Raw genomic sequence first — 144179 nt, forward strand, 5'->3', positions numbered from 1 at the left:
TTTGTTCATCTGCTCAGCAGAGATGTGCTACAGGCCCATGTGGGATGGGTTTCCTAACAGATCCCCTAACAGATCAGCTTGGAAGCTTGGACCAAATAAGTTTTGAAGGTCACATCAGCCACTGCTATGCACAGAGCACTGACCCAATAAAGACTAAGCTCATTGAACTGCCAGAATATTGGGACTGCAATCAGCTTTGGGTAGGATCTGTAGCCAGCACATCTCCAAGTGTGATAAATTGGCTCAATATATCATTACTTTTTCACTTACTGCCCTGTGTGTAGAACTCTGCTTCACGCCTGGACACCTGCAGTTGCAGAGGATCCAAAGAGTGGCTCTTGGTAACAGTCCACACACGGGATTCTGCTCACATGTCGTAATCGCTTGCCAAGCACAAGGAAGAATTATAATGATAAAAAGCTTCCCCAAAATACATAACATTCAAACCAAAACACCCTCCAGCTCTGAACTAGGAAAGAACCATACCTGTGAACAAATTATTACTGTTCAGCAGAAATGAAAGGTAGTGGTTATTTTTAAAAGGATTTGGAATATAAAAGGTTTAAATTTAAAAAAATAAAATCAAATTTTCAGGAAGGCCAGCCACGGACTCAGTTTCTGACATCATAAAGATATGGCACAAAAAATTTGAAGAATACACACATAGCACATTGGGAATTGCTGTTCTGTGCCGCTGCCTTCTTTCCTGCACTTCTGACAGTAACCACCCCTGTCACCGAGGGCCAGGCTGGCAGCTCGCCCTTGCCATGTCACATCCCATGGTCAGAGAAGCCACTGCTGGAGCGATGAGGACATGCCTAAGTTGTGGAAATACACCTTTGTCACACAGGCTGACTAACCCAGTCAAGTAACTCCGATTAAAAGCTGTGAAGACAGGCAAACTGGATTTTAACTCCTCTTTAGCTGCTAGATTTCAAACTCAGCCTCCTCTGCAGTATTTGGCTTAAGCTGCTATCTGAAATGGAGCTCCCAAGTTATCATCTTTACGTGCTCTTTTAACCCAAGTCACCTTCTTGTGCAAATACCCCTCACAACATAGACATAATCTGGGCGCACTTCTGCATACTCTGTAAACAAAAGATAATTGCTGTTAAAGCAGAGGGTTATTCTCTTCATAAGGACCCAAACTCCAAACAAGCGCTTTTCTACGCTAAAGCAAGAAGTATATAAAGCTTTGTCTTCTGAAAGATGAGGAGCAGAACTTCAGTTCAGCTGAGTCAGGCAGCCCAGAGCAACCTGCCAGCCCCCACAACCACTACTAGACTTTGCTGTATTTCCTCTCTCCAGTTCCTCATGCAATTCAGCTTTGGTACCCTCATGTAGCTCTATCCCTTACTCTCGTTTGCAGAGAAGCTGAAATGCCACCACAAGGGAATTGTGCATTGGTCACTACATGAAACAAGGCAGAAGGGAGGGAAAGAAATCGGTGTCACCTGTAGGGTCCAGGGGGAGAGCATGCAGAGTTTAAAATACTCTTAAAATTATTTCTATACATTTCTCATGTTCACATCACATGGGATTTGGGGCTTGGTTTTGGTAATACCTATTTCTCTAAATGCTTTTTCTGGATAAACGTTTTTAAAGCTGTTCCTTATGAATCACAAACTGTGAGTTTCTGCAAACCACGCTGAAGGTAGGAATAGATGGTAAAACAAAGCAAACAAGTGAGAGGAAAAACCAGAAAGGACTAGGGATTTGGTTAAAAAAATGGAGTATGGCAAATCCTTACTTCAGCAAAATCAGCAGCTAGTGCACATGGACAGTGTGCCTCTCTCTGAAATTCATAATGGTTTATATCAATTTGTTGATTTTATTCCATTTACAGGAAAATGCCCAAAAATGGTTCTGCAAAGTGGATGACAAGTATTGGTATCAGTTACCCCACAGACACAAATATTTCTTTATAGAATTTTCTAAAACTTCTTTGAAATTAATACTACAAAAGAAGCAGATGCATTCCAATTAAGAAAATACACTTCTACGCAAGTAAAACAACAGAATGAGGGTAAACAATTGTAGGGATATTCACGTGTTTGTCTACTGCAAAAGGAAAGTTACAGGCAGTGGAGAGAGGAAAAAAAAAAGAAGCCATAAACCATTTCTGGAATATTATGTCATTTTGAGACAGCTGAGTGTCCATCCTTGCTGTGTTTTTAACTGGGATTTCAGAGTTCTGAAAGAAGGTCATACAATCTCCTTCTGCCTCAGTGCCTCTGCCACAAAATGCAGTTAATTGTTAATCTATCTCACAGGGATATTTTGGAGTGCTCAGATGCTGCTATGACGTTTGTGACAGGTGCCTCGGAGGCCCAGAATATCTCACAGAGTATTGTAGTGAGCCTAAACAGATGTTATGGATATATGGATTACACAAGGACTGGCTTATTGGGGCTAAAAGTGTTACACGCATCTTTCTGTTCCAGGTACAACGTGCCAGTTGTGTGTGTGAAACAGAGTCACAGGGGAATAATTAATACAAATCATTAAAAGAGATAACAGGTTTTTGAAGTGACATTCCCCCAGGGAAAAGCAATATATAACGATTTGCCCTGTTGGAGAGGGCTGACAGACTGCAATCTAAGGGGGAAAATGACATGAGTGCCGAAAGATGCCACGTGCCCAGGGTCTAAGAGCTGACGTAGGGTACCTGTTGAGACCCCAGGCAGTGGAGAGGTGAGTGTGCAAGTGTAAAGTATTGTTACTGCCTCCTGTTCCTCTAATAGTTCTTTTTTCAGTGAAAGCCATTAACTGCTTAGCAGTTAATTCAGAGCATGTTAATGCTCTCAGGCTTTGGTGCAAAAGCTTTATGGACGGAGGTGAACAGCAAAGGGAAAACAGGAGTGCTGGCACCTCTAAGCTGTAATACGCTTCTGTTAAGCAAGTACAGTTTGCCATGCATAAGAGTCCTTTTGCTGGCATGATTTATGTCACTTGAGAAAGCAGCTTAATTATCCCAGCAGAATCTTGGATAACATCAATAAATTACAAAGGGGCTGTAATCTAAAACCCCCTTTCCAGTGGTAAAGAAGTGCAAAAGGAAAACGTGGAGAGCGAGAGGTCTCAAAGCTGGCCCTTGGAGAGCCTTAAGCAGTGACCGCCAGGATGGAAAGTCTGTGAAGGTCAGACAACTGCTACTGCTCCTCGTTTCTCCGGGCACATCAAGTGTCTCTCAGGATAGGACTTGGCAATGTGATGCTCTATGTATAAAGAACAGCACTGTTTGTAATAAACATGCATATTTCACACCAATGTGCTAACTCGGCTGTCTACCAAAGCATATGCTCTTGCAGAGGGTGTCTGATTCAAGCTACCGGCACAGACTGTTTAACTGTGAGAGAAGGGACAGACGTATCACTCCCTTACAGGGAAATCACAGAAATTACAGGCAGAAGGAGTTTGTTTCTTGCCTGAAACCCTTAATGATTTTGTGTATTGCATAAAATGGACAGGAACAAGACTTGTTCATCTTGTCCATCTGAATTTTCCTTTGCAGCCCCAGGCATGGCTAATCCCAGGCAAGGAAAAGCAGAAAATAACCCAGGAAAATCCTCTGTCACCCACTCTAGAGGTTCATCCACGACTTTTAGAAGAGGGAGTGGGGGAGGCGGAGGGGGAGGAAGAGTAGACACAAAAAATAGGGTGTGAAGGCAGCCTCTGGAGATAAGCCCGATGGTCTTCAGGACGTTTTCAGAAACAAGTAGGCTTTCAAATAACACCATTGTTTGCCACACTTGTTTTTAAGTTTAAAAATACCGATACTACTTCATTTTTTTTTAAACCCACGACAGAAGAGCCTGGGGGAAAAGGGCAGAAGAAGTGCTCCCTGTTTTTCGTATGTATCAGCAGCTCAAAAATACAAGAAGTTGGATTCCCTCCCCTCTCCTTTTTTTTTTTTTTTTTTTTTTTTTTTTTCTACGAAACGCACATACTAGTTTCCCTCAAAAATATTCGCAAACTCTGAATCATTTCCCGAGGGCGGCACTTTTCACTCCAGCGTTACCCACAGCCAGTCCAGCTGCAGGAAACTGAAGGAGCCCCCGGCCAGAGGATGCCGCGGGCGCAGGTTACGAGCCCCGCATCCACAGGTGAGCAGACGGACGAACTGCCGCACGCACAGAGCAGAGGGCTGCAAAAATGCCAGCTGCCTAACTGTGCCGGGCTGAGTGTCACTTTGCCTCCTAATTCTTTTATTTATTTTAACTTTTTCATCCGACAGCCTCGGAAGCGTGCGGCAAATACTCGGCGAGCCTCCAGAGTACATCAGCTCTAAAGACAAGTTCCACCCCCACAAAAAAAAGTCCATAAAATAGAAGGAGGGGACCGAGCGTCCCCTCCAGGCGCATCCCCAGCGGCTCGCCGGTGCCGGTCCCTCACGGCTGTCCCGGGGATGCCTTACCGCAGCCCCGCCGACCCACACGCCGCCTCCGGGGACACCCGCCGGCAGCCCCGGCGGTCCCCGCACCGTCATGTCCCCGACCCCGCCGCCCCTACCTTCTCCCGCTTCAACAGGTCCAAGATGTAGCCGAAGCGGCTGCCCTCCGCGGCCACCGCCATGGCCCCACGCGTGGCCGCCGTGTCGCGGGAGGGAGCCGCCCCGCCGCTCCCTCTGCCTCCCGGCCTGTATCCCCGGCCTCTCCCGGTGCTCTCCGGGCTGAGGGGGGAGCCGGCGTGGTGCGAGAGATGCTCTCCTCGCCTCCCTTCCCCGCCCCCGCAGAGGATGCTCACGGGAACGTGGATGCCCGTGGAAACCTCCCACCCAGCAGCAGGGCGGGAGGACTGTCAGGGCAGGGCGAGATGCCCACAAACACCATCTCTGGTGGGATGCTATGGCCGCAAGACCTGATTTAAAGCTGGTGAGGTTATACCTACTTGCGGTGTCGCCAAATCTGAGTGTTACCATATAAATGACTCTTGGTCTTTGCTGAGCCCATGGCATGGGGCTGATGCCACAGCCAGGTCTGCCCAGGGCAGCAGCTGAGGTGGGCATGCCCCTTTTCAAAGAAAAGAAAGCACTGCTTGAAGTGGGATGGATGCTGAGGTACAGCATGATGCACTTGTCCCCAGGCTCCACCTGCTTTTCTTAAATTCCAAGCTTCTGTCTGGGAAAAAAAAGTGTCTAAACACATCTGCAGGGAAGAGCACCTGCTAATGTAATGTACATAATTGCATGTATGATCTGTCTCGTGTTTGCACCTGACTGGTGGCAGGTCTATAGGGTAACTCAAACAGGAAGAAAACTTCTATCACATATTTTTTTGCACCCCAGGCTTGATGTTGCCACTCAAGGTAAGATGGCTACACCATGCCTGTATACAACTGTGGCAGAAAAACTGGTCCCAGCAACTCAAATACCCTGCGCAGCTTGACGAAGGCAGCCCTCAGGGCCCACTGAAATGTTTACACCAGGCAAGAAGGCCAGCTACCAGGAGAGGCACTGCAAAACTCTACCCTGACACAGTGGGCAAGGGGACCCCATGGGACAGCTGGGGAATGGTGTTTGAGACCATCGTGCCCCTGCTCTGTGCCTGCCTCCACTCCACGCCACTGCAATAGCTTGCTTCTGGTGGAGGCACCACAGCTCGCTTCAGCTGGCTCATTCTTCCTCCTCTGGTCTCAGACTGCCCCAAACGCAAAGGTCCCAGCCTCTCCCCACACCTGGGGAAGATGAGCAGGTGAGCGGCCAGCCCGCTGCTCTCTCACCAGATCTCTCCCAAACTGAGAGGTGGAAGGGGACAAGCCACCCTTACGCTGTAGCTATCAGGTAGCCCATGGAGTACATCACCCCTGTGTGGTGAAAACATACCAAAGGGTGTTTTATAACAGTATAATGTATCCCCTCGGAGGCTGTGTTTCTTAAGCATACTGAAAGCATACTGATACGATAGTAATCTTACCCCAGATTCTCTCCACAGGTTACTCACCGAAACAATACACCTTTTCTTTCTCAGGAAACGAGACTTGTGAATAGCTACCAGACTTTTCTGTTACTAGATACTGTACAATTATATGTATCAGATGACTCATTAATCAAATATCTTGTTATTGGGATATAGACAGGTTTTCAGCGTTCCACATATTGCTTTTGTGCAAACAGCCCAGGAATAAACAATGGGCAGCGGCGCAGGGGACAGTCAGCTGTCATCACCTATGCAGCTGAGAGGGCCTTGATACATAATTTAACTCAATGTGAGAATTTTGATTCTCTGATCTAATTCCAGCTCAGCAAATGGCACTCACATAGGAAATATTTGCTCCTGTAATTTCTTTGGGTCAGTGCTGAGTGCTGTCAGAAAACAGGGCTGGCCGAGGTTGGGACAAGGGACAACCTGAAGGAGTCCCTCACTTCTCTCAGGCTGCTCAAGTCCAGTATTCATCTGCAGGACACCACGCTGGTGGTGGCCTCAGCAACAGTGGCGTTCTCATGTCAAGGAAGGTCGTACCACGGTATCGGTGTGAATCTCCAAACGATAACCAGCATTAAGCAGCAAACATACCTTTGACCTTACTGCTCGGTAATGACGGGCTGTGTGAAAAGCCAAGGAATTTACAACCCTTTCTGCTGCGCAGTGCAAGAAGACAACACGCAGCGGTTTACCCCACTGAAACCCTTTCAGCTGGAGGCAGTCTGCACCTGAATCTCATTGCAGCTTTACTACATTTACATTGAACATCCCCCAACAACCATCTCCTGTGGAGATGGTTTCACAAGCATCGCCTGTGAAACCGGGGTCTCCCCTGGTGCAGGCACCGTGTGTCTCCTCTGAATTGGCAGTTTTCTCTTGCATTCTTTGACCATGAATCACATCAGTATTTTGAACTATGTGCCCTGAATTTCTGGCTGCTATCTCATATTTTTTTCACTGCACTGATGTGATAAGCTTTTTTCCTTCTTTTTTTTTTTTTTTTTTTTTTCCTTTGTGCTACACACTGTAGGTTATGGCCAGCCTGTGCTGAAATTCAAGGACTTGGGACAGAAAAGATAGTTCCTCATTACCCTCCCTTCACCTCCTCATGTCCTGCTTCCATAAATTGATCAACGCCCCAGTCACAGCTGGGTTGTGCTGTCCTCCAGAGCAGGGGAGTGCTATGGTTCTTATTAGAGTGCTCCGTGTATGTAAAGACATGTAAATGTAGCTCAGGTCATGAAGTCAGCCAGGGCAAGAAGGATACAGGAGACGACTGAAGAAGCTGATGGTTCTTTCATGCTCTTTTCTTGGAGTGGTTTTATTCCAGCGGTCGCTCCGTTAGCACTCCAGGCTTGGGTGGCTGCCAGCAATAGGCAAGCAGGGGGATGCCACAAACCACTTTTGCATTGATTGCACGGCTTCGGCAGTGGCACCCTCCCAAGCAGCTCTTGCTGGGATGATCCTGGCCCCTGTGTGACAGACAGTGCTCTCTGCCACCAGCCCTGCAGAAAAGTGTATTTCGGTGGAGTCCTGCGAGGCTGGGCAGAGCCTTGCGGACGGTCCAGTGTCACTAACATGAGCTGTCTCCATAGATCCAGGCTAGCTAGGAGTTTGGGACTGTTCTCCGCAGCAGGTATCAATTCCTATAGCTATTCTGAGGGGTCTCGTTCGCCTCCCCTCGGATGGGAGGAAGTTTGTGCCAGCCTTTGTCTGGAGCGGCTGCGGGCTGACAGGGGAATGTGCGCTTGGAAGGCCGGAGACAGATGGAGAAGCTTCGTGTTGCAGCTGGTGGCCCAGGGACTTTCACCCCTCTTGGTAACCATTTGCTGTGTTTTACACAACCTTTACTAAGGTAGGCTGTATGTCAGAAATAGCTGGGAGCTCCTCACCTGTTCCACATAAATCGCAGATATGAATTTGCTTTCCACGCTTTTCCTCCTTCTCCTTCATCTCTCAGGTCGGCTCCTTTCTGTGGAACCAGGATGTCTGAAAATTAATGCAGAACTTCGGTTGTCATGAAATTCTCAGTCTCAGAGCATGTCATATTACGTTGAAATGAATCAGTAGAAGAATTTTATTTGCTTTATATCACTTAAACTTCTAGTATGTCTCCAAAAAAGCAAGGATCCCAGGCTAGATTATCCACTGATACAGACTAATTTGTATAATTTTATACCAGTGGAAAATCTGGCCCTGTGAAATGTCATGCAGCACAGGGCTCTGTCTTGGCACATTGGTATAGAAATCAAAATATAAAGGGAATTAGTGTTTCCTGACCTGTGAATTATGTTGATTCTCCCAGGACAGCAACGACAGCTCTACATTTTCTTGCTGATCTCCTTTTCCGTCTTAGTTTCTACTTCTCAACTAAATCTGAGCAGTGGAGCTTGCTCAGATGCTCTTTTCTTCCCACTCCCATAGGATGGTAAGGTGTTTTCCCATTTCCATTATACAGGGAATCCACTCAAGCATGCACCCTTGGCAGCCGTCTGGTGTCCTGAGCGGGAGTCTTCCCCCCACTGTGCAGCTGTACACCACGGTTGAAGTTGTTGGCCATCATTACCTGAGGAAGTCTGCTTAAAAGAGTGTTTGAAGCCAGTTGCAGGTGGGATATGGGACGGGCTAACACAAATAATTCAGTTCAGAGGAGAGGAGGAGTGCTTCTGTTTTACAGTATGCCTGGGGAGAACAGATCTGTGTAGATGTATTTCCACCTCAGACTCCGACATCACCAAAAATCGCAATGCCAGAGCAATGGAGATGGCAAGAAAGATTATGTTATAGATAGTGGAAAATACTCAGTATGGCATGACCTACTTCAGTGTTAAATTGTACATTTGAACAAACATTTGAAATCATAAAAAACCTCACCATTTATGCCTGTCCATGAGTGCATGTCTCTGGTAAGGATTGTGACCTGCTTTTATTCTCTTAACGGTGTTCAGAGGCCTGCATCCAGCTTGAGCAATGCTAAAGAGAATTTATGTAAATAGTTTATGAATTTTATATAAACTGCTTCCTTGCACAAGGAGTGATGTAGATGGGAACTGTCACTAGCAGAAGAAAAATTTGCCATGAAACAGATGAGACCTTCTGATGGCTGGAAAGGTTTTACAAGCAGAACAAATGAAACCAAACTGTATTTCAAAGCATGCAGACCTAACCCTCTCCCTGCAATAAAGGCACCTCAGGGGCTTTTTTCAGTTTTTTCTCCATTCCCAACTGTGCTGCTCTGGGGAAGAAAAAGAAGCTCAACTATCTGAAGTCTCTTGGTGTGTGGTCAGGGAACCATCTGCTTCTATGTCTCCTCCACATTCAGCTGAGGTCCCACCAAGGCCACCTCAAGCAGACAAACTCCTGCACCTTCTCCCTGACACTCATCCCACTCAGGATTCAGATTTAGCCTGTGATTCCCTGTGATCTCCAGATCTCTCTCTGCAATGCAGCCGCTGATTCACATCCTCACTTTCTATTGGAAAATTTGATTTTTACTTCCTCTATGTCTCTAGCCTTCCTTAGTGATCAAATTTTTATTCCCCATCACCACAGACTGACACAGGGTTCTATCTATTTTTATATACTTTGTTCTAATAGATACCGGCAAAACAAACAGGTTGCTAAACCCATAACACTAAATGTGGCAAACAAACAGCAGCAATCAACATGAGATACTGAAGCAGTTCCACTGCTGCTCTGGGGCACTGTCATCCATTGCTAATGGCCAGAAGAAAGATTCTCACCCTTAGGCTGTACCTCTCATTTCCCTCATTTCTGGCTGTTGGTCCTCTGGCAAAGGCAAATGTAGTAAAATTAAAAGGTGAATTTCAAATCCACAATATTTTGGTGCCAGACTTTTGTTCTAGTATGCTTAGACCTTTTTGACGCCAGAGATACCCACCTCTACTCCTGCTCCATTTAAGGACCTCCATTCAAATACCTTAAAAATATCCATTCAATATTTGTGAGGCAAAACCACACAAAATAAAGTACAGTGTAAAAACTGCATCTGTGCTGTGTGAAAAAAATATCTTTATGTATGATTTCCTCCTGGCCTGTCCCATGTGATACTGGTACGATATCACATGCCCCTGGGAACAGGCTCATTTAAGAAATATGGGTTAAGTATGTAGAGTACAATTAATATTTAATGTATTGAGTATGTTATTAGATATTTATAAGGAATCAGCTAAAGTACATAATGATGCATACCATGAATATATAATGTAATTGCCATTTTTTGCTTCAACTACAGTTAATCAAGTTTGACAATATAAAGAGAATTTTGGGTATCTAGAGTTTTAACAAATATTAATTGAGCAAAACACAGCAGGCTTGATTCTATTAATTTACTGATTCTATTCATTTACTTAAAAGAATGTGTCTAATGAAGAAATCAGAGACATGCAAATCAGAGAAAGATAAGGGAAAGACGAGCGCTGCTGAGATCTGCGTGTGGCTGTGGCAATGTATGTTTTAGTGATTTTGTGTGTTTTGCAGAAGAGGTATGTCTGTAACCGCAAAGGCTCTGAAGAAGGCAGCGTAGACTCGAAAGCTTTTCAGACTCAGCTGGCCTTCAGAGGGTATTACACCTCTCTACAAAGCTTGTCCAATTTATGCCTTCAAGGTTTAAATGCATCAGCTGGGCTCCTGCACTTTTCTTTCAGCTTAACTACACCCGGATTAGGTTTCAGTTAACTTTCCTTTTTCAAAATGGCATGCCCTGTGTTCCTGCAATGAAATTCTTCCCCTGCATTTACCCATGGGTTAATACAGCCTTTAATCCCCACTGAAAGTGGATTAAGCTCCCTGCGGATTGAATTTGCAGAGAGCGAGGCCGGTGCAGACCCCGCTGTGTTCTGCCTGAGCCAGGCAAGTGCTGACCCTCCCGGCATCCCACCACACCAGAACGAGCCTGCCCCTTTGCCCATGTCCCCTCTGCCTGTCTGAGGCTCTCCAGACTTTTAATACCAATAGCCTGCTTTTAACACCGGTATCCAGCTGGGATCATCACTTAGGCAGATGTTGTGCCATTGGAGTACCTGCCTGCAGTGGGGGGACTGTCACAGATGTGGGGGTTCCTGCATCTCCTTCCCCCTCTGAAGGCCAGCAAAGGTGCTGGTGACCCCTCACACAACCGCTGGCTTAAACAAGGCTGCTTATGTATGTAAAGGGGTGCACAGTGCTGAGGAAAAGGCCAGAAATGTCACTTAGGGGAGCTCATCTGAAGCCACAACAGAGCAAATTGTTCCTTGTAGTGTTAACAAACAGCCAAGGGCGAAGTAGGGTGACACTCCTCCTGCTCCTGGTCCCTTTGTGTGGAGCATGGAGAAGACCCGGGGCAGCAATTTATCCTGGATGTGAGATGGATGCCAAGGCTGGCCAGGGGTCTGGGGAGGAGGGAGAGCACTGTCTGGGGCCAGAACTCCCAGATCGTTGTTCTGGCTGGTCTCCCATGTGTGTTGTAGTGAAGGACCAGCCGAGCACCACAAGGTGCAGAGCCAGCCGCAGGGTGCAGTGTAAGAAAACCGCAGCCCCGAGCGCTTGGCTGCTGCTCTGGAAGATGTTCCTGTCCCATACAGAGTGCAGCCAGCTAGTACAAACCTTGCTGCCTGACCTTGGTTGCTTTTACCACATGGATGACACGCAGAAGCACAGCTCCAGATGGTGGAAGTCTGGGCCCCTACCACAGGCAGAGAAAACACGCCCTATTCTGGGGTTTCTAGAGCAAGAAATCTCCCTGGTTTTCCATGCAAGTTTCTTTTCATCCCTTTGAGTTCTACAGGCCTCTTGACAACTTCACCAGTTCTCCTTGGCATACTTAAAAAGGCCTCCCTGATGCAGCAGCCTAACTGAGCGGAACAGATTTCCCTCTGATTCAGCTATTCTTCACGGAGGCACGCTCGCCTTGCCCTACTGTGAGGGAGAGGAAAGTCAAATGCACATTGGTCTGCCGAGGGTGGCTCCTCCCAGAGTCCTCCCTAAATAACTTGCCAGCCAAGGATTTGAGGCTGGTTAAAGACAAGATAAACCCTTCTCCTACTAGCTAGGAATATTGCATTACTTATCACCTTTTCACTGTTTCCACGTAGAGATGGGGTGGCTGAAAAACTATGTTGGCAAAAAGACCTTTTAGCCTTTTTTATTTTTTTTATTTATTTATTTTTCACAATTAGTTTAAAGCAATGAAGAATAATCGGTTCCTGACTGACCGCAGTAGATGAGCAGAAGCGTGGGGGCCAGAGCTGTCTCAGCCTGCAAGACAAAGTGCCTCCGAAGTGTCTGAATCTTCCTTTGCCAGTGTTTGCAGTGTACAGCCCTTCACCGGGGTGACTGACATTGGAGCATCCGTTTTTGAAAGACAAAAAAAAAAAAAAAAAAGACTTGTTTTACATTCCTGTTCCATCCAAATCTGGCTGCCATCAAAAAGCACCAGAAGGCTCAGCTTGTTCTGATGGCAAGAGTCGTCCGTGGGTCGCTGGAGCAGTCTGGGCAGCCAGCAAGGGGACGGGAGGGGGATCCAGTCCAGACTGGCTATCAGATCAACAGCTGCTGCAGACTTTAATTTCCTTTTATAGAAGGGAGATTGTGGGAACCGTTGCTCTTCATAGCCTGTGGAGTCTTCAGCTTAAAAAAACCTGCCCTCCCCGGGGAACCGCAGGCGACGTCACATCTCAAATGCTGGTCTGTGTGTTTGCTCAGGTTTCTCCACAGCCAAGAGCAGCTTGCTTGCCTCGGCTTCACGCAGGGACCTGTGGAGCCTCCCTGCTCTGTGGCTCCTGGACCATGGTCTGGAGTCACGGGAGGTGAGAAGGCCTGCAGCAGTCTGGGGGGGTTACAGGCGTGTGGTAAGGGGGATGCAGAGTTAGTGGGGGGTGGTGTGTGCATCGTGGGCAAAGCAGAGAACTTCCGCCTCGGCTGGTCCTTCCTATCTGTGTTTAATAAAAAATGGGGTAAGCCTGGGGTGGCTGAGGGGAGGGGGACAGGGCTTGCACGTGGCCAGGGAAGCTCACCTCGTTAACACAGTTTACACCTTTTCTTTAGATGCCCACCGTTGCTCTTACCAGCAGCTCCTCTTTCTGCAGAAGGCAGTCGCTTGAGGCTGGAGTTTATTTACACTGAAAACAAATGACAAGGCACAAAGCCTTCAGAAAAGTTTGGTGGCAGTAGCAGCTTGCATGGTCTGCGTAGGAAGCTATCTATAGCAACCGGGAAGCCACAGAGAGCACATGTTATCATCACTCTGCAGGACGCACTCTATCTGGCCATATACAGGGAGTTATATATAGAGCCATATACAAAAATATAGAAGAGCCCCGTGGCTGCGTTGGGAAGCATTGAGTTGTGTCCCATCCAGACACAACTCTAGCAGAATCCTGTCCCTGGCTTCCCCTGGAGAGCTGCATATTTCACAAGGATGCTGGGCAGCCAGCACTGCCTGGCGACAGCTGATCTGTAAAGTACAAGTGTACAGACTGGGGTGCAAATATACCCAGTCCTTCTAAAAATTCTAATTTCCTCTAAAGTATTTTTATGCTATTTAGAGAAACAGCCCCCACCGTCCCCCATTCACAGCTATCCACCTTGCAGATCAGCACTACGCTAAACAGTCCCACCAGCAAAACTGTCCTTAATTTAAGAATTTGCAGACTGGGGGCGGGGGGGGGGGGAGGGTGGATTAAAAAAATTACAGTGTTGAAGTATAACTAAAGAACTGTAAAAAAAACAGTCCAGGATGGTCCTTAAGAGTCTACCAAACTGCCCCAAGGCAGGGTCAGCTGTCCTATGTTTTTCCTGGCAATCGTTAGTCTAACCTGGTGTGAAAGAGCACCCCCCGGCAGTGCGGGCAGCAGGTTTACACAGACACCCTGCAGAGTGATGCTCCTCCACAATGGGTCTGAAGTTAAAGGAGGCTTTAATGGCACAATAAGCAGTACGAAGGCTGGGTTCAAGCTTAAAATGTAATTTTGTAAAGTGAGCCTATTTTTGCAAGGCATGGTCATAATTTAAAGAAGGTTGCTAAATGAAGACTCCTGGACAGAGGAACAGCAAATAAATATAGCTCCGTGCTGAGGGAAACCTTTAAATTACCCAAAGGCAGCATGCAATTTCAACAGCAGTCCTGCGTATTTAGCTTTGTAGGCAGTACAAGCACCACTCCTTTCCCACAAGCACTGAGGGTGGGTGATGTACAACAGAAAGCTGTGACTCGGCTTCTATTCTGCCATTTTCACCTCAAATTGTCCTTTTGCGAACTCCCTGTAAAAGGACAAGGTGGGATCCTCCCTCCCAGGGTGAGGCAGAGCCTCTGATAGACGTGCTGTAGCAAAGGGGACATGGGGAGAGGTCTTGCAGGAATAGCTTCACAAAGGTCTCCATGCTCTCTCTGACGAGTCTTTCCGCTCAGACTGCAAGCATGCAAGGTGGTTGGTTTAACTGGTGTACAGAAGAGCTCCTGGTCCTCATACCAGAGCCTGGTTATCATCACTGTTAGCACAGAAGCCACCTTCACACCTATACATGGCTAAAACTGTCAAAACACAGACTTCCACATGCCTATCTCCCTCCTTTCATTTGTGAGTTTAACATAAACAACCCAATCTGGCAAGTTGAAAGCTCTTCCCCTACCACAAACATTTCCTCTCCCATGCACATTTTGCAATTCTTGAAGTGAGAGGTTGCAGATTGTTCTCACACAGATTTTTCTCTTCCCTAATGAACTTCCCTTTTACTGGGAGGCAGGACTGTTTCCTTCCTTGGGGTCCTGCTCATTCCTTAGTGATAATGGCCACTTCTGTCCAGTCCCAATCCCAAGGACAGAACCCATACCTATGAACGGACATTTTTAAAGGATGTCCCCACACTCCAGTTATCAAACAAAGCACTTCGCCATTGCCTCAAAATCAAAGCAGTAGTGTGGGGTTTGCTGCCTTTGGTGGGTTCAACTTGAAAACCCTTGGAGGTTGTCATCTTCTGTGCCCTTGAGAAGATGCTGTGTGGGCACTTCTTCACCCAGACCACCCCACCTCCACAACGGCTGTAGCTCACAAGGAATAACAGAGTTTTTCCTGCTTCCCAAAGCAACAGTTCATTGATTTTTATTAAATTCAGAAACTAATCGGGCAAATAGAGACCAGGAAGAGAAAAGCTTTAAGATGGTGGGCTGAAAGTGTAAATCTATGACATACTGTAACTGCTCAATGGAGTACTCATTTAGTACTCATTTAGTACAAAGATGATGAGACTTTCTTCTCTTTCAGCCAGTGCTTGTCTAAAGTGAGGAAAACGTGTTAAGTGGTAGCTACTTGCAAGAGCAAAACAAGAGCTTTTCAGAACACAGTATCTGACGCCAACCGAAACAGCCAAAAATCCTCACTCAACTGATGAATTTCAGAAACATTTCACTTTTTAGTTGCAGCAATAGGATCTCTCCATAGAGTCTCCTCATGTCCAGACAACAAGTCTTCTGCCTCCGGATAGACACCAATTAGCAGGGTTCTTCCAAAACACAAGGAGATGCCTTGTCCACAAGGGCTCTGATTTTGGAAATCACTGTTCCTTCCCCTCTACACAAGGAGAACCCAAGCTAAATGGCTGAAGGCTCACTACAAAGGTGAAATGTGTTTTTCTGGGAACACTATTGTTTCTAAGGGATATTTCATTTTTCATACTGGCTTCCATGCAGAACAGCATATTTGATGTAGCTTCTTCAGCTCCTCTTAGCTTGTCTTATACTTTGTTACAGGGCATTAGAGCATGCAGCAAGGTAGACTTAGTATGTGCTTCAACATTAATATTTCAGATTTTTCTCCAACGCCCAATTTACTTGGTAGGTTTCTTTTCACAGCTGACGATTGTTCCATCTAGAACAAAATTTCTCAAGATGAGCAGTTTGTAAATACAAACATACTTAGCAACAGTCTTCCAAAATGGTGTCACCATATCCGCCCAGCAGCTATGTACAAATCAAGTTGCTGTGAAAGCCCTAGAGACAGCGTTTCAGCCCTCCGATGCTATCGAAAGCGTACATTTAACTTCCTTTGTTCAGCAAGCCAGCTCAAAGCTGTTTTCCTGGAAGAGGAGGGAGAACCACAGACATGGTTTGTGAGCCTTTCAGGTAAGACAGGGGCATCCAGCTGGCATACATCTCTCAGCCTAAGCCAACACCAGCTTCAAGGGATGCTGAGGATTACAACAGAAGTTTGCTTTTTCTATCTACATTTAAGCTTCACAGCTTAAAACCTTTAAGTTTTACCTGCATTCGGATGTCTCTATTTTAAGAGAGATTTTAGGTTATGGGTTCTTCTTATCTGTGAAAATCTTGTTCATCAATTTATCATTTAACATTTTTTACAGTCAGAGGACGTGATAACCACAAAAACAGGAGGGGCAATGCAATCTAGTGCTAACTGCGCAAGTCAGTCAGAATCACAGTCTTGCTACACAGGAACACTCGATGTTCACCATTTGTTTGCCCAACATTAAGAATTAGGGCATTAAGAATGAAAAATCATGCATGCAGGGTTGGTTATTGTCACAGAATCTTGTCAACTTAAAAAAAGATTAAATATTTCAAATTAATTAATTAGATTCTCAATGTGGGGTGAAGGCACACATATTTTGTTGGCTGCAGAGCAAATTATGGGACTTAATGGGAAACAAATACGCCTTCCGCAACCTTTAGGAAAGGATAAATCTGCTGTCAACATTCAGCCTGAAAAGATGCTGTTATTTAGCAGGGGGCTGGGGAAGTTGTAGAGTAACCGGGGCCCAAATAGCTGCGAAATGTAAAATTGATATAAACAACCCAAGGTAGCTTACAGATACTGAAACCAAAATAAGAAACATTAGCTGCTTTTTGAAGCAGAACACTGTTAAATTACCTGCCATGACAAATTAACTAGTTAGTCATTCACAGAATACGTTTTTCCACTGTTGTACCCATACTTCTGCTGCTCTACCCTGATGTCCCTCACAGATGAGAGCCTGGTCACAGATAGGCAAGCTCAGGATTTTGCAAATCCAGATTTGCCTCAAGATAATCAAATACCTCATTCCTCATGAAGCAAAGTAAGAAATTATCAATATTTGGGTTGTACCCCATCAGAGACTTAGAACAGAGACCTTATTCAACTCTTCTGAAATTCACAGCTACTTCCTCTAACAGAGGGTGTACTAAATGCTAAAAAAATGCCGGTAGATGGTTCTCCATCAAGGCAGAGAGGCACAGGTAGGGATAGACAACTACAATTACAACTCCTCTTCATTGTAACTTCACCACGTTCCAAAAAAACCACCCCACTGTACCATGGGTCACCCTGTGGCCACCAGCCGATGTCAAGGACAACCAAATAGTATTTTGAATTACTTTTACCCCAAGGTCTTTTGATTGTTTACTTGTTTTCTAATGGATTCTCTTGCTCCCAAGACCCGAGAGTCTTCTGTTCAGGGAAGCTAACCTCAGCCTTTGCTGACCAACATCCCATTAAGCCCGTCCAGGAAAACGGACTCCCGCAGGAACTGCTGTAGTGTGCCCCCAGCCTGGCAGTTCCTCTCTTTCAGGGTTCTCTACTATCCATTTTTATTTGCAGGTCAGTGTCGGGTCAACTCAGGATGTGGGGAATAAAACCAGTTTCCATGCTCGATCCTCCTCACTTTACGCCCTCACATTGCCTGAGTCAGTGCCTCCCTCTTGCTCTTGCCCCATCTATGCACTGACCCCAGGCAGCTCAAAGCCTTCCCACTGTTTCAGTTCCATTCTTACTCCACATTCCCTTCCCTATTTTTGTCTGGCCTCCACCCCCTGTATGGCCCAGTTTTAATATTTTCTCTTACTCTGCATCAGTCCTTACTCAAGCACCTCATTCCCCTTCCCCAATACTAGCCCTACACTTCTTCCAGATACATAGTCTCCCCTCCTACAAGGGGGGTCTACTGGGACACACCTAGGTCATAGTTCTTAACTCCAACCCCTGCCCCACGCTCCTTCTCTGCTCTTCCAAGCATGCCACCACCACTGTGATGTTCCTGATCCTGCCACTGAAATTAATCTGCTTACAGAAATAAAAACAATTTCTTTAAGTAGGAAGGCTGCTACAGGTTTGGACACCAGGAATAATCCCTTACACCAGTACAGGTTGGCAGCTGACCTGCTGGAGAGCAGCTCTGTGGAAAAAGACCTGGGAGTCCTGGTGGACAACAGGATGACCATGAGCCAGCAATGTGCTCTTGTGGCCAAGAAGGCCAATGGCATCCTGAGGTGCATGTGGAAGAGTGTAACCAGCAGGTCCAGGGACGTTATCCTGCCCCTCTACTCTGGCCTGGTGAGACCCCATTTGGAGTACTGTGTCCAGTTTTGGGCTCCCCAGTTCAAGAAGGACAGGGAACTGCTGGAGAGGGTACAGCAGAGGGCTACAAAGATGATTAGGGGCCTGGAGCATCTCCCTTACGAGGAGAGACGCTGAGGGACTCAGGTCTTCTTAGTCTAGAGAAAAGAAGACTGAGGGGGGATCTCATCAATGCTTATAAATAATTAAAGGATGGGTGTCAAAAGGATGTGGCCAGTCTTTTTTCAGTGGTGCCCAGTGACAGGACAAGAGGCAACAGGCACAAACATGAATATAAGAAGTTCCATCTAAACATGAGGAGGAACTTCTTTACTTTGAGGGTGGCAGAGCACTGGAATAGGCTGCCCAGAGAAGTGGTGGAGTCTCCTTCTCTGGAGACATTCAAAATCCACCTGGACAAGTTCCTGTACAACCTGATCTAGGTGGACCTGCTTTGGCAGGGGGGTTGGACTAGATGATCTCCAGAGGTCCCTTCCAACCCCGTATCATTCTGTGATTCTGTTCTGGTAGCCTGAAGATGCCCATTGGATCTCTCCGACGTGCATGACACAGGTACAACTGCTCTACCCTTTTCACTCACCCTGCATTGCAAAAATCAGAACAACAGTTATTCCTGAAGCTCTTTTTGCTGACTGAAAAGCTTGATACATCCTGCTTTTTGGGCTCAGCAGTGGTAAATGGTGTGCTTAGTCTGGCTTGAGATGTTCAGTTATCTGTGTTTGGAAGTCCTTTACAAAAAAGCCTTAATGACTGGCAAGCAGAAAAACATCCTGGTGTCTACTGTACACCTGAATGCACAAACTGTCCTGCCACAAACGCAACAGCTGCAAAGTTACTTGCTTTGATTCTGAGCAGCGCTTCAAGCATCGTAATTAAGACACTGCTACTAAATAAACTGGGAATGCTCATCGTCTCTCCAACAGCAAGCCACTGCTACTTAAAAGTCCAATGACACATTCTTTACCGGGGATTATTTCACACTAAAAGGGAAATATGTATAAAAACTAGCCAGAGTGCTGTTGTAATTTTAATATATTGCCAAGACTTGGCTTTGGAAACAAGGTTCTAATACTACTGTCGCACACACCCCTAATCTTCCAAAAGACTGTGCTGAACATCTTGTACTGACATACATCAATTCGCTACATTCTCATTGACTGTCACATGAAGAGAGTATTTCAGATGAAAACTCTGGCTAACGATCCACTTCATCTGTGTAGAAGCTACTCAGAAGAATTATGACAGTCATTTAATAAGGCCACACAACTTTAAAAGTCCAGTATATTGAACAAAATAATTTTATTTTTTTTTAACAAAGTTTATGGAATCTGAAAGTAGACGATAGAAGATAACTTTTAACAGAGACTTAATATGGGAGATTCTCTACCCAAAAATATGTGGAACTTTATGATCATAAAGAACTCCAAGGTTCTGTGCTATACTGTACGATATGTAAACAGATTTTGAAAATACTTCCCCATTATATATTTTGACACAGTATGCACAAATTTAAAGAAATGAAGTTTAAACGCCTCAAGGGATTTCTTAGAAGTAAAGCCATTTGAAGAGCCATTTACAGTCTGCGGCGACAAACTTCTAAATAATCAAAATATCTCCTTTTTCCACAATGCAGAATAACCTGCTGAAGGCAACTCCCTATCGAAGTGATGCCAGCAACACAGATCTGATTGTATGACTCCAGCACTTAAAAGAGCACATTGGTTATACATGGCTTTTAACCTTGGGCTACAATTATGCTACCAGAACTAAATTCAAGTCTAAATCAGTCATGTAGTGAGGTGTGTGTCGTCTTTAGAGTTCTTGTTTTCCAGATCTGATGAAGGTGGTGAAGGCGCTCTGAGGTTCTTGTGCTTACATTCAGGGCGGGATGAACCTTGCAAATACCAGGTTCTCCAATCAACGACAAACCACAGATCCCAAAGTAGGCATGTAAAGCATCTGAAAGAAGGACAGAAAAGGAAAAAGAAAATTATGCCAGGCTGTCACTGCCAAGTGTTCCTGGATTCAACACTCCTGAATAATTACAGCCAAAGAAAACAAACTGGTGCTACATTTTAAACCTGTATTTTGACAGAAGTAGTCAATTTTTGCTCAAAGTCACCAGCATGAACTGATAGACTGCAATCTCTAAAACTAAAGTCTATTTTTGTTTTATAACAATTCTTGTCTGCTACTTTATTTTTTCTGAGTGCTCATGCCAAACAGCAAAAGAATTCTGAGGAGCTGGCAATAATTTCTGTCCACAAACCAATTTTTTTTTTCCAAACTCATGAAAGAATTTTTCAACTGATTACTTGATGAACAGCAGACTAGCAAAAATTAGTGCCAATAGCTGCCAAACAGCAAGATTTTGAAGTATGAAATAAGTTATTTCTTTACCTAGCTTCCTCCCTTCCTGAGAGAACACCCTATGGACAGGAATTCATGAGGTGGCTTGATCAGCTGTAACAGATGGCCGCCAATGAAAAGGGGTGCTCTTATTCCCCTGTCCCACACTGCTCCTGCTGCCTACCTTATACCAGCACTACAGCTTGCTGAACACCCTCCATGACCTAAAGCAATTGAAAAAACATGGAAGAAAATTAACCCAAGCAGGAGAAAATAGACAGTTTTCTGACATTTTAGTGAATTAAACTGGTTTGCAGAAGGTTTTGACATACACCAAAGCTAGTGCAGAAAAGGGGAAAGGACACGCAGCTGTATTTGGGGAAGCTGGGAGGAAGAGAAGTGAGCCTGCCTCCTCTGGGCAGCAGCAAACCATTAGATTGGATTATTTGCCCATGAAATCACAGGCTAAAGATGGAAAGAGGATGTGAACTCAATGTGCCCCTTCCAAATTCTCAACACTTAGTAATCTTTTCAGTAAATTCATATTTGACTAAAATGGTACTGCAAGAAGGTATCTGGAAAGACAGACTCTGGAAGAAGTCTTCCGCTTATCAGCATTAATGCTCAGCATGCTGTCTGGATGCTGTCTGGAAGGTCAGTAGCAGCTGTGTGTCAGACAAGGAGACCTCAACTTCAGGAAACACAATATATTAACCCCTGTGGACAGCTGCATTGAGACACACTAAAAACCATATACAGACCTAATTACCTGTATACAGCTACTTTGTTTAACCACAAAGTTCAACAGTTGTGCAAATCCATGCTAACTTAATACTCAAGTTAGTTCTAGCAAAAAAACATACGCCACCTGTGTACTCCTCTGTTTCAAGCTGTGAAATAAACCAAGCTTTTCAAGACCATAGGTCCAAACATTTTGTTTCTTAAGTACTTCAAATGCAGAATGCAGCATGCAATCTAGCAACTGCTTGCTCCTGTCTTAAAAACACAAGGGTGTATTTATACTTCGAGAGCAAATCATACTTCAGTGTTTTACATGCAGTAATTGTGCACGCTCATTTTCATCCTCTCACTCTTATGTTAAACCTTTTGATCTTTTTCTTGCGCAACCTGTAATTTACATGTGCTTCCAACTCTTTTATATTGTGTATCTTGTATAGATCATAAGCGAGATGTATCAGAGTTTCAGTACAACCTCTTGGGGCATGCAGCAGTACATCTAGTAATTTAAAAGAAAAGTTTTACTTAAATCTAGTCATGACTTATGCACAAGTCTGAAAAAAACCCTGCAAGTTGCTTCAGTGTGTGTTCTAGCAAAACGTTGTGGATTAATCCTGGTAGGCAGCTAAGCACCGCACAGCTGCTTGCTCACTTCTCCCCTTCTCCCCCTGGGGGAGACGAGGAAAGGAAGAGCAAGAGTGAGAAAACTCATGGTTGAGATAACGACAGTTTATGGGGAAAGCAAGAGCTGTGGGTGGGAGCAAAGCAAAATAAGAAATTCATTCACTACATCCTATCAGCAGGCAGGTGTTTGGCCACTTCCCAGAAAAAACACTGCAACTCCAAACATTTCCCGTTCCTCTTTCTTCCCCCAGCTTTTATCGCTAAGCTCAATGCCACGTGCTATGTCATACTCCCGTGGTCAGTGGGATCAGCTGTCCCAGCTGTGCCCCATCCCAACTTCTTGTGCACCCCCAGCCTGCTCGCCAGTAGGGCAGCGTAGGAACAGAAACGGCCTTGGCACTGTGTACACAGTGCTCCAGAACAGCCAGAACACCATTGCTTTATCAGTGCTGTTTTGGTGATGAATCCAAAACACAGCACCATATGGCTGCTAGGGAGAAAATTAACTCTACCAAACCACATTATTGTGGTTTAATGTTTGTAACAAGTAGTATTAACACAAGGCAGCAGATCTAACTGCTTAATGTGAAATACGTATCAGTCACTTGTAAACAAAGAACAGAACAAATACAGTATGTCTTCAGTTCTGATTTGAAGTATGAATCTCCCTGCTAAGGCAGTGCCTGCTTTATAAAACAGTAATACCACTACTACAGTGATATTCAGAAGATTTTCAGATAAAGGTCCTTTCCTTTGTATTTGACAACCTGTAGATCACTATAAACAAAACAAGTCATGTCCTGATTCACTTTGTTATCTTTTGACCTTTTAGATTCATTTTGAAAGGCAATAAAGTTTTCCAAGCTCACTGCTCAATAAGCATGCTGGTCCAAACGTTATTTTAAAATCAAGAAAAAGGGTTAAATAACGCTACTGGCCTCCAGAACCAACAATGTATGATGCCTGTTAGCATGGGAACATGAGGACTACAAAACAGTATCTCCCTGAATCATTAGTTGTGAAAAGTTACAGCAACTTTGGAAGTCCATGTAATATATAGATCGTCACAAACACTTGACTCTTTTTGGCAATTTCTTCTAGTCCTCTTCCTAAAAACATTACTGCTCAGCAAAACCAGTTTGACTATCCAAATTTAAACACAGGCTTTATGAAGTAGGAGCTACAGAAGTTCAAATTCTAAATCTTAGAAAGCACCCTTGGGAAAAAATGGCATATTCTTACTTTGCAAACTTTGCCTGGAATATTCTGTCACATCTGAGTTTTGCAACAAAACCAAACTGAGGCTTCTGTTATCAGCTTTACAAATGCTAAATCCTTCAAGGAGAATGAATCATTTCTGTCCATATTGAGTCTCAACAGAACTTTTAACTCCTTTGCACGATGACCAATACCACTCTCGTTACCTTCACGCTTTGCATTTACACTGAAGTCGAAAGGGCAGTACATACTTTATCACAGTAAGCTTTTGAGAGCAACTGAGCTGCACAGATACTTCATGTTAGTAAAGTGTGAGATCTTCATTGTGGAGATCTACAACAATCAAAAGGCAGCTTGTCTTTCAGATACTGGCTTGCAGGAAGCTCAGCTGTGTATGTATGAGAACAAAATCACAGTGCCATAGAAGCAATCTTTGCAATGCTGCATTTATATTCATTCTTCACATTAGAACTACATGAATTTTTTTACTCTCCTTCAAAATATGAACACAGACTTATGTCACCCTCTGCCTGAATAAAGAATGATGCAATAAGCCCTCCTATCGCAAAAAGCCAAAAGAGACAGCAAAAGCTTGCTTCATAGGAAAGAGCAGCATTCAGGATGAAATGCCACAGAAATCAAAGGAAAACAGCTTTATTAGTAGTCTTGCCTTTCTCAAATCTTATCTCAATCACAGCTGTGTTAAAAGACAGGTTAAGGAACTTTGCAAACGAATGGGATTTTAAACAGATTTTTTAATTACTAGCTCACTAAGTAAATGGTTCATCAAGATAAACAGAAATATTTCCTCCAAGTGATACTGACTGATCTATATAATGCAAAGTATATACAGTAAAGTCCTCAGGAATCCTAAGCTGGCTTTCAGGGGAGTGGGGGTAGCACATCTATCACAACCATTGTTTTCAGTGTGGGTTCACCTTGAAAAATTCTCAATTATTGTTCGATATGAAATGATGAAAGGATGAAGTATCAGAGCCCAGATTCTGAACAGACCCATCCTTTATTACGACTACATTTTTATCTTCTGTGGTCAGTTTATGGACTGTTTATCTTCCCTGTACAAAATGCCACTGGGCAACACTAGCGGCACAAGGTTTGTTTTCACAAGCCTGCAATGCCTTCATTGATTTCTAGCATCTTTAAAATTATTTCAAATTATAAGATTTTAGCATCTTTTCAAGTTTTTCACTACTTCAAATTATCCACTTCCAAAAGGATACTAATTAACTTTCAGATATACTACTTAGAATTGCTATGTATAACTACAATCTGTAAATCATAATATGTAACTATGTGAAGTGTGACTGTTTTTGTACACTTAAATGACTTCTGAATAAGCTTAAGGGATTCCTTTATTAAGGAAACAATTTTTTTTTAAATATTTGACTCATGATTTACAGAGATACTTACTGCACAATATTCCCTTTAACTGGAACGGTTAAACACGTATGGAAAGGCTTGTCCAGCTCTAAATAGACAGCAATACTCTTTTACCAGTAGTCTTAAGCAACAGCTAACTCGCTCTTCTGCTGAACAAGGGAAAATACCTCCTCTCTTTCCACTTAAATCACAAAAATCTCATTATATTTTATGGGCTTTTTTTTTCATTTTTTGAAGGAGACTGAGGAGAAAACTTCCTTTACACGTCTCAGATGTCTGATTGGTAGCATGCATTTCTAGCTTAAAACATACCGTAATTTTGAAAAGTAATTTTACCTGGATGGCTATCTGGCCACTTGGCAAATCCACCCACAAGGCGATCTTGAGTTGACAGGATGTAATTTCGGTTTTTCTCAAAATTTGTATATTGGAATATGTTCAAGAGCTGAAAAGAAATTAGACTGTTACTGTAATATACTAAATCTCAGTATTATACTATTTTTAATATTGAAATAAGGATCCTATTTCAAGATAAGCAGTGACAGCAGAGATAGCTGCATATCCTGCATTTTTGCAGGATGAAAGACCTTTATAGTGACCTGTGCATATTCATGCACTTGTGCCAAATATGTAACTTGTTCAAGCAAAGAAGAGATATGATGCTTAAAGAAATCAAAGAACCCAGTGACTATCCTGTAGCTGTTCTGTACACTACCTTCAAGGTTGCTCCCACCCAAAAGGAATAGCAAGTGTCTACAGGTTTGTTGGGTCGTCCCTGGTAGCCAGTCTGTTGTCTCATTATACACCATCTTCTTATTCGGTTCAGTTCTTTTTCTGAAAAAACTTCCTCCAGTTTACCCATCAAACACAGTGATGCAATGCCACAAAACGTAGAGCCACCTGTGAAGAGAGAGTTGTTTTTGCAATGGTTTGATACCCAGATTTTTCAAGGAAGCCTGTATGATCTCAGTCAGAATTTTAACTATGGTAGTAACAATTAAACCAATGGACTTTAAAAGTACGAAAGTGTTAATTTTAAGTCCAAAATCCAAATAAATAAAACCACTGTAGTTCTACACATATGTCAAAGGGTAAAAAAACCCTCAATCCAATTCTTGCACAAGTAAACCTGAATTCATTTTCTTAAAGCTGAATTGCCTCTCAATGCTGCACAATTTACATTACACAGCAGTCCAGAAGAAAGTAAATTGCAATGCAACAGAAAACATTTCTTCATATGTAACCTAAAAAAGAAAGCTATTGGGATGCCAGCAATCAGACTGAAGCAGAGATGCCAAAGGCAGTCTCAGATGCTATCCCCCAGAGAATATAAACAGAAGTGTCTGATGAGCAGAAAATCAAAATAAAATTAAGAAAAAAAAAAAAGGCACGGTTAATACTATGAAAAGACTGCTGGACTCTCAGGGTTGTAGTAAACAGAAATTATGCTTCTAAGGAATTTTTTGTTGTCCAGGAAACGGCACAGTAAAATTTGGGATTAAAAGAGAAACTCATGTTCTTTGTCTGTCTAACATGGCCATCAGTTTTTAAAGCCCATCAAAACTCATCCTGAGTCTACTACATGATACAATAAAATTACAGCCTGGGAAAGTTCATAAGGAAGCTGTTGATACTTGACTTGGGCCGAAGTTTCTTACACTATCCTGGTGCTAGAAGACCCCAAGAACTCTAAGGTTATTTTCATTCTGATGCTGAAATGTAGCAGAAGGATGCTGAAGTAATGCTATCTGTTATTACTAGCATTCTACAGTAACTTAGTTAACTTATTTTTCAAATACACAGAGGTATAATTTAAGTTTTTTAACTTTACCCATCCTGAACGAAGAAAACAGATGGGATCCTATCAAAACTCAATACTAAGGATAAATATAGCAAACATTTGGTAGATTTAGTATCAGTCACGTAAAAGTCAGTAATTTCCGTCACAAGCAGACCTTCATGTCGTAGAAACATTTCGCTTAAAAAATATCAGTCTCTTGGGAATTCCTATCTTCGCAACTATCAACTGTTTACAAAAATTAACTGCTGCTTCAATATTTGAGCCCCCAATGGATGCTGTAATCTATCAGAGGAATTTTTTTCTAGCTTTTACTAATAGCTGCTGAAATTGGAGATTATCAGGTGCATTGCACAAAATCTCTTGCAGATAAATCCACAGAGTAGCAGTGGGACATGAGGAAAAAGTATGCTGTCAGCAAGAAATGAGAAGTACAGCCAACACCTTTCAACAAAACATTCATGAGGTATGATTAATGGAGTTCATATATCAAGAGCCATCTGCTCTGATATTAATAAGCTGGAACTAAGGGAAGACGACATTCTGAGGCGTGTTTTGGATTTGCTCCACCTCATCCCACTTCCTTAAAATCAGAAAAGAAGGAAAGGCATGACATACCCTGCACCTCTCACAGCATTTTCAATCCCAGTCTTAAAAACAGGTGTAGAACATTTTAACATTCTTACCATGAGATTCCAGTCCAGCTCCCTGTGCCAGGCCGTTATCGTAAGACTAAAGAAAAAAACCCATAAACCATTTACTTTAGAACCAAATCATTTTCACAGACATTGCAATTTCTCAATTTACTAGCAAAATTATCATCAGATTAGAACCACCATTTAAGCCAATTAAATTTTGAAACTACAGCTCAAAGAGCTCTTGGCACAAAATAGTTAACACATCAGCGTTGTTTCAATACAGACAGCTTTTATGACTTCATGTCACAGAGTTCCTTTTAGTTGTAACGCATGTTAGAAGTGAAAATGGGTAAACATGTCTTCACCAAAAAGGGAAAACATGTGATGCAGATAACCATTAAAGAAAAAAAAACTCTTTTTTTTATAGAAAGAAAAAACAGATATGTAACTTCAAAAAAATTAAATGGATAAATTAAATCTGTCTCTAAACCACAAGCTGGTTAACATACAGAAAGGCAAAATGCAAGGTACTGCTGTATGTTCAATACTCAAGTACAAGAAATGCTTTAGTAAGGAGCAAGAACATCAGGCCTTAACAAAATGAAAACCAGGGGGAAGTGGAGGGTGGGTGGGGAAGAGGAAACCAGAAGCCACAACGTAATAAAGCACACTATTGGACTAAACTTAACCTGCCCTATAAAATATTACTGTTAAAAATACCTTAACAATGCTGAAAAATCACTGTAAAGGTAAAGAAAAGGAGAAACTTGGAATCTGACAACAGAGCACCAAGAATACAGTACAGGTCTGTTATAAGCAATCTAGGAACAAATGATACTGTATGCATAGGAATAATAACCTTACTCCATAAAAATTCATAAAATCATTTTGCACAATAGGAAACGAGATCAGAGTAAGTTATTCATAAAATGGAAAATGTCTATTTTTCAATAGTTCATAGAATAATGAATATGGAAAAATACCAAACTGTTTAGGAGGAACAGAAATGAAGTTGAACTTTTGAAGTTGAATCACACAGGTTCTACATCTTCTATATTAACTGCTCAATTAATGATTGGTTCAATACCTGATCAGACAGTTAGAAATCAATTTTAAGTCCCCCTACCCGCACCCCAAGTGCTGACTACGAAATTCTCATGTTTTCTTCCAAACATTTAACAGTGGCTTTGACAGACCACTAGTGACTCCCATAGTCCTAACTAAAGAATGGCGACAGGACCTAGCATGTCTTTAGGAATGACATAAGGATTATTTTGTAGATCTGTTTTGAAAGCTGATATTGAGAAGAAAAAAGAAAGCAGTAGCAGACACAGAAGCTGCATTAAAACTACATTTCTCAGTTTTTAAGTTGCTGCTGCAAGCTGAAGCAACTAAGAAGACTAACATCTGATGCGTACACTTCAAGCTGCAGCTTGACCTTCTAAAGTTTGAACCAGCCAATCTTAAGTAATCCCTACGAACATCTGAATGTTGAAACACACAGTATAAAGTTCCTTTAAACACTCTGTACTGCCTTTTGAGAACGCAATCCAAATGTGCTACTACACTCCATGGGCCCAGTAATTGCTAAGCAAAGGCAAGCTGATTAGTAAAGCTATGCTGGCAAAGCTAATTAACTCTACAAACAGTAATTGTAAGAGGAGGGGGTTTGCTTTATGTATGACAAAGTAATTAGCTCTGGAGAAAGCTGTTAAGTGTGCATCCCAGACAGCATACTATGTCGGGCTGTACAATTAGCTTGAAATTTTAATAGACAGTAGCTGACCTTTGGCTGACTGGTGCCTATTTATTTACAGACAGTAGTTGCTCTTTGGGGACTTGTGTGCATTAAAGTAGGGAAATATTTTTGTTTCTTTGTCCTTTTGAAAAGACCCAGGAAATTATATGCAAAAGAGGCTCTAGGTTACTGCAACATGAAAACTGCATAAATAAATACCATCCCCAGGAAATGTGTAAATCCTGTTGGGTACAATCTTCGCTTCACAGTCTAAAAGTTTCACAACCAGCTTATCTATATCAGCAGACTCATATACCTGCATTGTAAGAGGACTATACTACACTAGAAGAAGCAGATGCTATACTTAAAGTTTCTTGCAATATCTCTACCTAAACAAATCTGTGGTAAACCAAGCAATGTTGTGAAAAGTAGTATTTTAAAGTTTGTGGAAGTAATTTGAAATTTCAGCATCGTAGCGTGTCTGTTGCTTTTTCATTAGTGATATACCTGACTTCTCAATGTGAAAGCCAAAAACCAACCTATGCTAATAGAAATTGTGTGATTGGAACCTGACTATTTTACTGACAGTAACACTGATCCAGAATTATGTGCATAAACACATTCTTGTCAAGTGGTAATAAGAGGGACATGCATTCTGTATAAAGTTCTTTTTAACAATTACTTTTCTGAATAAAGCAACACCATTTTTTTCATGTTCCAACCTTCTGCTGTTCTTGACATCCCTAACTACGCAATCCCCCTCCCTTCTTCAGCTGTACTGAATTATCCCTGTAACAATTCTTATACATCACTAAAGAGAATTCCAAAGAATAAGCTAAAATATCCAGAAGCTTATTACAAAGATTACTGTGTTTAACCAGTCATGTTACTCTCCATCCAGATTAGTTCCACTTCACACATATGCCAATTTAAATAACTGAGAAAAACTTTGTGAACTTTCACTTGCTTCATCTATGTGCAAATGATGACATAGGACAGTAAAACAAAACCACACCTTTCTGTCACAGCAGTTTACTACAGAGCAATGCAATCTCTTTTGTTTTATAATTAAGGGAAGTACCAGAACAAGGTAACATTGTAGCAAAACAGGAATAAGCATTTGCAAGAATCTACAGCGATATTCACCCTATAGTTAGTTAAACAAGGAGTAACAAATGAAAGAATCTCAAATAGATTTTACTTTGAATTGTAATATATATATATATAGGTTATTTTTAGCACCATCTACAAAATCTTACAGGAGAAATCAAGCTAACATTCTTGGATACCACATTTCACATTCATCGTATTTAAGAAATACACTTCAAGAAATACTTGGTTCATGTGATAGGCACTTTTGGAATACATCTCAAGAAGGGTTGTGGAGAGAGATGAATGAGAGGAAGGAACAACCATCACTGTGAAATGATTATCAAAGAGCTACTCCCTGATCATTTGAGACTTCTTCAAATGCATCTTCCAACTCTACAGCGTGACCAAGCAGGATTCAAAAGATATTGCGTATTTGCCTGGAAGTGCCAAACACTTTGCAACTGAGTTAGTGCACTGAAATACTGGTCTGACCAAACTGCACACCCAGAAAACCCAGACGAAACTAGCGTACCTGTGTATACCACCGCTGCAGTGAATTAACAGTATTTCAACGCTTTTAAACAAGTCCTACTGAACACAGTTTATAGTCAATCTACCACTTCACTGTAAATCTGGACTGGACAAAAATATAGCATCTCTTGTTACAGACTACCAGATGCTAAAATGAAAGCTGCCTGCAGAACACTGCTTACAGGATCTCTTCAAGATACTCTCTGAGCTAGAGAGGAAAGACCCAGTCTCTGTGATAAGCTATGGCATCTTCTGGACTTTGACCGTGCTCAGATTCCAGTTTTACTTCACTGATCAACCTAAGTATTATTACAAGCCCTTTCAAGAGACCTTGTTCTGTTCAATTTTTTTTTTTTTTTTTTTTAAAGTGGTGTCAGTTTTCCCAGTAGGAACACAGCAATTAGAATTTGCAGGTACAAGGATGAATGCTAAGCTTTAGAAAAAAACCTATAAATTTGGTTCAAGATCACTGTAGACAGTAAATCTCCAGTGCCATTTCAAAGCTCCAAACTTTCACAAAAACCCTCCACTTGCCTGCTCTACCAATGGTTTCATATGATGCTTTCTAGTTCTTGTCTTAGAAAGAAATAATTGTTTCCTGCTCACTCTTTTCAGTGCTGCTTATTACTTTACATACCTCTGTCACTCTCCACTTAATCACCTCATTTCCAGAACGAAGAGGCCTAGTATATTAAATGGTCCTTTTTACACAAACTGGGTCATACGTCTGACAATCCAACTCAACTTCCTTTGTATCCCTCCTAGTGCCACCATATCCTTTGGGACCAAAACCTGCACTCACATGTACAAAATGCTAACTAACAGTTCATGTGACATATAGAACACCACAAGATGTATTTTGCTCTTTGGTTTGTTCTCCTTTCTTAGTATTTGATTTTCCTTTTGCACCTCAGCTAAGCTATCTGATTGAAGGCTAAGCTCAGTAAACACAAAGGCCCAGCAAGGATCAGAGGAGGAAGAACCCTCCTGACCTAATCAGTGAAAAGCGAATGCTCTGACTCGGCTGCTCCCTCAGACTGTGAAAGGAGAACAGATAAGTCACCTTTCTTGGGTGAAAGCCACCAAGAGGAACTAGCACGGATCTCCTCATCCTGGAAACCCATGCCAACTAAAGTGGGCTACTAACTGCTGCGGTACAGGGGCTCTTATGGGATGCAGGGGAAGAAAATTCTGGGATTGGATCACACCTGTTATGGGATGTCTTCTGAGGAATGCAGGGCACAACTTATTATGGGATGGCTAGGGAAAGGATCAATGGTAAGAAAGGCAAAGATCAAAGCAGATGGGGGAGGAACAAGCAAGGGAAAACAGAGGGGAAAAGGGGATAAAAGGTGCTAGTAGAGCGTGAACAGACTGCTGGTCTGTGTGCTTGTATCACTGAGCCCTATGCTCCAACACCTCAGCAGTACAAGATGTATTATTTTTAACAATCTTCTGTGGAGACATGCTATCTATTCAATGTCTGTATATATGAATACTAGCAAACTTCAGGCCCAAATAGCTGGTGGGTAAGACAAATGGTCTGAGCACCACCAACTGGGGTGGGACCACCAATCTCAGGGGCTCGCAGCCTGACCTGCCAGAAGTGAGGGAGACACGGGCTGCAGGTGACAGCTGTTGGATAGACTATCACCACCAAGCACAGCATCAAGCTTTTGGGTTTTTTTTCCACTTCACAATCCTCCCTTCCCTGAGTGAGCAAATTGGGACTGGAGAAGAAACTGGGAGTGGACACAGCAGGACAGCTGAATCCAGCTAGCCAAGGGGATATTCCACGTCTTTTAACCTCACGCTGGGCAATAGAAGCAGAGTAGGTAGAAGATGACGTGGGTAGGAGGGAGGTGTCTTCCAAGGCAGCTGATGCTTGGAGTCTGGGTGGGTATTGGTCTGCCTGTGGGAGGTGGAGAGTGACTGACTGCCTTTGCATCACTTCTTGTCTTCCCCTTTTCTTCACTTAATTAAACTGTCTTTACCTCAATCCATGAGTTTTCTTGCTTTTGCTCTTCCTATTCTCTCCCCTGTCCTGCTGAGGGGCGTTGAGGGGAGTAAGCAGAGTAGAAACATATTAAAAGGCATTAAAAAGCAATGTAGGTGTGATAGTATAAAGTTTTGTTTATACTCTCCATTGTAGTATGCAGGCTAAAGTCCTGAATGCACAATGTATGAATTAGACTGATTTCACATTTTTTTGAAGAATAACATTGAAGAAAATTATGTTCCCAGCTAGACTATGGCAGTGTGCCAGAAAGCTTATTATGATGTACAGTAAGAAATGCTTATGCATCTAACCACCTCCTTTAAAAATAAATGTAAAATAAAAACCAATTTGGTCTGAAGCAGGATATTAAGTCTCTTTTAGACTTGTTTCTCACTTAAATTTTACAATTTCACTGCTGAGAGCAATTACTAAAACATACTCATTTACAACAGCAGTTGTATGTAATCATAAATTTGGCTCTTTTTTTCAGACTGGATGAGTTTACTGTGTACATTTACTCACATTCAGGGAACTGTAGTTTTCAAGCTTACTCAACCTCTTTGAAAATAATTAATATTTTCTGTCATTCCAAGCAACTGGTAAATAAATAATGAAGTGCTTATCTGGAAACACTTATTAAGCTTGAACTGATGTAAATAATTAGTTTTTCCTTTGATTCTGTATATCATTTAAAAAGCAGGACTACAGCTAATTGAAATATGAGGATTTTATTGATGCAGTGCTTTATTTATGCACTTTTTCTAAGTTACAGGAACATCAGGCTGAAAACCTTGCTTTCAATTTTAGATTGAGTTCTGAAGAAAAGAGATAAGATTTAATTACATCACATTACAATGAAAAAAAAAAAATGTACTTTTGCATTTTCAACTTGGTAAAGTAGAAACAGAAAAGAAAGAAATTACTAGAATAATTTGTTTTGGATGAAGAGGGTTTTTAATCACAATAAAGAAATAAACATAGTATCTTCAAAATGTAGTAAGAAATAACACTTTGCAAATACTCACCATACTTCTTCTAATGTAGTCTATCGCTTTTTTCATATCCATGCCTGACCAGTTATCGAGCATGTAGCAGATGCAGGAAGCACAGTACACAAACCTCATATCATTCTCACTTCCTTCTAGCACTGCACAGAAACTGAAAGAAATTTTTCTGTCATTATACACTGTACAGCCTGTTATATCAGAAAATATGAAAAGCAGTTTAAGGAATTGTGTAATTTTCCTTTCAAAATCCGTTAATTCTATTTACAGTATTCACATAAATATAACCCTAAGCTATGCTAGGTTTTCCTTTTATAAGATGTGGTTTTAACTAAGCCAAGCAAAATTAATACAATTGCTAACATTTAGGGTCCTGGGTGACTTTATTTCCAGCAATGTAATGACACTGATCTTTATTCAAATATGTTAATGCTTACATTCTTTCACCTATCACGGTACATATTGATGTGTGAGTTAATAATTTTAACATTTATTATTTCTGGCAGAATTCTTTGCCTTCCTAGAAAACTTAGAGCTCACAAGGCTTTCTTTCCTGACTGCAACTCCAGGATCAGTTTTTCTTGTATGTACAAATGTAATTGTTATTACTACAATTTCTAGTACAAATGGTGAAAATTACTTTCAATCCCGTTTTTTGATTTCTTATGGCTACAATCAAACTCTATGAACATTATAAAGTTGTTGTATTTGGGTTATCTAGGTACAAGTTGGTGCTCTCTCAGAGACCCTTAAAATGAAGACAAACCCTGTGATTTGCTGTCTGATGAGCCTCTATTTGGTTCAGAGAGCTAGTCAGAATATTTTTATGAATTAATAATGAATATCTTCATAAGTACCCCTGACAGATCTTCTCTAAAAAATAAAGGAAAAAAAAAAGGTACTTCTGACTATAAAGACAGCCTTTTAAGCATGACTATCACCACTGTGACGCTCCCTTTCTGACCCCGCAATTCAAGCATGTACCCCATTATCCTCTTGCATAGAAAAACCTCCAACATTTAGTGGGAAATACTTTAATCTCTCCTAACTGCAATGGTGCCGTTCCCTGGCCTGCCCTCTGCAGCTGAGATGGGGGTGACCTCCATGGCTTTCTGGATATGGCATGAGACATTCCGGGAAACCAGGACACTTAAGATCTGCCAGTACTGTGGTTTACAATCTTGCCCCATCCTCAGGTGACAACTGCATTGTATGTTATCCAGATACCTTAGCTGAATGTTATTTGAAGTAAGATAGAAATCATTATACACACATTTATTCATAATGTAAAAAGAGACAATATGTTTATATATATATAATATATTTTTTTTTAGTTTTTGTTTGTTCACACATCTTTTATTAACTAAGACTAGCATATAATAATAGGTAACAACTCTCACTCATTTGGCTCACTTGCTGTTTCCATCTGGACAAGATGTTAGCTCAAGTTCTAGCTTTCACACATCCTTCCCCTTTGGGGCAGTAAAAGCAGTTTTCAGAGGCATGAAAACATCTGTCATAACTGCAAACTGACTCCTGCCAAAGTAACAATTTTACATGAGAGCAGTGCAAAGCACTCTCCCTCTAGGAGCTAGCTGGAACTCTTCAGCAGGGACTACAAAACACAGGATCGTGTATAAGAGTTATCAGTTTGCACATTAAAGCCACACATGATATAAACATGCAGAAGAGGTAAATTGCATGTAGCTTATTGCTGTAATCAGGCAAGACGACAAGTGATCACTTCAAGATGCTAGGGAGCAACTCCTTCCTTTCAGATACATTTTAACCAAAGCAGTCCCACTTATAATAGCAATGCTTAGAGCAATGGAACAGCCAGTTCCACGTGCTTGAAGAAACTGAAAACTACAGCAGATGAAAAATATATGTATATACATCTGTACGCATGCATTAGGACTTGGCCCATTAAGGTCAATCTGCTGTTATAAAGAACAGAAATTTGTACATCATATAGTTCATATTCACTGTTTACATTCTGAACATTCTGGCGTTTTGTATTCTTCTTTTTAAAAAACAGGTGCAACACTGCATTTTAATACTCGTGTTAAAGAAAAGTTTCAATTATATAAGATGTCTAGATGTTATAAAGCCATTTGAACAAAACAAAAGCTTTCTTAACTCAGAAATGGTGACAGCAATTTCACTGTGAGGTTCCCCTCAGGAACATTTCTATAACTCTGCAGTTTTTAAAGTACTTTTTCAAAAATGAAATTCAGTAAAATTTAATACCACATGTTAGATCACGTGCCTTAGAAGAAGTTTTCTTTAGCTACCAGTTTCAAGCTGCATTAAAAACAAACCCCAAATAAAATCCACCAATAGTAATAGGTATCTACAGTTGTATGCAAATCCCATACAGAGAGTGCTGTTTGGTCCTGTAAACTGACATATGTTCTAATACTGATACTGATTACCCATCAAAATATTTTCTAATAGAGAGAAAATATTTTAGAGCTACTTCATAAAAACATGTTTCTTATTCCACACCTGGCTTTTCTATTAACCTTCTTGAGAGTTGCAGAATATAAAATATCTTTTTACCTTCCATCTTCCAGCTGGAGAGCTCTCAGTCCTGCCAGTACGGCATCTTTATTTACTCGACTTAAATCATCTCCAAGAATAACCAGACATGACAGACCTGTGTAAGTCATTGCTATGTGCCCACTATCATAGGGATGAGAAATACCTGGACCCTAGAAAAAGGGGGGAGGAGGGAATAATATTGAAACATCGTTAGACCTTATATTACAGTCAAGCATTCTTTTTTAAAAAATAACATTTTAAAGTTCTTTTAAAGTTCTTTTAAAAAAAGAACTTTAAAATAAAGTTCTTTTCCCTGCAATCATTATGGTTAAACTGAAGGCATTCCACTCAACTTTTCGAACCAAACTAAGCTACCGGCACAGCTCTGCTACCCTTGTAAACAGTTGGTCAGTAGGAAGCTTTGGAAAAAAGCTTTGCCAAGACTGATATTTATGCAAGTTAAGCATAGAGATGGGATGCGCTCAATTGTGCCTAAGTTTATTCTGACGCACCACTGGGCATTAGCTTCCTGGCAGCCGGGTAAGCACTGTTAATCAGCCAAACCTCTCAAGGTCCTTTCCACAAAGGCTTTACAATCTAATGATCTACAAGTAGAAAGTAGTGTGAGGGATTATTAGTAATCTCTCTGTCAATTGAAGCAATACCGAATTAGCCTCTCGTCTACTTTCATGTCTATTCTAAAACAATAATCAGAGCTTAAACAAAGTATTTATATAGCAAATAACGTCAACTGAGAAGCTAAAATGAGAGTTAAGTGCTGACTAGTTACACAAGTCAAAATAATGTGTGTGGGGGGGATGCTGATGCAGCTGTGCTAAAATTATTATTTTTTCCTTCTGATATTTTATAGGCACAACTTGGACTGCACCACTTCATGACAACAGACACTGCATGTAACAAGATGAATTTGGATACGTGGTATGATTCAATTTGGAGCAACTGGGAAGAAACTTTTAAAAGAAGTTATTTATCTCTCCTGAGCAGTAAAAACAAGCAAGTTTTTAAAACACATTTTGCTAAGATTCTTGCCTAGTTAGCTGCCATTTTTGTTTTGTAATTCATCATAAAAACACGTGCAAAAAAGCAGTATATAACAATCTTATTTAATTTGGTTTATGTACACAGTCTTTTTAGGCAAGCCACGCTCATTTCCAAAGCCAAGCAGATTTGCTTCTAATAAGAAACTGGGAGAAAAATATTTATTACCCACTAGGCAGCAAGGAAGTGTTCTTACACTAGGGAATCAAACACAGTTGGGAAAGGGAGGCAGAAAATAAGGTTAAAGTGGCTGCAGCAGCACTGAAAAAGCTCTAACTATGCAACAGAGAAGGGCAACACAGGAACACTGAGAGCTGCACTTCCTCTCCCTCATTTCCAGCCCTGGACTCTTCGTTGAGAGCAGGGCACAAATCTCAACAGCCTTCATTGCTCACCCTGAGCTGCCAGTGCCCCCATCGCTGCCTCCTGCCCTGCTCATCCCCCAGTCACACACACAGAGTCACATAATGGCTCTGCACAGGGACTCTGGAGGTCACCTGGTCCAACCCCACCTGCTCAAATGGGGTGATGTAGAGCCAGGCGCCCAGGACCACGTCCAGACAGCTTTTGAGTATCTAAAAGGATGGAGACTCCACCACCTCTCTGGGAAAACTATACCAATGCCCAGTCACTTACAGTGAAAAAGTGTTTCTCGATGTCCAGGGGGAACCCCCTGTGTTTCAGTCTGTGCCCATTGCCTCTGGTCCTGTCACTGGGCATCAGTGGAAGGAGCCTGGCTCTGTCCTGCCAGCACCTTCCCTGCAGGTATTTATATATATTGATGAGAGTCTCCTGAGCCTTCTCTTCTCCAGGCTGAGCAGTCCCAGCTCTCTCAGTCTTTCTTGTAGGAGACGTGCCCCAGTCCCAGAATTCCCCATAGAGCACACCACAGATGGAGGACAGCTGTGCCCAAAAACAGATTAGAAAAAGCTACTGCTGTCACGAAACATGTTTTTCTAACTTGAGTGGATGACAGGCTCTAATCTCAGAAGGAGAAACCTGGCATATCATATCAATTTTAGGCACTTTAAATCTAACAGAACCAAGAATCTTCCTTTCAGAATACTTTCTCCTTAAAAAAAAAAAAAATTATTATAAGCAGCTTAACCCTTGTGATGCACCAAGTTATTTCAGATGTAAAATTCTGCTCCAAAAATCCATATATATGGGGTGACACAAATTTGCCCTGACACAGAGAAGTATTCAGTTTAATGTAATTGATTCATTTGCTTTTAAGCAAAGTAAGTCTCTATTCTAAAAAGCCAACTTTGAACCAGTTCTTACCCTAAGAGGATTCTCAAAGTCTCAGATCTGCAGCTAAAGTTTCTCACGTATTTTGTGAAACAAAATACAAGACATACACTTGCCAAAGAAAAATATGTGGAAACGCTCTCCAGTATTAGGAGCAACTGCTTACAAAGTGCCCCAGCAGTTCCCATCAGCAACTACAAAGAAAACTAAGTTTCCAAACATCTATATAACTGAAGTTAAACTGGAGTGAAACACTTAATTTCACCCTACTTGGAATGACCTGGAGCAGGGGGAGTGCATGCCTCTGCTTGTTTCACACAATTACACTGAAAATGCCAGAGCCTGCAAATCAACGTTCACTGTGCGTCATTGCTCTGTTTACACACTTTTATAGGTCGTTCATCTCCAAATCAATACTGACATCAGGAATAACTGATCACTAATAGATAGAGTGGAACAGTTCAGCTTTACTTTTGAATATATTATTTCCAGTGGAAGAATACATTAACCAAGCAAGGAAGATTTATTCTAAGGATATTCAGGCTTGCTTTTTAAAACCATATTTAAGAAAACTCTATCCAGATGTTTATAAACTACTACAAACAAGTTTGGAAATTTTCTAAGGTATCTGTAGTTATCAAACAACATTCTCCTTCAAGAGACAATCTTCCATACAGTGTCTACATAAAATAATTGAAAATTCCTTCTTCACAAGATTTATTTAATTGTACTTTCCTATACACTTGCTAACTCCATACTGCCTGTAAAGCTCTGGTAGCCTACTAACATGGTTAAATAACTGGACCCTTATTTTTTAGCGAATACAGGTATTTCTGTTACTATGACTTGCTGCAGTAAAAACAGGCTGCAGACAGTGTTATAAGCACATACACAGTATGCTCGTGAAACTAGATAATACCATCCTCCCCAAACAAATTGTATCAATCACTACAGTACCTAGACAGTGTACAAATTCTATGTGTACTTCCTTTTCTATGCAAACATTTCAACCCGTAGCAGTAGGACACTGCTTTTCCAAATACAGTTTCAGCAACACCAGAGCTGTATAAAACTTTGCAAGCTGGTAGTTTTAATACAGACCACAAACTATACTTGTATGGTGCATATAAAGCAAGCAATAGCATGTGCTGCCTGTATATACAATCATGAAGTTCAGAGCTAAATTAGTACTGCCATCTGCTTCTTTCCTTGAACATCAAATATTTAGGTACAAATAATGCAGAAAAGACTGCTAGGAAACATGATTTTCAAACATCATCATGTAGATAAGTCAGGGAGATGGTCTCAGCATTCAAGAACAGCTGCTCATAGGTCACTCAACTACCTTTACTACTAATAGTTTTATCACAGGATTATCATGTGGCAAGTAACTAAATTCCTTATATGGTAAATTGATATACTGCTAGATATCTTCATATGAAATTACTAAAAAAGCCAGTGGAAGTCACAGAGGGTCCAACATACTGGTACACAGCCAATGCCTTGAGAACATTTGGTTTAGGGCCAAAAATCCCAACAAATATGGCCAACATTTCAGTAAAATTAAACACAGAAGGATCAGCAACCAATATGAGATCATACAGGAATTACTACAATGGCATACTCAAAGGTCAACATGATGTTTTGTATGGGTAATTACTATAGGATTTTGGAAACTTTTGAGAGCCTAATAGGTCTTTGTTCACCACGTGTGGTTTAAAAAAAACTAAAACAGATATTCACCAGAAGAATAATACACAAATAATAGTCTGTACACTAATCATAACTGTTCAAATTTGAAAGGTACTGGAATTCACTTTATCTTCTAGACTCCATGTAATTATTTCAAGCTCATTGTGAAAGTACTTATACAATGTTATGTTGTACTTGCACACACCAATATGTACTTCACACACTAATACAACAAAACACCTGAACCCAAGTAACAGTATGTCTTTGAGGGGACAACAATCAGAATAATTGGACATTTCAAAAAAAAAAAAAAAAACCCAAAACACCAAGACCCAAGAAAACAATACTTTTTTTCCCTAACATTGAGAATTCATAAAATTTGTAGAAACTGGCCCTGTGATAATTTGCTATGACAAAGCAGGGCTAGAATGGTTTTTCCAAATGCAAGAGCCTCAAAGTTTTCATGAGATAATTGCTAATACCTCTTGTTACCAAAGGCAGGCCTCTGCTTTGTTTATAACCATATGCTAACTAAAACGTTGTTTGCTTCCTACTGACCTTCTTACTGTGTGAGAAAATAGTTGGTCACCAAGCTGCTGGTAGTAACGTTGGAATAGCAAGAAGCAGTTAATCACTTCAAGGTTCTCTCATATGTCAAAGAACGTACTCCTGTACCAATTAGGACAGAGCTGTGGCTACTTCAAGGAACATCCTTATCCTCAAGAAGTTGGCAAACTTACACTAAACTTTTACTGTCCTAAGACGACTCAATACCTTAAAAGGATGATGTGAGGAAGGGTATCCCTACCCAAATGACCACCAAGGAACTCATGGCTGGGCAGAAGTGTTTTGCTGACGCTGCAAAATTTAATATGCATCTGCAAAAGGGCTATTTGGTCATCCTAATGAATATGTAAGCCTAGGTGGAGCTATGTATTAGGTAAACAGAATAATGAGACTCTTTTGTGTGTAAATAATGTGTGAATAACCCTGGTAAGGGGTGCTAGATTTGTGAATTTCCACCTAGCACCTGATGTCAAATAAAGCATTATCTCCTCTCTAAACTACTTCTGGTTTAGAGAGGTTTTATTTCAGGTAACTCTCTCAGATTTGCATGGCAGGGAAGACATGTTGCTAGACTGCCTCTGCTATGAAGGAAAAATTAATTCAGGCATTGTGCAGAAGTCTGTCCCAAATTTATTAAAGATATTGTAGCCAAAGCAGCTGATTTTTAATTGGCACCTTCAAGCTTGGTAAGAAGCAGCTCCTTTTTAAGTTCTGTATGATGAACACAGCACTCCTTTAGTGAAATAAAACTATTTCTGCCTCATAGACACTGCAGACTAAAGCAACAGCAGCAACTAAGCAAACTGTCAGCCTAAGCACAAAAAAACCTCACTGCTGCCACCACCTCAAATTGTGAGCCTCACGGGCAAAGGACGTGGAGGTAAACAGAACAAAATTATTTGAAGAATGGCATCAGTTACATCTCAAACTAGCAACAAGAAAGCTGTTAAACTGTGGATGGACTGTTAGACACTTAGACTAAACAACAAGACGAAATACAGTTTATCTAGTAAGGTTATGTCTACCTTAAGGAGTAATGCAACAGAAGTGTGTCTGGAGGGCAGAGCAGGAGGTGCTGCGGTATCAGTGCCCACACCATGTGCATTCCACGCTTTGTGCCAGCTGTAGCCTGGATCCTTGGACTAACAGACTACTGATGAAGAAGTTCATCTGGAGTGCAACTTCTTGCTCAGTTTCATTCACCAGGAGCCCAGTTTGCATGTCTTGCTCTTTTGGAGCAAGCGTATTAAACTGCTCTGAAAGTGCCCTCTACTCATCTGAACTAATACACTGGTGCAGATGTACTCTGAGAAGGCAGCAATGGGGATACAGCAAGGTCCTACTCTCTCTCTACACTTCAGCTTTTGTGGTAATTCCTGTAGGTCACACAGGAAACAAATTAACTTGTCTATCAGCAACAGAGTAGAAGAGTTCTGCGCTATGGGTATTACCATCAGGGTTGCCACAATCTGAGCCTTCCTTAAAAGAATTAAAGATGCAAGGTGAGGGAAATCTTTTTAACATTTAAATCTGGTTCAATGACATGATAACATTCCCTACCACATTATCCAGAACAGCTATGTAAACACAATTCATGAGCAGCAACAACTCCTGCTGCCCACTGCAGAAAGGGATAAGAAACTCTGCTACAAAAGCAAGGTCTCTCCAAACACTAATAAAGAATGCTACTAAACATACTCCTACATAGGCAGAGTCCCTCTTTCAAAAAAACTTTCTTCTCACACCTGGCACCAGTGTTACAAACATGGTTGTCAGGAACACAAACCAGATCTTTTTCCCAAGTGATAGCATATGTTATTTACCTCAATCTTACATATTGGCTTTCCGTGTAGCCCCTAAAACTTATTCATAATACTTTAAAGAGACTGAAGAGACCTTGGCTCATCTGAAACTCTATGGAGGCTGTTTACCCCCAAATTAAAGAGCTAATTTAAACTCCAATAACAGTGAATCAGAGAGACTGCAGAACCCGGAGCCATTTAAAAAAATAATTATTATCTAATTTTAAATGATTCATGTTAAAATGCACTGATAGAAGCAGCACCCAGCTTTCACGCACAGTGAAGACTGCTAAGCCTTGTGAAGGCTATGTGTGGTGAGTTGGTCAAGTAGATAATGGTTTTTCTTCACTTTTGCTACAGTCCCAAAGAGCTGCATAGACACTACCATCAAACACTGAAAGGGTAACAGCTAAAAAAAGCCAAACCCCAAACCAAAACCAAATGAGCTATCCTAGTAACATTTAGCTAAATTGGAAATTATAACATCTCCTTTGCTTTTTTTTCCATTATTTTGAAGGGTCCCTAGTGACAGAAGAGATTTGGCTATCTCCAGTATGGCACTTCCTCAGAATTCAAGAATGAAATCACTGGAGTGGCATGTAATAAATAGTAACTCTCAATGCAAATACAAAATACTTAGAGGCTTTTTCAAAACTTATTTTTCAAGACATAGATTTTAAAATAACATTTTAAAATGATGAATAAAAAAAAGTATCAAGATCTTAAACATAATTCAAAGTCATCATAGGGGATTTCCAAGCCTTTATTTTTCCAAGTTATTTCAGAACATTTTAGGACAACAGTGCTGGAAATACTTTAAACCTTTGTATGCCAATAAATCAAGCAGATCTGATCCCTCTAATGCAGATGCAATGAAAAATGTCTTGCAATGCTTAAAGAAAAACCACATCCATCTGCCAACAGTTTCTACAGATAATGACCTCATAACTAATTTCCACAGGTTACACTATTCCACCCCTTTGTTCCTTCTGCAGATTGCAGCCCATCGGTGTCTCAATGTGTTAGCCAAAGATTTCCTGAAAAGAGAATATTTAAGTGTGAAGCGTATACTATTGGAAGTTGAGAGTTTAATTAAAACACCATAAAGTGCTCGGACAGAATAACGACACTTTGCCAATCTTACAGACTTTTTGTCTTCAGGGGCCTTTACAAGATCTCAGAACTATATCCAGAACTCACTCTTCAAGCTTTACACACTGGGGAGGATTTGAAAAAGGTTCCCAAAAGCATGCACCGATTGAATGTACTACATCACATGGCATTGACCCAGACCTTTGAGGAAACATGACTGCTACATTTTCATTATCTCAGTTTGGTAAAATTACGTCTTTATTCATTTTATAATGCTGTTATGCCACAATAACAGCATGATAACCTCAACTTCCTAAGGTGACTTATCAAAGACAACCATCTTCCTTCTCAATAAAACCAGTCTTTTCCTTATACAACTATACTGAAATGATTGTCTATTATTTTGTCTTTAAACTTTACTTTTAACTAAGCATCCCAGTAAGTCACCCGTAGAGATCCCAAATTGTTTTAGGTTTCAAGCAAAAGTTTTCCTTTTCCCCTTCAAACTCAGCAGGTGGTTAGATTGACACTGAGGTTAATTCCAATTAAAACAGATGACGAATTAATCTTGCTACTACAGTCCGAGCTCACTGCAGACACCATCTGTAGCACAGAACAGAATAAATGCCAAAGCAAACCAAGAGACAAATTACCTTGGCTGTCACATGCTGCTGTAGCACCCAGTGTAGACATGTAAAAAAACCCCAAACCTCTCTTCACAACTATTTTTCCCATGTTAGAAAGTGCAACCTCTGAATACTACTGCTCTGAGTACTTCACTGACTTACTATGGAAAGAGGCATATGTAGTTATTGCTTGAACATAGATTAACATTCCCACAAGTTACTGAGAAGCATAAAGTCATGCTGTTAAGAGTAAATAAAAATAAAACCCAAACAGGCTGCTGTACTACCTTCATACTTGTCAGTTCAACTATTTTTACGCTCAATTATGGTCAATAGTGTATCAGATGTCCACCCTTGCTTTCAATTCCAGATCCCAGGATTCATTCATTAATATTTAAAATATTGCTATCTATCCACTACAAAAATCAAATACTTGGTGATAATTTAGTGCTCTTCCAGATTTTTCATGCACTCTTTAGCAAGATTTGATTCTTCACTTTTAAACACAGGATAGAACTACTGTACCTCTTTCACAGTCCTTCCTGCACACTGGCCTCTTCTTCCCTCTTTCAACCATATCAGACCTTCTGTACCATCCATTCTATGACTCTATAGTTGTGGATGCCCCTTCCCTGGAAGTGTTCAAGACCAGGCTGGATGGCGCTTTGAGCAACCTGGTCTAGTGGGAGGTGTCCCTGTCCATGGCAGGAGGGTTGGAACTAGATGATCTTTAAAGTCCCTTCCAACCCAAACCATTCTATGATTCTACCTTTAGCAGCCTCTATTAACCTCCTTTTTCTCTTGTATTAAGGGTACTTTCTTTCTGTATGCAGATTTAACTCTCTTGAACCTCAGTTCCCCAGACTTCAAAGCATCCTCTTTTATGGTCATGATGAGCTGGGATGGGCAGAGACTGTTTGAATGGATACCAAGTGCAATCAAAAATGCATGTTTCATTGCAGGAAGAAGAATACCAAAGATCAGCATGTGCTGCACCACTTTGTACGGAGCAATTCTGCCTTTCTCTACTGGGTGGTAGTTCTTTGAGAAGTTTCCCTACTTCAGTAACAGATCAGAGAAGGAGTAGAGTGCACTGAGACTAGCCACCATTTGTATGTCAACTTCATAGCCCTGGAAACTCAAGCAGTACCACGTTAGTATGTTTCTTACGCATGTTTCTTAAAAGCTTTGCAAACATTTCAGTGTATTAACAGTGCAAAAATTCCTGCTTTCCAGATTTTCTGTTATTATGCAGTTAATATTATGCAAAAGATACAACATCATTTATTTCCTAATTGAAAGTACTTCTCACACACACTTAACTGACCTTGGAGGGATTGAATGGCATCCCTAAGTACGAAGAGCCTCTGAAGCCACAACGATTCAAGTTTGAACCTGGAAAGATAAAAAAAAAATAAAGGCTCAAGTAACTTGTTTTGCTGAGACACTTGTTATAAACTATAATTCTCTAGTCCAGATCAAGACCTGTTAATTCAACACTATTCACGGCATTGCTAGAGATTGTATGTGTCTTTCAGTACATTCGCAACCTCAGTTTGTTATGTCTGATTAATTAAAACAAAAAACCAAATGAAACTACTAACAAATATCCTGCTATAATGACAATGCAACAGATTTTTTTGATTTGGTGGAAATACAGTGTTCATATCAGCACAGAACTGTCTTCCATGCCCACATGAAAGAAAAATAGAAGATTGCTCCCCTGGGAAAGTGCCCAGAGTTAACAGATTTTTTTTTTTCCCCTTCTCTGGATCCCTGCCTAGTAATACCGTCTGTTCCCAAACAGAATTGTTTTAAGATACTTTGCAACAGACACAAGGACAAACAAACTGTTTGCAGTTTTAAGCTAGCACCAATCTAAATCAATACTGTCAGAGTGAAACAGTTAAAATTATGTGAAAGGCAAATTTTAATTGAAGCCATTCTTCTCTCACCCAAAACACAGGTACAAGAACACTGTAGCTATCAAACATTTCTGTTAGTGATTCAGTATAATTTGTTTTAAATGTGTCAGAGGGCCTGAGCACACAGGACAAAGAAGTGTACACTGCACAACCGTCTAAAGCTAAGTACAGGCCTGCAGGACTCAAATCTGCTTCTGCACGGCAAAAACTCAATTACTTCACTCCTTAGCCTCTGAAAGTGAAAGCCTAATGAATGTTGTAGTTCAACTGCACTTGGGTGTTCCTAAAATCCACCCTCCCCCCCCCCCCCCTTTTTTTTTTTAGCTATTCAGTTTTTAATCCAAAAATCCTCATGGAGATTAGGAAAAATTGCACCAGACTAGCTAAACAAGAATAGCTATAAAGCTTAAAGTCCTAGAAAAGATCACCATGCAATGTGGTCTACCAGTTCTGGTATCATTTATCAGCACATTAGCTTGTAATTTTAAATAAACTCTGAATGCATGCATGCAACATTGAAACTAGAAGCTTTTATCAGTCTAAGAACTTCAATGTGGGTAAAGTACGCAAGTTTCTCTACCAGACAAAACTTTGGATCTAATTTACATGGAGTGAACTATTATTTAATAGAAAAAAATCCCCAACCCACCTCTATTCTCCACGTCTTCCACCTTTCAATCAAAAGTACTTTTTAAGGGATTCTACAGGTGTAATGAAGGCCATTTCAGTCCACTAAAAACTGGTATGCTATAGTCATACCCACTAAGAGAAAATAGAAAGTGTTATCTGTATTTGTGAGCACTTAGATTATATTTTGTTATAATCTAAATCTTCTCAGCAGAGAGCATTTGTGTGTTAGCTCCTGGAGTCAAAGACTTGTATTTCATGTTACAACAGGTTCTGGAAAGCACAATAAATGTCAGCCTTAAGGACTAATCTAAGGTCCTGAAGGACACTGCCCAAAAAGCATCACAATTTAAATAATGAGACAATGTGGATGAATCAGTAAGAGGAGAAACAGAATTCCTACTTCTTAAATAGCAGGTTTCTTAGGTGACACTGTGGAAAAATCACCATTCACTTGGCCCATTTTTCAGTAAAAATGAATCTGCGTCTTAAGTGCTTAAGTAAACTACAAAATTCACTTTCAAACAGCACTAATGTGTAAACCCTTCATGCAGAAAACAGTTGCTAGTCTACTAGCACACAGCTGTTCCGGCCTGCTGCAAATGAAAAAGTGCTACAATTAGGACATCTCTGCAGTCAAACAGAACTCAGCTGCTAGTTGTGAGATGGAAGGATTCAGCCCAGAAAAACTGACTCCCATTACTGGCCTCTTAGACTGTAGCTTATAATTCATTATAAAGGATGAAATGGAGGTATGAAACTCACATGCAGTGTGCTGTTAGTCACTTTGGCTTTTGACTTGACAGCTACTATGAAAAAGAGAGATTAAAAACTAAGTACATGAATGAAATCAGGATCTATTATTCCCTTTAACTGTTCAGTTTTCATGTAATATTTTAAAACTTGTACCACTAAACGGCTACCAACTAGTTAATTTTAGAATACTGGATTTATAACTGTATTGCTATCATAGATTTAAAAATCAACTTTGAGTCTTTATGTCAGTGACTTCTTATCTACCATCCTAGATGTCACACACTGGCTCCAAGGAGAAACAGAATAATAGCAAGGCTCTTCAATGCCCTTACTACTGCATAATCTTTAAAGGGAATTTTATCCCCTCCATGAAACAAAAAACCATTGTCATTAACGTGCATGCAACAGATACTTCCTAGACCTTCAGCATTACAATTGCTAAATTCTGTAGTTACAATTCTCAAATTAAAAAATAGAATGCTGAGCTGATAAAGGAAGTGTTAAAACAGGAAGTGAAAACAGCTCATGTCTAACCAGAGGACTCTGGCATATTGACATCATGTCTCAAATTCTTTTTAGCTTCCTGTGAACACACAAGTTCAAAACCAAATGGGAACCAAAGGGGAATTAGGGAAAAAACACTGTCTTTCAGTTTATGCACATCACCTCACCTTCTGTGCAGTTGGTTTTACTATTTTATTGCAAAGTACTTGTACTTCTTATGTTATATAGTAGCTTAGTAGTGCTAATCAGACTCTCGTCTACTTTCTTGAAGCCTGTCAGAATCAGCAATAGAACTAGAAATTAAACATACCCTAATTAAGAGGATATGATCATAGGTTATGTCCCTTGTAAAAAAACTGCTGGAGCAACAAGCCCAGCCCCAGCACAGCCTCCTGAAGCATCAAGTGTAACTGCAGTTATGAAATGGTACCACCTAGTGTTCACTTTCAGAGTTAAGCATACTTAACCACTTTCTGAAAGAATTTAAGACAGAGCAAAAGCAACAAACGTTCCATCAACTGCTGCAGGACTATTGCAAGCTAAAAAAAAAAAAAAAAACCACTGGGAAAAGCTTTTCCTTTTCAACAAAAGAACTAGAGAAATTTGACCCTTTTGCTAAACCAAAAGACTCACAAACTTCAATCAAGATCTGAGACTTCCCTATAAAGAAAACCACATTACTTACGTGCACATAGGCCACAAAGTCCTCAAGATATGTAACAGAGCTCCAAGTGATGACCACAGATGGCTTATCCTGGGAGCTCCTTTGTTACAGACAGGACATTTTTCTTATTTATGATTTGTCTTGCATGGGAAGATGGATAACTTTTACCACTACTTCCCATTCAGGTTACCTAAGCACTCCTCTGGTTCCAAGGCTTTTCTCATTTTTCCAAGTACAGAGCAAGTTTATATACATCATTAAAATATAAAAAAAAAAGTCACAGCTTTAACATAGGCTGACAGTCAGTACATGCAGATAAAAGTAAGCATAAGCAATTCTTACTGAACTAGGGCTAAAGAAGAATTATAAGTGAAAGCAATAGGATATGTCATAAAAAGCAAAAGTTGCATCTAAAATGGAAATCCTTTATACATCCAGATAAATACTTCAAATGTAGCCATTAAAGAAGGTTATGTCAGAGGAAAATTCGTATTTCTGTTCAAGAAACTCATGATCAGAAAGCCCACATGTAACAATCTCCAGAACAGTCAATGACATTTTACCCATTTTTTTTTCAGTACTGATGTACAAGTAAAGAACAAAGAAGCATTATTACAAATCTAGATTTGGACTTTGACAAATGAAAGTTTTAGGCCCCTGCTGTATTCTAACAGTTTTCAGCCTGCTACACGTGGGTCCTGGTAGTTCAGACCCACAAATGAAATGTGCCTCTGCTCTTCTTTTGGTGCCATTTCTTAGTACAGCAAAGGCAGTGAAGCATCCAGCTGTCAAAAAGTACAGTCTTCTTCCCTCTCCCTTACTGGGCTGGCACTAGCACTCCCAGCCAACACAGTGCACCAACGCCACAGAAAGCTCACCTTCAATAAACAGATGCATGCTTTAGATAAATAAATGCACGCTTTTCTGTCACTTCTACAAGCTAAACCAGTTCTCAAGCTGGGTCAAACAAGTGCCAGTGCTGCTACAGGAAGATACGGTGGATGAAAATGGCCAAGGAGTGTGACTCCACTCTCTGTCTGTAACTACATTACTTGAGTACAGAGCTCTGGATTCACTATCTTTCCATAGTGTTGAACTGTTTTAAATGTGACCTGCAAGAAAACCCACAGAAAAACACAGTCTATCCTGACAGATCTTTAGCTTCCTTTAGTGCATTTCCATTTGGATCACAGGGTACCTACTCTCTTTCAAAGGCTACAAACCTCTGAATTGAAGCTTTCATTAGCCATCAGACATAACACATACCAGTAAATACAGCCATGTTACCTAAAACTATCACAGTATATTGTGTCTATCTAAGAAGTATTTTAAACCACCAAACACTGAATTTTCTACCAGGTTTTGTAATGCCCTGGTGTGGTGGGCTGAACCCCACCATCAGCTAAGCACCCACACAGCTACCCACTTACTTTCCCTTCCCATGAGACGGCGAGAAAACAGAGAGAAGACTCACAGATTTGAGACAGAAACAGTTTGATAGGCAAAGCAAAAGCTGCAGGCACAAGCAAAGCAAAGGAGGAATTCATTCAACTACCTCCCATCGGCCAGGCGGGTGTTTAGCTACTTCCCAGAAAGCTGGTCCTCAGCACACGTAAGGGTTATTTAGGAAAATAAATATCACATGCTTTTTCCTACTTTCCCCAAACTTTTACTGCTGAACATGCTGTCAGATGGTATGGGGTATTCCTTGGGTCAGTCAGCTGTCCTAGGTGTGTCCCCTGGCTGTATCTGCTGGGGGAGGAGGAGTGCAGAGGAGGAAAGAGACAGCCTTGATGCTGCGCAGGCACTGCTCAGCTATGGCTCAAACACTGGTGTCTTACCAACACTGTTTTAGTCAAACACAAAACACAGCAGCATATGGGCTACTATGGAAAAAATGAATTCTAGCCCAGCCAGTACACCTACTATAACAGTTACTGATAAAAATAAACAGATACTGAGTTTGCAGAGTATCAACTGTTCTGTTCCCTGTCCATTGGAAAAATGAAGGTAAGATAGCAGTAGTTCTCAAAATAATTTGAATTTGCCATCTTAAAAAACTGGTTTAAATAAAAATCAACTGACATACTATGGATATGGAAGCCTTGGAGGAACAAACATGGACAGCAATTTATTTTTCTAATAAGAATTACAGGAATTTTCTTTTTTGCTCATTTTAGGAATTCAACCAGTGATGCAATCAGAAAAAGAACCAAGATTCTGTAATAATATATTCCAATTTAAAATATGAGTTTTAAATAGGTTTTCAGCTCCAGAGCCAAAAGTAATGACAATTTATATCAAGTACAATACAGTTACTTAAGGCAAGATTATTGGAATTCACCATTCCAGACACGACATAACAGAGCACTGTTACACTATAAATGTTTGAATATCAGTTTTCCCTGGAAAGAGGGATTTATCAGCATGAATGTCAAAGAAGCTGCAGTAGAATGTTTCTTTAAAAGCAGAGTAAGGATGCTACTTCTTCAAAAAGACCAAGGCGGAGTCAGGGCTCTGCTGCTGGGAGGCTGCCAATTAACAAACACTGCACACTCAGGATTAAAAAACAGAAAGTCAGTACATTTTATTACAAGTAGATGTTACAGGAAAGTACACATTCCCTTCTGAACATTTAGTCATCCAGTATCCAGCTTGCTGCTGTTGGTATCATTTACACTTTGCACCATTTGTTGTCCATTAGATGAAGTGAAAGTGGAATATATAAATAATGTTGAAGTTTTGGGGGCTAAGTGACAGACAGAGCAGTGCTATTACCAAAAGCAAGACAGCTTAAGAAGAACAGAGTTCTTATGATGGGATACAAAAACACAGGACTGGAAGGAAGTTTGTTCTTCTAGTGAAAAGCAGAGATTTATTACTTAAAAGCATAGAATACACTGTCAAAAGTGCGCTCTGCAAAACTACTGTCCTGTAATCTTATGATGGGATGATAGCTAGAAAAAGGAGCATGTCTCATCTGTGCCCTGGACTGTCAACCTCCGTATCTGCATGCTAAGATTTATACCGCCCTCCTTAGGCGGCTCTTGAAAATGGGACTATTGTAAACATTGGCTAGGTAGGAAAAAAACCTTACCGAGAACTACTGCATACTATTAAAGACAAACAAACAAATCCTATTCTAATCTTTCTTCTTGCAAACTTCACTGTTCTTTCAGAGTACACTCCTGAAGACTGGGATAAAGACCAGAAAGTGAGCAACTCCTAAAAACAAAGCACGGTAAACCATGGAAATTTTTTTAATGCTAAGGGACAGGAACCCTCTCATGATTAAAAACACTGTGGGAATAATTATGTGATCCAAACCCCTAATTTTCTATTATCAGTCCTGGAATACAACACAAGAAAATACAAATCTACTAGAGCTAATGCCTGGGGTGGGCCTGATGGTTTGTAAGTCACCAGAATGAGAAAAGGGATCTTTTTATTACTGTAAAAATCAGGCATCAGAAATCTTGAATTTCATATGCTTACTTCGTAAGACTACTTTTATTTCATAAAAATGCTTTTAGGGAAGAGACCCAATATGTAGTATATAATTAGACTAGATATTATAAGGAAATGCATGATTTTCTTTCTACAGCTACCCAGCATACTAAGTGCATGTTCATGACTTTACAGACAGGAACCTGGAATTACCTCTTCTCTAGAGGCCAGCCTGGAGCTAATCCCATACCAGCACTTAACATGCCAGCACCTCCTGTCACAGCACAGCAGTGTCTTCTCGAACACACCTCCCTCCCTCCCTTCCACCTCCTCTACTGCTATCAGCCACTCACCTGAACTCCCACAGAAAAAAATCGCCAATACCACCTAGCACAGAAACAGCACCTCCATGATTTCTGTCAAGTCAGCAGGAAAGGGACCCTTCCCACATGCTCCCTCCACAGCCTGGATCTGCTACGCACCTTCCAATCCGAGGACAGCTGGGATGCAGCAACAGCATTACCCCTTCTAAAAACCTTAGGTAAATTTAACCTTTACCGATCTAAGGAACAGATTTTTTTCATTTTAAAGCAGGAACTGTGTTTATCGTTTTTGCTTCTTAACCTCATACCTCTCATTGTCCAAAAGCTGTACCAAATAACCACATCTGTGCTCAAGGCTCCTAGCACAGCTACAATTAGTGGAAGTCAATAATAGTCACTATTGGACTTGTAATACATATATAACGTATGCATTTCTTTTAGAACTAGGTGAAACATTCCTCTGAGATGCTTAAAGGTGCAACTTCATTAGTATTCTGTACTGTCTTATCTTCAAATTAATTTCACAGCTTCACATTGTATACAGAAAAAGAAAGCCAAACTTACCACTTTTTCTAGCTTTACTACTTTAGAGGGATCTATTTCTAGGATTTGCTGGACATTGCTATCTGAAATTATCAGGACAGCACTCCAAGAAGGTCAACCTTGTATTTTACAACAAACAAGAGCCATCCACTATTCCCCAGGTGAAAAAAAAGCAAAAGTAAAGATGTTAATATCAATAAAAAAAAACTAAAAACTCACTCACTGTCTTCTGTGGGAAGGACCTGCAGGGAATAAATCCATTCTATTATATCATCTTTGTTCACCACATCTAAGGAATCCAACATATCCAGACCAGAGAGTGCGAAAAATGCAATTGTCAACCTAAAAGAAAAAGATAAGACTTATACTTCCCACCAAAAATATCATGGGGAAATTAACAAACGGTTGCAGAAACAGAAATACCTATGAATTCCCAGCCTTTGACAGTGGTGCAACACATAAAGTCTAGCTCAGAAAACATGAAATTTATCTACTGGATAAAATTACATTCTTTGTAATGTAAATATTTCTCTGTCTCAACAAGGCTTTTCATATAAGCTACCCCTCCTTTTATATAGTAATGATATGCCAATTCAGACATTAACCTAAGGGCCTGCTTACATGAAAAAAAAAACCACTACAAAGTAAACTAGGTTATTAACATACGGAGCACTAGTTCTCTGTGATGAATTCTTACATGAGCAACCCCTTAAACACACAGTAAGTGCAAGGTAATCCCGAACTGCAGTACGCCGTCTCCCATTGTGTCCTAAACCCAATTTCAGATGCTTAGAAGTTTGGTGTCAAACAGCAAGGCTTCCTTTGTAACCAAACAATGTATAAATAGGCACACAGGATGAATTACCATCTATCTAGAGGTATTTATTTCTTGTCCTTTGGTATGAAGAAGCATAGATAACTAACTTAATTAAATATCTAAAATTAAGCATGTCAAATCCAAGTGTAAAATACAGATGTGCAGTAGCTAGCATGCTGAATGTCCTTCTTGCCCAGAGTTCGTTTCCTTCCATAAATGCTTGCTACCATACCTGTTAACCAAAATCTTATTTGAGGGTTTTGTTTTTACCTCAAACCATTGCAGTCACCTAGCTTACAGCATGGCTCCTCATAGACAGTTGCATTACTTGCTCTGACAAAGTACCAAAGCAACAGCACTAGGTTAGGAACTTGAGATAGCTTGCTATGAGAGATAATGTTCATGAAATGGTACCTTGGAAGTTCTGACACAGATTAAAATTAGCTGGATGTATATTTACCACCCACACTTGCATCTGCCTGTCCCCCTTCTAGAAATTCCTGCTCTCCTTTCACCAGATAAGATGATGGATTGTGAAAGAGCTGCTACGCAGGCAGAAACTAGTTTAGCATGCTAAGGAAAACCAAGAGTTAATGCCAGCTTTCCTTAGGAGACAAAGTTATAATTTGCAGTTACCTCACAAGCTGCTGAGCCACCTTGGCCATGAGTAGTAGGCACCTCAGATGAGGAGACAGATGTGGACAGAAACCTCTACAGCTGTTTAATTTCTGCATCAGAACCACAAACAGTAAGACCAAAGAAAATTGGTGATGTGAGTCAGCCCAAAAAGAATTTGAAACACCTCCGAAAAGAATTATTCTAATTAAAACACACAGCCGAATGATGATGCAGCAGACACTGATCTCAATAAAATGGAACAACCTCAAAGGGTGACATTCCTACCAGTGGGCTGACCAGCTGCTATAGTCATCATGTGGTCATTCACAAGCAGAATTTAAGTCAACAACTGCTTCAAAACTGTTATCATCTAGGATTACATCGCACAAGCAGTGGCCAGAACTCAGTTGAATAATGGTGACTTATTAAGATGAAGTTACTTGATCTTACTTTAACACTCAGTTTTTGCATTGCTTTTCACAGTGCTCTTACAAGAGATTTTAATCTATGATCTGCTTGAATCCTGAACACGAACACTCCCTCTTCAAAGAATCCCTCCATGCAACTCTACAGTCCTTGCAAAAAAAAATTAAAATTAAAAAGAAATAATAATCAAACACAGAATAGTGTAAAGCCCCCTTACAGCTAGTGCCAAAAGAAAGTTTAAACTTACTTTGTAATCACTGGATTTCCAAATATGTCTCTTCACTACTATTATTATTACAAATAAAGGTTTTGAGTACAGAGAGAAAAAAGCATGTTTCACACAAAGGTATTTCTACATGGAACAAGAGTATCTTTTAAGCCATCTGATGACTAAAAAAAATGTCTTTCAAAGTGCAAAATTAACACTTCAAGGCTTACACCAACTTTTGCCACTGATCAGATCTGTGTAACCTAAAACTCACTCTGCATAATAACTCACTATTTCAAGCAAAACCACTACTTTTTATAAGAAGTGAGGAATTTTCTGTTCTGTTACAGTAAACTATTACTTTGAAACCTTGCACATATTTTCTGATTTTCACAAACACTAAGGTTGACAATGTTTTACTGGAACTACTTAAAGACATTTTGACACTATATTACTGAAATAAGCTACTTTCCATGAGGCAGAAACAACACATGAACTCCCGCACTAGAAACTGCTGTCAACTACGTCCAAAATCACAAGGCTGTACACGACAGACTACAGTTAAAAATAAATGTATCAGATAAATGGATGTAAAAAGTGTTTTTACATAAAGTCAAGTTTCAGTTTACGTATTTAGAGTGGATTCCCTGTGTTATTAGTACCTGCATGACTAAGGAACAGCCAGTAGAGCGTGTTGGAATTCACATATGATGTACAAGAACATCTGGCACCACTGCACACAGGCAAGTCCCGATACAGCCACCTTAGATACTGCATCCTTACTCCATATGCTATCCTGCCTCACAGAAAATTAACAGACACATGTTCTAAGACTAACAAAGACAACTCTTAGCAGCACCTTAGCTGATACATAGCATTAAATGTAAAAACTTCATATACAGCAATTTCCACAGAGGCTAGCGTTTTGTAAGACAATCCCCAAGTTTAGCATCACTTCTCCTGTATCTTTTCTTCAGGCTCTGCTGCCTGTGTATTAATTTAGGAAGTCAAGCATCAAAGTTGACAGCTGAAATGAATTTAACTGATCTACTGGAAGCTTACAAAACACCTATCATTTGCCTTCAGTTCCCCTCCAAGACAAGCAAGCAAAGACATTTCTGATGACAGATTCAGAGCTCTTCATCTTCAGACATGCAGAAAGACTGCAGTTTCTTGGCAGAATTCAGAAAACATTTCTGAAGTGACTGATTTGAGAAACCAAATAAGCATGCTATGATGAGCACCATGAAGTACCACAATCTGAAAGACTTCAAAGACTAGAAGAGTTACATTCTCCTGGAAAACCTCACAGTACTGACTGTATGAAACACTATCAACCAGATTACTGAAAAACTACTGTTGCTGATGCTGCATGCAGTAACCACAGACAAAAATAATGACGAAGGCTCTGAGCCAGTGAGTACAGAATGTGAAATCAAATTTCTTTATCATTGCACCTAATCCCTAAGTGTTTGACAAACTACAGCTGAAGTGAAAATGCACCAGCACTGTGTGGAAAATTTCATCCTCTACTACCCTGCCTGGTGACAACAAATGCAGTTGTTTCTGCTGCAGTGCCATTAACAAAAACCAACTCACTGACAAATTATTTTTTTTTTTTAAACAAGTCTCTTTTTCATCTAATTGAGTTTCCCCATCTAATTCACCATGGAACCACAGAAATGCAGGAACAATAGAGGTAAGAATAAAAGGATAACAGCATTTCTTTCTGCAGCAGTACCGGCTCAGGAGGCTTGCTGAACTCAGTGACCTTGAACTTGTCAAAAAGGCAAACTTAGTACCCTCAAGGTCAAACTATGGAAGAAAGATTTATGGTTCAATGCCCTGCTTAGATTTTCTTAACAGACGAGTAAGAACATCTGCAGAACACCGATTTGAAAATCAGTGTTAAGAAAACTGAAAAAACCTCTGGCTGAATAAAAACGTCATGACTACAAAAAATGTATGAATTATGATGACCATGATTTTTATTCTAAATGAAAGTTTAGACTGTGCTCATCAGCCAAAAATTAAGGCATCCTGAAATAGTTTCAAACTGACAGTTCAATTTTTCAGAAAGCAGTATATTTTCAGTGTTGCACAGCCACTATGTACAATACACTGGGCACTGGTTATTTTATGTATTGTGGCCACAATGACCACACATTAATTTCTCAAGAGTTCTCAAACAATTACTGTTATTATTAGCATTATTCAGTAAGATTGGGAAGGACCCCATGTAAACTAGAGCCTCTGTTTCAGCTCAGTGGCAAACTGCAACAACTTGGCAATGTAAATCACAGAACTAAAACGTCCAGGTTAAGGGTCTCCTGAGATCACTGGTCCCACCTTCTGCTGAACTCAGGGCCTTAAGTAAGATGACCCAGGACCCTGACAAGCCAAATCTTCAAGGGCCACTCCAGCACTTCACTGGGCAACCTATTTGTGGTTTACTGCTCTAATCGTAAAGAACATTCTTCCTACATCAAGACAACTTTCCCTGAAGCAACTCATTCCTGTAGCCTCCTGCCCCATTACCCTGTGTGAAGGGAGCACCTCCATCTTTTGCTGTAACTAGTTTCTTGGTAATGGAAGACCGTGATCAGATCTTCCCTCCTCTAAACTGAACAAATCCCATTTCTTTAGCCTTTCTCCATAAATCAAGTGTGGCCAAGGTCAGCACTTTGCATTATGATTCTAATGACTCTACTCATGTTATTGTAACTTTAATGCCTAGAAAGATTTAGGAATATGGCATGCCTAGGCTTCCTCCTGCTGTCATTTAAAATAATTGACAAGGTACACCAAAACATAGGCTAATCCTTAATGAATAAATAATTTACATCCCTGAAATCAGAATTTCCAACTTTCCTTTTTAATATAAAGTTATCTGTTATTCCACACAGTTCGGCACTATCCATACTAGTCCTTACACATTTTTGCCAAGTGTTTGTACTCTCAACTGAAAAAGAAAAAGCTTGATTTAGCAGGAAGACTTGATCAAACCCATTAAGCATTCTTCACAGCATGACCTGCAGATTACACAGTGAAAGCATCTAATGTTTATATCGGTTGAGTAAGAGATCAAACCCTCTACATGTCTCCAAATTTGTATCAAGTACAGCTTGACAACCAAATTATTAATCCTCTTGTGCCTCAGATGTAACTGACTACCTCACATGAAGGCTTCAAGAATCTGAAATAATGCATTCTGAAGCCATTACAGGGACAAGTGTGAAGTGAGGAACACATTTCAATAGCATTTTAACTTTTATACTAGCTAATGAAGATTTAAATTATTCCTGTTACATAAACAGGAGTCTTCTGCATGCTGACTTCAAGCTACAAAAGGCTTAAGTCACTTATTTGAAAATCGGCTTCCAGGGAGGATTAAAAGAGTGAAGCACAGGACTGAAAATAGATTAAAAGGCTCAACAAGTCTTCCCTCGTGGATACCGTGAGTTTACGCGAGCACAAACTAAACCTCTACACCCAACTCGTATTTTTCGGCGGCGGCCCGCTGCTGGGCAGACTGGAGGGCAGCGCTCTCCGGCCGTTCCGCCGGCCGGCACGGTGCGGTGCTGCAACCTGCCCACACCCGGGGGGGCCGGGCAGCCCCCCGGGAGGGATTTCCCCTCAACGCCACTGCCCGCAGCCGCGGAAGGAAAAGCCGCCACCTCACCGAGACGGGTGCCGGGCGAAAGGCAACAGGGTCTATCCCGTCTTCCCACCGCCCGGCCAGAGGGCGAGGGGAGCGCCACGACCCCGGCAGCCAACCCGCAGGCGGCTGGGCCCGGTGGCGACCCCCGGCCGGCCGGCCCGCCCGCCGCCCCTCGGCTTTAGGAGGACCCCGGCCCCGCTACCTGCTGGTCTCCAGTGACGAGTAGCGCTCGGGCAGGATCTGGAGGCAGCGCTGGAAGAACCGCACATGCCGCTCCCGCAGGAATTCCAACCGTTCCGGCTCTGGCGCCGGCTCGGTCTCCCCCGAACACGGCGCCGCGTCCGCCATCTTGCCCACCGCCCGCCCCCGGCGCGCACCGACTACATCACGCGCGACAGCGGCCACGCCCAGCGACGTTACGGCCGACCAGGCCCCGCCCTGGGGGGAGCAGCCGCCGGACTCCCAGCGCCGCAGCCGCGGCCCGGGGGAGGGCTGGTGGCCGCGACGTGTGTCGCCGCCGCGGCCCGGGGGAGGGCTGGTGGCCGCGACGTGTGTCGCCGCCGCCGTCCGGTGTCAGCCCGCCGGGAAACGCGTTTTGAAGGCAAACGGAAAGACACGCCGTCACGCAAACCCCGCCAGCCTCACGCAGATGACGTTTTAAATCCGTCACTCAAAAAAATACAAGGGTAACGCGTGTCATTGTGTCAGGCGAATTTAGTGACAAGTCCCGAGGAGTGCTGGCCGCTTGGCAGGCAAAGGGAGCCATCCTCCCGCGACGGCTGCTCATCTGCAGCGCTTGTCTCCAGGCCGGGGCAGCGCTAAAAGCAGGGCAAAAAAAAGCATAATGAGCTTATACATAACTCTGGTTTTGTCGTGCTTCACATCCCGTCGTTCTCCCCCTCACCTACTGGGAACAGGTGAAGGCCGTTGGGGAGCTGCTGGTGCCATCCCTTCCATGTGTTCCTGCCAGCCCTTGGTAGGCCTGCGCAACTTGGACCTGTCACTGGTGACATGAATCTCCACCTCAGAATCAAACAAAAAAAAACCAAAAAAATTGGTGGTTTTCATTGGTGACAGAGTGCGTTATGCAGACTCATTAGGTCTTCATCATATGAAGAGGTGCAGAGCGAACAGAACACCGCTGGGCCCGCCAGCCAGAAAAAGACTTCTCCCTCCACAGTCACAGAAAACAGCAGAAACACGAAATCAAATAATTTTAAAAGGTCAAACTCTTAAGAACCCAGACAATGTTCCCAAAATTCTTCTGGAGAATTCTTCTGGAGGCCAGCCTCCTTATTCAACTAAGGGTAGAAAACCATTTAAAAAGCAGGGAAAAAAATGCCTGTACAGCAGTTTCTTTGTGTAAGCTATAGGCTTTGCCCAGAACAAATACTGTCAGGAGATAAGTAAAATCTCTCTTGCCTTTTTTTTCTAAATTTTTTTAAACACATGAACAACTATGCCTGCTGCATTTTTGTTTCCTGTTAACAAGTATGGCTTCCTATTTAAATTTCTTTTTTACTTTATGATCATTTAGGTAAGTAAAAGTAATCACTTTTTAGATCAGTGAGGGAAAAGGTTGTTTACACAATCACACTGCAAACACCTCAGATTAAAACAAAAAAATGGTAAATTACCTTCTCTCTTAACTTTGCCAACCTTTTTTCCTTTTTTTGTTTCTCTACTTCTTTATCTTGCTTTTGTAAAATCCTTAGCTCTAGTTTATGTAGATCCTGAAACATACAACAAGTGGATAAGCAAACTTCTCTTTGGAAGTATACCAAATTATATGAAAATATATATGCAGCTTTTTCACAGTTAATTTTTTTTTTGTTTAGAAATTATTTTGTCATATTACACAATAAAGTTACACCAGGTAGCTACTTGCTGTAGCTTGTCCTGCACAAACAAATTATAGTTACACAGTTTTGAAAAAAAAAATAGATTGCAGTAGTTTAATCTCCGTTTATAAAAATTAACTTTAGTGTTGTCCTGGTTTGAGGTAGAACAGAACCTCTTCTAACTCTCTGACAATATCGGTTCTCCAGTAATCAGACTTACGTTGATATGGGATCTAACTTGACCTTACAGCTACTAAAACCTGCAGGATCTTCAAGCATCTCTTTTGATTTTGTATCTGCATACAACAATGAAGTCTTCTGATGTTTTCGATAGTATGGAGTGCAGCGCAGCCCAAGCTCTTTGTCCCAAACATTTTCACATTGAAGTAAATAAAACTACTTCTATATGTAGAAATAAATAAGGACTTGAGTAATCCTGTAGAATTTAAATACTGAGGAAAAGGAACATCTTTGTCTAAAATAAAGTTTCATATTGTTTCTTGTATGTAACAGATGCTGTTATTCATAGTGAATCAAAAATAGATTTAAATGAATGAAACATGGATTTTTAAAAGTTTAACAGATTATACTGTAGGAGGAAGTAGGCGAATTTAAAACAACAACATGCATAACTGGAGATGTAATTACGCACACGCTCTTGAAACTTAGTAATTTCCTCTGCAGCAATTCTTTTCCTTTCCTCCTTTTCAGCTTCCTGTCTCTTCTCCTTTTCAAGCTTTTCCAGTTCCTCCTTTGCTTTCTTCCGCAAGGCGTACCTTTCCAACAGTAACTTCACATGGCGTTGGCGCTGGCGTTCATTTCGTTGCTTTTTCTCCTTTTCTTCTAGTTTTAGTTGTGATGCTTGTTCCATTGCAAATGCTATTGCTTTCTGTTTCTTCCATGCTTCAATTGCTGCTTGTTGTCTTTTTCTTTCTTCTTCTGCTTTTTGCTTCTGGGCTTCTTCACGCTGTAGCCATTCTTCCTTGAGCATTTTTTCTGATTTCTCTTTCTCTTTCAAGTTTCTTTCTTTTTCTTGCTGCTGCTTTTCTTTCCACTTCTTAATTGACTGCAAGAGAACAGCAGGAAATAAAAAAAGGTTTTCATTAAAATTTTACACATTCCTGTTGATTTTGTCTGATGAAAACCTTATGTTTATATAAGGTTTATAGGAATTAGAAGTCTTCTAAAGGCAAACTATGGATCACACAGGCAGGTTTACTATGTGCCTGCTAAAATTATTTAAGTTATGGCATTCATATTAACATTGGCTAGTTATGAATGTTGGTGTAATAGGCTTTTTTAATGCCAGCATATTTCAAGTCTTAATTTTTTTCTTCAAATTAACAACTCCACCTACTATTTTATAATTCAGTTTTTATGTCAGCATATCTTTTATTACTCAGGTGGATAGTTCTTGAAGGAATCATAATTGTCTATGTCAGTATGGCACAGGTATATTGCCTGTATGGTGGGACAGACATTCTTAGGGACAGATGTAACAAGAACTGCAATTTCATACAGGATCACTTACTGCTCTGGGATTGGCACCTAACTTGCTGGACCACTGCCATCAAAAGAGTTTTTAATATACTTTGGCAATACACAGCCAACTTCCAGAGGCACAATTACAAAAATAAGAAATGCATGCACTTTAAAAATAAGTACTTTTTCTTAAAAGTTATAATAGCCCTAGAGGGGTTATTTTACCTCTTTCTTTTTTTCGTGTAAAATTAGAAATTCTTGGTACCATTTTTCATGCTGTTCAATATCTTCCTTTGTTCTTCCACAGAGATATTCAAGGGCTTCATCCATGTAAGACAGCCTTCCTTTGTGCTTTGTCCGTATTTTCAGAAAATTTTGATGATCATAATCATCCCAGCCTCCTTGCCTTCCTCCTGTTCGCTGAAGAAATCTTTCAAACTCTACTACTTCTTCAGGTAGATGATTTTCCAGTGTTTTATCAACTGAGACCCTGGCTGATGGTAATTTCAAAACTTTTTCTGTTGTTGAGCTGTCTAACGCCCACAGTTCCACTTTTCTCTCAAAGGCACTGAGCTCATTAATGGCAGTTTTTTCTTCCTTCAAAAGCTGTTCATATCTGAAAAGACAACACTGAGATGTCAGAAAAGAAATCCACTATTCATTGTTCATTCACCAGAAATGAATTTTGGAATTGTTCAACACCACACAAAAGCTATTCTTCGAAGATTAAAACTGAAATGGTACGAGAGATGACAGTACCGTTGTAATGATCCCTTAATAAAGCACTATACAATCACAATTAAGTTACCCTCTTAGTGAAAGCGTTTATGATACTCAATTAACAACTAACTCAATCCCCTCCTGACACCCGTAGACGGAAAGGGAAGAAAAACCACCACCCACTTAAAAACCAAAACAACAGCAAGAACAAAACCCCCACAATCTAATCTCTTCTGCAGCCTTTCTCTGAAAAGCCTTTTCATAGGCAAACGTTTGTTACACCAGATCACTGCAACAGCTATATAAACAGACTCTCTAAAAGGCTGTTTATCAACATTCTAAGGTTGATAGCTTGAGTTTTGATTTACATACCACAGGAATCACTATCAAAAGAGGAAATCAAAAGAATTGTTTACTTGATTAATGCAAAGTTTTCACTGTGTCTTATGAAAGCACTTTTTCTTGTAGCTGAAGCATGTATAAACATACATTTGCCTCTGTTCCTCTTTGAAAGCATTGATTGCATTTTCAACTTCTTCCATCATTTCCTTGAGCTTGTCAACAACTAAAAAGGAAAAGAAAAGAGGATATAACTTAAGAAGTCCACAGTATTTACCAGTAATTCAGCACTACCCAGAAATGTAGGCACTTGGAGAGACCTCTGGGACACTTTTATTTCAGTGTACAAAAAAGCATGCATTTCCATCTCAAACAGCCTTAAAAGACAGATTCTCATTTATTCAAAAGGTGTGATTTCACAGTGATTTAGCTAACTGGATGCAAATCCAGTATAAATGTTTATTTCCATTAAACAAGTCTCATTCTGAGTAATCTTCAACTGATTTACAGAGTAAGATAGCCTTATCCTAAAAAGCTTCCACTTTTGTTTTTTGTGACAATGCAGTTAGTGACTTAAGAAGTACACTCAAGTATTTGGTTTATACCAGGCTGTAGCAATCCTATTTAACCTACAGGTCACTAGCTTTATAAAGCTGACAAAGAAACATCAAAGTAAGACTTTATTCTGTACAGTCAGCATACTGTAGTCCTGATAAGGAGAAAGACAGTAAGACAGCTGTCTAGGGAAGATCTATTTTGCAATGGTAGAAAAAAGTTTTGTACTGTTCTAAACCAGCACACATCCCTATGGACACGTTGAAGATACAGTTTAACTAACCTGGCTTTAAAAAATAAAAAAATAAATTGGTACAGTTATGTCTGTATATATACCTGTGTATCTAACTCAATTCAGCTTTCACGCCTTGTTAGTTCTTGGTATCTTTGTGGACAGCTTTAGGGGATAATGCATTTTTTATAGAACAGACACGGAATAAATGAAATGAGATGCATCTAGCTCTCAACTAATAGGGCTTCAATCAGAGCTCCACACAAGACAGCAGAGTATCACAGAGGAATGGTTCTGTCAGTACCTATTTCCCAGAAGTTTCAAAACATCCAAACTGAATGAGTAGTTGCAGCATTTTCCACAGAACATTCCAACTTACACTTAAAGCCATGTGGACAGCCGGAAAAGAGTTACCTGTAGACCCTACTCTGTGACCTCTTACCAGATGAAAGGAAGGGCATGTAAATGGCACTATAATACTAACTTTATTTTACGTAAGGCAAAGAGTTACATATAGAAAAGAAACAAACCCACACCACTTCTAATATAGACTCAGTTTCTCTGTTTCCATGCGGAACTGCAGCATCTTTCACCATTTCTTACATTTCTGCATTCTTCCCTTCCCAGATTCCTGGAAAAGCTGACAGACTGGAGAAGGAGTATCCCAAGTATGCAGAAGAATCACAAGCCCAGCTGTGCAGGAAACCTGTCTATAGAGGAAAATGCTTTTAAATCTGTCATCACAACTTACATTCTGGTGTAGGCTTCACGTCTTTTAATTGTCGCTGAAGTATCTTCACATTATTTTGTATTTTTGATAGCTGCTGCAGGATTTTAGTTTCTGTTAAATAAAATAAAGTGCTGATAGTTCTAACAGTTTCTTTATGCATTAAATTCAATACAAGAACAAAAGCAATGAAGTGTCCAAAATAAACTGGGGATTTCATCTAAATGGGGACACAAATTATCAGAGTCACAGAATCTTCATGGTTGGAAGGGACCTTTGAGATCATCAAGTCCAACCGTACACACACACCAAAAAAAAAAACAAACCAAAAAACCCTACCACACCAAAAAACCCACAAAACAGAACAGCCAACCCAACAATCTCGGGCACTAGAGCATGCCCTGAAGTACCACATCTACACGTTTCTTAAATACCTCCAGAGCTGGCGACTCCACCACCTCCCTGGGCAGGCCGTTCCAGTGCCTGACCACTCTCTCAGTAAAGTAATTCTTCCTAATATCTAATCTAAACCTCCACTGCTGCAACTTCATACATTTCCTCTGGTCCTGTCGTTATTCACCTGGAAGAAGAGGCCAACACCCACCTCTCTACAACCTCCTTTTAGGTAGTTGCAGAGGGCAATGAGGTTCCCCCTCAGCTTCCTCTTCTCCAAACTAAACATGCCCAGTTCCCTCAGCCTCTCCTCATACGACTTGTTCTCCAGACCCCTCACCAGCTTGGTGGCTCTCCTCTGGACACGCTCCAGCAGCTCAATGTCCTTCCTGTAGTGAGGGGCCCAGAACTGAACACAGTACTCAAGATGAGGCCTCACCAGTGCTGAGTACGGAAGCACGATGACTTCCCTGCTCCTGCTGGCCACGCTATTCCTGATACAAACCAGTATGCTGCCTTACGTTAAGCCGGCTGTCCACCAATACCCCCAGGTCCTTTTCTGCTGGGCAGCTTTCCAGCCACTCTTCCCCAAGCCTGTAGCATTGCCTGGGGTTGTTGTGACTGAAATGCAGGACCCGGCACTTGGCCTTATTAAACCTCATCCCATTGGCCTTGGCCCATTGATCCAACCTGTCCAGATCCCTCTGTAGAGCCTCCCGACCCTCAAGCAGATCAACACTCCCACCTAATTTGGTGTCATCTGCAAACTTACTGAGGGTGCATTCAATCCCCTTATCTAGATCACCAATAAAAATATTAAACAATACTGGCCCCAAAACTGAGCCCTGAGGGACACCACTTGTGGCCAGCCGCCAACTGGATTTCACCCCAGACCAAACCCTCATGTTTGATCATAAGAAACTGCCACAAAACTAAGCATTTTAGCATGACTGTAACTGCATGTAGCCGACTACATGGGCCATGTATCTCCCGACACAGCATCAACAGATTTTAAAATTAGTAGCTCCTAGTTCTATAGGGGTCAACAGGATAGTCGTATCTAGATTAAATCAGTTTGGTGGCTTTTTTTCCCCAAGCCTTTTATCAGGGGTCCGGAATTTGGAGAATATTGCCTATGCAGATGAAACCTCCTCTAGAATTTTTAGGAAGACTTTGACCTAGGCCTCAAAACACTCAGCAATGAAGAGAAAAGAAACCTGGAAAGTGTATGTGAATGTACTACTTTAACAAGATTTATTTATTTGCTGTGTTAACTAAAGTAGAATCAATGTTTTCACGTCCTCCAAGCATGCATGCACTTACTTGCTTTGTTACCACTTGGCTCCTCATCAGTCCATAATACAATTCTAAGGAGGATGAAGATCTGGATACATCTTAGCCACTAAGAAGTTGCATCTTCTATCCTAAAAGATTTGGTTTATGGAATACCAGAGTCCAAGACTTAAATGTAACAAAACATAGCTAAGACATGACCCTGCTAGTTCCTGCCGAGACCACAGAAAGTGTAAAAGCACATGGGTCATACTGAAAGACCTGAACATAGTAAATGGCAATTTTGGGGGTTCTAGTACACACCCTAAAAGACCATACTCTAACACTCCTTCACATCTCCCATGCAGTGCCTCACACCTCTCATCTCTGTCCTCTTTATTATCTCACAACAGTATCTCCATCCATACTTCCATCCTCCCTTCTTACCTCGGAAAATTTTCTGAACTTTTTAGCTTAGTCATTCCACAGAAATATTTACATTTCTTAAGGTTTGCAAGATGTAAAGGATATGATGTTTCCTTAATTAAAAGACATATATTAAAACACAGAAAAATTTGTAAGGTGAGCATATTTTTAGTTGTCTTTGCGCATCCTTTCCCTTCTTCAACTTAACTTTGTTTGGATTTTCTATATCAGAAGGCACAGCATGATTTATTTGATTACTTTTTACAGAATCTAGGTACTGTGATCAGGGAGTTACTTTTTTTCCTGAAGTATTTCATTAGTCCGTAAGTGGAACTGATACTGTAGGACAGACTGTGTACCATCTCACAGCACCATTTAGACTATGAATTCATTATCCAAGAATTTGAAAGATGAAAAAATAGAACCGTTTATTTATACACAGAAGTATACTTAAAGGCAGCAATCAGTGTGTGAAAAGCTTATGTTGTGGTAAGTATGTATTTATTGTACCTTAGCTGGACTACATTAGATTTTGCAATACACACACAAAATTGATTCCAAGTTTCTAAAAGAGTAACTTTCCACCAAAGTTTTTGTGGGTTGTATCTGCTATGTTCAAGATCAAAAGAAAACAGTTAATAACACAGAAGGCTCAAAATGTTTATGCTTCTGAATTTTGCAAGTAAATTGTGGAAGTCTTCTTTATAACCAGTACACGTGGTGAAATACCACATCATCAGCAACTACATTCCATCTAAACTAATCTCTCTGTACTACTGATTACTAAACCATTTAGAATCATAGAATAGTTTGGGTTGGAAGGGACCTTTGAAGGTCATCTAGTCCAACCTCCCCTGCAATGAGCAGGGACATTTTCAAATAGATCAGAGCCCCATTCAACCTGACCTTGAACGTTTCCAGGGATGGGGCATTTACCACCTCTCTGGGCAATGTTCTGCTATTTCACCACCCTCATTATAATAAGTTTCCTTCTTGTATCTAGTCTAAATCTTCCCTCTTTTAGTTTAAAGCCATTACCTATCGCAGCAGGTCCTGCTAAAAAGTTTATCCCCATCCTTCCTGTAAGCCCCCATAAAGTACTGAAAGCACTTCTTAAGTACTTCTTTTCTGCAGGCTGAACAACCCCAGCTCTCTCAGCCTTTCTTCATAGCAGAGGTGTTCCAGCCTTCTCATGATTTTTGTGGCCCTCCTGTGGACCTGCTCCAACAGGTCCATGTCTTTCCTGTGCTGAAGACTCCAGATCTGGACACAGTACTCCAGGTTGGGTCTCACGAGAGCAGAGCAGAGGGGCAGAATCACCTTCCTCATCCTGCTGGCCACAATTCTTTTGATGCAGCCCAGGACACTGTTGGTTTTCTGGGCTGCAAGTGCACATTGTGAGCCCATGCCCAGCTTTTTATCAAGCCGTAACCCCATGTCCTTCTCGGCAGGGCTGCTCGCAATCCCTTCGTCCCCAGCCTATATTGATACTGGGCACTGCCCCAACACAGGTGCAGGACTCTGCACTTGGCCTTGTTGAACCTCATGAGGTTCACATGGTCCCACTTCTTGAGCTTATCCAGGTCCCTCTGGATGGCAGTGCCATCCCTCAGGTATGTCAACTGCACCACTCAGCTTGGTGTCATCCGCAAACTTGCTGAGGGTGCACTCAATCCCGCTATGTTTGTCATTGATGAAGATACTGAACAGTACTGGTCCCAATATGGATCCCTGAGGGACACCACTTGTCACCGATCTCCATGTGGACATTGAGCTGTTGATAACTACCCTTTGAATGTGACCATCCAACTAACTCCTCATCCACCGAATGGAATTCGGTCACAGAATCACAGAATGGTAAGGGTTCGGAAGGGACCTCTTGAGATCATTTAGTCTTACCCTCCAGCCATCAAATCCGTATCTCTCCAATTTAGAGAGAAGGATGTCGTGGGGGACTATGTCAAAGACCTTACAGAAGTCCAGGTAGATGACATCTGTTGGTCAGTCAGGACTTGCCCTTGGTGAAGCCATGCTGGCTGTCTGGAATCACCTCCCTATCCTCCATATGCCTTAGCATAGCTTCTTGGAGGATCTGTTCCATGGTCTTCCCAGGCACGGTAGTGAGGCTGGAATGTTGCAATGTTTCCCTGAGGTTGCAATGTTTCCCTTTTTCTAGTCACCAGGGGCTTCACCTGACTGCCATGACTTTTCAAGTATCATGAGGAGTGGCTTGGCAACTACATCAGCCAATTCCCTCAGGACTCTGGGATGCAAGTCAACAGGTCCCATAGACTTCTGTATGTTCACGTTCCTCAGGTGGTTACTTACTCTTTCTCCCCTAGTCCCCATCTTGCGGTTCATCCACTTGAGAGGTATGGGGAGAGAGTCTGCCAGTGAAGACTGAGGCAAAAAAGCTGCTGAGGACCTCAGCCTTCTCCTTGTCCGTTATTAACAGTATGACAGTCTTGCTCATCAGGGGGAATATGCTTTCTTCCTTTTCTAGCCAACAAACCTGTAGTAGCCCTTCTTATTATTCTTTGCATCCCTTGCCAAGTTCAGCTGTGCCTTGACCTCCTGACCCCATCCCTACACAACCAGGCAGCATTCTATACTCTTCCCAGGGTACCTGTCCCTGCTTCCACTGCCTGTGCATCTCTTTCTTGCTCTTGAGTTTGACCAGCAGGTCTTGACTCATCCATGCTGGTCTCTTGCCCTCCTTTCCTGATTTCGTACACCTGGGGATCGAGAGCTCTAGCACTCCGTGGAAAGCATCCTTCAAGATCTGCCAGCTCTGTTCTGGCAGCTTCCCTTGTCCCTATAGCTTCATTACCACCCACGTGGAAGAGTAACCGTGGGCAATAGTCTGTGGGCTGTACCAGGCTAGGAAGTTTCCTAGTGGTGTCCTTAACCCAGGCCACAGGGAGGCAGCGGACTTCCCTAAGAGGAGGGTCTGGCCAGCATATTGGACCATCTGTTCCGCTCAAAGGGGAGTTGCCTACAACTATAACCCATTTTTTCTTTCTTGTGGAGGTGGTTGTGATACAGGGGGTAGGCCTTTCTGAACTTGGCAGCACCTCTGGTGAAGACAGACTGTCATCCACATCATCATCCATTGACTGTCCTTCTACATCCATAGCCTTGTACCTGTTGTACAGAGGCACTTGGGAAGGCGAGGTGGGCAAGGAGACGGTTTTCCCGCTGCCCCAAGCATGGACTTGCCTCCATTCACTCCTCTTATTGAAGCTACTGCCTTCAGCCTGTCAGGGGCAGGATACAGGATCCCCTTGATCTTGGGTTTTTCCGGTTATTGTTCCCATTTCTGACTCAGGGAGGGCAGAGCATGGTTCCACCAGTCTATCTCTCTTGAACTCCCTGATGCTGCTTAACCTTTCTACTTCCTCTTGTAGCTCTGCAACCAGGCTGAGCAGATGTCTACCTGATGACACCTCACACAGCTGTTGTCACTACTGCCATCCCTTACCAGCGAAAGGCTCTGGCACTCCCTGCAGCCAGAGACCTGGACTGCATGTTTTTGTGCAGTAGTGTTTCCTGTTTAAACAAACAACAGTAGAGTGAAAAAAAAAAAAGCAAACAAAAAAACCAGATAAAATGCCACTTACTTTCCGTTTTCCTGCTGACAGTCATGCTATGTTCCAGTTCCTCTAGCATGCTGTATTCTACTCTGAAATCACTCTTCCTATTGTAAAGATGTCCATTTTTGTCTTTTTCTGTATTTGCAAGCCTGGAAAAAGAGATTGCCACACTGAGTAGGACTCCAATACTTAGCAAAGCCCTAAGATTTTCGAAGGTTAGTATACAGCTGAGGCTATATCAACAGGCCTGTCTTAGATTTTATACAAATCACCAGTTTGTTCCTACAGCTGTTTTCAAGGAAAATCTTTCTGCAGTTGTAAGACTACACTCTGAAGTAACCCAAGAACTTGAATAAAAGAAAGAAATTAACAAGGAAATTACCTCACTGACAGGCAGTGGTCCACACTTGGAATTGGCCTGAAATTTTATCTATATGCTCACTATCAGGGAGCCTTATGAGAATTTTCATTGGAAAGCACAGGGAGAGAGACAGGCTGCATTAATGCAGTTGTACACATAGATGGAGCCACAGCACAAACATTCCCTCAAGTACATTCCCTCTAGCCTTAACACTAGTAATAATGCTACTGTAACTGCAGATTCAAATTCAAGTTCATTAGCATTTAAATAACTTAAGATATTAAAGTAGCTACCTTACTTACCGACTATGCATTATGTATGGTTCAGAGAGCTATGTGACTTTTGACTTCTTACTAAGGTACAGAGACATCAGGTAGGATTCCCAATGTTAAGCAACAAAACCGACAGCCCAAGAAACCCTGTTCCTCAGTAGCAGTTTGGTTCTTCAGCAGACTATTGCTGCTATATGCTTCAACCCCCTATAAGATGCAGTTTATGGTTCACAGTTTAAATGCTTTGCTGTCTGCTGGAATTCACAGACCAGACCCAAGTACCAAATCTCACCACACAGTACGCTAGAAGCCTTCAAAGCACAATAACTACAGAAGGACAATGCGCCATAATTAAATGGCATGCCTTGTTTGAAGCTGCTTGGGAACATCTACATTAGCCAGCCGTCAATTTTTGAGCCATAACTAAAGATTCAGAAAAACCAAGGAGGAGCTGATTCAGTCAGGCCGTGTAAAACACTCCCATGAGACTTAAGTGTGACTGTTCATTCAGGATTCACAACTACAAACCTCTCCTTCAGCCACGTGGCTAAGTCTGCTCTTCCTCCTAAAGCTCATCCATGCGAGAAACTTCCCTGTTCTTTCAGCTGCCAGCGTAGTTGTTACAGCACTTACTCAAGATGTGGGGAAACAGATTTAAATCACTTCTGTACCCGAGCTGTCTTGAACCCTCATTTTTCCAAAGCAGTGGCCTAGATATTCTAAAGTGCTTTCAATCTTCTCTGAGGAAGCTTTTTAAATGCTGCTGCAATTCCCCTTTTGTTGCTATGTCTTAAGAGCTTTAGGTTCTTAGAAGGCTAAGCACAGCTGAGCGGTAAAACTGAAAACTCAAGTATGCCACGTGCACTTTCTTTTTCATGCATCTAGTAATCTAAAAAAGATGATGGACCAAAGTCCAAATGGTAATTACAACAACAGTGCATTTGGAGCTCATAAACCTATCCTGAATGACTGTAACAACGACAATAATCTGCCTGAGCTCCTGAAAAGGAAATCTCAGCCTAGGGGTTTCATTACCATAAATTCTTACCTTGAACCAGGAATTATGTTACCTCCAGAACAGCATGAAAATATGATGAAGTGTTTAACTTACTGGATTTTTAGCTTTTCTGCAGTTCTTATGAATTCAACTTTCTTAGCTTTTTCATCCTTCATCTTCCAGTCCTGAAATTGTCGACCAGTACCTGCAGTACTGGAACAGCTGTCATTCTGTACATAATAAAATCAAGTATTATTAAAAAACAGTATTTATTTTTTAAATGCAGACAACACCATGGTGCAGAATAACAGCTTTACTTCAGTTTCATCCTGGCACAATTAAGATAATTTTAAGTCACACAGGTATAAAACTGGAGTGATGAGTGACGGCAAGATGATGACTGTACAAAAAAAATGCATTCTTCAACAGAAAAATTGAAAGACTGCAACATCAGCTTGCTTTAACGGAGGCAGCTCACCACACTGCAATACTAAATCAAGGCCACTGCCTCGCCCCTGATGGCAGTCAGTCTCTGAAGAGTCAGAGGATCTCCCTACCTGACCATAAGCAGGTAATCTACACTAGGCAGATTACCCCATTTCATCTTGCTCAAGAAAAGCACTAGCTTAACTTCCGAAATCTGCTTAAGGCCCGTTGCGAAGTGCCAACGCTTATTCGCAGCTACCCTGAACACCCTTAACATAACCCCTGCTCGGAACACAGATGATGAAACTCCCTGTTCAGGTTATAAAGCTACCATTTTGTGGCCAGTCCGGTGAGCCCGCACCGCTTCCTACACAGTTCTTTTTAACCTTGGTCCCTACACCTCCTACGAGGCTGGAACTCCTCAGCGTCCGCCTCCCGGCAGGCCGCAAAGAGTGGGACCGGGGTCCTCTCAGAGGGGGGGTCCCCGCAGAGAGAGGGGGTCGCCGCAGAGAGAGGGGTCCCCGCAGAGAGGGGCTGTCCCCGCCAGCGGGTTGGGAAGCGGCCCCGCGCCGCGCTGCGGCCTTTACCTGTTGCTGCCCGGCGCCCGCCGCAGCGACGGCCGTTGCCAGGGCAGCCATGTTGGCGGCGGCGGCGCTGGGGTGTAGCCCGCGCGCCGGCGGTTTAAGCCTCCCGAAATCCTGGGATTTCGACAGGAAGAAGGCGGGTTTAAACGGCTGCCCTGTGTTGTCCCAGCCAAGCGGTGCCTGTGTGAGACGTGCCGCCGTCTTGGAGGGGGGAGGTGCTCTCTAGAGTGCCTGCAACCGCGGGAGGCGGTGAGGATTTGGAGAAGACAGCGGCCTCAAGAGGCCCCAGGCTATTCTCCGATGCTGTTTTAAAGTCCTCTGAGGTGGCCTGAAGAGTCGGGGCCGTAGTCTGGGTGTCACAAGTAGGCGTCCTGTCAGAGCGACATGCTGAAGGCCCAAGTGGACAGCACTAGCCTGACCTGTGGGCAGTTGGGCAGCCCTGTATATGGGGATCCACCAAATGTATGGCAGCAAGTGGTGCTTGCTGTAGGGTAGCACTGTGTCCCCGCGCTTCCCTCAGCGGCTGGTGTTAATTGGGAAGAGCCATGCATGGTTGTAATTTGGCTATGACTGATTAACCGTCTTGCGATATGATTTAACCCCCCCCTTTTTTTTTTTTTTTTCCTTTCTCAATTAGTGTAGCATGCTTGTTACAGGCTTTGGTTTCATTTATGTCAGGATTTAAGGTTTTGTATTGATTGCTTCCTTCAGGAAGACCAGGGTATATCATAATTGCCCTGACAGAAAAAAAAAGAGTTTCACTTTATTCAGTACATTTTTGGGACTCTCAGGATCTTGTTTTTCTTTCACATATACCAATCAAACTTTTAATGAGTTGCCAATTAACATTTCTGCAGAATAGAAATAATCTATTCATGCAGTGGCTTTGCTAGCTAAAGAGATTTTACAATCTGGTGTTTTCCCAGCTGCAGAACACAAAAGTGTTCACAGATGCTAACCAAATGGCCTAAGCTGAAGACATTTTATTGCCTAATTGGTGTTTTTAGGAGCACTTTCCTGATATATTTTTCCTCTTTATATTTTATGACTGCGCTTACATTTGATTTCTTTGTGTTTGCTGAATAGAAATTAACAAGTAAAGGAGAACATTTCAAAACCTGAAAATAGCCATCAGCATAAATTAAGGAGGATTGTTCTCACAGATTGCTACCTGAAATGGCTTGTGAAAGCACTCTCTCCACAGCAGTGTTTCAAAGTCCTCGTTGTCTTTTCCTTCACTATTGGATGTAAGAGAAAAAAAGTGTCTTCTGGAACATGTTTGTACTTGCTGTTCTTTGGTGACTGACAGCTCTTCCATGGTTTCTGTTATTAGGATCAGCCAACTGATAACTGGTCAGGGACTGCTCCATATGAAGGAGCTGTTTTCAGCAAAGCATTTTAACAAAGTGGATCTGGTCATAGTGTAATTCAGATACTGTTCAGCGGTTCACCAGTTCCTAGATGGTCAATCTATTTTTTGCCACACACTTTACTTGTGAGTTACTGAGAATCCTGAGGAGTTTACAAAGATGCCCTGGAAACCACGTGCAGAGGTATTTCAGGTATCGGAGCAGAGCTAGGCTTGGCTAGTTCTGGCTCTAAGAACCAGAGGGGTCAGGCATCATGTTGTGGTACTGGTATAAAGATGAACCCTGGCTTTCAGCTTGGCCAGGACATTACTTCATTCCCTCTATGGAGCAGGAGTAGAACCAGGATATGCTAGTGGTGGGTTGGCCTTGACTGGCTACGAGGAGCAAACGAAGAGGCTCTATCCCTCCCCCTCCTCAGCAGGATAGGGGGAGAAAATAAGATTAAAAATTCATGGGTCAAGATAAAGGCAGTTTAATCATTAAAAGCAGAGACTGTGCTTGGAAGCAAAGGAAAGCAAAAAGATTTATTCTCTACTTGCTGGCTGTCAGCAGGCAATCTCCAGCCACTTCCTGAGAAGTAGGGCCCCAGTATGTGTAGGCATTGCTTTAGAAGACAAACACCTTAATAATGAATGCTCCCTCCCTCACCTCCCCCTTTTCTTTTAGCTTTTTTTGCTGAGAAGGCATCGCATGGTATGGAATATCCCTGTGGTCAGTGTGCGTGAGCTGTCCCATCCATGTCACCTCCCAACCTATTGGCCAGCCCAGCCCACTGGCTGTTGGGGGAGTATTGGAGAGACAGCCCCGATGCTGTGTGAGCACTGGGAAGCAACAGTCCAAGCACTGGGGTGGTATCCCCACCCTTTTAGCTACAAACAGAAGCACAGATCAATGTGGACTGCAGTGAGGAGTGTTAACTCCATCCCAGCCAGACCAAATACAATGCCACAGTTGTTGGGTGGCCTCTGTGCTTTTTGTAAAGAGCTAATCTAGATCCAGAAGAAACAAGCTAGATAATTACATAGAGTAATTACATCCTGACCTCTCCCACATTCTCTCTTTCTCAGCTTAGTTGGGTGTTTGAAGTTAGCAAATCCCTGACTTGTGTGTGTATTTTGCTTCATAAAAGCTTTCAAGATTTTGCACAAAAATAAAGCATGGGAATACACCGTGAGAAAACAAAGCTATTAAAATTTAAAGGAACTAGGTATACATAGAATAAAAAAACCCCCAAAAGAGAAAAAAAAACCCTGTTAACCTGGAAGATACAATGCCAGCAATCAAAGAATTGATCACAGCCACTCTTCTTTATGGAAGAGGACTCATCTGTTAGTGTTGGTTCTCCCATTTTCTCCCATAGTATCTCCCATTTTCATGAAATCCTTCAAGCCAAATAGAAAAAAAAGGACTGCACAGTAAAGTTGTATTCATATCCATGAGATCCTTGAGGAAACCGCTTATCTTACCAGGAGGCGTAAGCATCCACTCACTGGATGTGGATCCCCAGAAGAAAGACTTCCCCAAACACATGCTTCTCTCAGATGAGTTTTTTTTTATTGGTGCCTTATGTCTTGACCATGAACAAGAATGCATTAGGGCAGTTGTACAGTGTCAAGCAGAAAAGACACCCAGTGTTAGAGAAGCACACTGGAAGTAGTTTAAAAGAGAAAGAGTAAATTAATGATCAGAAAAAATCAAAGCCTTCATCCCTATAGGTACAACTGTTCACTTATGTAGGCATTCATAAAATTGTCTATAAAAGCACCCAGTTGCTGCTAACAACATGGCCTTTCCTTGTATTTTTTATTTCTGAAAACAATGTCTCCTCTCTAGCCTCAGACTCACAGGTCAGAATTCAAACAACTCAGGGCATCAGCCAGAATATGAAAGAAAATACGGAAGCAAGTGAAAAAAAAAAGCACTATTACAGGTTGGTAGATAATGGATGATATGTGCTTGTTCTGAGACGCTGTAGTAATACAATCTGAGGTGGGGTTAAGCAGGGTTAAGCAGAGTAGGGAGGGCACCTGGTGGGTATACCAGCGGTAAGTGCAGTATAGCAGGTGTGAGCAGAGATGGTACAGTTCTGCATAGTAAAGGCAGGCTGCTTTCATCTCTTTAGTTTTTGTCCACCAGGTGTCATCTGAGAAGCACCTGATAGCTACTAAAGGCATAGCTTTTGTATTTTTTCTTTCTAGAAACCAACGGCAAGCTTTTACTGTTTATAGGTAACATAGCCTGCACTCAGCCGTTTAGCTGTCTCTATCCCTCTTTACAGGATGATCTGACCTGGCCCCACACTGGTGCCATCAGCTCCCTTTCATCTGATGAGGACAGAGTGGTCATCACTTCTCCCTGTGAGACCTGCCCTGGAGTGCTAGTGGCCCTGACAACCTGGACACACAAAGCTTTGTCACAGCTCAGTGTCAGTGTCCTGTCCCCCAGTGCTTTGTCCTGCCAGTGCCTAACTTGCCTCAGAAGTTGAGGAGCTCCAGACCAGGCAGTGGCAGTATAGAAGATCCTTTTATGTTGCCCAGGTGAGTGCCTGTTCCACTTACCCCCAAATCATTTTTGCATAAAGCTGTGCTTTAGGAAGAAGGGACTTTGTATCATGCATCCTTAGCATGGTGGCAAGGAACAGTAGTTTGGCTTTCATGTTTCGTTCTGTATAGAAGGCATCTCCAAAGAAACTAAAAGCACAAGATACAGAAAGAGGCCTGGAGTCAGCAGCTTAGTTTTAGTAAATGTTTCTAGGAGGATGTAGATGGTAGGAATGAAAAAAAAGCTGTATTCATAATGTCTCATAATGAGAAATATCTCCTCATCTAAACTACCATTTCCTTTCCTTTCTGTAAAACACAGCCTGTATCTTTCAAGAAAATAAACCTTTATTTGAACTCTGATTGAGTTCTAGATTTCGCAAGAGTAAAGTGGAAGACCAAAAGGGAAATGGAAAAACCTGAACAAATCCCTGTGACAAATCCAAAGGTCCCAAATGGGTGGACTAGATGATCTTAAAGGTCCCTTCCAACCTAGACAATTGTAAATGAATGGGAGCACATCATTTTAGTGTTCTTTACTCTCTTCTGATTTATAACTGTGTACATTTCAACTGAACCTGATCACTTAATAATTCATCCTAATCCTTCCTTTTTACTTCCGATTTTTTCCTTCTGTTTTTCATTCTCTAGAATTTCCTCATGTATTTTCACATCATCTCCCATTCTTGGCTTTTCTGTAATTCTCTCCTTGTTCATCTCCCTTTCCTGTTATAAAAGGAAAAAGAAAATGTTTCCCGCAACTGTACTTGAAACAAACATACTAAAAGATAGCAGGCCTGCCAGTAAGACACAAATGTTTCCTAATGTGTTGCTTAAGCCTCAGAGGTTTTCTTAAAATCATTCTGAATGTGATGAAGGTGATAGTCCCAAGTTCAAGTCCCAGTCTTCCAAAATACCTTTCTTCTTAGATCTGGCAAGCAGAGAACAGAAATGTGCTTTGGCAAAATTACAGAAAGTTTTAGGCTTGGCCAAATCTCAACACAGCAAAAATTTGGATGCTCTCCCTAGTACACATTTGTATATTCAATCAACAACCTTAGCAGCTGCTTGTGTTTGAAACTGGCACACTGCATAGGTCACAGTACTGACGGCATCAGTCGTGCTGGGGCTTCAAGACCTTACTCAGCAGCTGTCTCTGCCACTTCTTTATCATTGTGAGGTTTTAATTTATCAGCTCCTATACTACTTTTCTGTAACTGGTTATTAATGCAGCCAAATGTGATTAACTTTCTTACGCATTCCCTTTCATTGGCCTTCTCTATGGCTTCTGCGAAAAACTGGCTGCCTGCTTCATGCTGTCAGGAACTTTTCTTCCTCCAGTCACACAAAGGCCAACAGTCTACTAACTCGAGCCCCTCTCAGCAGCACTCCAAAAACCTCAAATAAGACAGAGGCAGATCAATGAGAATACATTGACCACATAATGAAGGTTCTCTAGGGAAGCATGCCCTGCAGAAAAGAGAGGGGCTCCTAGGTGCATGAGGAAAATGACTGGCAAAGCTGACCTGTACTAGGAGCAATCACAAGGACATTTGTGCATGAAAATGAAACTGCCATACACAAATAAAGAGAAGAACTTGGTCTGTCACAAGTGTATGGCCTGGCATTGCTACACTTGGAAGTGTTTAATGGTCTTGGCACTGTCTTCATAATGGGCACATTCAAACTCCAAATTTTTCTGATTACTTTTATTTTTCTCAGTTCTAGTCCCTACAGCTCAGCTCTGAGAGTTAAGTGATTAAATTAGCAATCAGGATTTAATTTTTAATCAGAATAGAAAAGCTACCTTTTCGAATGTTGTACTTCTCCATTTTTTATTTGTAGTTACTGTAAGCCCTTTTGCTTAAGCAGCTAACTGAGCATGTGTGTGACTTGGGACTGTGACTGCACAAATGAGTACAGCAACACATATATGTCAATCAATCACAGTCACAATTTTTGCCGCCATTATTCTGGATATATGGCTGAAACATGCAAGACACTCACTGCTAGTTAGCATGGAAGTAAGTCTTTGTAGTTTAAAAAGAGAAAACATTTAAAGAAATGCCATTTACAGCAAAAAACTCATATTGTCCAAATCCAGATTAAAAAATAAAGTTGAAATGGTGACAACAGCTACTACTTTCATGGCCAGCATAAAGCTACCCCAGTTTCACAAATTATTTGGGGTTTCAGTAGCATGGAGTTAAACATTGTGGGTTTCACAGCTCTGCTTTCACAATGAAAACTAGCAGTTGGCTAGCAGGTATTATTCGCATTCACTGAGTATTCTTTGACCAACGCCCATTTATCAAAGGGAAACACCTTCCAGACCATATTTAATATTGCCTCTAATTTCACACCTGGCCTCAGAGCAGTTTACTGTAAAACATGACAGTATCTGTGCAAGAATATACCTGTCTGTGCCAGTATTAGGTCAAATAAGTGTTTGGGCAAAAGATGCAGTAAATTTTTGTGGGTGTAAGGTAGGATCTTGGTCCTATTTTAGACAAAAAGATATGGGTAAGACCCTCAACACGTTGTCCTGTTCTTGGCTTGCATAATATCTCTCATGTGGAGTGTACAGCCTCAAACTTGTGTGATGCTGAAATAAGTGCTCCTGGTTTGTGTCCTGACCACACATTTGCCCCAGTGAAATCAGTAGAAATGTTGCCGTATGAACAAGTTAACACAAACACCATTTGCGTCTAACATGATGCTTTTTCCAAAGGTTTTGGACAGGTTTTTCAGGCTTGTAACATTGCCTTCAGGTTTTAGGATTTCTTGTGGTCACGTCTCAACCGCAAATACTATGGAAGCAGCCTTCACAAGCAGCATGAGAGAAAACAGAGCTCACAAGGCTGTAAAGTCCTTCCTTCACACTATTGTCTTAATTTTTTATTTTCCTGGATTTTAAAACAATACTTAGAGCCAGAAGACCCCCAGTATAAAAACTTTAGAAGCAGAAACAGAAGAGACAGCAGGGCAAGGAAGGACTACCCATTACATATGCAGGGACTGATCTGGTAGCCTGCAAACCATCCCTACGAAACTGTGCCTGTAGCAGTACCTTTTGGCCCTCTATGACACCAGTCTTGTGGTTCCCAGCATAGCTTCAGGAAGCTGATGGGAAACTGAAAAATACTCTGTGAGGATGATTTAGAGATGTGTTTGAAGACACCAATTCCATATATATTTGGCCAACAAGGGATATAAAGTGACAAGGAATTATTTTTTTTTCTTGGATTTCTACTACTGCATAACTACCTTGGAAGGATCAGCATGGCCATTATTGATTTCTGTCTGCAGTAGATAGAAATTAGAAAAGATTTTAAATGAGCCAAAAAGTGAAAATGAATCCAGGGAACATTAGTAGTGCTCTTCTCTTGGAAACCTTCAGTGTCAGGCATGTGTTGTGCTAACAGGGGTTAAAAATGCTATAATCGGTAAGCATCCCAGGGTCAAACTGGGATCAGTAATTAGATTATGTTCTTGTAATTTTTGTTCTTTCCTGTGTGATTTTCTTTGCTTCTCTTAGGATATCAGATTTTTGCCCCTTTCAAAGTAGAAAATGAAAGCAGAGCACTTTTGATTAGTCATATCAAGCTGTTATTTTCAGTGGAAGTGAATGGCCTATCAAGATGTATGAAACAGAGTCACTTGGATGTAGGTGCAGAATTTTTTTACATGCATAATGTGATATCAAATAGACAAGAGGCTGGAGACAGCTGGAGCGGAACAGCTCACAGTGGAGGCCCGGCAATGCAGTGGGCCTGGAATGGTGACAGGGATGCAGAGGATGTCACTCCTGCCTCCAGCACAGCTGCTGGGACGACCTGAGGCAGGTCGCAGAGGCACCACCCATCCCTGGACCAGCCACTCTGGTGTGTGATGCGTAGGGAGCTTGTGGGGATAGCGCTGTGGCGCTGCCGCGCACCACAGGAGTGACAGTGTTGAGAATTGCAGCGTTGTTAGCATGTGGTTCACTGTTCACTTTGCAGCACACACGATCAAATACATAGTCACCTTTGCATTTGTACCTGTCCTGCTGTTAGCCACACCTGTAAAATATGTGATAGAAAAAAAAAGCCACAAACTTGCAAACTTACACAGAGTGTGTGTATTGTATCCTGTCCTTGGTAGGTAATGTGGACTGCAAGCCTGCAGGTCACAGCAGCCCTTAGATCATCCACAGAAGTATGTTTGGATGAAAAATCTAACATTGTGGGGCGCAACAGAGGAAATTAGGTATTCTTGCTTTCCCCTCACAAACACGCACTTGTACCAGACCGAGCCATGCTTCAGGCAATTGATAGGGAAACGCAGGAAGCCAGAAAACAAGCTTTTTTCCCCCTAGTGAGGTGTGTAAGTAAGGGTAATGCTGCTGATCACTCCTGTGAGAGGATATAGCTTACCATACATTTGGAAGATGAGAGGTGTGAGAGAGGTGAGAGACCTCGCTATATGTTACAGAGCTCTCTGGCAGGTTGGGGAAAAATATGTAGCGCAGTATATTGCATGGTTCCAGAATAATACAAACAGGCAGGGCTGTTAGTAGGGGAATTTGCAAGGGTAATTCATCAGCAGACAGCCCACGATAATTTGATGGTTTCAGCTGTGTGTGAGCATGAACCAAAAGCTAAGGGTCAAGGTGAGATTGCAAGTAGTTTAAATGCTGTTGAGAGTAGTACACTCACAAAGCCAGCTGCCAAACAGGTGTGTGATGGTGTAGGCTGTTCTGTAGCAGTGCTGATAATAACATTCACAGATTTCCACTTTTTCCTGTGCTTCCAGAGGGTACTAGCCACAGGCAGCATCCACTTCCCACATAAATATTCACAGGATGCTTCTGAACTCCACTCAGATAGGTAATCCCCAGAGCTGAAGCAGCACATAAGATTCCTTAAAGCTACTTTTTCCCCTGTCACTCTCCTCCTTGCCTGCTGGCTGAGTGGTCACTTCAGTACCCACAGGGCAGGGAAGACACAACGAGCTGTAGGACACCAGGGCTTTTCTCTCATCAAAAGGCACATGTCAGTAAAGCGATGAACACACACCGTCAATGCCCTATAAATAAACAAATGGTAGTTACTACAAAGCAAAATAAAATACAGATTTGCACCCTTTACAGATATTTAGCTGAATCTATGTTGAGAGAGGTATTAAACCCGTGAGCATACCATAGTCCATTTGGTAGCGTATTCTAGATTGGTACATGATAGAGCTGGAAAACATCCCTCAAGCTCAACACTCTCCTTGGAAACGATTTCACTGCACAACCACACCATTAAGCAAACTGTTATATGCTCTGACAGAACTTCTCAGGCAATTTTCTCCATTTCCAAGCTAAGTTCATCTTTCTTTTTTTTTTTCTAATGTCATTTTTTTGTTTTATTTGAGAAATCGAGTAGGACTGATATGCTCTCTCTCTTCCATCCTTCCCCCTTTGACACCTGTCGAGAGCTATTCCCATTAATTATGTTTTCTTTTAGGGAGAGCAAATCTGGATCCCGATCATTCTTGCAAATCAGATTAGGCTATCAGAGCATCCTACCCTATTGAGAACCTTTGGTATCCAAATTGTATCCTGCAGCACTGGGGATAATTAGTGCTTTTGACAGGGAACTATGACTTGTCTCATCCCTGCTATGCATAAGATGAATTGTCCTTTTTTTGACTAGACTCTGTTGACCTTTTGGGGTTTTTGTTTGTGTGTTTGCTGGTGTTTTTCTGTCACAGCAATACACTGCACACTCATTTGAGTGCAGTATTTGCAAGGGCCCAGGGAAAACTCATATGGCAAATGAGCTCGTGATTAGGCACACTGACTCTCTGATGATGCTGATGTAAGGTGATTTGAAAAGTTCCTCCACTTGGAGAACTCTACTGCAGAGAGATGCATGGCTTTGTCATGATCTTTGGGTTGGAAGCATCTAAACACATCAGCATATGTATGAGCATTTCATACCTCTTCAAAACAGAAGTGATCCTTCTAACACTGCTTTTGTACCTGTGGCATTAGGTCCTGCCATGCGTGCAGCTCACTTTGTATCTTTTCCTGAAGCTGGCTAAAATGATCCAGAGGATTTTCCCAGTGCACCCATATGCCATGTGGCAAAGAGCTGACATCGTGTGAAAGGAGAAGCCTCTGCCCAAGCTTTCACACCCCACTCAGGGAGGGGCACACACAGCACCCGAGTCTTTCCGTGGTCAGACCAGGGTCCCTTTGCAGCGGGCAACCCCCGAGAGCCGACAGGTGCCCCTTCTCACTCCTCACACACACAGTCACTCTCGGGTGAGATCCCTCCTTCTTCAAACTCCACTCTAGGTTTCCTGCAGAAGAGTCTCAGGCATCAGCTTTTATAAAAATAAGTAATTCAATTGAAAGGTCCAGCAGCAGGGTCAAGCCGGGCTGGGTGCCTCCAGAGAGCGACCTCAAACAAAGAAATCCCTGGGCAATGACACCCTTGCGATCTCTACACACGCCCCTCAGGCACCCTTCGGGTCTTTCAGTCCAATGTTGATTTTTGGTCTGGGGTCTTCTGACGCCTTCTGGGATTCTTTTTCTGTGTCCAGGCAGGCCGTTGACTGCTCTCACCCTGTTGATGGGCAGTCTCTGCTGAGGGTTGTCACCTCCTTATCTTCTGGTTTTCGCTTCTTGTGCACCTGCACTCCCTGGCAGAACATGGGGAACAGAAAAGTCCTAGAGTTAGGGAAAACACTACCAAAACATCAGTGTGTTACCAAACATTTTCGTCATACTAAAAGGCTAAGCACAGCACTGTACCAGCTGATAGGAAAATTACTGAGAAAATTAACTCCATTGCAGCCTAAGGGCTTCAGCAAATCTAGCTACTCATGCTAAGTAAAGCTAAGCACGCAGCATAAATCATACCATATTATAACCCTAAGTAATTTATTCTAATTAAAACCTATTTATTTGAACTAAACAACTAATATCTCTCAACAGTTGCATCTCTTCCCTTCCCCAGGTATGGGCTCAGGACACATGGCTGGGGTGAAACTTGTTGGAAGCGTAGGAGGCCACAGACCTGGACACAGCAGGGTTTGATGAGTTACTCCCATGAGGACCATGGTTTACCTACAGACCAACATTTGCGGTTCTCCTTCCCATCCTGCCCTCAGTGTGTTTTTGGGTGCAATCAATGCAATGTGAGCATCTGACTGCCAGGATGTTTTTCACATCACAATTGCTCCTGTCAGGTTTGCACTAATACAGGTTCCTGCAAGGGTAAAAAGTCAGGCACAGTGGTGTATCCACAGACATAAAGTCAAAAGGAAAAGTTGGGCCTTTCAAGTCTGGCTCTAAGTGTCATGTCACAAATTAGTCTCAGAAATATCCAAATGAGAAGTGACCAAAATGTATTTTAACCTTTTTATTTAATACAGCTTATACATAGCTTTGCTTTTATCAGATGAGGTCTTACTTGGGTAGATGAAACAGCAGATGCTGATGGTGCCCTACCACTGCTGCTGGACCACCTGCAGGAAATAGGAGCTGCTTGATGGCTGTGGAGGCACCCACTGAGCCTATGCCTGTCTGCTGTGTCATGTCACATGCAGTCTCCATCAGAATTAAACCCTAGTCCAAGTGCCAAATCCCATAACCAGGTACATGCATAGATAACTTGACATGGTTGACAAATATTTGTGGGCTCAGGTTCCAAGGTGCTGAGGAATATATTACACAATCCCTGTCCCAGCACTGATTGCTAGCCTCAAGACACATTTTTGTGGGAACCTCCTGATACATATATATGTTCTGGTTTAAAATCCTCTTGAAAATAAGCTTAGCTGTCATTTCTTATCTAACACCTGTATCTTATCTCTCTTTATTGTACAATATCAAAGTGCTTCCCTTATATTGCTATGTCTGGTGTACCAGAAAGATTGGAATCCTCTCTGTAAAGATCCCAGAGGAGCAAGGGGAGAAAGATAATCTTGGGTCACAGTCAGCAATTAGAGGAAAGAACAGCAGCAAGGGAATCTACAGATGCTTGTGTAACCCCAGTGCAACACTTGAGACTTAATACATAGGAATAAATATTAATCCAAAGTGGAAACGTCAAGTTCTTCCAAATGCTTTTTATTCATAACACCAAAATTTTGAAGGTTTCAATCACAGTGTGCTTTCGTGTGCTTGCTGTGAATCAGGCCGTACTCTCAATACGCACTTCTTCTGAGTTAGCCTCCAGCTGACCACAAAGATGTCGCATAAAAGACAGTTTCCACAAATAAATGTGATGGATACAAAATCGTACTGAATGGCCAAACCCTAGACCCGTGTTGTAGCTGCCTTACGTGACACTCGCAGCACAGAGTGGTCTAAGCTTTCCTCCTCATGGGCAAAGCCTTCTGTGGGAAGAACCTGGGAAGGCAGCTGCTGTCAGAGCTCACCAACGAGCATCAGACCTGCCTGTTTAGTGTCAGTAGATGCCATTTTCTCTCCTGCTGCTGTCCTGAGGACATTGTCATTCTGACTGTCTGCACACCTGCACTGCTGAGCATTGACTGGGAGGCACGAACACCATCTGTGCGGTTCCCCCACGCTGCCCTGGATCGGGGTAACCATCCACACGGCTGGTGCAGCCACAGCACGGCTGAGCGCCCAGAGATAGATGCCCTGAGTATTCAGGTGTATTTCCTGTACCAGATTGCAAAAGTAGGCACAAAGCACTCAAAAAATGGACAGACAGTTAAACTGCCCTTTTTGTTAAGTGTTTGCACCCAACTCTCAGTATTTATATAGAGTTTTAGGATGTGCCCTTCCCCACAGTATCTGTGCATGCACCTGTATAATGGAAATAACATGTGTCTTTACAAACCTATGTGTGCATTATGCATATATACATTTCAGTATACTTATATACATTTCGGTGTGTTATGTTATGGAACAGGCCTGCTACTGAAAGTAAGATATAATGAAATTCGAATGCCTTCTATTATAGTGATTAAGAACTATTGGGAAGTAAAGTTTTGGACTTTACTTGAAAAATAGGTATTCACCGTTCACTTGCAAAATAGAGACAATGCCCACCAGTCTCAGATATGCTCAGAGCATATGAGGATCAAAATTCTTTTTCTTAAACAATTAATAACCTTATGAAGTACAGAAATATAGGTTTTAAGTGGGTTTGGGCATATTGTCATGCGCAAGTCTTTTGAAAGGCTATGTTAATCTAGGGCTGAATCATAGATTTCATTTCTGCCTAAACCTGCACTGTAGAGGGTACAATGAACTTAGGCTCTTTTGTTCCAAAGCCAGATGCTCCCCAGTTAAACTAAAGTAGACATTCCCCTAATAATAAAGACTACTAATAGCAATACTGGTAAATTTCCCTACATTTGCAGCAGTAGTCATAGTGGATATAATTGAAAAGCTGGTTTAAAGTGGTTAATGTTACGTTTTAATTTTAAATGAGTGAGTAAAAGCCAGCTGTCTAAAAGCCAGAGATGGATCAGTATTACAGATTTTATGCATTGCTTGCAGAACTGCTCCAGAACAGTGTGCACTCCAAAATATTAATGACATAGCCATAAACCAGGCAGTAAACACTTTTCGTGCATATGGAATTAGGGGGCTTAACTGCTGTTATCTTCATAATTGCCTAAATTATTAGCAAACCAGAGCTAACGTAACGGTGTTTATGCTTTAAATAAAATACAAACCCACATAAAGATTAACATAAAATATTAAAGCTGCAAAAAACTTAGCTCTCTTTTGGAAAATAAAAATTAGAAGTAACCTAATATTGATACAGAAATTAATTAAATAATCTAATGTTGAATTGGACCAATAGATTGCATTTTCACCTTATGAAAGTATTTTTATGCACAATTCAGAAATGTACAGACCTCTAACTCTTGCTGATATTGGCAAACGTTTGATTTCTAAATACATTTTAAAGTTCTGTCTGTGTAAAAGAATACAACACCTGGACTAGTACAGTGTGAATCAGGAAATTCTGCTGTCCAAGGCATCTGTTTCATTAGTCTTGAGGGCATTATAATTTTCTCAGCTTTTGTCAATATATTAAATGTCTTCCAGAAACTTTTCTTAAAGAAGAATATTAGCACACTTAATTGTTCTTCGAAGGTATCTAGACAAAATTGATGTAACGCTATAATGTCTGCTCTAAAATATATCAAATATCACAATGCTTGAGCAGCAGCTCCAATTATCTAAATAAATACGTGGACCTCTGTTTTCTAGTTTTTATTTGTTTTTACTGTTGCAGTTTAAAAATATACTAAAATAAATTAAAATATGCACCAAAATGTTAAGTGCATTAAACGAGTCAACAACAGAAGTTACTGTCCCAGGAAGACAACGATATTAGGGTCATGCGAGGTAGTTCATAGGAGAAGACAAGGCTTGCCCTCTGCTCTTGCATGTGGCAAATCCCTTAGGGGTAATGAATGAGCTTCTGAGGGGCTAGCAGAGAGGGGAATAGGAAAGGGAAAGGCTGCTGGTAAAATGCAGCCAAAGCTCACAGGGAAGTGACCACCATGCAGCAGAGTACCTGTCGTCACCTGGAAGCTGGGAGAAACCCAGAAGTTGCCCCCAGAGGTTGCTGAAGGGCTGCAGTGTGGTGGGAATCTGTGCTTGGGATGGTGACCACCTGGAGACACAGGGATGCCCCCCTGCAAAATCCAAAATAGCTGCCAAGGTGATGAATGGACTGCAGACATGATAAGTACATGGGCTTGCCAGGTATCCCCTTGCAACCCAATGCATCTAACAGATGTTTGCAGAAAAGAACTCCATTGTTGTCCTCTGCATCATGTAACTTCTGCTATGAGTGACATCTTTGTAATTTGGCATATTGATTCCTTTAACAGAAAAACACTTAGCTTTTATTTTACCATCTGGAGCCTTTTAAACTTTGTTATTCTGGGGGATAATGTTCTCCAAATGGGTAAGCTTGTCAGTGCCCTTGTATACTTCCAGTACTTCATTTTGTGGGCATAAAATAATAAAAATAGTCAAACGTGCAGTTAGAGTAGGAATTCTTTAAACTGGACCCTATTCAAATTATCCTTGATTGTTCAAAGGATTTTTGCTGATGAGGTGTGAAATCTCTTCAGCTGGACACACAAGGAGAAGCACAAATGCCATGAGTTCTAGCTGCATGCTGCTCCTCTTGCTTTTGTCTGCAGTGCAGCAATGAGCAGAGGCACTAGCAAAGACGGGGGCCGTCTTTGTTAGAGCTGGTCTATGCTGCAAGTATGCTTTTTCTGCCTGGGCTTGTGGACCAGCCAACATTTGGATGGTAAAATTTCCTGAGAGAGAGGAGGCACAGGTGTTGTTCAGGGGAAAGCCCATTTCTAGCCTTCAGAACTTAGTTCAAACATGAAATAACGTAAAAATTACAACTGAAAAGGACATGAGGGCCTGTCCAAGGGATGTCCATAGGAAACCCAGGGAAGCATTCAGGCTGTTCTCACCACACTGGAGCCCAGGCACCTGGCTCCCGCACATCTTCTAATGTTAATAGTGAACCCCTTAACTTAAGAGAGGGTTGGACTGAGTTTGCAGATAAAGAATGCAGGTCCTTTACCAAAGGGTTAGTTAAGCAGCAAAAATGACAATTTTCCCAAGGGAGACTGGAGCTCTGAAATTTTGAAAAGAGAACAAGCCCTTTGCACTTTGAAGAATGTTTCATTTACCAGTGTTTCTATGGGAAAAGATTTTGGAAAAAAAAAATAATTCTCTTTTTGACTTCCTTCCAAAAACCAAATAATTTTTTATTGTTACTTTCTGTGAGAGCTTAGCTAACCAGCTAACAAGTGACTTTTGCACCACCACAGTAATGAAAGTTCTGATGCATTTCTAACAGTTGTAATGGAAGCAACGAGAATTCTTGTTTCTCTTGTTCCTATGCTGTTTTCAGCATTTCCAAAAGAACTACGAAAGCCTAAATTTATAAAAACCACTAAGCTTCTTTGAACAGCTGGAAGAAAAGGAAAAGAGGGAGCAGGTTTCCTGTATTGTTTCTCAGAAAACAAAACAAAACAAATCCAAAACCAAGAAAAGAAGTCAAATCAAGAAGCAATTCAATTTCTGAAAAGAAGTGGCAGGAAAAAATGGATTTCTATGTCAAGGGGAACTTCTACACAGAGGGTCTGTCCACTGCTGCAGGGAACAGCCCAGGCTGTCTCTTTAAGCTCGGAGCCTGAAGGCCAGCAGGGCAAAAAGTTGGAGGCCATAACTAACTTTCCTAAGTAAAACACACGTTACTTATGACAAATAAAAGAGAGCATTAGTTTGATATGGATTATTTTTATATCCTTGGATTGAGTGCAGTTCATTGCAGACATATAATCCTTTACTTCAGCTCAATTTTTGTAGTGGCCTAGGAAGCTGCAAGCGTGCCGAGTGTCTTCCTCCAGCTTGACCAGCCAATATCAGAATTTTAACTTTTGGGTACCTATTCCACTTCTCTGGTCTCCCAGCATTTCCTGCACACAGTGGGCTAACTCTGATTTTATCAACACCTTTTTTGGCTGATGTTCTCCTGTCGACTTCTACACAGTTGGTCCGGTAGCAACCAGCTAGCAACCATAAAATCTAGAGCTTTGCTACCTACAGCAGTGCAGCTGCAGCAGGATGCATCTCAGGCAATCACAGATCTGCCAGAAATCCTATTTAAAGACTCAGCTGCTGAAGAGTGAGGTGTTACACTAACAAATTTTTCTCTGATTGGTTTAGAGCTAGTTTAATGTTAGCTGTGGAATGGATGGACTACAGCCACAAAGAGATCTGACGATTAGATTGGATGTAGTGTCAAGACTGAAAAAAAAAGCTCAGTTTTAAGTATGTGTTTTCCTATGTTTCTGTCCAGAAAAGGGCTTTTTCAAAACAGTATAGAACTTACCGAGTATGGCTTGCACCACATTGGAAGACTGATGGTCTTGTTTGACAAAAACAAAAAAGTGATCCAGGACACTCACAGGAAGGGTCTTGCAGTAACCCGGGTACCATAGAGCTGTTGACTTTGACTGAAAAAAAAATATGTTCAATGTGCTAAAACGGATCAGCCAGGCAAAGCCAGCAAGGGTTGAATGTGTGTATGCACATATGTATTACACATTCTGTCAATGTCAGTTCCTTTTTCATGGGGACCCAGTTTAGTATTGACTTTTTCCAGCATCTGTTGTTTGTGTGGCCTTACTATCATTATGTGGTATCATTATTATTAATGTGCTATTATAATTATTAATTTATTATTATAATTACTATTATTACTATTACTTTTAATTGCTGCAGGGTAGTACTCCAACATCTGATACTTAGTAAACCGTAGACACTTTTATGGTTTACGATGGGCACATATACAGCTAATCCTTCCCAGAAATAGGCTCCAGAGTAAGCTGAACTGCTCATGTGCTCCCTGCAGACCTGCTACTCTAAGTTTCCTACTCTGAAGCCAAAACAGGGGTCACCCCTTGGTCCAAATGAAGATGGTCTTAACCTGATTCCTGATTTTGTTCATAACACGTATACATTCCTTACTTACACGTATCAAAGGCAGGACAGAAGAAAGTCTTATGTCTGTGAGGTGGGAGAATGAATTACCATTAGGCTACAAAGCTCAGCTTTGCAGAAAATGAACTTTGCACAAGTACAAACACGTGCTTATCAGATAGAATGTGGGTTGACAATCACCATTGCCCAATTTACCTTGCTTTGATCATATCGCATCGTTTGCCAAGCTTATCTAGCAAGTGAAGCAAGTGGTTGACATAAAGTGTTGCCCGAGCAGAAAATGAACTTCGGTCAAATATCAGGGAACATAAGCAAGTTACTAGACTTTTTCATATCAGCCTAAAGTAAAATAAATTAACTAGCTTTTCTTTCTTCTGTGGGGACCTCACACGGTGCACATCAAACTCAAATTATGAGGTAGGGTTTTTTTAAAACCCACAAATCATTGCAAGCATGGACATAAATCAAGAAACAAACATAAACTTCAGAAACACATACTGCAGTGACTAAGCAATCTAGATTATGCCTTTTCTATATTGGAAAATTCAACAAAAGTTGTTGTTGGAAAGAAGGGCAGCAGTGTGAATGAAGCCTGTACGAGGTTTTTTGAGCAGTCAATGTTACATGTCAGTTTGACTTTGAACCAGCAATAGCTATCTTACTGCATTTGATTCTGTCTGTTTTAGTTGGCTATGATTTACTCTTCAGCTGTTCTCCCTTGGAAATGAATCCATTCGTAGAAGTCAATATAGGACTAGGGTGACCCATTACAACATGTAATATTTTTTTTTTAGTTTCACCCAAATGTGAGTGTTTGCTTGCTTTATTTATGCTGAGAGATTTAAAAGTCATCAGAAGAGGGCCTGAAAACCATTTGGACCTCTCTGGGGTTGGGGTGAGGGCCAGCCAGACCCCTAAAGAGGTTAGAGAGAAACCTCAGCTCCTCACATGCCACAGCAGTCGGGACTTAGACAGTCACTGTCCTGGCTTTTCCAAGGTCATGAGATTCCTGGGTTTGATATCCAGAATACATGCTGCAAAACCCAGGGTGCAAAGCTACGCTGGACCGATTTTGCTTCCTGCTCCCTATGGGGTAAGTCTCACCCCACCGAAATGTAGATCAGATTCAGGGTCTCTGTGCATTATGGCGGGTAACAGGTCCATCCTGGGACAATTTCAGGAGCTTGAAGATTTCTGGGGCAAAAGAGTGCTTCTGTTCTGGCCCCTCTCTGTGAAATGGTCTCTGCAGAGAGCAAGAATGGTGAGGAATTGACGATGCTGGGGCTCTCTGCATGTGAGGTGCCACACTGCTGCTATGAGCTGAGTGACACTGCTGAACCAGTGTGGAGCAGCCAGCATACAGCACAGAGTGGTGCACTACATGTATTTACATTTTTCAGGCCAGATTTCTCATTGTACCTGAACCATTTTTCAATGATTTGGCCACTTACTGTCGAAAAAGCAAAGGTCCTCATTTTCCCCAGGGCAGCATACCTATTAACATTAGTACTGCTATCAAAGACTCCTGTTTGGTTTATACAACAAGCTATTCTTTTCAATGTTCCGAGGATGGAAAGTTTAATAGATTCAAGAAGACCCCAGCAAAAAATCCTCCTTCCTTGTTCCTCAGTGTAAACTCGAGAAATAAATGGGACACAGATTTGCGAAGAGAGCTAATGTTACAGCCACCTGGCTTACTTGGTGAGTCCACCTCCATTCTCAGTAGACCAGTGAAGTGCAGTTTCCCCCCCTGTGGATCCCCTCTGAAGCACTACATTTCACTCTAACATCAGTCCTGTGAAGATAAACAGATTATCTGCCTGTCTCTCATTTCATTTAACACCAGGTTTGTGCAAATGGAAACTGATGACTCACAAGGATTGTTCTGGGACTGGCTCATCAGACTCTGGAGAAAATATCACAATGGCTTTTCCAGAGAGGGCAAATGTGGTTCCCTGAATAAACACACTGTACTAACTGATGAGCGCCCCCAGCATGGCTGGGCTTTATTGCTTTGTGTGTTCGTGTATCTTCCTTCCTGCCTCTGATCTACGCTTATTTATGTAAAGGCTACTTGTGCAAATGAAAATGCTGTTGTTCCAAAGGAGAGATGCCAAGCAGTCAAAAAGTGTATTGAGTTTCTAGCTGGCATAAAACCAAGGCCTCAGTGCTTTGCACAAAGAGTCCCCAACTCATGAGTAGCACGCAGTGTATGATGGAAAGTAGTGGCAGAGTCTGGCATCGAAGAGCTTTTGCATAGTTCAGAGTCTCAATTACAAGAAACACTCAAAATGCTGTATACAAAGGTATTGTGTGTTATGAATTTGTATACCTTTGTATTATGAATTTCTAGTGTCAATACTGTAAATAATTAACATTTGAAAACAATGGTAAAAAAGACTAGCACAGCAAGGATAAACAGAGCGAAGAGGCCCTGAAGTGTCGCGAAGTAACAGAGAGGGAAACATATGCAATGAAACATCTACAATGCTTGAAAACACCATATGTTGCTTTGCCAAGAACTCTAGCTGTGCCACTTAACTGTGTTGAGCATTAGTCATGAAGCAAGCCACTCTCCTGGGAGGGAATTGGAGTTAATGAGCCTGCCTTTAAACAGGCTTCCTAATGCAGGAACCCAGTCCGACTGCAAGCCTGCAGTCTTCTGTTGCAGCAGGGGCTGTCATCCTTCTTAGGATTTCTTCTGCGGTATAACTGATAAAAATAAAGTATTGCAAGCCTAATTAAAAAGTGATTTCTAATGCATTTTGTGGGTTATAACTACCCTGTGAGGCACTCCAAGGCTTGATGACTTACGGAAACAAGAGACCTGCCCTACTGGGTGGTGAGTCCCTACCAGCCCACCTTCCTACATTATGGGCAAGAACACCTCTGGGACCCCAGCAGGGAAGCTCTGCCAGGGGCTTTCGCTATGATGGTTTGATTCATGCTGTCCTTTGCACGCATTAGGCAAATGCTGCCATTGCAAAGTGACTCTGAATCTGCCAAGTTGCATCCCAGTGAATAACCCTTGGTGTCAGTGAAATCCTCAAGTGGCATAAGGGACATGCAGGTGTCAGAAGTGGGCTCCCAGTGAAAATGTTGACACCAAGCATCAGCCACCACTGCTGTGAAAAAGGAGATAAGATACACCTCAGCACTTTAGCAAAATCCTGTGTTACCTGTAATGGCATTTTGCTTTCCCCGTTCGGTGATCATTGCTGAGCCTTGGCACTCTGCAGCTCACACACATTCCCCGCCCTCTGAAGGAAGCTGGAAATGCGAAGAGGTGGGGAGAAAGCTTTGTGCATCTGAACTGGCAGTTGGAAGAGAAAACAAAAGTGTTCAGAGAACAGCACAAATTATTCAGTGCCTTGCCAGGATTTGAAAGTAAATAATGACATTCTGCTATATTCGGCCTAAAATTCTCTACAGTTTCTCTCAGACAAGGATTAAATACCTTGACGAATTCATCACATTAATTTAGAGACTGAAGTGAGGCAGTTAAATTAGGAACTGTGTCTCCTCTCTTTTTGGCAACACGAAAAGGAAAGGAATTGTAGAAGATGACATACATCCAGTGTATGATGACATACATCAACTCAGTTCTTACCATTGGTCAGAAAAATGAAGGAAGATCTGTGTTGTTCGGAAACTGGTAAAGGGCTAAACAGGGAATGCCATTATGCCACTGTATGTATATCTATGATATATCTACATCTTGGACACTGCATGTGGTTTGAAACAGCTCATAAAAGGTCAAAGACTTGAGAAGTCGCAGAGGAGAATGGTAAGATTAGTGAAGCTACAGAACAGCTTTCCCATGACAAAAACTTGAATGATTTAAGACCCTTCAGTCTGGAAAGGAGCAGAACTCAAGGGCCTATAAAATTTTGAGTGACTTGAAGGATTTGACCATTTTTCATGGGCTCTTCCAACACAAAACCTTAGGGACATTGATGGAAATAAACATAGGTAGGTTCCAGAAGGGCAGAAGGAGGTGGCTTTTCACAAAACACACAATTAACTTGTATCACTCCTTGCTACAAGAGACATTGTAAATTATAAAAGTTGTTTGGGTTTTCAAAATAACCCAGCAAATACATGGGAAAAGTCCATCTCAGTTTACTAAACACAAAACATCACCACCTGCGGGTGGAAGAACTCTTTGGAAAGTACTTACCAGGTTTTTCTAAGTCTTTCCCTGCCCTTTCATCCAGATTAAACAAGTCTCACTAAAGGTTATCTCGTGAAAAGAGATAGAAGACTGTTTAAACCAGCTTTGTTGTTATTATTATCAACTAACTTGGAATTAATCCGTAATCTGTCCATTTTTTGCAAAATATGTATGACTTTCAAAAGACTTCGAAAATGCTAGGCAAATATTCAAAGGCTGAATGAGTGAATGGAAAGAGTGAATTTGTCTGTGAACTGGTTCATGAGGTTACTAAATCCGCCTGAACACCTAAGTGCAGCATTTTGGATGGAGCTTCTGATTTTTATCACCTAAGTATGATTGTGCAAGGGATTATGAAAACTGGTTTGAAAATGAACTGGACTGGCTCTTAGTCCAAACTACACACATAGTCTAATTCATTGCATTTTGAGCTGTCAGTCAGGTAGATGCCAACAGCAAAACCAACTGCAGCTTCAGAATGGTGAAAAAAAAGAGAATATTCCCATGCAAGTTTTACCTGCTTAGAAAAGCAAGAGAGAGCACCACTGATAAGCCTATGCAGATGATGAATTTTCTGTTTTCCCTGTCCACTTCTATCTGACCCTGTCTAGGATGTTCCTGCTTGAGGTTACGCCCGCAGTCTTGCTCATGTCTTAACAATTTCTGAGGATTTTTCATTCCTATTCCAGGTGCTGTAACGGAATATAAAATGTATGTGTGGCTGAACTGTGGCATGAAATCTCTAGTATCCAAGGAAACAGAGAACATACATGGGCAACTCATTGTGTAAAAAGCTAAACCAAATTATCTGCATCATTTTACATGTCCAAGGGACTTATTTTCTCACTCAGATAAGCCAGTGTAAAATATTTTAAATGTCAAAATGGAAGTCAACTGCAAAATATACATCCTAGTCTCAATCACCCTAGTTCTTAACAGGGTTTTCATCTGCAGGTGTAATTTTGGCCTATTAAAATCATAGGCACGAATCATAGACCCATTATTTGTCTCCAAAAACCTGGATCATCTCTCAAGATGAGATATTGATTGCAAACAGCTTGAGACTGGACATATATTCTTGCAGGTTGCTAGTTCATGCCTGCCAGTAATAAGAAGGAAATTGTAATTAGATGGTTAGGCAAAAAATGAGATGTACTGGAGTGAAAATACTGAAATACTATCCAGTAATCTCAAAAGAACCACAATAGGGAAAATGTCCCCTTGTGTTTTCACTACAGTTTTCTTGCTGCCACCCAGAAATGAGAATTGCTGCAGTGCTAGGAAAAATGTTTCTGTCTGGAGCTTTCCATCGCAGCAGGGCATTCACGTTATGAATAAAAATGGGTAGAAACTTCTAGGCAAATGGTAAGGATAACTGTCTCCTTTTGATCTATTTTGTGTAGCCAAGCAAAGCCTGTGTAATTGTTTTTGTTCTGTTGCTTGCTTTATATGTATATATATAGCCAGTATCATTATCCAGAGTTGCTATTTTGATGAAAAACCAAATGCACACAAACACTTAGGCGTAGTGGAAAGGGGCCAAAACGGGGCCTAGAAGCTCTGTGTTAGCCTCCATGGCTTATTTTTAGAGTTAGGGAAAAAAGGAAACAAGAACAAATGTAAAATCTTAATGGTAACCAGTGTAACAGAGAAGTGTATTCCTTGTTTTAAAGTGTTGTGCTTTGGTATTGCCCCATAGCAAGCACTCGCCATACCCGTAGGACTGCACACACACACTCGTGAGCTCTCCGGGAGGCCTGAGATTCAGACAGCTCAAATTTGGCTCAGATAGATTTTCAGGTCCAGGGGAGAGATTATATTCTACTGAGAGGCCAACTTGCCCAAGCACATTATGGCTTTTGGTGGTGTCACCTATTGGTTGAGAAGTGGATAAGGCTAGAGCTGCCCAGCCTTGGTCTAGACAGCCCTAGCATGTTTAAATGCATACATATACCTGTGCATATACACACGTACACACTGCACTCTTCTCAAGCAGAGAGCTGAAGACAAGGTTAAACAGATGTGAATGTAAATATAGTATCTATATAGGCACAAAAATTGCACTGGCTTCAGTGGGAGGATGGTCAGTACCCCCTAGCACTGGTACTGGGGCAGTGCCCTTCTGTGCAGAGTCCTTCCAGACTGTGAGGAGTCAGGCAGGCCCCTAGGAAAGCTGCAGCCTTACACACAAACCATACCGGGTGACAAGGTGGCAGTCTGACTCTCCGCTTACGAGCTAAGGCAATTAATTGCTGGACCTTCCCAGTGTAAGGGAGATCTGAGCATCTACTGAGGCGTCGGGCTTTACTAGGAGATAGAATAAACCTTTTCAATATTAATGACTTTAAAGTGAATCCCATTATTCTGGGAGGGGGAGATGTCTAATCAATGATTTTTGCTGATCTAGGCTAGGTTCTACTTTATTTTCAAAAGAGTAAAGCAGGGGTCCACACTGCACAGCCAGGACTTCCTTGGTCAGTACTCAATCCAACAACCAGCTCCAGCAACTGTGGTGGACACTGACACCTAAGAGCTGTACCAAAAAAGTGAAATTAAACAAACAATCAATAGTTACCCCAGAGCATTTGCTTGTCTTAGCCACTGTATGACTTAGAGTCAAAAAAAGCTACCTATTGCAAAGATCCCCTTTGACAACCTGTGCTGGGACCAAGTCTGCTCCTGGGTGCATGGCACTCTGTGACAGAAGCCGGCAATCTCTACTTTTAAAACAATAATACCTAAGGAATGGTATGACTGAGAAACTCCTATTAATGTTTACTGTGTTGCAGAGGAGACATTGTTCATTTCTGAGAAGAGCACTACGTTGAACCAGAGGTGGCCAACAAGAGTTCATTTGAGACCAGACCATTCAGGCACTCCTCTCCAGGTGAGTGGTTTCAAGACCCTGGGGGATGGCTTTCTGTGTCCCAGAACACTTTTAATAAATACAGCAGGAGCCCTCATCTCTGTTGAAGATTATTTTCCTCATTTTCAGGGTGTTTCCAACCATTTCTTGTCATTGTTCAGCCCTTTCTCTTACTTCTGCAGCCAGGAGAAATGACAAATGGCCCTGAATTAAGGGTGGTCTCAACTGTGTCATGATTTATCCATTTCTCCAGTCCACCACATCTGACGGTATAGTCTGAGGTGTGCAGTGAGACCCTGGTGTGAAGTGCAGCCCATCAGCCCCTGAAGTACTTGTCTGACAGCTGTCAACCATAGGAATCAAGAAGAAAAACAGGCAGAAATGCCTCTGAGGATACTGGCAGGAACCGCAGCATCTTTGCACTATGAAGACACAGCATTGGTACTGTTTCAAGGTGCCATTCCTGTGGCAGCAGGAGAGATGAAGCCAGGGATCCAAGACTCCTTCTGCGCCATCCTTCTTGCCGCATCTCTTCTAACCTGGTGCCCCAAGAGGTGCAAGCAGATCCAGAGGCTTTATGAGCCTCTTGTATCTTTTATGCCTTTATATCCAGAGGCATATGAGCCAAGCTGCCTTGCTTTCTTCTCTGACAACATGAGCATCTCCGCAGAAGCTGGCCCCTGAGCAAAGCTCTGAGGAGGGGCATGATGAGTAGCATAGCCTTGTGACTGGTGCAAGTGAGCACTGCTGATCCCAGATGTTTAAATATTGCAGGACCCAGCAGAATAATATAATTAGCTAGGAAAAATATCAAGAGATTAAAATAAAGCTTGGGCTCTTTTTAGTTGCTGTCTCATTTTTTGACCTTTAGAGCAATGGTCAAGTTTTATTTTCTCACATCTGTGACAAGTAGAAACATACCCTTATTCTCTCTTTTTTTTTTAAAAAAAAAAAGAAAACTACACTGTCATTATTTAATCCCCTGCCTCATCGTGTACAAGGTAAGATTCAGGATCAAGTTCTGAGAGGGGTAGGAAGTGCTCTTCTCGCTTCTCATGCCTGCAGGCCACCCTTGCAGCAGAACACTGTCACCTGTCCTCTCACACTCTTCTTACAGTTCCTTGCCTTTCCAAGTAAAAAGCCAAGAAGCACCTGCACTGTGATCTTATGAGCTGAGATGATGGGCAACCTACATAACAGAAGAGAAACGTTCCCCATCTCGTGTTTTCTGATGCAGAGGTTTATTCCTTCGTCTCTCCCACCTCCTCACTAACCGCTCCTTTGAGAGTCTGCAGCATCCAGCTGGAAAGAGGTGTGGGCTGCAGGCAAAACCACGATGCTATCCAAAACAGCTTTGCTGCTTCTTGCACGAGCAATGCATTGATTTTGTTTCAAAGGTTTCTTCCTAATAAAATGAATGTCAATAGCTATAAACTCACTGATAAAATGTGACATGCTCAGTGTCATAGGAGCCAAGCTCAATTAAGCAAGAGGGAGGCTGTTTTGCTCTTATTTGAGAACAGCAGGAAGAGAACAGGAGGTGGAGAGCTGTAACATGCTCCCATCTGGGGATGAACAGTGCACAGCATGGGAAGAGGGAAGCTGAAGGACTGGGATTATGATGTATGAATTTTCTGAGCTGTGCAGTTATTTGCTGACCTTTCCCACCAAAGCTTCACTGTCATTAAAGGACACCCAATTAGGATGTGTAGTGAGGCTAATGTACTCTCAGACACGGAGGACTGTTCTTGCTTATGAGCATTATCCTTATATGCTGTGCAATATATTTAAAGCAGTGGTGATTAAAACCACCAAAAATAAAGCTACCACACGTTCCACTGTATGATGTTATCTATCTTCAAGTTTGGGGGCCATACTGAGACATTTCAAACACACCAGAAACTATATATATAGGGAAGTTCTGTAGGATTTCACTGAAATTCATGCTTTTGTAGGCTTTTGAATCACTCTGTAGAATTTAGTAGGGACCTTCCTCTGCAGAGCAGGGCAGTGGAGGTGGCACTGACATGACATACTGCAGCTGTCCCAGGGAGAGAAATGCTGGCATTACTGGCATTACTGGCATTACAAGCTGGCGTTGCTGAATCTGCCAGAGATGTTTCTGGACCCAAGAAAAATGTACGTGTCCTCTCTCTGCTTGACAGCACGCTGTGCTGAAAGTTCCAGGGCAGCGATGGTTGCAACCAGAAGTGTTCACAGAATGGGGGCTTACAGAGGTACTCTGGTACAGATGGGAGCTAGCTAAGCAAGGGGGGGCTCCCAAAGCTGCATGGGTACAGGAATAACTGTTTTCAGAAAACTTGTCTCAAGAAAACTTGTCAAGGCAGCTGCAGCAACAGAGGATTTACAGAATGGAGGAAGTCTTGGCACTGCTGAGCGCCAAGCTGTACCTGTGCCGAGGGCAGGAGGAGGATGTATTCAGCATGACGGAAACAAAAAGGAACAGGCTGTGTCTTAAAAGTGCTCATTTTTTCCCAGGCAGGCATGACAACTGAGCGGCACTGGGTGCTGGCTCAGCTGGCAACCCGCAGAGCAGGGCAGAGCTTTGGGGGCCAATGCCAGGGACCTTCCAAGGGGTGAAGAATGCTCTCTCTTCATCTCCAGGTCAAGGTCCAAGGCTGGAGAGCAGTCCAGCCCTGCCTAAGCATTATAAAGAACGTAATTGCAACTCCTTCATTGTAGCAGGATTTTGGGTAAGAAACAGAAAAAGCCTCACTTTGGCTCTGGAAAGCAGGCTGCCCTTGGGAACGGAGAGTGGGGCTGGAGGTCTCGCTTAGGCTCCCTCCTGTGGGCACACAGCACTGCCAGGGAGCAGGTAGCACCAAATATGTGAGCTCAGCAGCACTGGGGAAAGAAGCCCACAGCAGGAAGCATCAAAAGTGATCATGAAGGCCAATAATTCTTGACTTTGTTACAAGAGGATGCTGCTTTTCAGGTGAATTTCCTCCATTCAGTGCAACAGCCTGCATTACCCTACCAAGTGTAAACAGTATCGAGTACACAGTGGCTGCCTGCTTTTCACCTTTAGAGCTGTTGCACTGAATTTACTCATTATAATTTTGTAAAGAGTGCAAAAGAAAAGTACTGCATAAAGCTGAAATCCATTCCTTTTAGAGCAGCAGATGCAAAAAGGTCTGTATGGGCAAGCCATGGGTGGTCCTTCATTTTTTTTCTATATGCTAAGTGAAAATAAGTCCTATTATTTTGCACAGGATTGTGGGAAAACTATGAAAGGGTAACAATTAAATGGCTGGCTCCTGATCCTGCAACATGTCCTTCAAACCTCCCAAAGCTTCATCCTCACTGGAAAAACAAGTAGCCAAAGAGGCAGCAATCCAGGGACACAGTCCTGGTCACCCTTACTGACCTGGATACTTTTAGCCCAGGCAAATAAACATTACTGGAGTCAGCATAACAGCTCAAATGAATGAACTTTACCCTCATACAGGAAGAGACTGGCAAATAAAGTTAAATTTTAGGTGACCTTTTGCTACCTCCCATTCAATATAACAATTTTCATACACTAAAAGGAGAGGGAGATGGGTCGTGGTATTGCGTGCTCATGAAATATACAAAACAGGCTCCTATTTATTTTACTAAATTGCAGTAATTTATTACAGTGAATGCCTTTGACAAAAATGTTAAATCTGGAGGATTAGAACTGAGGCAAACTTTCTGACAGCTGCTGCTGTCAGTAACGGCTGAGTCAGCCAATAGCAGTGTGTGGTGCTTTTGGGGGAAGATAACTTTAACCTGCGCTGAAAAACAAATCTGCAGAAGGCTGGGAAAAAACCCAAACTCCTTATTGATTTTTCACTCTGCCACAGCATGTGAATAAGTCCACTGAATAAAACTGGTGGATGCAGTGGGAAAGAGTTCATACCTGCTGCAGAAAAGAACAGAAATTGATACCCAGTGCTCAGCTTATCCAAAATGCTGAGTGGGTTTGAGTCATTAATAATTACCACTATGCACCAAGGAAATAATTGCTCCTGTTGGCACATGGTTTAGGAGGCTTTTCATTTTTATATTGTGACGGATATTATGTGAAAGTTACTTTTTAGGCAGAGCTTTGCTGAGGGGTTGGTGGAATCCTGGAGCACCCCCAAAATGACAGGACTGGAAGGCAGCTGGAGGAGAGGGGAAGGAGCAGGGCGTTCTCAGACCTACTGCAGCTCTCCAGCAACACCCACTGCTCCCGGCCACAATTATGCACAGCACTGCAATTTTGTCACCCACCACTCTCCCATTCCCCAGCGTGTGTAGCATATCAATTGCCTCCTGTGGTGACAGACGCAATAAATTTACTGTCACTTTTTTTTAAAAAAAAAAGCCATCAGGAAAAGGTTGTCAGTAAAAAAGTCAGTGGAAAAGGCAAGGGAATTTGAAGACTGGGAGGTTTTGTTCGGTCTGTTTCTTTTCCGCTTCCCTCCCCGCCCTGACATCACTTTCTAGACATATGTACATGTATTTAAAAATGCACACACTTTTTTCTGTCTGTTACCAGACATTTCAACAACACTGCTAACAACCTTAGCCCTGCAGAGCTAAATTGGATGAGACAAGGAGAGAGCCAGTCTGCTGGTACAAGCGGGCACAGTTCTGCTGAAATCGATTGACCCCTTTCAGTTCACACCTGCGGAGCCTTTCTTTCCTTTCTAACCTTAAGCCAGGAGGGCTGGGTCCCCTAGGCACTGCACAAACACGGTCTGAGGACTCAAGCTGCAGAGCACCTTCTCTGTCATACCTACAGCTCTGCAAAAATTACCCAGTCTTTACTGACAGGTGATCCTCTTCGCTGTCAGACTCTGCCTCACGTGTTCAACACTCAAAATTAAAAATCTCAAATGAAAGGGGTATTTTAGGGAGCTAAATGTATTCTACAGATGAGAAAAGCTATTTTTACTTATCTAATTAGTCACACTTGATAGTAATAATAGCATTACTTGGATTGTGCTGTGTTATTAATATTATGCAAAATACTAGATATCAGTTGTGACATTATCTTTTCCCTTTTATTGCTAGACCAGAATTTCACCAAACAATAATTTGTCAGGTAAACTCAACTCTTTCTTTTTCAATTTCTTTTTTTTTTTTTTTCTTTTTTAATTTTACCTCTCTTATGTAAAGGCGTAAGTGTATCCATGCTGGAGAAGCAGGAAGGAGCAGATGCCAGGAATCAAGATGCCAGGTGAGGACCCCACACTGGCTGGAGACCACCGAGCACAGCAACTGGTGTTTTGTCAACTATGTTAATTTGCAAGTACCGTTGCTGAGCGCTGACCCCTCAGAGAGTGCAGTGCATGCACTAGCCATCACCTTCATTATTAAGGACTCAACCACTTTAGCTGCAGAGAGGGTGGTGGTGGTGCCCTGGAAACCTGCCATGCTGCTAGAAGGGTGCCAGGCAACATGGCCGGTGGCTCCTGGGGCACGCTGGCCCCAAGCCACTGTGCTGCTGCAGCGTACTGGACATGCCGGAGATGCCAGCGAGCCCAGGTGCCAGCCCGCTTTGTCGAAAGGTAGAGTGGTTCTTTGGAGCCGTCACACAGACAGAGGTTTTATTCCTTGCCTGTCGAGATACCAAGGACTGAGGCTGTCGGATGCAGGTGCCACCCTGCAAACATGCCCTATGGAGGGTACATTCATCTACCTGCTCCTGTTTTTTTGGGCAGGTTGGAAGCCTTTGGTGCAGGACCCAGGCAGTGGAGGAGGAGGAAAACACAGAGACAAACTCAGGTGGCCACAGGCTCCTGTTGCTCAGGTGGTGACGTGTCCTATGCTTGGGGAGAAGGTCTGTGCCCCAGGCAGGGGTGCCCCATCCTGTGGGCACACACCATGGGCAGTACCAGGGTCTACAAACATCTGAATAGGAACCAGGAACAACATTTCCTCTGATCCTCAGAATCTGGCTTTTGAAACACCAGATCACATCAGTCCTCCATGTCACACCACAGCATACATGTGCCAGAACTGTCCGGGAAGCTTCCACCAGATTTAATAACAGTGGATTTTTTTTTTCATGCTGTTTAGTTTAACTTTCAGCCCTTTGTTCTGCAAAAAATCTCTTCTTTCTCAGAAATAATATTTGTTAATTGAAATAGAAGTTTGTGCCTTTTACCAAAGATTTTAGTTGTATTTTTTTCTCCTTACTCAGCCATCCTCCCAGCAATGATATATTTGCCTTACTTAGTGTGGTGGATCCCATCTCTCACAAGCAGACGCTGACCTCCAAACAGGATCCAAAACCAAACCCTGTTGCTGACACCAGCTCCACAAATGGTTGTTGACAGGCAGTACCACTGCCCTTGTCCTCCTCAAACCCTCTCCCCTCTCTGACAGGGCTGAGAACATCACCTGGGGTCCCCTGCCCCTGATTGTCACCCCCCGGGGCTCCTGATGGTCACCTTTGATGCTCTCCAGGTTGCCCCATCAGTATCATTGGTGCCCACATGCGAGAACATCACAGGGTACTAGTTAGAGGGTTGGACAAACCTCAGGGTCTCCCCACAACATCCCAGAGCTGGGACCTGAGCAAGCAGCAAACTACTGTAGATAACAGGCCAGGTTGGCAGGTGAGTGCCTCTGTCCCCCACAGCAGGGAGGACACCCACTACTCTCACTGCTTCCTCATGGTGGTCTTGCATGGTTCAAGGCCAGTTTGCCCTTATGCTTCTCTTGAAAGCATACCCAGCTCCTGCTCAGACTTGAGGGCAGTGAACCTGTGTCATAGTTACAGCCCTTCAGACAGAGCAGGAGCCTTTCTCTTGGTGCCAGAAGTCACCAGCTTCCACCCTGTGTTGTCCCCAGAGGCTGTATTTGCTGTTCTGTTTCGGACAGGCTCTGCCTGCATCTCCACTGCAGCTGGGGTCTGGGGCTCTTGAAGCTGCTGCATGTCTGAGAAGATCCTGTCTATTTCTCTCAGTTCTATCACATATTAATTTTCTTTTTTAAATTTATTTTTAATATGTGGGAGATGTTCTTTTCTTTTGCTGTGATTTCTGTATTAGAAAGAGAGTGATGAGGCAATTACCTTGGGTTCCTGCGTGGTAGGAGAGCTTGCATAAGCAGAAATCCCTTATTCAGCATAATCTTCTATCAACCTGAGCAAAAGGCATTGGAAGCATATTGGAATAAACTTGTCTTTGTCTAGCCTATGGTTTTAGGGGAAAATTTGTTTTCCCACAGGGAAAACAAAAGGTCAACATACCATTTAAAATTTGTTGAAACCAAGTTTAAAGTCAAGATAGGGATGGGAATTTCAACGGAAAAAATGTAGCTGAAAAAGATATCTTCATCAGACAAACCAAATGCTCCCATATGGCCCGAGTGTCCTTTTGGAGTGCAGTGGAGGAAAGGGAGTATTGGCATGTAGATAGGAGATACAATTTCACTAGGACTTTGTAAGCTAAGGTAGAATGGGAGGGTGGAGGACACAAAACACATTTTCTGTGAGGTATTTGGGAATACTCCTAATGTGTAATGTTCAACTCTCTGCCAAAAAAAAAAAAAAAAGAAAAGTAAAAGAAAAGTTATTTATGTAACTGTTGAAGCCATATATTTTCTGACCAGTATTAATGCCCAACCCTGCGCTGTCTGCAGAAACCATACCCCAAACATGCATAGAAAACTCTCCTTGGCTCCCTAACCATGGCTGAAAGGCTGACCCAGGTAACCTGTGCCTCAGCATGGCTCACAGGGAGCATGCCAGCAAAGCACGGTTGTATTTTCTTTATATGACAGCATGCAGACCCCAGAAGATTTTTTTGATCTTTGAGGACATGACACAAATTTGGGGACTGATTGAAATTACGGTTTGGACAGGGTGAAGGAGACACAAGGACACAAGTCAGGAGCTGAGCTGTTGGGTCCTGTGTCCGCGTTGCTCCAAGTGGATGAAATTATGTTGGGTATGTTTGTTAGTTGCAGAAGGAAGTTCGCGCCTTTTCAAAAGACAAGGAATGATTGCAAGAGCTGACATACTTTACTCTGTGCAACTGATCCTGCTACCTGAAAAAGTTCAGCCAGTTTTGCCTGAGAATTAATTGAACAAAATCAGATGAACTGTAAAGCATTCAAGTGCTTTATCACAAACGGAGAAAAGTATCCGGGCAAAGTATCACCTGGTTATCATCTCAGGCACTGGATATTCAGAAATACATTACGAGCTATCTGCTTGGCAAGCAGAATAGCTGGGTAGCCTCAGATAACCCTGCAGGGCATGCCAGCCAGTGGTTGGAAGAGAGCTCAGCCCTGCTGAAAGGTCCTAAGGGTCCTTGTCTCAGGTTTTGCCCAGGCAGTTGACAAAGTTCTGCACATCGTGTGGCTGGGAACGTGCAGGACTCCGGCATGGCCTCACACCTGGCAACGTGCAACTGGGGAATAGGACATCTGTGCCCATGATGCCTCACTGGCAGCATGGATCCGGCTTTATTCAGAGTTATTTGAGGTCTCTGTGACCGGCTGTATGATATGTGCTCTGACTGGCCTACGAGGGGTGGAGCTGGCAGCTTTGCACAGGGATGATCTATCAGGTGAGAAAAGAGACCTTGTGGTACAAGATGTACTGCTTTCCCATGTTTCTGCTGGATGATGAAGATGGGCCATCATACCTGAACATTGGTGCAAGGTGTACAATGCTTTCAACATCTAAAATGTTTCGTCTCATCATGTCCAGACTTACTCTGTCAGCAAGCCTGTCCATGTCTTGATCCCAGCCAGTAGCATGTAAAGATTTACTACCTCCTTATTAATCCTGCACAGCAGCAGTCCTGAGTCCTGCCAGTGCAGGGGACTAGTTTGGAGCAGCAAAGGATGAAACCATGGCATGTATTCTCCCCACAGCACTGCTGCAGTCTCACTACAGACCCCACATCTCTGCCTTGGGATGCCTTGCTTGTGCAACACAGGCTTTGGGCGGTGGCGTGAGTCGGAGCTCCCTTGTTTTGGGGACAGAATTGGAGAGTTACATGGTTAAAGGAGTATTTGTTAAGAGACTGTAACCCCTAAGTGATCACAAAGGGCTATCAACAGAAAAACATTGCCCATGTCCTCCACAGCTTAATCCCAAAGCTTCACCCAAGGCTACACTGGCCCTTTCCTTTTCCTCTTGGTTCCAGGCAGAGAGCTCACAGCTATATAAAAGGCTGCAAAGTCACAATCCTTCAGAGACAACTTCACCTGGAATTCAAATGAGGATAGGCTATAAAAGAAGTATTTAAAAGACTTTACCTTCATAAGGTGCCAAGGGAGCCTGACAGAATTAGTGAGGCTAACACAATTTCCCTCCCTACCTTGGCAAGGATTTTAGAAGATCCTTAGCACCAGTTTTGTCCATCCAGAGTTGGCATGCCATCCAAAAATCATACATGCTTGAGAAGACACAATGCTGCCCATAAGAAGGAGGAGGCCTGTTCAAGGAACAAACCTCTCTGAGTTCTGTTCTACAGCCTCTCAGGACTCGGTCACAACGGAGACTGAAAAAACAGCCAATTAGAAAAAGTAATCTTGTAATCCTCTCACCCTTGAGACTGCTATTATTTCACATTTTCTCGTTTCAGTCTTCTGTTGCCGCCTTTCAGACATGCCGCCTCCCGTCACCTTGTCAGCTACATGGGTTTGGGCAGTGCCTTGCTTTGTGAGACCGGCGCAGAGGGTTGGGGATGGCCGCCCAGCCGTCCTGACAGCCTTGCCTGCCGTTTGGCCTGCCCGGTGCACCCAGCACCCGCTGCCGACCCTCTGGTAGGTACCACCACCTGAACTTTTGTCACGCCAGGGACAGAGAGTTGCCCACCTTAAAGCAACCAGCTGTCCTGGTTTGAGGTAAAACAGAACTAATTTTCTGTTCAGTAATTTTACCTTTCTAGCTGGGCCTTTTCTAACTAACTAAACTCTGAAAATTAACAGCATATTGTTCAGAAACTGTTCCACTCTCACAGTGATAAGACCTGATTGCACCAAGGAATGGTATGCAGAGAGGCCCTTGCTTATACTTATTGCTAGAACAACCAAGGTCAGGTAAATTTGTTATTTGCCCCATTGGAGGGTCGGAAGCAGAAAAGCGTAGAGGGGTCACACCTGTGGGGAGGAAGGGACAGGACAAGTGACCCAAAACTGACCAGCAGGGTATTCCATCCCATCTGCACCATGCTCAATATAAAAGCTGAGGGACCAAAGGGTCAACTCTCTTTCTTCAGTGGTTGACGTCCAAGGAAGACCCCATCTGTTCATCTGCCTTTGATCCCGATTCGAGCATTCCTGACTCCAGATCCGGAATCCAGCTCCTGTCCATCACCAAGTCCAGTCTGGGACTTTCCCCTGGGCCTGCTGGTGACGTGATCATCATCCTGGGAGCTTGATATGGTTTTTGTATATACTGCATACTTTTTTTTCCCCTTTTTTTAAATTTTCTTCTTATTATTTATTATTTCATTATTTATTAATATTCTCATTAAAGTAGTTCAGTTTTCTCTAAACTCATAAATCTCTTTTATTTCTTCCTCTCCTCTCTTTTCCTATAAGGGCGGGAGGGAGGGGCCATCTGTCGTTCTGATTGGTCAATCTGGTCAAAACCATGACACCAGCTTGCAGCAGGCTGCTCTGCCTGCCGCCATGAGGAGGGATGTGCCTCGGAGGGCAGGAATGTGCGAACCCACAGCTATCATGGTGTTATCGCTGTTCCTCTGCATCGATTCACTTCTGTCGCTCCTGGCTTGTGGTAGCTGGAAATTTGATCTCCTTTTATTTTTAATACAGGTTCTCTTGCTCTTCTACTAGAGGATCGAAGAGAGGATGTCTCAAATAAAAGGCATGGGTTCAGCCTGTCTCCTAATAAACAAATTGGGTAACAACTTGAAACATTTCCTTTCAGCTGCAATAATGTCTGTGTGTATGTCTTCATCCGGGGATTACCTTAGGGAAGATATGAAGCACAATTCATTGAGTGCATTCATTTTATTTTGCTCGACGGTATCTTTCTTCTGTTAAAATTACAGGATACATCCTCTGTTCCTCCTCCACTTGAAATACCATGATGTAACATTTTCTGTTGTCGTCCTAATGACTAAAATACTTGGTAATCCCTTGTCGCTGCTCCAGGGAGTATGCCTGGAGTAGAGGAGAAGGGCAGGTGGCATTGGCTGGTGCTTGCATCTTCAAAGCACAGGAATACACCAATGCCAGGTATGGAAATGCTGGTAAGACTAACATTTTGTTGCCCGACAGCTGCAGGTTTTGAGTCCCTGCAGCATCAGTAGGGTATGGAGGTTCTTTGAAGCTTGTTCACAGATTATGTTGTTAAGTTTGATTAAAAAAGTAACACTCTTCTAATAATGGCTGGAATCATTGTGGTAATTGTATTTTTCTGTAGGCCCTTCAGTTTGTTAAACATGACTTTTAAGTAGATTTATGGAAGCTTCTAAGAAAGACCTATCTGGATGCCTGGCTGGATTGAGAGTCTCATCTGACATGTGCCATCCAAAGCCAGGACTGTGTTTGTGTTGTTAAGCATGTGTGCTTTAAAAACAGTTCTGGAGGTGTGGCGAATTGCATATTTCCCTCCCATCCAGCCCTGGCTCTGCACCCACCACATAACTCTGCAGCACAGGCTTTCACCTGAGAGGTGGCATGGGAGATGCTGGCCACTTCACTCTCCCTTGAGACATTCTATGAAGATGGAGAATGAACCACCACTTTTGTCTGTAATCCCAGACTGAAGGATTACATTCTGCCTGCCTAAATGCTGTCCTCAACCATTTTAATTACATGTGATTTCCCTCCTGCTGTCCTGGTAGTTAAGCCAGGTTTACTGTGCACAGCAAGGCAGTTGCAGTGTTTCACACCAGAGGCAACCACAGGTAACCCGGCAGGCACAGCAGCTCCTCTAAGGTACGCGCTTGCACATGTGCGTGTATGTTTGCTACCCACACCGGTGCCCAGCATCACGCTGTGCTCATGTGCTTATGGCAACAGAGCTTCACCTCCCTGCTGGTGGTAAGCGTCTCGTGCAGATGAGTTATTGATATGCCTAGCTGAATTCTGGAGGCCATCTTTTATCCCAGACAGATCTCACAAATCTCACATAATTTCAGCTCTGGCATCCTAAGGGCGTCTGTTTTCCTGGGCCTTTGACATGATGACCATTGTATTTGTGTTCCTAATATTAGTTAACACCCCTATAGTCACATACAGGCTGTTCTTGGCATCTGGCACCTCACAGCTACCAAGAGCTGTTTTCTTTACAGTAGCGTGGGATTTTATGAGGTCATGCTGGTTCTTAGCTAGGGAATTAACGTGGGGCTGCCTAAAATTGTACTGACACGGAGACAGTTTGTTCCTGTCTTTGAACATCTTCAGACACAGTTTTTAACTTACTTGCAAGCACAGTGGTTGCTTTCCCCATTATGTTGTGAGGAATGTGGTTTTTTGGGAGCTGGAGAACAGTAAAGACTGCTAGAAGGAGGCTTTAAGGGTGTTGACATTTTTGTTAAATGCAGATTGCTGTTGGGGTGATACAGGTGGGAAGTTACTGATAGAGTCTTCCAGTGTTTCATTAACCACTTAAAGAGCAGTGGCTTCAAGCAGGTTAAACCAACACCTTACATCAACAAAGGACTAACTTTCCTTACCCTGAAGAATTTTATTCTCGTGCGTTTCCTTTCTAGTATTGGTCGTTATACGTTCACAGAAGCTCTTTTCTGACGGAAGAGGGAGGATAGATTTCTTTTATGAAAAGGCTGCAGTTCATTATTTCGTTGACGGTACAGACCTCCTGTTATTCAAACGAAAAGTACTCATCAATAATCAGAGTTTATTTTTTCTGTGCATATACTTACTGGTGTTGGCAGAAAGCCAGTCTCCTCCAAGACAACTTGAAGTCAGCTCCTTCACATGGAGAAATGACACTTTACTGTGTGACTAATTAATTTCCTAATTAGCAGCTGGCAATCTGTTATTATTTTTAATTAACTGATCCACCTAGGCTCGTTCTAAAACTAGCAACTGTTTATCGTTAATGTAGAAGTTAGATTCTGATATTTGTACGTTAAACCCAGGTAATATAAAAGTCAAGCCCTGCAAGAGCTCTGCAGAGCCTGTGCAGGACTGTCTGTGTTTGCATTGCAAGTGTTTGTCTGCAAAAGCCTTCATGCCCATGTCAGCCCAACCTCCACACACCCCACGATTCCTGCCTGCATTTTTTTCAGTATGGCTTGCAGCTCATGTCTTTTCTGAATGTTTCTTGCAGGTGGTTCAATATCTATGTAAGTATAAATCAAGCTATGGGTGTAGTGTTGCCCAGGAATGCCTGTACGTTCTCCTTATCAGTTTATTAGATGTAAAACACTCAAAGGTAAGTTTTTCTTCAGGGCACACCACAATGTAAATGAGTACGGTCTGATTTGAGAGCAGACTGAGGAGCTGGGTTGAATTAAATCGGTTGATCCCAACAGACTCTGTTTACGCAGCTGTGGCTTTTTACAAACTTGCTGCGTCATGTAAGTACCATATAAATATAACTTACTGAGAAGTACGAGGTGCCATAAGTCCTGGAGCAACTGAAGAGATATTAATAGAAAAGTGGTCTACAGCAGCCCAAGCTGTATTAGACTAGGTCCATGTCCCCCTGAAGCCTGGCAAGTAGAAGGTCTCTGGGATATTTATTCCTGTGGGGGAAAGGGCGGTGGGAGGAGGGGCAGGACTGGGCCCCTTATCAGAAGGAAAATAAATTCTTGAGAAGCAGCCATAGGAGACGGAAGACTAGACCCACACACCAGCCCTGTCCACCGTTTGCTTTTGCTGCCTCTGGCCTTTCACAGTGCAGATGTTTCCCGAGGCTGGGGGGGAAGCTGGTCTGTACCACTGTGGGACGGTACTGTCACCCACAGAGCACCCACGGAGGCCGGGGGACCAGGGGATCTCCTCCAGTGCCCAGAGCCCGGCCAGAGGACAGGGATAGTGGCTGACCAGTGGAAACATCTCTTTTCCTGCTAACCTCTGCCTGCCTGCCCACCTTCATCTGTCCCCTGCCTGCTCACCCTGTCTCACACACAGACCCCAGTCCACTGGCCAGGCAGCGTGCCACCACTCTTTTAGTTGTGTCCCAGCTGGGTCCTGAAAGGACGTGGTGGGGCTTCCCAGTGCCCGTGGGGTGTAAAGCAGCCTCAAAAGCCTACAAAAGCAGCTACTGCTGGCTTGGGAAGTGGGCAGCAGAGGTAATTAATTGTCGGTTAAACCTTGCATTTTTTCACACAGTCTTTTATCCTGAGGAGTTGCAGCTGGAGGGCCAGGAGTCATCCCAAGCAAGGTCTGGCTAGGAAGGTCACCACGAGCAGTGGTTTGAACCCACCATATATGGACCTAGCTCAAAGCTGAGCCATACAGATGGTCCGTCCTGAACCTCTGGATGCTTTCTGTCTGCATCAGTCGGGCACTGTGCTGGGCAATGTCAGGGCACAACGGTCCAGCATGGAAAGGTCAGGCGTAAGTAATGCCAGGCTGACCTTTCTGCAGGGACAGCTTCACAGGAGGAAATCATTAACCTTGGTGACACTGGTGGTCTTCCTACCAGCTAATGGCACAGCTGTAAGGCCGTGCCTGGAGAAGAGGTGGCAGGCAAGGCTGAGCCCCTGTGCCAGGGACCCATGCCAGCGTGCTCACCATCCCAGCATGGGGAAAGAGCTTTTCTTGCCCCTCCTGCCTCCCCAGGAAATGCTGCATAAGGGATTTTACGTGCTTCATGAGATATGAGCAGCTCATTATCTTTAATGGCTCTGACATCATTATCAGGCAGGGATTTACAGGGAGGATAATGGGCTGTTGTTTGCCACTGCCTTTAGTGCTAGCCCCATGGTGTGTGCGCACCCAGTCACATAACGCAAGTGATTGCACAGCCTCCGTCTTCACCTTAGGGCTACAGTCCACATTTTTTAAGCCACCCACTGCTTTAATGTCTGGAACTTGTACTGGAAACATCACTTGCTCTCCAAGCATCTTCTTCTTAGTGGGTGTTATGGAAATACCAGATTCTTTAGTGGCTGAGAAAAGAGGAGAATTTTTCTTCTTTCTCATACCAGAAATACCAGAAGACATTGAAATTTTCAGTGGATCAGTAGATGCAAGAATATTTTTTCTGGTTTTTTTTGTTTGTTTATTTTTAAACTAAATGTCCCTAATCTTCCAGCCTAAACCAATTTCTAACCTATTTATTTTTTTATTAATAAAATAAAATAAATTATTCTGAAGTCTATTTACTGTAATCAAAATCAGAATACACATTGGCATTTGGGTGGTACTTTTAATCTGTTTTTCTCCTTATATAATGACACACATCCCTGTTCAATTAGGTGACTCATCATACACTTCATCAGCAGTGTGCTCTGAAAAACAGAGCAAAATGCATTCCTAACAATTAAATACTTCTTTAAAAAGTTATAATCAATCAAGATTGATAGAAAGAAACAAGGTTAAGCCCCATTTATGTCATTTAAAATGATAGCGTGGTCTATTTCACAGCAGCACTCATTTTAAAAATGGCAGCACGGTTTGTGATTCATACCCATACCCCTCTGTCACATAATCACATGTTTAATTCCATTTAGCCACCTACATACATTGGCTTGCTTTTCACCTTTATTGTTTGCTCTTTCATGCTTCACCCAGGCTAATGTGGTCCCAGAGCTCTTCTAAAGTAGCAACAAAGACATGTTTTATTTATTTATTTATTTATTTGTGAACCACATTTGTAGGCTGCCAGTTGTTTTTGAAGTTTAATGCACAGTTAGCCAGATAATACATAGCCAGAAAAATCCGGCCCTGCTAAAAGCACGGCAGACTTATCTAAGAGGAGGGATGCGTTTCACAGAAGCCTCATGGGAGGCAACACAGGGAGAAGGTTTAGATGCACTCACGTTCCTGTCCTCTCCAGTGCACGGGGACCTGCAGCCACAGCCAGGGCCAACACGTGGCAAAGCCCAAGACAGCAACTCAGTCTCACAACCAGCCAAGTTACTATCAGACTGCTCAGTTAGTTGGCCTCTGCTGGGCAAGTGGGATTCAGAAGCTGTTTTATGGGAATACTCTTCCATGAAAGAGTAAGGCGTGCCTGCAGACCAGGCAGCAGGAGAAGGTTGTTATCTAAACCCAGGAGATTGTATACTGTGATTGTCAATTTCAGACCCTCCAACACGTCAAGCCAAACTATGTAGGCCTTGGAAACCTAGTCTTGGGCTTTAGTTTTAAGCAGCATGAGAAATCAGAGCACTAGGCTGATATTCCCATGTTGCTCCCAACAGCTGAAATTGGAGGGTGCACCATCCAGTGATCATGGGCTCATTTCCAGTGCAAGGCATTGTAAGCACCAATCCCATGGGACACAAAAGCATGGACATTTATGGCATAGCTGTGTGTCTAGTGGGAAGGGAGACAGCTTTTAGTTTGCTCTACTATGAAAAGAAATCCTTCTGCAACCTCAAGATTTATGTATCCAGTATGGGTAAAGAATGGAGAGGGACAATGTGTGATGTCAGTTAGAGATTTGCCTAAAGAAAGATGGGATAAAAGTCACATCCAACCATAAGGATTTGATCTACAAGATGAAAAGCATTGCAGAGACATGACAAGTTCAACAGATGATACCTGGATATAATTATTTACTTAAATATAATAGCTCATCCTTATTTTTCAGCAGTTGATGAAGAAACAACCATTCAGTATTATAAAGAATTCAGAGGATGAATCACATTAGGGTTAATCTTGTGTGGAGGAAGGTGCCAAAATGTTAACAAATATAAAAATTACATATATCAGAGCAGCTCAGATCTGCAGAACAGATTTTGGCAATCCTGTCTGGACTACTCTGCCACAGAAATAATGCTGGAGATTTCTCTACACTAGCAGATAGATCTGACTTACTTGTTTATGCCTTATCTAATGAGTTGACATGTTATTTAGATTCAAGATGTAGGAATTACTTGTGTTCTTCTCTGGGTGCATTCATTAAACCTGTTTTAACCCATAGGTTGCTCTGGAGTAGTATCTTTGGTTTGTTGCTATCCCTTTTTCCATGGCGTTGCTTCCCCAAGGCTTGCTGTGGCTTGTGCTCAGGGATTCCCAGCTTGAAACCCGTACAGTGGGGGAGGAATGAATGGCAGTGAGATGACAGCAGCAGTCGAGTATCACTATGCAGATGAACAACTGCACAGAGTTCCCAAACTTTCTCTGATGCAGAAATATGGGTGTTTGGAAGATGATTGTCAATAAGCAAATAATAGGAGTTCAGGTTAGTGAAGCTGATAAACTCATCACGCTTGTTCACAAAGCACTAGTGCCTTACTGTGCTGTCACATCCTAGAGATTTGTGCAATCATCTATTAATAAGGATTATTAGAGTCAGGGTTGAACCTCTAGTTATTGTTCATATCCAAATTCTCAGAGTAGAAATGTCAAAGCACTAAAGTACTGCCTAATCTCTGGAGCTTTATTCTAATTAGTCAATTGTTAACCTCACCTCTAATTTACTCTCTTTTAGCTATACTATTTAATATAGATTAAACTTGCTTAGTTAAAGCCTCAATATATCTTTTCCTGTAAACCACAGAAAGTTAGATCAAAACATTCAGTTGTAACAGTCTTAACATTTATACTTTCCATAACATGAGGTGAAATAATATGAACCCCAGCAAACATATCTAATAATTCAAACTCATAGAGATTCTTGGGGAGTAACTTTTAACAAACAAGAGTAGCTGACAATTTTTGCCCAAACTGGCTGCAGTGAGGTTTATTCCTATTAAATTACATCAAGTGAAACTGAATAAATCAAGCTGTTTGCTAGATTCGTGACTGATGGAAATGTTTTCTGTTCTTACCCAGAGTAATTCTGCAAATTTCACTATGAGTGAAACTAAATTGTGCTTTGGTGGAGGCGGTAGGAAAGCTAAAGGTCAGTGTTTAAATTCAGCAGCTCCCTAATCTATGGTGCATCTAGAAATCAGCCCACCTTGGAAAAGAAATGTGTCAGCAGACAAAAAAGAAACAAAAATGATCGAAGCAGAACATCTGCATTAAGCAACCACTTGAGAAGTGCTGAGCATGAGCGTCACAGCTGGGCTGAACCAGAACCCTGCAGCTGGAGAGGGATCTTTCCACGTAGATGGGCTCTTCACCCTTATTTCATCCCGTTTCTTGCAAGTGCTCATTGCGCTCAGGGGAGGATCTGTGCAACAGGCAACTTCCAGGTCTTAATGGATGCTTTTATATTAGCACTGTTTGGATGAAACTCTGCACACCGGTGCAAACTGAGCAAGGTCGGCAAGGACTGCAACATTCTGCCCAAAACACAAAGAGACATTTGTAGGAGATGTTTACTCACTGGAGTTTCATTACAAAACTAGACTAAGGGAATAGCACAGAAAGTTGGAGTGCGGGCACAGTTAGACATCAGATGCAGTTTCGAGGGTGAGAGAGGATGGCAGGACAGGCAGCGTTACCTCCTGCTTTCTGCAGAGTATGCCTTTGGTGGTGCAGAAGGTAGTGAAACCACTGATCAGAAAAAGAGGGGGGAATGCTGAAGTTAACACAGATACAGAAAGCAGAAATATTACTCGTATGAATTCATTTAAAATGGGAAACAATTACTTGGAAAAGAAAGAACTAAGAGATTTCCATTGTATAAGCTTTAGGACATGTTTTGACACAACAGTGATAGAGGATCAATTTAATAAGCTCAATGCATTGGGGTAAAGGCAAGAACAGGTATTTAAAACTCAAACAGTAAGTGTCACAACTTAGAAGAATGTGAGAGCTGCAAGAGCTTTCATTGCTGCACTGCCACACTTGGCAATATTAACAACCAACCAAACAACCAACCAAAGAGACTGAACAAGAATAGAGCTGAAGTACCAAAAGCAGTGAGAGAAAGGTGCTAGAGCTTCTGAGGGAAGAAACACCATGGGGATGCTGTGGAGGACTCTGTAGCAGAGAAGAGTGCCGTGTCACACACACACACAAAAAAAAAACCCCAATAATTAGAGGATCTTAGGAGGGTCAAATAAGTATAAATCTCTAGTAAGCACAGGTCAGAGAAGCTGGTAAGCAGCTGAGAGAAATTAAGAAAAGTTAGCGCATTGCAATTCTAACAGCATAACATAGTTAAGAAAGGCCAAATATTTAAAAGAGAAGTGGAAATACACAATCCAGAAGTATGTGTCATGGTTTAACCCCAGCTGGTGACTAAGTCCCCCCATGAGGTGTAAGGGTTACTTGGGAAGAAAAACACCACCGCTCCAAACATCCCCCCCTTCCTTCTTCTTCCCCCACTTTATATGCTGCGCATGACGTCACATGACATGGGATATCCTTGTGGTCAGTTGGGGTCACTGTCCCGGCTGTGTCCCCTCCCAACTTCTTGTGCACCCCCAGACTACTCGCTGGTAGGGTGGGGTGAGAAGCAGAAAAGATCTTGACTGTGTGTAAGTACTGCTCATCAGTAACTAAAACATCCCTGGATTATCAACACTGTTTTCATCCCAAATTCAAAACGTAGCCCTATACCAGCTACTATAAAGAGATTTAACTATATCCCAGCCCAAACCAGCACAGTATGGAAACACCTACCTCTGCTCAGACCTCCTCCTCTCTGTTCAGGATACAGAGATGTGCCAGTGCTTCAGGTGCCAAGAGGCGCATCATGATGCACCAGATCTGGATGTTTCATGTGAACTCACTGGTTGTCCCTTGGTTTTGGTGAGCCACTTCCCGACTGGAGCTTTTAGCTTAGTTCTGCCTGGTTTTCCTGCTCATACCATGATGCTCAGCAAGATTTGTATGTTTCTGCTCATTTATTATTTACCTCTGATGTTCTTGTCATTACTGGCTGCACTAGTACCAGCTGGGTTTCATGAGGTCTTGCATGCCAGCAGGAAAAGGCTTCACTGGAGAAAGAACCCCTCACCTGTCAGATGAGCTCTGCTACGGTGCTGCACCATGGCAATGGTATTAGAAAACTGCATAGCTTAGACACTATGTGTGACAGATACCTTTTTTATATAAAAAAAAGCCTTTCTAAAACACCCAGGCAGCAACCTGGCAAGCATCTAGAAATCATCCCCAGTTTCGGGAGCATGTAATGGAAGTGCCTGAAGCTTTTGACCCCTGGGCTACCCAAGGACTCTGAGACCTGTTCACCATGAGAAAATATCCACAGGGACATCAGACATGACCTGCTCCATGCGTGTAACTAGGGTTTGCATTTGTTGGTATGAAACAGGCAGGGTAACATCCCCTAGCAGTCAGAGCCATTCGCCTGCCCTCAGGTGGTTCCTGGCCTCGACCTTCTTTGCTCTGTGGCAAAAGCAAGACTGTACAGTGGATCAAAGAAGCCCTAAGAAAACCTCCAAAAGGCCTCTGTTCTGATTTTATCTCATCATTACAGTATGATCCACTTCTATATGAAGTAGTAAATGCCCAGCTGATCAAATTTTAGGGTACTACCTTGTTTTCTTGCAGATGCCCATAAGCCACACAAGATTATTCCACCAACCAGGTGGCAGAAGAAAACAGATTTTTCTCTCTCCCCAAAGTCCAATTTTTCAGTGTGATCACTGCAGTAGTTTTTCAGCTCCCTCCATAGGGGGAAGACTCTGAGTGAGATAACTACCACCCTCTCTGAGCACTCTGACCTCCTAGAGCACAGAAAATACAACAGAGCATTCACTGATTTACCTGTGCGAAGAGAAGCAACTGAGAATACATTTAGGCAAACCCCTTCTTATTTCCCACGCTACAGTAACTCAGAGGAAGTTTTTTTCCTACTCTATATTTTTCTGCGGTTTGTGTTATCATTGCTAAATATACGGTGACCCAGTATTTACCTCAGTAAGTAGCTGTGAGACCTTTGTGGCTTTTACAACTTCCCTGTAGGAATTTTATAGATCAAAACAGATTGTTCTGACTCCAGTGGATTTCTGTTACAACAGAGGCCCATTGCATTACTCCCTTGTGCTTGCAACCACTAATTTGGTTAACTAGAAATACTCGGCCATAAAATAGCCTGAAGAATAACATTGTGCTTTTGCAAAAGTAGGGACTCGATGAACTATTTTGTGCAAAATAAATTCCCGATTAACAGCCTTAGTAAGAAAAAAAAAAAAAGCATAATCAGCCTCTGCTCAGCCCCCAAGTTTATCACCTAGATATGCTCCATGCAGACAAGAAATACAGGGTGGCTGGGTGCAATTCCTGAACCTGAGGTACCCAGGGGTTGTATGGGGTGAACAAACAGGCGCTCTGGCTTTGAGCTCCAGTGGACCTGTGCGCTGGGCAGTAGACATGAGTAGTGTTTCCAAACTGGAATGCACAAACTTGTTAAATAGCAAGCTGTTAGAGGTGATCAGCAAATTTGGGAGCCCTACCTACCTCACCTAAGGAAAGTTCATACCTTTTGTGTGGTCCAGAGAGAAAAGTAATTCAGTGTTTCTAAGCTGTGTGTAGGCACAGTAAGCTAGCCTTTTTAGCACGGGTGGAGCCACAATCTTTAAAAAAAGAATATATTTTAGTTGATCTGAGTTGGTTCCCAGCTTCCCTAGACATCTTTCCATGATGGCCAAAAAGGCCATGTTCTTCCAGCCACTCTAAGAAGTCAGAGAGTTTGTAACAGAGTGTAAAAGCCACTCTTTCCACTCTGTGAAGTTACAGCAGAAGAAGTCCTAATCCTTATTAACAAGCTTGTTATAAAGCTAAGATGCCTGACACCAGGTTAGCTGACAATGGTTTCCCCTTACGCTTGGCTATATGCCCTTGGCTAGCTAAGCATATCTTAAATCAGAGTGCCTGTACACATGGGAATCTCCAGAAACACAGAAACTTATACCCACCAGCCCTCTATCTCAGCATGGACAGGGCCTCTTCCCTAAAGGAAAAAGTACATAAAGGATGTGGTTATGTGGTGATTAAAATATAACATGCAATTATATGGCAGTTTTAGAGCTCTGTTGGAAAAGACTTCAATAACAAGATCACATTGACAAAAACATAGTTTTGGTGCCTCTCTGTTCTGGAAGAGCAGGAGGGGGCTTGGTATCAGAGCTTTCCTGGTTGACAGCACTGCTGGGAATAAAGGCATCAGTGGCTTTGTGCCAGCACCTAGATTCTAATGGAAAAGCAAGTAATATTGCTGGGATCTGCAAAGCACCAGAGCTGTGAGAAGGAGAGATGCCCCAGCCACTGGCCCCTGCCTCGGTGGTCCTGGAATTCAGCCCTGGAAGCTGGCAGCCACACACTGTTTGCCAAACCTGTGCTGTAGCATGTGAAAACATGAAAAATGCTTTAGCTTCACAGACATCGCTGCATGTGAAAAGACCTGCAGGCAAAGGGCTTTTGATGCAGAAGATTTTAAGTTGTCGTTAATTACAGAGATATTTTTTCTGTCTCCATTATATCCAGAGCTCGTATTACAAGAGAAAATTGCTTCTGAAGTGCATTTAGGCTGTAAAATTGCTATACTAAAAAGCAGCGCACTAATAAAATGCTTAATGCTTATTCTGGTGCTCTGTACATTAATGCCTTTTTGAAATAAGGAATTGCTTTGTGCAAAGTCCTGATGTATATATATTTTTTTTTTTTTAGAAAAGGTTTTCGTAATTGGTTCCCAAGGAGCTGTGATAATTTTCTGTTTTCTGCTGTGACCTTTCTATCATTCCACCAGTTGAGTCTTCTCTCAACAGTGTGACTATATTGTGTCCAATTTGCACTGCAGGAAAAAGATAAGTAGTTGCTCTGGTTAATGAGAATGGAAATGCATAGGATTTTCTACTGACATGGAAGATTTTCTTTATCATCTTTTTCCAGGCAAAAAAGCCTCCTTAGGAACATGACTCATATTGCAAACAAGAAGGAGTGGTTTATGGTCAGTAGCTCCCAGGAAAGTGACAACCCCACCATTTACAGTGTTGTCCGTTGCGGAACAAAGGAGAAACACAGAATTGTTGCTCCCAGTTTCTCAAAACAGTGCAAATCTGGCATAAGGTCTCAGTTGAGCCCTCAGTGGTACTTTGGCCTCAAATCCAGTAACGCATGAAAACAAATGTTGCTTAAGCTGGGAAGGTTGGAGAAGAAGGAATTATTTGTGTAGCCATTGAGGAATGTTACCATGATACAATTAATCAGATGTACCTCTCTGCACTTCAGTGGGAGGAGTATTTTAAAAGGAACTAAAGAATGCTGTAGAAGATATGGGGAGTAGGAAACGTACCGCATATTTGATAAGAATAGGGCGTGTACTCAAGCTAAAAACCCATCTGATCTTTCATTTTCTCTGAACAAGAACTAAAGCAGGCACTATTACTTTAATCATTTTTTTAACTCTTGCTAGCTGAATAAATATGTATTTCTAAAGACTGTGAAGTAACTATAAAATTGGCGTCTCCTATGAGGAATGACTTCAATGCCCAAGCACAGCCTCTTCTGCGCTGCTGCTCCACGCTAATCCCAGTCCTGCGACCCCCCAGCATGTGTTGCACACACCTTCCATCTTACACCAAAACACAGCATCCTATTGAGACATTAGCACAGACCGGGTAAGAAAAAGAACTTTTCTGGACAGACTGACAATTAGCCCCAGCGAAACTGCCTAGGTTGAGAGGGTCCTGGCCGTGTCTTTGGCTCTCACAGAACTGTGCAGACCATTGCACGCTGTTACCCACAGTGCGCCCAATGAGTGCCCCAAGGGACCCGCGTCCCTTGCCCCCATTGCAGTGTCCTTGCCTGTTTTTGGGTCTGGTGTTTTCTTGTGTCAACTATGTTGGAGTTCCCAGACTGCTTACCATGCTCCTACTTATTTGCCAGTGCTGGTCCCCCCTGACCCAGAAGCTTCACTGGAAATATCTCCACTCCAGCTCAATCCTCAGTGGAGAACATGCACAACAGGTAGAATTTCATAAGCAATCAACATGAAGCTCCCACAAAAACCACAGATGCTTTCTGGGATACGTTGGAGAGTCAGCTCAGTGAGGAAACTGGTGCTAAATATAACAACAAATTGCTTTTTAATGAGTAAGACTTTGCTTGGCAGAAAGGATTCCTCCACCGACTTCATTGGCATAAACACTCAAGGTGTAGGAAGCCTTGTAATGGAGGGGATGAGGATGCTGGGGTAGCAGGGTGGGGTTGGCGGGGGTGGTCTGGAAGTAAATAGTCTTAATTTAGTGTCAAGTAGATCCTTCAATATTTTCAGAACCAGAACAAGATCATGTATTTTCTCACCAGGACAGGAAAATGCCTAAGCCTGAGACAGTCTTTTCAATGCAGCAAATGCAGCAGAATAAAATGTGTTTATAGCAAATGGTTCCTATAGGAAATAAATGCATTTCCATAGGAATAAAATGATATTGCAAATAATTCCTATGGGAAGACAAGTAGAGAACAACTGGCTATGAATGGCATGAGTTAAAGAAGGAAAAAAAAAAGAGTTGAAGAAGTTTCCAGGAGATCTTGTGTGAGAAAGACTGAGTATCTTCTTGAGTTTGGAAAATAAATACTAAAGATGCTAAAGACGAGATGAAATCACTACTGCTGGTATTCATGATGCAGTTGGCTAATGGCTTGAGAAATCTCAATACTTGCAGGTTAAAGAGGAAGTGAGAGTCAATTTTTCTCTTCAGTGGGGAAGTCTGTGCAGGGAAGGTGAAGTTACAAGTCTGGGCTGCCCCTCAGTGCCCAATGTCCTCCCCTGCTGTCTCAGAAACTTTGCTCTGTTTGCCTATCGAGGGCTATGCAAATTGGTGGCACTCGTTTCTGGTCTATGTGTAGTTGCAGGCTGAAATAATAGCATACGGGCCTGAAAAACAGGAAGCCTAATCATTGGAATGCTGCAGTTAATATAATAGGGTGATGGAGAGTGCAACTGGTAAACAACTGGATAATGGACCAATGAGGAGGATGTCTGGAGTCCATCAAAGGACTATCTGAGGCCGCCACAAGACACCTGTGGTATTTTATGACAAAGACATCCAAATATAGTACTCGAAGATGTGTGGTGTGAACTGAACACATGGTGCTGCTAATGACGGGTGCTGGAGTGCACGCTTAGCATAAGGATAAAATAATTACCCAGTTAAAAACGCGTTCTAAATACATGATAGATGGTAACAGCTAAAAAGGCATGACGCAAAGCGTAAGGGATTGACAAGATGTAAGTCCTGGGGAGGTGGTGATGTGGACTGCTGCTGTGGCTTTCACGTCATGTATCAACACTTGGGTGCCGCAGTGAGCTCGGACGCTGCTGGCCACCAGTGCCTGGCGCCTGGCTAGTCAGCTCCTGGCATTTCTGGTAGGCATGCATGAGCCCAACCAAAAAAAATCTCAAAAAACCTACAGTTTTGAGTGCCTCCCCCAGAAAGTGCCTGGGTAGAGGAGGGAGCCGCCGTCCTGCCACTGAGCTGACACAATTATTCACTGCTGCGACAGCTCATCTCTGCCGGTGGGTGTGAGCAGGGGAAAAGACGAGAGCTTGAGATGAGGCAGGGGAGGAGCAGATGATTGGGAAAACACGCGAAGGCAGAGCTGCACACAGCCAGACGGGGTTAATCCCAGCGGGTTTTACGCTTCTTCCCCCTCCTGCACCCCCAGAAACTTCAGAAAACTCAGATCGACTGCGTAAATGCACACGCACAACAGAGAGTTATTTATGCCGGCGCAGCGGGAGGGAGTTTCTGCAATGACACAAGTGCTGAACAGCCGTGTCACGTCCATGGGGGCTGCAGTCTGCCCGCGGGGTTTTTGCCAAAAACACAGGCCTGAGGTGCACTAAATCGGCAAGATATTTTCTGCCAGGGAAGTAGCTTTCTCTTTTTTTTTTTTTTTCTTTAAAAAAAAAAAAAGTAAATGGAAGTATAGCTTGATTAACCCTAAAGCTGTCCAGGCCAAGAGACTTGCCCGGGACCCTAGCAGACAGACCATTGGCCCTGGGGGCTGAGGGCTGAAATTCTTGCTCCGGAACTGTTACGCTATCACTTTCTTTCCTCCTGGAGAAGCTCCTTGCCACATGGATGATTTGGTAGCCGGATGGCTCGGGGTGTTCACCTGGGGCACCTGCATCGAGTTCAGACCTTCATTCCAATTAAGAGATGCTGACACAGGGTGAAACTGCCCCGCTCCAGAGGCTGAGGGTGAAGCTCAGGTCCTTATCCCAGCAGCTGGGGCAGAAGAGGGCTCTGCACCATGATCTGCTTGCCCTTCGCTCCCTTTTCCCTGCTAAGCTTTAGCGTTCTGATGGCTCATCCTCCTGCAGAGCGGGAAGACGACCAGAAAGCTGGAAGAAATGCACAGAATGTGAACAGCACACATTTTAGAGGATTTACATTCCAGTGGGGAAAACTTAGATGACATAAAGAAACCTCAGTAAATTGTATTTCATAAAAGGAAGATAGCCACCTTAAAAATCTTTTCAGGATCAGTAATGTTAAGTAAGAGGAAAGAATTTGAGGAGCAGTGCTTAATTTTAAAACACAATATGTTATACTTATTCTGTCAACAGCCTTTCTCACTGAAGGGTTAAAACACCTCTTATGAGAGGAAGGAGGTTAATATAATTTATATTAGAAATTATGATTATTATGGAAGAGAAATCAGGGCAAGTATTTTTATTCATGCCCACGTTCTGGAAATGACAATTTATTTTTCTAATGCCTGTGGGACCCCGGCGGTAAATGATATTATCAGCCATGCCTCAGCAAATCAGTGCCGCACACACACAAGTGGCATGCTGGCAGGGCAGCAGCACAAAGAGAGCCCGAGCAGGGTAGCAGGAAAAGCCACGTTACATCCTACAGCCTTTTGCGCTGCTTTTCCACCTGCAGGTTAGTTGTCAGCATGCTAAAGCCAGCAGGGTTACACCAGGGATGAATTTAGCTGTTATTCGCAGACCTTTTCAATAACTGTGTTGTTGCTATCACTGTATTGCCACTTGAAGACATTCATGGCATATGGGATGTACTGAACACACAAATCCTTCAATTACTCACCAAATGCTGTGAAACTTGTAGGTGGCTCGGTACTCAAGCAAACAGCACTTGCAGCTCCCAATTACTAGCAGGATGCCATGTACGAGCCCACAGTGTACTTGAGAAATTAGTAGATAATTAGTGTGGATGGGGAGAGTTGAAACATCTCACATTTTTCTATAGGGCTGTCACTAAGAGATCTGAATGTGTAACTGCTAGTTCTGAGCATGTTAGTAGCTGGTTTTCAGCTCTTCAAGGCAGAGCCCATCTCTTAGCATGGATGTAGATGGGTCCCAACCAAAGCAAGCTGCAGACGGATTCCCAAAATTCTAGCTATTGTAATGGACTTAAATTAATTCATAAAACACAAGGTTGTCTTGTCAGAGCAGAAATGTTAACCTCTGAATAAATAGTATGTTATGCTGATTAAACAACATGTAAGCAGAAGATTTCAGGTTGACAACTCACCTTTGGTAGGATATACGAAAAGGAATATAGCATATGATAGAGCCCATGTCAAAGAATTATTTAGCAACTCCTGAGGGGAAAAGAGATCATATGAGCAACTGGGAAAATGTCATAGGAAAGCAAGAGGAATATCCTGCAATATAGGTTATGACAGCTGGGACTGAGTATGTTATTTCAGATCTACTTAAATTGGCTCAAGATAGCTTTGCCTCAGACTGAACTAGAAAAATAAATTGGGAAGGAGCTGCTTCCCCAGCTCTGAAGAGGGTGGGGAAAGCCAGGTGGCTTGGGATGTGCAAGAAGGTATTTTGGGAGTTACGGATTAAAAGAAGACAGAATTCTTGCTACTGTGTCATATTGCAGGGACAGTTGCCATAGCACCATTTGCTGCTAAGAATAGATTTCTATAGCCCAGCAGCAGGTCAAAATATTTACAAGAGTTAGGATTTTTTTCAGGGCCAATTTAAACAAAATGCAGGACCCTGTATACAACCGCTGAACAGCACAAGATGTGACTCACATGTCCCAGCCTCAAACTAGAATGAGGTGGGGTGATTTGGACACAGTCATTAGGTGTTTGACATGAGCTTCCATGAAAATCGAAGTAGTCTGTGACACTTGTTCTCTCTCGCCTGAACCTTGTGTTGGGAGACAAAGAAACAGAGCTTGGATTCAGAGGCATCCCATTTTAAAGCAGAGGATTTTGTAAAACGGGGGGACAGCTGAGACAGAACAATGGTCTGAAATTATTTTTCCTCTCACCCACTGATTTTTGCTTCGTAGGGAACCTGGCAGCTTTCTGTGCTCCCTGTGGTGCAGAAAAGACGTTTCTGAGACCGAAGCAGGACTCTGTCCTCTCTTGCAGTTGTCTCCAAAATGTGGCTGGCAATCCAGCTGCCACAGCCACAAGCAGGTCAAAGGCACCATGGCACAGCTGACCCTTCCAGGCACAGAAATAACTTGCCCCAAAGCAGAGGTTTGCAGGAAGTAGCTGGAAGTAGGTTGCCTAATTGACTACCTTGCATTGTGCATTGATGCAGCACGGGAACTGTTCTTGCTCCCCCAGCCATTATCAGGTAGAGTTAGAGACATGTTGAGCAGCACAAAACAATTCCCGATGTTGTGGTGAACCAGAGTCTGATCAGGGAAACCTTGCTGCTAACATTTGACACTCTGCAATGCAATGGATCCATCTCTCTCTGCCTCGCCTACGTGTGGCTGCATACTGGGACTGGACCATCATGGCAAACTCTGCACAAACGTCTCTCCTGACGTGGAGTGGGGTATAAAGGTGGAATTCACGCTATTCTTCAGGAAGAAAAATGAAAGGTGATGACAGTCTCCCTAAAAATGACCTCTTTTTGTCTCTTAGGACACTTCTGACATAGGACTTCCCATATTCGTTTATGAGAATCACAGTGTCACCCCTCATCACACATTTGATTAAATCCAAGAGACTTACTGCAGAGGCAAGGAAGCTGTGGGCAGAGGATGCTGATTCCTCTTTAGCAGTTTGAGGGGGGGACACGCTTATTGTGCTTTATGGAAATATCAAAGAATGGGAGAAAAGAGTGAACAAGAAGGAAAAGGCAACCCCAAGAGTCTGTCATCTTTAGAGGATATCAATTAAGCACACTGACTCTCTGGAAAAATGATGATACGCTCTCTGCCTCTGAGCCCTACTGCAGAACAAGTAGCTTGTTCCGTGCAGGGTATCTGCTAATTGGTTATCTACTGCTCTCATCAGAAGATCATAATTTTGAAACTTGGGTATATAAAATAAATGAGATGGACAGGGGCTTAATACTGCCAAAAAACCCCAGGCAGTTCTTGAAAGTCACCAATGCACTAATAGCTTCCTCTTACTCTTTGCTGATGTGTTTGAACTACGCACAGAGCTTCCCACGGCATTAGCGTGATAAAACCTTTTTTACTTCCTCACTGTGGCATTCACAAGAAAACATTTGCTGACTGTACCTATTTGTTCCGTGAACATCTGTATGGTGCCTTCTCTTTCTGTTTCACCCACACCTTTCTCTACCAGCTTATCTTTGGTTTAATTAAATACCATCCTTTTAGAGGTGCATATATGCTGGTCTGCAGTGCGAGCCATCAAAGTACATAAAGAGTTTCCCGTAAAGGTGTGTAGAGAAGCCAAAGTGGGACGTGTACACGTCCTTAAGTGTCTGTGTCTTAGTGCTGGTCTAATTGGAAAGAAGAGTTATCAGCCTACTTTCCTCTCAGGAGGAAACCAGAATATGCTAGTGGCAAAACACACAGCATGCCTTCTTCGTAACCACATCCTAACTTACCCGTCCAATAAATGTACGACTGCTTGTGCTGACCTGTAGCTAGGATGATTTTGATAGCACAGCTCAAAAATAGAAGCCAGTCCGTACCACCACTGTGGGGATTTCTTATTATTTGGAATGCCCCATAACAAGTTAATCTTTGAAGTTGTGTAGGAGGAGTGTGAAGAAACATGGATCCTCTCAACATATGAAGCTCTTTGCGACTGTGCACCCAGTATGAGGGTTTAGCAAGCTGAGAGCAAGCGTGCAGGAAGTGGGTAGGAGTAGAAAACTGAAGAAAAAAAAAATAATAGTAGAAATAGGATGAACCCAGTTGGGTCACTGCTCCCACCATGTTGTATCTGGGCCAAAACCACTGTGTTCTGTGAAGCACCTGCTTATAGGAGGGAGGTCTGCAGGCGGAGAGGAGTCACTTGCTCACTGGAAACAGGCATACAACTCCTAAGAGAAAAATCACTGCCTCTGCTGTGTGTGAGACAGGGTCGGGAACCTGGAAAGCCACCTCAGCTGCTGTTATGCTGGGCTATTTGCAGTACGGGGTATTCTGCAGTATATGATGCAGTACTAGGCATCACCAGAGCACAGCGTGCCGCACGGTGCTCTGAGGCTTCAGAGCAGAGGCAGACACCATCCCCTTACCCAGCTGGTAAACCTGAACTACAGATTGATGTTAAACCTGCAGCCATTCTGCACTAACATACTCTTTAAGTTATTGCCCTGTCTTTCTAAGGGACAGGAGACTCCCTCTACTGCCTGGGAAGATGCCCGCTTGTGGTGCTGGGGTGGGGTGGGAGGTGTGGGGGTCCCAGCCCTGGCTCTGGCCCTTCTGACAGGGACAATACAGAAGAGAATTGGAGAGCCTCCCTTGCATCCTTTCGGTTGGTGGTGTTTTTGTTCCCCAGCTGGTAGCTCTACTGTAGATTAGAGGTAATTTTTATCTATATGACTAGGGTACTGTGAAATCTAATGCTCACATTGTGGAAAATGTAGCGATGATGCTACAAATTATCAACATATTTATTCTGAGTCACTGCCTCTATACAAATGTCAGGATTTGGGTCAGAATAAGATAGAGAAAACTTTTTATTCCCTGCCATCTGATATCAACTGAATGTATGCCTTTGCAGGAAAAAAAAAAAAAAAAAAAGATATCTTGCAGATTAAGGAGACAATTTACCTCATTTCCCTGTAACCAGGTACTTCACACCTTACTGGGGTGCCATACTCCCTGCCTTGTCAGTCTTTGCTATTGACTCCTCAACCAGTTTTCTTTTTCCATCACTTCTGCCGTTTCTTCCACCTTCCCCCCTCCCCCTGCCCTTCTCTTTCAAGCGCTTCCTCCACCGCTCAGAAATGTGTGAAGCTAACAGCTCCATCCCTTGCCACTCGTCACCGTTGCTTTTCCCAGTCACCCGTCCCAGTTTCTGTGTACACCTCACGCTGAACTGCTGGTGACGGGAGACACTAAGCTCCGAGGCAGCAGTGGGGAAGCAATTGAATTTGCAGGCATTGCCTTGGGAGACCAGACCTGTGTGATGCTTGTTCTCAACAGACGTCGCTGCTGGCAATCAGAGAAGAGAAAAGCACTTATTGTTTTCCCTTCATGCTGTAGGCTCTCCCAGTGATATTTTTGCTCACTGTGTTTTTTCTGCCTCAAATTACGCAATTCACAGGAAGTCTCATCGTGTAAGAGATTATTGAGAAAATAACTGTTTACACAAATCAGCTGCAGGCTTAAAGATGTTATACAGTGGAAGAATCCAGCTGCATCTTCTTATCATATCCTGTTAGTTAAATTGTGTTAAGATGGTGGGACAGTGAGTCCACTGAAATCCTCATTGTTTTCTGTTTTAGCATCACTGGAATGTAGCTGGTGAACAGAAGACTTGTCCTGTAGCTTTATAAAAGTAGCATTATTATTTACAAAACAATGCTTAGAGCAAGAAACAAACATGGCCCATGTGAAGAGTTGATGGTACTACTTTTCTATACTCGGGCAAAAAGATAAAACACCAATGGCAAATGATTTTTGCATGGTGTATGTAAGGCAATTAAAAAAAAAATAATCCCAGAAGTCGTGTCTGTGAAAAAGCACCTTGTGCATTTCCTCTTTGAAGGGCTTTCCACCAACTACTTATCTTCTTGTAATCTCAAACTGTGAACCACTGGAAATGTGAAAGCAAAGCACCAGGAAACTGAAATCTTTGTAGGCAGAAGCAACATTTAACATTGCATTTGCATCTTGTGACTACAGCTTGGCAAAACTGCTTAGTCAATTCTCAGAAAACAGAGATTGGGAAATTCAAACAACCTGCAAATTTAGGAAGTCATTTTGACCCTGCTTTAACAGAAGTATCAGGACAGACACTTCTTAAAGAGAGAAATTTCATTTTAAAATGGTGTTTCCACATTTTTACTCAGAAGTTTTGATTTTTTTTTTCCCCCAGATTTGGCTGACCTAGCTTCCCTAAGTGCCTGAAGTCCTCCTGGAGAAAGGGGGTTGGGGCAGCTGCCCAAACCACAGGAGCCCAGCTTGGTAGAAAGCAAGCCAGACAGGTAGGCAGTGACTTGCTATCCAGGGCAAACTCAATCTGGGTTAGCAAGCGTACTTCTCAAATCACACAAAGTGATACTGGTTTTGCTCCTTCACAAAAGGCACAGGAGGTCAGCCAGAGCGCATTACTAAAATTCTCTGCAAGACTGGCTTTTCAAGTCAAAACTGTACCTCACAATTTTTTTATTCTATGGGGAAAAAAAATTAAGTCGCACTTGGGGAAGGATAAGAAAACACAGATATGTGTTTCAGTTTGGTTTCAGCCTCTAATCCCACCATAACACACAACAGAGAGGCGTGAGAGCCACCATCCTGGATCAGGCTAACGCAGTACCTGCTCTTAACACTGAGAGACCTAAATACAAGGTCTGATGGTTTTTCACTGAAAAAAAAAAGAAAAAAACATAGTACAATAAGACAAAAATGCATAGAATATAACCACTTCTTATAATTTCTAGAAATGTATGTGTTAACAAGCAGGGGAGGATGGTACTTTTTTTAGAGTATGGCATACGTGGCTTTGAAAGCACAAACAAGATGCCTCATGAAGCCTGGAGGGAAGAGCGTAGACAGACGCTGCCTTTATGGTTTTGCTCAGCAGGAGTGTAAAACAAGGAAGATCTGCGGCATGTTCCATAGCATCCTTTTCCACACATACACACACACCTGAGAGGCTGCTGGCACCCTGGCCAGGTGTTCTGCTCCAAGTGCCCTGGGAGGCACTGACAGTCAGACGTACGAGCTGACATGGCCATCACGTGCTGAACAGCTGCTCACGCACAGCCTTGGGCATTGCAGTCCCATTTACTGAAGCATCTTGAAGGCCACCCTCTATGTTTACAAAAGTATATAGAATTTTTTATATTTGTATTCAGCTTTCCAGCTGGATCAGCACCAGCCGCTTCCATGTCATGTCGCCCCAGTGGCAGCACCAATGAGGAGGCCACCAAGCCTTTGCATGAGTGATCCTACTGGGCTGGGGAGCCTTGGCTTGAAGCTCTGGGCACCCTTGATTTAGCCAGGGCTGCTGGCAGAGAGCACAGCTACCACACCTGCGTGAATCCTCCTGGGACTTATCCTCTGGGGACCATGGGCAGGGGGACCATGGGCAGAGGTCCCTTTGGTGACTGCCCAGAGAGGAAGCAACTGTCTAGGTACGTACTTCTGCTCTGCAACATGGTTGGGGAAGAACCTTGTTTTTGGCCGTGAGGGTCCCCAGCACATCCATGGGGATGCTTACCATAGATGGCAACCGCCAGGGCAGCACTGATTATAAAGCTATTTGCAAGATGGGTCTCAGCCCTGGTGAAGCCCAGACACTAAAGCTGCAGATGATCTCAGCTAAGGATTCGCAGAAAGAAGGGCAGCCTTAATCTCCCTCAGGAACACAGCCGGAGTCATGCAGTTGGAAATAGCAGCGTGGATGCAGTAAACAAGCGCAGCATTAGCTGCCCTCCCTCTACATGCCAGTGCTACCTACCCAGCAGAAGGAGCACCTCAGGCCCCTGACGTCCACCCGCCCGAGCCCTGGGCACTTGGCTTCCCCACCGAGCACTTCCGAGAGCACTTTATTCTCTGTAAACACAGGCTCAGAAGGGCTGACCCAAGGGGAGAAGAGCAAACAAGGGCTGGGTCGCTGCTGCAAAGAAGAGCACCTGTGGGCTGCTGCCACATCTCTGCTGCGTGCTTGCTGCGTTTCCATGACCTCTGCTACTGCAGGTAGTGAAAAGCGTTGCAGCAGCATATGCTCTACACTGGCAGCTAGCAACTTGGGAAAGTTGAAATAATCTGCAGCAAACAGCCACTGCCCCAGGGAGGAGAACACACTGTCCTGAATCAGATCAGGAGCTCAGCGGAGCTCTTAATGATCAACGCACTCTCACGGATGCTTTCATTGCTTACTGAAATAACCATTACCTCCTGTTCTCGATACCTTAGCATACGAACTGAATATCTTAAGAAAAGCTGTTATTTCAAGGTAAAATTGGGTTTAATGCTTTAAATTGCATTATGGAGCACCAGAGGAATGGAATTATCACCAGCTCAGGTGGAGGATTGCCGCTGGCTGGACTTCTGCATGGGCTGTGTCAGACCAGCCTTCCCCAGCCTGCCCAGTCAGTATGCTTTGCTCATAAGAGGTTGGTGTGGATGGCCATGAACAAGTCAGCATCAACCTGAAGCAAATCTGGTGCAAGCTGCTGGGGTGGCTTGTGCAACTTGGACAGGGGAGCTCCGTAGAGTGTCTGCATCAGGGTGCCACGTGCACCAACAGAAGGAAGCTGCTGCACCAGGCACTGGTGGCAGAAACAAACAAGTCAACTTGTGCAACTCAAAACCCTGCATTGTATACAGCCGAGGAGGCACTAGTGCTTAGGGCAGTTTCCATCCTGAATCAGAATCACAGAATGGTTTGGGTTAGATTAGACCTTTAAAGATCACTGAGTTTCAACCCCCCTGCCATAAGCAGGGACACCTCCCACTAGAGCAGGTTGCTCAAAGCCCCATCCAACCTGGCCTTGAACACTTCCAGGGATGGGGCATCCACAACTTTTCTGGGCAACCTCTGCCAGAGTCTCACCATCCTCATTGTAAAAAGTTTCTTCCTTATCTCCATTCTAAACCTACTCTCTTTCAGGCTAAAACTGCTGTTCCTTGTCCTGTCACTACTGGCTCTGGTAAAAAGTCTCACTCCATCTTTCATATAAGTCTACTTTATAAAGGCCACAATAATGTCTCCCCGGAGCCTTCTTTTCTCCAGGTGAACAACTTCAACTCTCTCAGCTTTTCTTCATAGAAGATATTTTCATGGCCCTCCTCTGGGCTTGCTCCAACAGGTCCATGCCCTTCTTATGTTGGGGGCCCCAGAGCTGGACGCAGTACCCTGGCTCTCACCAGAGTGGAGTAGAGGGGTAGAATCACCTCCCTCGACCTGCTGGCCACACTTCTTTTGATGCAGCCCAGGATATGGTTGGCTTTCTGGGCTGCAAGCACCCCTTGCTGGCTCACGTCCAATTTTTCACCCATCAGTAAACCCAAGTCTTCTCTGCTTTCAATCCCCTCATCCCCCAGTATGTTTTTGTACTGGCGGTTGCCCTGACCCAGGTGCAGGACCTTGCCCTTGGGCATTGTTGAATTTCATGAGGTTCACACGGACCCACTCCTCAGGCCTGTCAGGGTCCCTCTGGATGACACTTTCTTCTTAACATGGGTGTGAACAGAGAGCTGGTTCTGCATTAGTTTCTGCACCAGTGAGGTTTTAATACCCAGCAGCTCGTGTGAGAGAAGAGCCTGTCCTCAGAGCCAGCTCTGCAAGCCTGGGCACCCCATGCTGTCCTGGGACAAGTTGTCCCCTCTCCAGCTTCACAGACACTTTCTGGCACCCAGCTGCTGGTGACAGCTCAGTGCAGAGTGTGGCAGGCTCCCAGGAGGGGAACGGAGCCAGCTTTGTCTCCTCGCCCATCACCGATGGGCTTCGGTGGAGGCCAGCCCTGTGGGACTGGCCGCTGTTGCCCTGACACATCTGTACCTGGAGGAGCTGGGCTGCCCCACTGAGTGCTGTGGCAAAGGTGGCTGCTCAGAAGTGGCTTGGAGCATCAATGCCAGGAACTCGCTGGAGGGGACATACTGGATACTGGATAACCTTCTGCTCCATTACAGGAGGGGCGGATGAGAGCAACAATGCAGGAGAGTCAACCCCTTCTCCTCCTCGCTCTGTGCTGAGCAGCACTGATGGAGACAGGCTTCGAGCCTTGGTCAGCTCTCCTCTGCTCAGTGAGCAGCCTTTCTGCTGAGGCCACCCGCCACTGGTGGCAGTTTCTGACATGAAACGCAAGTGCTCTGTTTGGTCTTAAATTGAGCCATCATTAAATTATTCCTCATTAGCGACCAAGTGATTTGTCTGAAGTCCCAGACTATCCTTTGAAAGGGGCAAAGCACTGATTAATGTTAGTCATATTAGGAGTCAGGTAGTGACACAGAGGTGGAAGTCATGGGCTGGCACTGCTACCACCCCTGTGCCCCCACAGGTGACAGAGCCTTTACATGTTCTTGCTCCTCACCACTGCTCTTTAATATCTCTTCATCAAGATATATTAAGTAATCCTGGGACAGCTGCAGTGCAAGTTATACTGATTCAGATGTGGAGCCTATTACTGAAACTGTTCTTGGTTTTATTTAGGTTTTTGACACTGTCTCAGCCAATTAAAGAGAACAGAAAAGAAGCACATTTGATGTTAACTTAACAATGCCAGTCCCTTTTCTTCATCCTTCTATTATTCCATTGCTTTTTCCTCTGTAATGCCTGCAGAGTTCTCTTATTTGGGAGGCATTAATTTGTGAACAGAAATGCTATATTTCATCAGTCATGCTGTGAGGGTTTTTTTATTGAAATCCTTTACTGTTGCTTGCCATGAAAAACCTCTTGCCATGGTATTATGTGAAACTACAGAACAAAATATGCACCTTTTGAGTGCTTTGTTTTTTTTCATCTCATTGCCTACAACACCCTTTGTAGGAAATAAGTCTTTTCATTGAGGTAAAATGCTCTGTGTGACAGTTTCACAGCAGTGTAAACAACCTTTCTGAGCTGCAGTTCCCAGCACAACTGATGTTACACATAAAAGGAAGTTCACCTTTTGTGTGTTCAGTGACTTGCCTAAAGGTAAAGGCTTTTTCTTTCCTACAGATAATGTGCTGCATGAACATATGTGTGCATGTGTATCTGTCTGTCTAGATGTGTTCTGTGTAATACCCATACACACTCAATACAAGTGTTCTACAGCTCAGATTTCCCATTCTGTACATTTGAGATGATCGCTTTGTCCAGACTCTGAGCAGAAAAAGGTCTGCACGCACCCATCACTCTGTGTCCCGTTAGTCACAGACAGAAAAGCCTTTTTACTGCTTGAACGCATCAGCTGTCCTCTGGTCATTAATTCCTCCCCCAGGAAAAACTACTGAAACACATACAACCTAAATTGGCTTCAGATGATGAGAAACCAGAGGGAAAAGTCAACCATAAAGCAACGACAGGTATAGAAATGTACCCAAGTCCCTGGGGGGAGGGCAGGGGGGGAAAGAAGACATACTTTCAGACCTGCATACCTTGATTTTAAAGTTGGCGTTTAAAAAAGGAAAAAGGGAACCTTTAAAGGGCTTTATTGGGCACAGGAGGACACGGCAACATCATCAACTATGGCTGGAGAAAGTTTTGATCCTCATGGAGGGCCTGTATCTCCTCTGCCGGGGGCGTACCACTGCCGCCCTCATCAGCGCTCTACAGGTGATGGCACCATCACAACGACCACACCACCTCTCCGGCTGTAGCCGGAGATAATCCTCGTAATATCCCTTGGGAGCCTTGGGAGGGCTCTTGATATTAGCTGAGGTACCACAACAAATACACGAAAGTACAGCACTTTGAAGGAGAAAGGTATGACATTTCTCCAGTTGTTTGTTTGTTTGTTTGTTTGTTTTATCTCTGGTTAGTTTAAAGCCATTGTTTTATGCGTTTCAACAGGTTCCTGAGAGAGGGAGCGGTGGAGAGGGGAGAGCTAAGTTATTCAACAGGGCATAGCAAATCTCCATAGTACCTGCTGGAACAGCCCTTCCACGCGGGTGTATTAACTATACTTGACCACCTCTCTGCAAGTATACTCTTGCTAGTCATGAAATGATACAGGAGGCTCAATAGCAGATGCAAATCTATGCTCAGGTGTATTTTGCATGCTAGATGGACTATTAATCTTAGCATGCTTCATTGTGCATGCAGGCAAGGAATGGCTTTTTTCTTTTTTTTTAAAAATTAAAGTATAATTGAGTTCTAGGTAGGAAGGGGGGCATATTTTTTCCACTTTCATTAAGAAAAATATTTTGGAGGTGGATCTGATGAAGATGTTGACCTTCCATTTTGAGAAAGTTTCACTTTTAGTAAGAACTGGCCTGCTTAATGTACCACCTCCATGAAATTCCGCCCCAAACTTAATCAAACATAGATGTGCTGTTTACAAAGTAATAGTACAATCATACCGTTTGAAGTGCAGCGGTGTGTCTGCATGAAGTAAATCTAAGGCAGGAAAATGCTAGTCATAAAAGGAAGCAATTAGAGAGTTCAGTGGAGCTGAGAAGGGTAGTGCAGACAGCATGGCAGGGAGGCTCAGAAGAAGGCTAGGATGATTTTTACAGTTTCTCATGCAGGTAGGGGCCATGTTAGAGGAGGTCTTACACAGACCACAGCTCTCTGAAAGCTGCTGAAATAAAATTATAGTAATTTCCATGGGAGGGACAGGGAAAATGTAAGATTTTAGTATTCAGAAGGGTCAACATGACTTTATCTATTTATAGGCAACTTTATTTGTGATGTCACGTTGAGCGCTCAAGAGGCCCATCCTGGGAGCTGGCAATATGCTTAATTTGGTTATAACTGTGAGACATTTTTATACAGAGTAGAAGGAACTGTGCAGTGACCTTGCCTTGCACAAGCACCGCATTTGCAGAGGCTTAGGAAATTATTTTTGCCCTTGGAAAGGTGCATGCATATTTTAGCCATTATTTCCAATATTAGAAATCGTCTTTTCCTGTAGCAGTGCTTTGAAGTAATAGAAAGCAGATATGGTATCTTATAGTAAAACTTCATTTCCACAAAGAAGCTGCAGTTGACAGCACACTCCCTGAGACCCCAAGAGACCCCAGCTTTCCTTCCTCCCTCTGCTAAAAGTTTCCTGTGTTGTCTTGCCAGTGGACTATTTCTGTGTTCTCTGTTTCTCTGTAAAATGACAGTGTGTCTCTCTGGGATTGTTTTGTGACTTAAATCATTTGCTTTAAGGCCTCAGGATGAAAGGCTCCATAAAAGTCCAGTAATAAATGTAGCCAAGATTGCAATTTAATTAAAGCGATCTGATTATTTAGGGAAAGAGGAAATGTAAACCAGAAGCTGCCAGATTATTTTTGCACTCCTTTTGAAATTTCCCTGTCAATTACTTAGCAGGATTTTTGTGCTCCTGGGAAGTTTTCTTCAGCTTTCAGTCTCTTCTTGCGTGGCCTGTTGGAAGGAAATCCAGACCACTAGTACTTACTTCACCAGCTGAGTGAATAATTTTCTTCAGACCCATGGCCTCATAAAATAGTTATTGACACAAACAAAGAAAACCACCCTACTGATGGTTACTCTGGGGTGGACATGACCATTAACTTGTTATTCAGTATAGATGACATGCAAGAAGGATTTACATCCCCTCCTTTAAAAGGCAATCCAGTCATGGGGAAGAGTGTGCATCACAGGGACAGGGAGGAGAATTTATCTTATCCAAGCTGGAAGCATTGAAATAAATATCCTGAACAGCTCTGCTCTCAATGTTGTGCACATTCTCCTAAATGCATTGTTGTGTATGAGTTGCTATAGAACTATTACTCAGAAGACCATGGTGAGGTGCAGCGCGGGTCGCAGTGCAGGGCAAAGCTGTGCCCCCGCATGCAGTGATGTACGATATTCACGCCGCAGCTGCCCCGCACTAATGCGGGGGCCCTGGAGCTGCTCTTGGCTCGTGGCAAACCCACGGGCACAGTGACTCATCCGACGTTTATCGGGTTCACCACTGCACTTGTTGATGCGCAGCTGAAAAATAAACACAGCAGGGTCGAGGTCAGAAGTTGCTCTCCCGGCCCCGACAAACAGGTTACGCAGCCTGCAGGGCTAACAACAGCTGCCAGGTGCTGGGCGCCCGCTGCTGCTGCCCTGCCTGTGTACCCCCCACTAGAGACGATGATGTCTGAGATTAGGGAGGAATGACCAAAAGTCCCGGTAGTGACCTCCCTTCAAAGACAGCCCTACCGAGTGCTGGCTTACATAAAAGGAACGGTTGGTTATTTTCTTTGCAAAAAATGCCTTTGAAGCGAAGCACAGGCACGCAGCCAGGAGACAGCCCTGTTTCACTCTGAGAGGTCTTGCTAGTTAGCTTAGATGTTATAGATGATAACCAAGAGGCTGGAAGCAGACTGCTAGGGCACATGCAAACCTTTGATTGTAAATCAATCCCTGCCTATTAATGATTGTTTAATTTATTTTGCTGAGGGTCTTGGCTTTCTCTGGGAAGTCCTAAATATTTACATCAGGACACAGACTCTGCAGCGCCCTGTGCAGCATGTACTGCTGGTCCGAGGCTGCAAGGATGTTTGTGGGGCCAAGAGCCTCCTTTACTGAGAGGCAGGCTCTGTCCACCCCAGAAGCTGTTGATTTCAGGCTTGGAAACAAAGATATTAATAGTAGGGATTTTTCCTCTTTAAATTAATTAACCTGGATCAACAGTAAGTTGATCAAACCTGCTGCTTAAAAACCCTTCATGATCATCCATGTCACCGTGTTACTGCCCAGTTTTTACACTTGTAGTAAGGACGTTTTCACAGCAGCTGACCTTCTAGCATCACCAGGACCCTGCATGTTCCAGGTTTCACGTGGGGAGACCCTCCCATCACTATAAATCACATCTGGTCTGCAGGCTCCTGTCACCTACATGTTCACATCATAGAATGAATAAAGGTCCTCATCTGCAAAGCTCTCAGGGGCTTAAGACGCAGTTTACTACTTGAGGCCCAGCTCATCCCTTCACAGCAGCCCTTACCAGCCACGGTTCAGGTACTAAACACCCACAGACACCAACATTTCTATTCTCAAAGTGCTGGAGAAGAAACTCTCCCAAGAAGAGAACCCAAACTTTGGATTTCCTTCCAAGGAAGACCTGCTTGTGTCCTGCTTGTGTGACTGACCTCATGCCAAAGTGAATCACGTGCCCCTTCTGTAAGGCCAAATGATACTCAGAAAAATCCACATATAGATCCATGTATGTCTTCTTAAAGGGGAACACACTAAAAAAGTCTCCATTTCCTCACGACTCCTCCTTACAATTCCCAGTGGTGCTTCAGTTGGCAGAAATGGACACCTTGAAATAGGGCAGGAAGAGAGCTCTTTTATTGAACCAGGTGAAGATAGTTTTCCTCCGCCCTTTATCCAGCAGTTTTCCTGTCAGATTTTTAAAGGCAAGCATAATCCTCCCATGTATTGATTTGAAATTTCATGCAGAAGGTTTATTTACTGTTTCAGTCATGTCAGTTTCCAAACCTTTCCCCATTAACAGGCTTGCTCTAGAAGGGGATGGCTGAAGGTGACCCTCCAGCGGTCACTGCAGTTTCCTTTCCTTGCTGCCTCATAGCTCTTTACAATGAATTTTATTAGTACCTACTAACTCAATATGCATGGTCTAAGTAGGTCGTTCTGAATTTAGTTACTGCCCTCCTTTTGCATCAACCCAACCTCGTTATGCGTCTGCAGCTACGCTGAGCTGCCCACTGTAGGACCTCCTTACACCCGAGATCACCGTCAGCGAGAGGACGGTGAGGTCAATCTCATTGACCTCACAGCAAGATACAGCCACTGTCACAAGGGCCTTAAAGCTGACACAAAGAGCAAGTAAAAGACAAGTGGTCTTCATTGCAGGAAGGTGAAAATGAGACACTGAGAGAGGATGCATCCATCCTGAGCCTGTGGTGGAGGACAGACAGTGCACCGGCTCTGCTCTGGCACTGCACTGGTTTTACTGCTGAGTTGTCAGCATCATTTCCTAACACAGATTTTGATTTCCCAGCCAAATCTCCAGCCAGCAGATCGGTACTTGAAACTTGTTTGCTCTTTCTGGGCAGAACGATTACATATCTTTATACTCAGGCTTTTGCAGGCCCCCGCAGAAATTTGACAGATTAATTGGTTTAACTTCCTGCTCTGCCTGCGACAAAACTAATTCACCCCAGCAAAACTAGTAATTATGCCACCATTTGTACAGACCTCAGATGGTACTGAAAAATCACATAGCAGTCAGTCTTGAAGTACCCATGTAGATGACAATCAGGGAATAAACAGCCCCAGTGGGGGCAGACTGATTCAGACCAGATCTTCAAGGAGCAGAAGTTTGCAGAAGTCGGCTTTCTGAGACGTCTTGTAAGCCAGTGGCCTCCAATTTTTTTTTTATTTTGAATCCCTATCAGTAAAAAATTTTTGAGTATACACACCCAATACATGTGTATTTATTTATTTATAAAACTTATACATATACAACTGTGCTAATATATTAGGTACATTGTAAAACATACACAGAAATAGTAATGAAAAAAAGATGATGTAAAGATGAATTAAAAACTATTTTTAAAGTGTAAGTTTATCCTGTTTACTAATGGTACAAAAAATATTTTCTTTCTGCACCCCAATGGGCTGTCTTGCACACTGCCTGGGGTACATGGCCCCCGACTTTGGAGACCACTGCCATAAGCTACCAGACCAACACAGGGGGAGGATCCACACAGACAGCTGTTGAAAGCTGGCAAGAAGGGGAAAGGGACGAAAATAGCACCGTGCAACGAACATCATGCTCATGTACTACATGTCTCTGGCTATTCTAGGGATGAAAGGAGCACGACCACTGAAACAAGAACTTCATTAACTGCTCTTCTCGGGGCTCGTTATCCACAGATGTTATCGACACCTCTCTAGGCCAACCCTGACAGCTGCAAACTATTTTCCAAGAGTTGCAGCAGGAAGAAATTGTGCAGGCCCTGGGAGGATTTTGCTGGTCCTGGTTTTACAAAAAGGAACATAAGGGGAACAATCCCGTTCTCAGGCATTTAAGGATGCACGGTGTAGAGTGACACGGGTGAGACCCCTGGCAGACCCCTGCTGTCTGGCAAAAGGACCCATAGGTGGTGGGTTCGGGAGCCTCGGTGCAAAAGGCAGAGCTGCAGAGGCCATGGTGTGCGCTCAGCAGTGCAAGGCAAGGTGACACAAAACAGAGGAACAGCTCGCTAGCACGAGCCCAGTCCAGTCCCACATTTCAGTCAGACATCAGCCAGACATAAATGCTTAAGGCAAGAGCACAAAGCACAACACAAGGATGAAGCAATCCTTTCCCTAGCCTGCAAGCTGGAAACCAGCTGTCCAGGGGCTCCGGTGCATGCAGACCATGAGGCGTGAATTTAACATGCCCAATCCCTTTCTGGACCTACTGGTACTTTTAGCCACCTCAACCCTGTGGCAAAGTTGCAATTAACAGTGCAAACCATCGGCCAGGTAGCACGGGTAGCACTGACAGCCAACACCACTGCTGCTGACAGTGGGGTCTTACTGGTCGGTTGCCTGTGATGGTGCAGCTTCAGCAACAGCTTTAGCATCCCCTCCCCTGGCCCATGCAGGGGCTCCAGTTCCCTCGATCTGAGTGTCAGCAAGGAAATGCTGCTCTTTGACACATTACATGGCAGAAGCATGAATTTCCCTGGAGAGTTTCCAACTCTCGCCTCTTCTGAAATAGATAATAGTTTTTTGTACTGAACTAGTGTATTTATACAAACGCCTTTCAATAGTGTAGCCCCAAGATTCAATTAGTTCATTCACTCTGAAGCCCCTAAAGACATAAGTTCCTTTACTTAGTTTGAAGTAATACTTTTGTTTTACAGCCAGTTGGTGTTAAATAGAAAGAAAAACCCATAAAATCCAACTAATGGTCCTTTTGGGGGCTCTTGATTTGTTTGTTTGTTTTCTTTTAACCAAAATGTTAAATTAATTTCTAAAAGGTGATCAAAAAGTGCCATACTTGCTAGTAGTGTGTGCTGGGCTGTTCCTGTTTCATGCTGCAATGGCTGTATTCAGAAGCTCCGTTGGTAGACATGTAATGACACGCCTTGGAGGTATTTCAACTTGTTTCAGTTGGTTTCTGTGCCTGTTCTAAAACCAAGATTGCTGCTACCAAGGCCACCTTCCTCTAGGTTAAAACGGGTCCACATCACTCATTTCCACCTGAGGACAGAGAGGAAAATTTCAATGTGAAAAGCAAAACCTTTAGTTTCTATGAGATCTCACCTGGCTGAAAGTTTAAGAAATGCTTCAGGAAAGGTTTTACAACGCAATGCTTTATCCAATATAGAAACAAGAAATCAATCAAGTAATTCCCTAGAACACATCTTTAGGAAAAGAAATTGAACTCCTCAGAAGTGAATCCGCAACTGGAAAGTCCTCTCATTGCTGAATTACAGAGAAAACAGAAGAATTGACCCCAAATAAGCATTACTTGCTTTCTGTTTTACTTTTGGCTTCCTTTTCTGCAACTCACTGGCACACACATTACACAAAGAGTAGTAACCGGATTTGATTCCTGGCGAGACACTGCACTTAAAACAACTGGACCCGGTAGTCAGAATTGTATTAATATCTCCTCTGTCTGTGGGCGATCACATCTAGCGAAGGGACCTCATTTTTCCGTGGGAGGCAGTCCCAGACCTCCACACCTCCACTGCCCCATAGCACAGCTGCTCCTGTCCTGCCATCCAGGGGTGTCGTGGTTTGGGCCAGACTGGGCACTGAAGTGAAAGATAGATGCTCTCCCCCACCTTTGCTGGTGGCGATGGCTTTGCAATGCAGCCCCCAGGCTCTGCCATCCCAAGCCTTGCCTCCCCCAGCACAGGCACATCGTACGGAGCAGGCACTGCTGGCCTTGAGGGAGTCCAGAGCTGATCTGAGATGTCCAACATACCAGCAGCACCAAGCATCCCCGGCAGGGCAGGATAATTAATTACCTGGCTTCTCGGCTCTCCCAGAGGCTGCAGCTGGGTCGTTCAAAGCTAAATCCCCGATTGCAGCCAAGGCCCCACACGCATCCTGCTGGATCCCCCAGCCCACATGAGCTCCAGCTGCTGCCCCTCGCAGCGGGAAAGCAAGGAACGGGGGAAAGCCACCAAGTTTCTCATGCTGGAGCTCGCTTGGAGGAAAGCAGAAGAGGGACAGACCTAGGGAAAATGGTCAGGGTTTGCAACAGTCAAGTGTTTTGTTGTATTTTGTCTAGGTGTATCTTATCCCACACAGTCCATGCTACAAATAGGTGATGTCACCTCTGAGCTATTAAAGCCACAAAGCTACAGATGTTCTCCTGAGCCTTTGTAATATTTGACACATTAATCTTCGCTCCATTGTTACACTTGGAAGAACATCATATGTACCTTAATGGCAGGATTTTTCCTTTAAGGGAAAGATTCTAGAAGCTGAAGAAATCACGTGTTTCTCTTCTGGTTCTCAACATTATTCTCTGCAAGACCATCTAACAAATGCAACTGATTTGCAAGGAATTGCCAAGAAAAGTTCATGTCAAATGAAAAAGACACATGTCCAGCACTATTTTGTTTCCTTCTGCACCAAACATTGAACCATATTTATTTTTTTTAAAAGTCTGCTATTTTATTTCTGTTTATGAAGAATGGTGACCCCAAGGATTATTAAGCCCCCAACACTATTAATCAAATAATAAGGAAACCCTAGAATTCTTTTAACTGCCAAGATCTTCAAGTTTTTGCAAGGCATCAACTCAGTTCATCATTCTCAGGGGTCTTTTTTCCGCTGCCCAGCCTGCAATGCATGAGGCTCTTTTTGCACAGCTATTGAACAACCTGAGCTCCCACTGCCACCTCCTGAATGCTTTGCTTTTCCAAACCGGGGATGCATGAACTGAGACACGCATTTGAAATTAATGGACTTGAGTAACTTATTAGAAGTTGGCAGATCGTGGTGCTAGCAAGATAACCCACTCTGCCTGTTGGGTATTTCAGTAACGATAATTGTAAATGTAAATGATATTTTCAGAAGGTGGGTGGTTTCCTCCCATGGCCTCAGCACTTTGTGGTGCAGTAAATCAGCAGTTCTCACATCGCAGCCCTGTGAGAGACGGCCAGGAGGGCAGCTGGGGCCACCGGTTCCCACCTTTGCTTCTAGAGGTGAGAGACTGTGGGCTGCACAGATGCTGCAGTACCTGGACACGCATTGCTCGTACCCTCCCAGCTGAGCTGCCACCGCTACAAAGGTGCCATTCCTGTTTGCATTTCGTTCCTCTCCGTCACCTGGAAGTGGAGGAGCCCCAACAGCTCACCATCCACTTCAGCAGGTACTGACAGGGACTTGTGGGTGGTGGTCCTGCTGCCACTCAGCATCTCCCACTGCAGGTCAGCTGCCAGAGGAGCACGACAGCACTTGCTTCCACCCACATCTCCCCAAAACAAACACCACCACCACCCCCAAAAAAAAAAAAAAAAAAGCCCCAGCTGAGCAGTCTGGTCCACCAAAACCTGTCTGCTGAGTGGGAGGCAGGCAGGAGGGACCCAGACCATCCACCAAGTCATTTCAGTCACTGCTGCTGCTCAGCCACCAGTCTATAGTGGCAGATAGCCTGGGAGATAAATGCCCCTTAGAGAGCAGGGCTGCTGAGGATCTCCCTGGACAACATTGACTGTGCACAGACACACACATGTGCTCTGGGGCTTCTCATGCCCTCAGCAGCACGTGCCCGCCCCAGAGCAAAAGGGACACTTAAGCTTTCTCTGGCCATGGTGTGGCCTTGTTCCCAAAGGCTTGTAAAACTAAGGAAATTTGAAAAGGAGAAAGGGGGGAAAGGGAAGGGGACAGAGAGAAAACATCTACGTGTCCTGTGTTCGTTGTAATGTTGGATGCATTACTTTCCTCCTGAGCATCAATTCAGTTGTAACCAGACAAAGAAATTGCAACACGACCTGGAGAGATTAGAG

At 42.8% G+C, this 144179-nt stretch overlaps 2 protein-coding genes across 3 annotated transcripts; both read right to left on the reverse strand.

The window, feature by feature from the left end:
• Nucleotides 1-19547: 19547 nt before the first annotated feature.
• Nucleotides 19548-59156, reverse strand: PGGT1B (protein geranylgeranyltransferase type I subunit beta). Of its 2 annotated transcripts, XM_074166192.1 has the most exons (9): nt 58756-59156; nt 53047-53165; nt 45362-45429; nt 35964-36115; nt 33423-33555; nt 27086-27131; nt 25317-25501; nt 24938-25046; nt 19553-20230 (listed from the first exon to the last, which is right to left on the reverse strand). In XM_074166192.1, the coding sequence occupies exons 1-9, from the start codon at nt 58899-58901 to the stop codon at nt 20055-20057; spliced, it is 1134 nt and encodes a 377-aa protein (XP_074022293.1). In that variant the 5' UTR covers nt 58902-59156; the 3' UTR covers nt 19553-20054. The 2 variants fall into 2 exon arrangements, with proteins under 2 accessions (XP_074022294.1, XP_074022293.1); XM_074166193.1 differs by lacking the exon at nt 53047-53165 and having other exon boundaries at nt 19548-20230; nt 58756-58920.
• Nucleotides 59157-61243: 2087 nt separating this feature from the next.
• On the reverse strand, nt 61244-73014 carry CCDC112 (coiled-coil domain containing 112). Its single transcript, XM_074165815.1, is given in 8 exon segments — nt 61244-61273; nt 61275-61460; nt 62102-62492; nt 63086-63161; nt 64474-64563; nt 70161-70282; nt 71878-71993; nt 72777-73014. Coding segments are annotated over 8 exon segments (1062 nt in total). The 5' UTR covers nt 72828-73014.
• Nucleotides 73015-144179: the final 71165 nt, after the last annotated feature.

The sequence above is a fragment of the Numenius arquata genome, chromosome Z (genome assembly GCF_964106895.1).
Source record: "Numenius arquata chromosome Z, bNumArq3.hap1.1, whole genome shotgun sequence".
Classification (NCBI taxonomy): Eukaryota; Metazoa; Chordata; class Aves; order Charadriiformes; family Scolopacidae; genus Numenius; species Numenius arquata.

What these genes read in the sequence shown, in the direction of transcription:
- PGGT1B (XM_074166192.1), bottom strand. Translation starts at nt 58,901, where the DNA reads ATGGCGGACGCGGCGCCGTGTTCGGGGGAGACCGAGCCGGCGCCAGAG. An exon ending in AGCTGGACTGGAATCTCATG is followed by an intron (nt 25,502 to 27,085) that starts GTAAGAATGTTA and finishes CTCTCTTCACAG; the next exon opens with GTGGCTCTACGTTTTGTGGC. An exon ending in GTGGCCAGATAGCCATCCAG is followed by an intron (nt 20,231 to 24,937) that starts GTAAAATTACTT and finishes TCCTTCTTTCAG; the next exon opens with ATGCTTTACATGCCTACTTT.